The sequence below is a fragment of the Triticum aestivum genome, chromosome 2A (assembly GCF_018294505.1).
Source record: "Triticum aestivum cultivar Chinese Spring chromosome 2A, IWGSC CS RefSeq v2.1, whole genome shotgun sequence".
Taxonomy (NCBI): domain Eukaryota; kingdom Viridiplantae; phylum Streptophyta; class Magnoliopsida; order Poales; family Poaceae; genus Triticum; species Triticum aestivum.
In genome coordinates, this window is record NC_057797.1 from 757,304,565 (window position 1) to 757,448,743 (window position 144,179).

Sequence of the window (144,179 nt, forward strand, 5' to 3'; positions counted from 1 at the left end):
TCGCCGACTTTGAAAGAGCAAACCTAGTCGCGCTACAACACATAGACGTGGTCGATCCTTGGGTGGTAGAGCACAAAACTTTTATTGAGAAGACGTACAATGACCGAGGCCAACAGAGGACGAACGGAGATATAATCAAAGAGCACAACTCATGTTTCACGCATTGGTTCAAGCAGAAGCTTCTATCGTACCCTTTACATGAGGATTCTTCCGCGGAAGAACAACTCATATTCGCCTTGTCACAGGGCGCCGAGCACAACCTGATGACCTATGAGGCGTACGATATCAACGGCTACACATTCTACACCGAGGACAAGGACATGAAGAGCGATGGTTATCAGAACTCCGGGGTAACGATGGAATCCTACACCGGTAACGACAAGGACAGATACTACGGAAGGATCGAGGAGATCTGGGAGCTGAGCTACGCTGGAGAGAAGGTCTCGATGTTCCGTGTCAGATGGGCCAAGAGCGTCCTAAAAGAAGACCGGTATTTCACCACCATGGTTATACCCGAAGCCAAATCCAAGACCGCGGGCGCAAACGTCACCGTGAAAAATGAGCCATGGGTACTGGCTTCCCAAGTGGACCAATGCTTCTTCATTACTGACCCGTCAAAGCCTAGTCATGTTGTCGTGAGGAGAGGCAAAAAGAAGATCATCGGAATGGATGGACTAGCCAATGAGCAAGACTTCGACAAGTACGGCGACCCGAAGATCGAATATGACGACGACGATGAAGTAGCAGCATACACCACAAGAAGAAGCAGGACCACCCTACCTAAAGGACGTCCGTTCCATAGAAGAACTCCATTTGCGAAAAAGAAGGGCAAGCAGATTATGAACAGATAGCTAGCTAAGATCGACTGTATTTAAATCATAGTCTTCATTTCTCGGTTGTATTTCATGGGCACTTTTTGATATCATGAATATTTTTAAATTTCATGGGCACTTTTTGAATTCATGAATATTTTTTCAAATTTGATGATATTTTTTCATAAAATATTGAATATTCATGAGGACACTCGATCTCGATCCCCCTCCATCTCGATCTCGATTCCTCCTCCATCTCGATCTCGATGCCCCTTTATCTCGATCGCTATCCCCATCCATCTCGATCTCGATCCTACCCGCACCCTCCCCCGCTAGCTCCACCGCCGCCGTCGACCCACCGCACCCTCCCCCGCTCCACCGCCGTCGATGAGCACCCCCCGCACTCTCCCCCACTCCACCACCGCCGACGAGCACCCCCCGCACCCTCCCCCACTCCACCACCGCCGACGAGCACCCCCGCACCCTCCCCCGCTCCCCGGTGAGCTCCGCCTCCTCTCCCCTCTTCATTTTTTAAAAAATAATAATAAAAAAGTGTAGACTACAATTGTTGTTAAACAACAATTATTACTGTTTTTATAAAAAATATTAATGTTTCATATTCATATTCATTTTCTAAAAAATTATTACATGCAACAAAAAATAAAAATAAATTACTTATGGCACACCTCTGGCTGGTGCGCCATTGCTATATATAAAAAAAGATTACTAATGGCGCACCTCTACCCGGTGCGCCATTGCTATGTAAAAAAAAGATTACTAATGGCGCACCGACCGCGGGTGCGCCATTAGTAAGATTCCCCCCTAGCTAATTCCCTACCTCTCGCCAGATCCCCTTCGTCCCTCTCCCTCGCCAGATCCACTTCCCCCCGCTGCCCCGACCCACGCCGCCGCCGCCCCCGCGCCTCCGTCTCCATCGTCGCCCCCAGTCAGCCCCTGCCCTGCCCCCCATCGCCGTCCTCTCCCAATCCACCCCCTCCCTCGCCTTCACCGCACCCACCCACCCCCTCCCTCGCCTTCCCATCCCTCGAAACCCTAGAAACCCGTGACGCTCCACCGTGCCTTCTCCGGTCGAGCTCCACCGTGCGAGGTGACAGGCAAGGCGGCGAGCAGAATCTGCTTCAACACCGGGCCGGCGAGCCGCGGAACCAGGGCGCGACGGTGCTCGACCCCTCCACCCCCCCCTCCACCTTTTCTTCCTCGGGTCGCCGCTGTCTTCCTCAACTCCGGCCACCTCTGTTGCTACTAAGCTGTCGCAGGGCCTCCTTGCGCCTCCCCGGTGAGCTCCCCTCCTCTCCCCTCTTCCTTCTCGCAAACACTCTGTTTGTCCAACAAATCGGCGATGGACAGAAGCAGCGGTGGTGCCGGAGTTGAGTTCAGTTAGTAGAACTAGTGCTAGCTCCTTCCATGATCCTATAGGCAGAGAGGTGGGTCTCTGGTGAAGCTGGAATTGCAGAAGCTTTCACCCGAGTTAGCCTGAATGTGATGTGGTCGATGTTGAGATGTCTCCTCTATGTAGTCTGTAGGTTGTTCTACTTTTAGGTACCGTGGGTTGTGAAGTGAACTTGCTGGGTTTAACCATCTGACCTCTTATGTATATATTAGTATCTAAGATCAGCAGACATTAGTCAATTTGTGCGCCTGGTTAGTGACTTGTGGAGTTGGCCCGGTTAATGCTTTGCTCTGTGATGCAAGATGTTAGGCTCTGGCACTTTATAGAGTTTCTTTGTGAAATCCCTAACTATGAGTCTTGCTAGTGATCTAATTGTGATAATCCTTCTCACATCCCCACTTGCAGCAGAGGTAGGCAATGCCTCTATATGCTCTGTTTTACTGCCTAGCTAGAGCACAAACCTAGCCCCAGTTGTGTATTCCCAATTGCTAGTGGTCTAACTGATGTTTCCCTAGTTGGGTGAGACTGGCTTGGCTCTTTCTTGGAGGAGACAGATCAAACAAGTGTTGTCAGTTTTTGTTTGAACTTCAAAGAGTGTTGTGACTTGGCTCTTAATAAAAAGAGTGTTGTCAGTTTTTGTTTGAACTTTGTTTGACTGGAGGAAATTACTCTTAAATGCTAGTCCTATTCTGGTGGAGATTTTTCTTGTCGTGAGTTACAATGAAGATATTTTTCTGATAATATTATAAAAACTGCCTGGTGTGTGTTCAACTTGTATCTTCTAGCTTAAGTTTAACTTGTCCTGAGTTACACTCAAGTTATAATGTGTTTAACTTGTAGCTTCTAGCTTAAGTGAGTAGCAAGTACTGTAATCAGTAGCTTAACTTGTTTAAGTACTGCTAGTTAGTTGTACTGATATTAAATGATGCCTGAAATGATGTATCATGTATCTTTAGCATGATCTGTTTCAGATAATAAATGATGCTTGAAATGAATTCTTGTGTAAGTGAAGGCTTGCTATGTTGTTGCAGCCAGCTATTTTCTGTTTCCTCATTTGGATTACTCAGTTATTTAGTTTATTATTACTTGGGTAAAGTATTGTGAGAAAAAAATGATTATCTCCATTGCATTGTTAAATGTTGTACTTGGGCACAATACCTTTTCATCCATCATTTACACTGTGAATCCAATACCAGTTGCCCATGCTGATTATTTCACTTCAAACAGGCCACCTAGTGGCACAAAGCTCCATCAGAAACAGAATCAAAGATGGCCATGCCATGCTTGGCAGTAGCAGAAGTGACATGGAGCAGTGTAGTGGCATGGCCATTGACCTGTGGCTGGCATCTAGACACCACACACATACATACAGAGGCATATTGACTATTACTATGGCAAGTACTGTGTCAAGTAGTCCATGTGTTTTTGTTGGCAGTTTATCATGAAATTGCACGTACCCCGAAAGGCCCTTGAGTTTGCCGGAATGTCGATTAACTTCCGTTCCGGCAAATTCGGGTACTCCATATGTCCTATTTTCAGCAAAGGTCATGCTGAAATTTTCCGTGAATTTTAGCATGACTTTGCTAAAAATAGGACATATGGGGTACTTGCGACTAATGCATGGGCCGGGGTATCTTAGTACTTAGTTAAGTAGGATCAACTGCCCCGCCATTCTTGCTGCATTAAACCATAGGTGGCAATAGAGCCAAGTGATTAGGCCCAACTTAGAATTCTCCTTAGCATCGATAAACCCTAGATGATAAACCCAACATAGGTGCCAATAGAGCCAAGTGATTAGTGCCAAGTGATTAGGCCCAACCTAGGGTGCCTTGGCTTAGGCTTTTAGGGTGGCTCGGCATCGACAAACCCTAAATGATAAAAGCTTAGTTTTTAGGGTTCCTCGGTGTCGACAAACCCTAAATAATGAGACCATGATCTTGTTCCTTGACAATAACCAACTTTTTGACCAAACTTTTTTCCTATTTAGAGTGAAACATGGCCCACAACGATGAGGCCGGCGGTTCGGGCGGCAACCAATTCTGGGAGCTGTCCCAGGAGTTGGAGGAAGAACCTCACCGCTATGAGGATGTCGCGGAAGACACCGATCCTGACTACACAACCCCTAGTGGCGTCGGGATGACACCACTGATGATGGCGCCGCGGATGCCACCACTAATGATGGCGGCGCACGCACAGATGATGGCGGCGCACGCACAGATGGCAGCCAACCGAAGAGGCAACGGAAGGACCGGCACCCGAACATGCTCGGCACCGTCAGGGAGGAATTTACTGAAGTGAACTCCGACGGGCATCCGACAGCGCCCAAACACGTAGTCAAGGGGTACTTGGTTCAGCTCGGGTGCATTCTCCGGAGCACCGCCTCGATCAACACCGAGAACCTAAGGCATAAGGACCGAGGGAATTTGCGCAGCCTCCTCTTCACGAAGCTGCATGGACGATACAAGTTCCCCACTGAGTTCGCAAACACACGCCTCTCGGGGAATAAAGTGAACGTGCCGCCCTCACGAGGATGAGCACGACCCTGTCTACTTGGAAAAGCACGGTGAAGGCAATGATTGACAAAGGTGATATTTATGAGAAGATCAAGGCGAAATATCCTTTGAATAGTGAAGATGACTACAAGGAGTTCAAGTTCAAGTGCAAGAGCCCCGCAACCTCCGAATCAAGTCAGTGGGGGAAAGAAATGCGGCAGTTGAACATAGGGGTCCACCAACTCGGTCCCGACGGTTACAGAGTGGCGGAGCCTATATGAGACAAGGAGGACGCGGAGCGTGTTGAGCAAGGCTTACTGCCCCGCTTCAAGAAATACCGTGACAACAGACCAGGAACTTTCTCAGGGCCCCGTACAAGGAGGACCCGGTAACAAAGGAGCTTACCACGGATCCGAAGACCAAGGCGCTTGAGCTTGTTCTGGTAAGGAATACACCCCCGCGTAATTAGCTCCATATGGTTGCATTCTAATTAATCCCCAATATTTCTAAATGGTTCACGTTCCTTCCGTAGGACAAAGAAAGCAGTAGCGCGGGGTCGTCTCAGAGCTCCCCTTTCGACACCCCTTTGAATAGGGCGTTGAACGTAATGAAAAACAAGGATAAGCTCAGTAATCCAACGTCAGCTGGTCGTGTGGTTGGCAAAGACTTGTCCACAAAATGGTCGTCATACTATACCGCTGGTGGGCGAAAGGAGAAAAAGACCAGCTCGGAAAGCCAGTCGCACGAGGTTGAAGCACTCAAGGCGCAAGTGGCGCGGATTCCGGAGATGGTCCAAGAGCAAGTGCAACAACAACTGGGATCGACGCTCACCGGCATTATGCCTACCTTGATTCATGGGATAACGACGTGGATTGCGGGTGGCCAACAGGGGCCGCCCCCGATTCCCAGTTTCACGGCCAGCAACTCACACAACGCGCAGGCGGCACCGTTGGTGTCTCCGGTGGCGGCGGTATTGGTGTCTACGGCGGCGGCGCCATTGGTGTCTTCGGCGGTGGCAGTATTGGTGTCTCCAACACCGGCATTGGAGCTTAATGCACCCGGGTGTACGCCGGCCGGCACCTCGCCAGCAAGCGGCCCCTCCGTTAGTTGCATGCCCGCCGTTGGCGGTGCCTCGACATTAGCCGAGCTCGACGGCATCACGGTAACTAAGCCTCTCGGCCGAGGACTTCATCTCCTTGCCTTTAACTGGGCATCCCTGACGCCCTACATGTTTTCGCAGGGCGCTGCCGACGTTCCTTGCACTCTCCTGCACTTCGTGGGCAGCGAGTTGGTCGATATCGCCAAGGGCAGAATCGTTCAACCGGGCAACCCCGTGTTCCACGGTAATCCGATGCCACCCACAATGTATAGGGTTGAAGTGGTTCGGGTGCTGCCTGGCTGCGACGAGCTGTTACCTCTGATTCGACCCGCTGGGGCCGACGAAGAAGATGAGATGATCCTCAGCGCCTGCGTAAGTTGGCCCCTGCTTTGGCCGAAGAGCCAGATTCGTTTGGGGGCGGGGGACACCACCCCACAGACAAGACCGCCAGTCGTGCCGGCGCCAAGTCATGGCAAGAATGCCGCAACGCTACTAGACATGCCGAACATCCCTATGGCACAGGATCCGGACATGCATATGGCACAAGATTCGGACGACGACGACAACGGTACATTTACCAACATCGATAAGTACTTTGCCGAACATGGGTACGATGACGAATTTTGCGGGCCTCCTTCTCAAGAACCCAACCAAGACGACCGTGATCTAGCTTGTACGTCGGAGAAACCCAGTTGCAACAGGCGTCGTCTGGCGTTCAGTTCTCAGGAGACGCCTCCAGCTGCCGCCTTCACCGAGCCTCTGGTAGCTGAGGTGCGAAATATTATCAGCCTTAACACACTCAAGAAGGCGGTCTTTGAGCAGAACTCGGTCCTATTACAACAGATCAAGAAGAAGAGCCGGAAACGGCAGACTAAAAAGGGCGCCGGTGCGAGCCAGCCGGCACCGAGTACGATCCGTGCTCAGGACAGGCCACCTTCACCTAAGGATATCTCAAGGAGGGTGCATGTGGCGGGTAGGGCGATGCTACCGACAAATATGCTCAATGCTGCAACCGGTGCTATGCGGAGTCTGCACGATAGTGTTCTTTCTTTGGAGAAGTAGCGTCTAAGAGAGAATGATGTGGCATACCCGGTTTTCGTGGACAAGGTGCCAGAGGGCAAGGGCTTTGTGGATGGTGACATCGGGGGTACGATCGTCCTGCGGTTTGATGACATATTTGCTATGTTTAACCTTCATCCGCTGCACTACACCTTCGTTCAGTTGTTTTCGCTGAGTATGGAGATGCGGATCATTAGAGATAAGACCCCGGACATCGTGATCGTCGACCCCTTTTACATGCGTGCCAAGCTCTTGAGCAGCGCTGGGGACCGCCAAGTCGCGAGTTCACATCTCGAAGACGTCATTCTGGCAAACTCAGATAAGGATAACTTCCTTGTGGCTTACTTTCCCGAGTAAGTCATCCCTTAACCGCCCCGTAACATATGATTTCTTAGATTTCGATCGTTCTTTTTTTTTCTAACATTCTGTGTTCTGTGTAGTGACACACATTGCACACTCATCCTCTTAAGCCCGAAATATTCCATGGCCACGTATTTCGACCCGAACCGTAACTCCAAGATAGACTACACAAATATCAAGAAAGTTCTTGATGATGTTCTCCCCGGCTACGCCAAATCTGGAGGCACCTTCACCAGGGCAGTTCGTAAGTACGGCAAGCACGTGTTCACCCATAATACGATGTTCTGCTGTCAAGCAGCCGCCTGGCGGTCAGAAGGATGCCTACTACGCCCTCCATCACATGCGGGCGATCGTAAGGGACCATCATCACCTTCTGCTACCAAATAATCTCAAAGATTGGGCCGCGAGCTTGTCGGCAATCCAGGACGCGGACATCAGACAAGACTTCTTTCGCATCCAGTCAGAGTTTGCGGACATCATCCATCAAGATGTCCTTCATACCTCGGGGCAGTTCTACCTCAGATATCAACCGTCCAACAGGGAGATAGACGGAACGCTACAAATGCAGGCTGACAACGCCCGCGATTTCATGACCATCACGACAGACGGCGGCTTCGTCCATGCTCCGGTCCCATGAGTCGAGTCGACAGTAGTGATGCTATGTGTAGTTCTGAAACATTGATTGGCTCATGTTGTAATTAAACTTTAATGAACTTGTATGTCTCTTTGGTTTGGACAGTCGTTCAACTTAGATGTAATCGATGCTATTTATTAGTAGGACCATGAATCATGCTATTAATGTCATGTCTTGCTTTTCTCTTCCGATCCTTTTGTTGCATACTTATATATTGCTTATGTATGTATTGTTTGTTGTTTGGCTTGTGCATAGAGATGTCGTCGTATGTCGTGTACAAGGGTAAGGTTCCCGGAGTCTGCGACGACTGGGAGGAGTGTCGGAGACAGGTTCACCATTTCAGCGGTAACACTTACAAAGGGTACACCACTAGGGCGGAGGCGGAATCTAGATATGCCGCTATCTAGCGGGAGAGAGGAGGGAGCGTTGGAGGAACCGGATGAAGACCAGTTTCATCGCGATGACCGCAGCTCTCTTCTATATGATGGTAGTTTATATGATCGATATCGACTTGTAATGTGAAGACAAACTCGATACTTGCGGTCTCTAGACTTGTAATGTTTTATCTTTGTTCGGTCTTTTGAATTCGGAGACTAATATGATGAATTGTATTCGGAGACTAATCTTCTATTGTATTCGATGAATCTGCTGTTGTTGTGTGCTACTGTCTATATTCTGTCAAATAATATACTTTGTAACCTGTGCAAAAATCAGAAAATTAAAAAAAAATAAAACCTAATATTCATACTAATGGCACATATCAAACAGTGCGCCATTAATATGCCAAGTATACTAATGGCGCATCCATCCGCAGTGCGCCATTAGTGTGCCAAAGCACATGGTTAAATATAGCCCCTGGGAGGCATACTAATGGCGCATGGTGTTATATACTAATGGCGCACTGGGTGGTGCGCCATTAGTAATAAATACTAGTGGCGTGATACTAATGGTGCACCAGTGATGCGCCATTAATAGGCAAAACTGATGCGCCATTAGTAAGCCTTTTCTTAGTAGTGCTTGGTTGGTGGACTTTATCCCAAGCAATCAAGGCAGAGCCTGGGTTCTCTTGGCCAAATTTCCTCCAGAGAAAGTGTTTGATGTACTTGTTTATCTGTTCAAGAATTCCAACAGGAAGTATCAGCGTGCACATGAAGAAGATTTGTAGGGTTGAACAAACAGATTTGATGAGTTGCGGTCTGCCATCATAGCCGAGCATAATCAAAAACCAGTCTTTTGTCAATTGTTTTACAAATAGGAGTGAAGTCTGCATTCTTTAGCTTGTGGTCACTTAGAGCATGCTTAATAATATAGCCAACAACCGGCTATATGGAGTTGCCACCTCAATTATAGCCAACCTAATAGCCAACTCATATAATAGTTAGTGGTAGTACTAGGCTACAAAGTTAATATATGGTCCACGTCTTTCACTCACAAAGATTGTTGGGGCATGTGCTATAGTCGGCTGTAAGTTTATAGCCCGCTTCTCTTTTCTTTCCTTTAACTAGACACAAATCTGATGTGGCATCTTCTATAGCCCGTCTACGTCAGTTTATTGTACTTGCTTTTAAAGGGAGGCCTAAATATGTGAATGGAAAATGGCCTAAAATACGTGTCGAGGCAAATGTGCAAACGGCAAGACCGTGCGAGCCCATGGTAGGCTCCAGCAATAATGGATAACTGACGAGGCGATGTGCTACTGATATTGATGCGTGCAATCGCAATACTCAAAGATATAAAGCTTTGTGCTCCCATCCTTATGTGAACCAACGACTCAGATAATTATGGAGATCATATAGTGGTACAATCCATAACGAATTTTTGTATATCTATTAAGATACTAAGCTCTCTAGATTTAGGCCTCCTGGTGCGCCAGGGCTGTGGGGGTCGCTGGAGCCCGCTTGTAAGTGTTTGGGTCATTGGTTGAGGGTTCTTGTTTGTTTTATTTACTATTATTTTGTCTTTTCTCTTTTTAAATTGTTTCACATGCGAATTACTAAAACATTTATTAAAATTCTAGATTTTTGTAGAAAAGTTATGAACATTTTTTAAAATCTCCAACCATTTTTTAAAATTCATGGACATTTCTAAATTCGTGAATATATTTAAAGTTCACTAGTAACGTTTCTAAAGTTTATGAAAATTTCTTAAATTTGCGAACTTTATTTTAAATTTGTTGATATTTTTTAATGCATGAATATTTTTATTTTCAATTATTTATTTATGTTTTTAGTTTGCAACATTTTTATTTCATTTATTTTTAAAAAAACTTCATGAACATCTTTTGGTTTAATGATCTTTTCCAAAAATAATATATAGCCGGCTTTTTGTATGATAGCTGTGGAGCGAACAGGAAAAACATACAGAGCAAGCGAGTGGACCAAGTAGCCGAGCGCGAGCGGGAACTTCATGGGCTGTCCCATGTGAACATTATAGCAGGAATTCTATGGTTTCAGCGTGTGACAGGAGCTCCCAAGGGGCGGACACAAGGACCACCCACTGACTCCGAGGCCAAGATATGTAGGATTCGGCTTGCCTGCTCCCTCTCCCATCCGTGCTCCCACTTCATCCTACAGCTGACTTTTTTCCTTTTTTCCTTTCTAATCTAATCATCTTCCTCCTTGATTTTAAAGGGATGGGGCCGGGCATTATTTTGTTCCAATCAAATCAAGTCACGTAAGTGGGAGCACGGATGGGCGCACGCGCGAGAAGCAGGCAAGTCTCGTCCAGATATGTAAGGATACCATAACCACACACTGAACAACTCCATGGCGGTCCTTACCATCTGCAGCAGCATCCAACATGAAATACGAAATAAACATACAACAGCAGAACATAAAGCCCAAATCTAATGCAGATAAAACCAAACAGAATAAACGACCGCAATAACCTGTTAGATAAAAAAGACAATCCCATAAGCAAAAAACGGCGCCATGAAATGTGCCTTAGCCTCTACTGAGCATCAACACCAAGAAAAAAGATCTAATCACCTTGGATTGTGGATGTCTTCACTCAGACACTCAGCTGCGCCATCCATGTGGTGAAGAAGTGCAGGGCCACACACAAAAAAAATGGAGACTGGACTACCGCTCATGACACCATCCTCATACAGCTTCAACAGCCGTTGATCGATGTGACCAAAGCACCACAGGCTCTCGGTGTGGGTCTTGCTGGCCACAACGGCCGTTAATTTCCATGTGTACTCTCTAGACTCTACCACCAGTAAACTCCTATAGAAGTTCAAACTTCAGTTACAAAAATTTAATTTCCTAGTGCCCGTATCAATTCGATCATCAATAGGTTGGCAGCATCAATGTATCCTTTCGTGTTCTGTCTCCAATTCTCCGTACTCAACCTAGGCCTCTTCCTTTCCCGTGTCATCAATTAAGCCTGCACCTGCAGGGTTATATATAGGATACAATGATCTTTGAGTTTCCCCTGGGTTTTATGCAGAGGATCAGGAGTTCAGAACTCTGCCGAGAGAAGCCGAATAGCAACTCCAAGGAAAAATGGTATTCTTTGATACGGCCGATCTTTTCCTTTGTTTGTTTCCGACTGTACCTGCTTACGCGAGCTATGTTGAAATGTTTGATCCTACTTTGGAACTCTGGTACTTTCTCTGAAATGTTTGGTAGATTTTCTTGAAACTCTGACAGCCTCCCTATAAACAGATGTTGAGCTGATAATCTTTCGTTGACGTCATTAGGACCCAGAGAAGCAGATCAAGTTCATGACCTACAACGTTTGGTCCCGTGATGACATTGTGGTCTATAGAAGAATGGAGGATATCAGCGGCTGCGTGAAGAAACATCAGCCAGATGTGATTTTCTTCCAGGTAACTAAAGCCCATGATAAGTCATGTGCACTGTTGATTCAACTCCACGTTTCCATCCTTATCCGTTATATAACTTGTTCGACGTTCAGGAATTCACTCCATACATTCTAAGGATCTGTCAGAGTTTCTCATGGTGGAAAGAGTACCACTGTTCACCGATCTCCCTGGAAGAACGGAAAGACAAAAGCTTCTGCATAATGGTAGTCTTACTGTCACTATTTCGTATCATTCCCTTTTGACATCTTCATCGCGGTTGTCACAGCTGAGCAAGGTTCCTATGGAGAATCACGCGCGCTGGAAGTTCACCACCACGGCAACAGGCAAAAGCTATCTAGAGGCCGACATTATCCCAGGCCTCGAGCTGGGGTCGATGACGGCGATGAAGCCAATCCGCATCGCCACGACCCAGCTCGAGCCCCCCTGCCCACCGGAATCGGTGCGCTGCATGGAGCGCTACACTCAAGCAGAGCACGCCGTGTAGCAGCGGGGAGAACGTCGTGTTCGGCGGCGACATGAGCTGGGTGGACGCCTGGAAAGAAATATAGTTGGACTTACGACATGAATATAGTTGGACTTACGACAGTTTCAGGGCAGAAAAGATCGGGGAGTTCAATGGCTATACAGCTCCTGCCTCAGAAATGAAGAAGCGGTCAGACCGGGTTGTGTGCAAGCTACAAGATTACACGCTGAAAGCAATCAATCTGATCGAGGACAAGGGTCTTGGGATTCATTATGCGAACAAGTACAAGACTTACAACTCCGAAAAGGTGGAGCTGATGCGGAGTTGTCACCGCGGGTTGGTTCTGACCATCGTCCCGAACGAGCCAGATATTAGTACCCTTTTTGATTGAAGGGGTAATTCTAATCTCCACATTTAATCCGCATCAAACTTTTCTAGGGGGTGTACCGAAGCAAAGTTCTCAACATATTCGTTGACTCTTGTTTGTTCCATGACGCTTAAGTATCACTAAGAAATTCATGTTTGTTGTTTGGATATATCAATATTCCACTTATCATGAATGGCGGCATGTTATATTGCACTTATCATCAACGTTGACATGTTAACGTTTTTGTTTGGTGTCGTGCTTAGTACATAGTATCTTCAAATTTGACGAATGGAGGCCGATGCCCAACGTTGAATTAATTGGCGTCCAGTAGGCGAATGGTATTAGAAAGTTTCAAACAAGCTTAGGTTAAGAAAAAAAACAGATTGATACACATTATTGCCAGTATGACACGCAAACGGTAGTAGCACACAATAATGCACAAAGCCACCTAATAATTAAGTAGAGTCACTAACAGCAATTTCTCCAAGCTCTGGCATGCAAAGTTTGAACCTAAGTGCAAATTATTTCAGTGGTTTGGGAGAGGATCCTAACGAATGACAAATCTGAAGAAGCGAGGTTGGCCTAACATGATCAAGAGGCAGACACACCATTCCATCTCATTTGCAACTGGCTGACATTGCACAACACGTCCTCTAGGTGTTGATGTGTATGCTACGTGATTTCCTAATGCTAGAGAGGTTGTTAAAACATGTTATCATGATCGCATGACTTTGAAATTCCCGTGGAGCGGCTGTTACACTGGCACCATGGTGTGCTGCAGTAGGGAGAAAATGTGTTATAGAAATTGCATGGGTTAAAGTTGGAAATGTGCCTCCTAAGAAGTGATATGAAAAGAATCTTTGTGTATGTCTCCTCTTTAGTTGGGATCCCTTTGGAAGTTGATCTTGTTACTCTATATTGCCCCGACTGTGTGAGAGTACGCATTGGATGCAGAGATATTGATTGTATCTTCTCTACTATTAAAGGAGGGTATGTAGTTGTTTCATTCGTCTCATTATGTCCCTGCCACGCATGACCAGCTCCCCATCGATGTTTTCTCCAACCATTCCGCCTTGTGTGTATTTAATACATTTTTTTGCGGATTTCAAAAGTTGTTCTCAAATTCTAAAAAAAGTTCAAATTGCAAAATTGTTTGTACTTTTCAAAAATGTTCATTCATTTTAAAATAGGTCATGATTTCAAAAAGGGTTATGAATTTTTAAAAATGTTTGTGAACTTAGGAAAGCAAGAAATAAAATAACATAAAATAGAAAGGGAAAATAGGAAATAAAATGAAATAACGAAAAAGAAAAACACGAATAAAGAAAAGAAGACCCACAGAAAAAATGCAAAAACAGAGTAACGAGAGGGCCTATTCCTTCGGGCCGGGGTGCGCATATGGTTGCTATCATCAGACCCGCGAGGACGGTATTCCTTTCGTCCATGTAAACGTTGTGACGGATTAATAAAAGCTTCGTGTAATTGCCTCAAAAAAAACAGACCCACGAAGGAAATAGGAGCTTCGGCTATAATATGCTCAGTTACATTGTCTTTTCTTCTTTCTTCCTTCTTCTTGTTCTTTTTTTATTGGAACGGTTTTGTTCGGGTTTTTTTTTTCTAAATTTAATGTGCTTCTTTAGAAATTGATTAAAAGAAATTAAAACTGATGAATCTTGTTTTAAAATCGATGAACTCGTGGGCCTAATTATTTGTGTCCCAGTCAGATCGGTATGCGCGGCCTAATATCTGTGTTAGTGGATCGTCCCTCAAATCAAAAAAATAAAAAATGCGGCGATTCCCCTGTTTGCCACGTTGCCGAGTCGAGTCACGTGAACCAAGGGCAGCGCCGCATTTGCCGCGCGCGCGATCGCGGCCATTAAGCGGGCGCCATGCACGCCTGCGTTCTCGTCTCCAGGCGTTCCTCGTCCTCTCCCCCCTCTCCCGACTGGAGAGAAACGGGCCGCCGGCATGGCGTCGTCGTCGGCGGACTCGTCGCCCACGAGATCATGGGGCCTCAAGGAGCAGCGCAGCGTCTACCTCCGCTGGTTCTACCTCGCCGACGACGGTCCGTTCCATTTTTAATTCCCCTGTTGATTCGGTTTCGCCGTCGATTTGTCGGCGAATTTCGCTGACTTTGGTTCGATGTCGTCGGTGTCCGTACGCGCGGACGGCAGACGCGGACGGCCGACTGACTGGGAAGGATGCGCTCAAGTTCTTCGCCATGTCCAAGCTCTCCAGGGACGACCTCAAGCAGGTGAAGGATCCGTCGAAGATACATATGTTTTTTTCCCACTGAATTTTCATCACACAAAATCTGCACCTCTGTTACCAACACATATATTTTTTTCTCCATCTTCATTCATCAGGTCTGGGCAATTGCTGATTCGAAACGTCAGGGTTATCTTGGATTCGCGGAGTTTATGACTGCAATGCAGGTTTGACCATGCTACCGGTGTACTTTTATTTGGTATCTGCATCTGCATATGTTGATATGTTCTTGCAACCGATATGATTATGATCATGCGTTAAAACTTACAACGGATGGGAATGTGCAGCTGGTTTCTCTGGCACAGGCAGGGCAAGACATAAGTCAAGACACCCTTGCACATGCAGGTGTAGCTGATAGATACTCACATTACTAGCCAATTTCAATCGACTTTGCATCGAAAACTATTGGCAGACTTACTGCTTCCTTTTGCTTCAGATTTGGGGACCTTGCAGCCTCCGACAATGGAAGGTCTGGAGAAGAAACTAGTATGTCTACATTAATCCATATGTTTCATCATGAGCAACAGGGTAGATACTTTTTTCTCACTCAAACTTCTTTGTATCTTCTCCATCCTCGAAGAAAAAGAGTGCGGCACACAAGAGCAGCTCCGACCTCACTGGTACGAGTTAGTTTGTTACATGGCTATCTAACTGCAGAATACAGAGTCAAGCGAACTTTTTTCCATCTAGCCCGCAAGCTAATTCTGGTTGTTATTCTCGCTGATCACGCAGGGTACCATCCAGTCCAAACGTCTATGTCAGCTAACTGGTTTAACTCGAAGTCGGGAAAGAAGGTACATCAGCGAGCTGTGTGCAGGGCTGCAGATGATCTGTTAGTTTATTATCGCTTCAAGTACTGCATCACAATAAATATTTTTTTCATTTTGCAGATAGCGATGAAATCAGTTACCTCGATAATCGATGGACTAAAGAAAGCATACATTGAGAAATTGAGACCTCTAGAAAAAACTTACCAATATAATGACTTCGTTTCACCTTTGCTGGTGAGTCTTAGCCTGGCTTAACGAGTTACTCTGCTGAGCCAGAATTTTTCCCTGAAGAAGCTCCCACAATGGGGACAAATTGATGTGCTTCACTTTCCATAATAGTTTCAATGACAAGTATTTGAAGCTATCTTATTTGTAGACTAGCAGCGATTTCGATGCGAAGCCAATGATCATGCTATTGGGTCAATACTCTACTGGAAAAACCACATTCATAAAGCATTTACTAAAGTCAAGTTATCCAGGTAAGCAAGTTGGGTTGTTGCACCTTCCCTTTCCTCCTGTCGGTAAATGAGATTTGAGAATCGGTTGTACCTTTTCTTTTTCATCTCTTCCTTTCTTGACTATCATTTAATAGTATCGCTGATATTACTTTTGTATAGGTTCTCATATTGGACCAGAGCCTACGACCGATAGATTTGTTGTTGTTACTGTAAGTTCCCCATGGAGATGTCGATGTCGCGGCCTAACCTTGGCTAATGCCAGTTTGAAATATTTTATCCCAGTAGATATCTTCCGCACCCACTTTGATGATGCATTTTTCCACTGCTCCAGACTGGGCCAGATGAAAGATGCATCCCTGGAAACACAATTGCGGTGCAGGCTGACATGCCATACAGCGGCTTGTCGGCGTTCGGAACGGCGTTTTTATCCAAGTTTGAGTGCTCTCAGATGCCTCATCCAGTATATATACTCTCTTGCGCCCAGTATTCACCTCACCATTTTCTGTAGCTTGTAGGAGATAACTAACAGTATTGAGCTTCATTTTGTTTGCCAAGTTACTGGATCACATTTCCTTCGTGGACACTCCCGGGGTGTTATCAGGGGAGAAGCAGCGAACGCAACGCAGCTACGATTTCACCGGAGTCACATCGTGGTTTGCGGCCAAGTCTGACCTCATCCTTCTCCTGTTCGATCCCCATAAGCTCGACATCAGCGACGAGTTCAAGCGTGTGATCGGGTCGCTGCGTGGGCATGATGACAAGATACGCATAGTTCTCAACAAAGCAGACCAAGTTGACGCACAGCAGGTGAGTGAATATGCCTGCTCATTGCCATGCCTTCCTCTAGCCTCAAATCAGTTTTTGAGCATATTCCACTTTTGCTCATTATTCCTGAAACAAGAGTGGTGCACAAATCTGAAGATTTCATATCTCAAGTGGCAGCAGATAGAATAAACAGGTTGGTTGAAGCAAAGGTGCAATAATGGACATATTGATACCCCTTGACAGCTCCATATCTAAGATTTAGATAATAGGATGTCCAATTATGCTGATTGAAAGCAACTGATATCTCCAGTGAAAGCAAGCACACAATAATGTACATATTTTATACTTGTGCAAGGTTTCATATCCAAGTGTTAGATAACAGATATCTAATGAGGTTCATCGAAAGCTATTGATATCAGTTTCACACCTATTTTTCGCATACGAAGTTTTCCTCATCACAAGTGGCGGCAAATATGGTGTCCAAGTTGACTTTAAGCCATTGATGACTCTGGTTTTGACTGAATGTTTTGATCAGCTGATGAGGGTCTACGGAGCACTCCTGTGGTCGCTGGGGAAGGTCCTCAACACGCCGGAGGTCATGCGTGTCTACATTGGGTACATTCATCGATCAATATTCTGATGCAACAGTAGTATCATTGTCGATGATTACACTAAATTATGTAACATTTAACAATGTAGCATCATCGTCAATGATTACACTAAATTATGTTCGCAGATCGTTCAACGACAAGCCGATCCGGGAGACGGCGGCGGGGCCGCTGGGATCAGAGCTGTTCGTGAGGGAGCAGGAGGACCTCCTCTCGGACCTCAACGACATCCCAAAGAAGGCGTGCGACCGGCGGATCAACGAGTTCGTGAAGCGGGCGCGGTCGGCCAAGGTGCACGCGCACATCGTGGGGCACCTCAAGAACCAGATGCCGGCGCTGATGGGGAAGGCCAAGGCGCAGCAGAAGCTGCTGGAGACGCTGGACGAGCAGTTCGCCAAGGTGCAGAAGGAGATGCACCTGCCGCCGGGCGACTTCCCCAACGTCGACGAGTACCGGGACACGCTCAGCGCCTACAACTTCGACCGCTTCGAGCGGCTCCATACCAAGATGATGAAGGACGTTGACGACATGCTCGCCTATGACATTCCCGACCTGCTCAAGCAGTTCAGGAACCCCTACGAGTGAGTCAACTCAATGACCATGGATGGAAATTCCAGACCCCAATTTTATTTCTCGTGGGGTTCAGCGGAAACTTGAACTTGAGGTGTATGTATGTTAACTTTGATCATTACGCTTTGATGTACTCCCTCCGTAAACTAATATAAGAGTGTTTAGGTTACTATTTTAGTGATCTAAATGCTCTTATATTAGTTTACAGAGGGAGTACTATATAAATATCAGTCAATCAGTATTTACATGACCTCGTTGATCAACAATGTCATGCGGATCAGCTAAATAAGGCAATGTCACACTGATTGGCAATGGGCTAACAGTAGCCACGTAGGTCCACGACGTGAGGTGATGACGGCGGCATGGAACCACATTTGGCAGCTTCTCCCCGATGATCTGGAGGTGGAGGATGAAGTTGATGACGATGATATGTTGCGTGCATCCCTCACCCCACACACCATGCTGCAGGAGATATGGGCCTAGTCGGTTGTCCATATTTTTACTGGTTTTTTTTTTTTTGCTCATTTTCCTTCCTTCTCTACTTGTGCTGCCATCATAATGCCCGTGTATCGCTATGGAACCAATAAAACAATTGAAGTTGTATTGGATTATTAGTAGACAACAACGAAAGGACTTGCAACACTGAAGAAAAACTCAAGCAAGAGTGCAGCACTGCACGTGTGTAAGTACACGGCCATGACACCGGGTGCAAGATTAAGTCATGACCAGATATTGAAATTTGAAAGTTAGGATGGCGGAGACTAAGCCTAGAGGCGGCCCGAAGGATGGAAATCGAGGAGGAGCGGCTGCTAGAAGATGCGTGTAGGGAAGAAGCCACGACATAGAAAAGACGTGTCTTTTTTTGTAGTGGTGAATCCTCACTTGAATGATTGGTATTGCATTAACGTTAACCACATTTATTTTTTCAAGTCTTCGTTCAATTTTCTCCTGTTGCGGGAATTATAAGGCGGTGTGACATTGAAGAGAGGCCATGTCAAGCCTCGGGATGATGCGTACATGGTGCTTGACAAGTTCGACTCATGCAACGACTCCAGTCTATCTCTTTTCCATGGTGATTTGGATTTCGATCCCAGTACGATATTTCCCATGGTGCTTGACAAGTTTGACTCATGCAACTATGGACGTGGCTCCATCACCAAGGAACAAACGCATCGCATGTACTAAGGTGAACTCTATCCTTTATGTGTGTCTATTTTGGTTCTCTCTTGGATGATATACTACCTGACCCTCCTTCATGCATGTATAGGTTACGCGGAGCTTCACGGATGATGAGGAGGAGTGCAAGCACAATAGAATGACTACACCATCCAAGAGGGAGGCTTAGAAGTGAAGAAGAAATAGTGGGGAAGAAACCGGCCTTCAAGCTGCAGGAAAGTCGGACATTCCGACAGAGCCCTCTGTTCCAGGTCGGACACTGCCTAGACATTACCTTGGAATGTCCAACATGTCGGAATGTCTGAAACTGACGGAACATTTGACTCGTGCCAGCATGCACTGAGTTGGGTCAAGCCCATGTACCCCCTCCTCACATACCCCTTCGTGGCTATCACTATATATACCTCACCTCTGCCTCAGAATAAGGATTTGTTAAAATTAGAGAATCGAGAGAGCTTAGCTCATCTACTTCCTCATGTGGGATCCCTCCTATGTGGAGTAGAACCTTCAATGGTTATCAAGGCCTTCTGACGGAGAAGAATCCCCACCATAGGATTATCAAGACCTTGACCTTTCTCATGAGATTTGGAGAAGAACTTCCTCTCAAGAACTACCCTTGTATCTTTATTTCACTCGTTGTCTTTGGATCTTGATGCACCCGATGTATTGCTTGTGATTTGAGGAGTACTTGATGTGGATCTTGTCCTATTTGAGTGTTTTCCCCCTTGTGTCCTTCCTCAAATCCACCTCCAATTCATAAAGATCAAGAAAACAAGCCCTTGTCCCTACAACACCAACTGCACAAATTCCTCACGCCGGGAACGTCAGGCGCCAAGAATTACCTATGGCTACATCATCTCCATTGAAGTCGGTTGAGATCCTCGACACGAGGTCACGCCCGCACACCAACCGCCTGCTGCAAACAAATCCTCGTGGAGTGGTCTGACCCCTCCGAGTTCTCAAGGTCCAGGGAATGTCAGGATCCCCAATGCCACACCAACTCAAACCGCTGCCATGACAACCAAAAATTCTACCATGGCAGCCAACTCAGCTGACAACGAGACATGAAACGCTCGCATGGTAGCCAACCAAGAGAAGGAGAGCGTTATCACAACACCAGCTCGACTAGTGCAGCCTAACCAAAGATATATCAGAGTTGACTGGGTCAACCACACCAAGACACCAACCGGCGCGTCTAATTCCACTACTTAAAGCAAAGGAAGCGAAGAGGGGAGGCATCCAGAGGATCAAGCATGGACGAACAACGGCTTTTTCTCCTTTTGTTTTCCTTTCTTCTTCCTCAAGAACTATCTACCCAATATGTGATTTGTATGAACTAGAGACGGTGTATATGTGAGTGATTAGATCGGGTTGGTACCTAATGTTGGCATAGGCCGGCATGGGTGGAGGATGGGTGAAAGGGGCGTGTCGTGGACGTAGCCGCCATGGACACCGTCGTCCTTCACTCCTTCAGCTGCAACTATGCCATGTATGTAGCCAACAACTTGCCATAGTCTTGCACCACCACCAAGCAGTCTCCTCCCTTGCCGGTAGTCAAAACTTAAGAGCTCACGGGAAGGGAGAGGTGTGGATCTGGATTTTTGCCGAAGAACTAGAGGAGGGTTGTCGAGGACGAGAATGGAGGAGTGGCGGCGGCGGCCATCGTTTTTTCACGGTTAACCAGTGGCCATGGATTTGGGATGGATTTGAGATATAACTAGTACGGTACACAAAGATTGAATTGAGTATGCTCGTGTTGTGAGTTTCATGTGCGTTCAAAAACTGCTAAATAGCTACATGGGCCTAATGTTTGACCATCGTGCCCACTTTGGGCCTTGCTGGCCCCCATCTTCATGTCGTGTCGTGCCACCCGTTTTGTTAATTTTGATTCCCAGCACGGCAGATGATCCATGTGGTGCCAACCTGGCCCGTTAGTTCTCGTGTGGATGGTCGTGCTTCTAGTCGTGCTTCGGGCTAGCCTAAAATGGCCCGACCCAAGTGTGGATGGGGGAGATCGAGGTGGAGTGACGAGTGAACTCATTGAAATTAAAGTGTTCAATAAAACGGATGAAATTTGGTGGAGTGGAAAGCTCACCAGCTCCATTTTACAGGACGGTAGAGAAAAAGTTGTAGAGCAAACAAATTGTTATTTTTTTCAAAAATGAAATTGGCGAGGTTTTTCAGTGAGAAAGAAACAATGCTTGCTGGGAACAATAGTATCACAACAGAGCCTTCAGTTAAGTAAGTGAAGGTTTAGGGTTTAGCGAGGATTACCTTGCCTACGTGGCACACGACTCGCAAATTTGACCGTGGCTAGGCATGCCATAAAAGGCTATACAGTAATCTAGAAAATTTTGCGCAAAATCACCCCTCCACAAGGTTTACCACCAACCAACCAACCCCTGTTCGTCCTCAACATCCTTTGGGCCGACCTGGACACACGCGATACAGTCGCCGTGGAAAGGAAAGGAACGGGCCACCCACGGCACGCACGCACAGCCGCTGCTCCACGTGACATCCTTTGGGCCGACCTGGACACATGCGATACAGTCGCCGTGGAAAGGAAAGGAACGGGCCACCCACGGCACGCACGCACAGCCGCTGCTACACGGTTGCTGTTAGGTGTCATGTATGTATCCTCCTAACATGGATTCAGTACAGGAATGACAAAGACGAAACCCAGTTCAACATCTTCCTCGACCATTTATCTGTAAGTATGGTTATGTATGGAAAATAGTAATATCGTCTTGCTCTGTCCAATACTTTCTAGGTTGCTGATAGTGAGACTCCCATAATTTTCAACGGATGAGGTTCAAGTTGGATAGCCAAGATGATGCAACCAGACAAGCTTGCACCCATGTTTTCAAGTTTGCTCTGCGACAGTATCGGTATAACTTGAGGAAAACTCACTTTGAAGGCAAGGCTAACAGTGAACTTGCCCAAACATCTCCAGTGGAAAATATATCTGATGAAGACTGGAGAGGCCTCGTTAAACACTGGTCTGATCCGAAGTATCAGGTACATTATATATATGTCATCAGATCACATGTTGAAGTCCTATTTACGCATGTGCCACACAAATCTATCTTCTTGTAGGTGAACCGTTCAAAGAACAAGGCCAACCGTAAGAAAGTGAAATTCCAACAGACGACATGATCTCGTAGCTATATTGCACACTGCGAGGCTCTTGTAATTAGCTACTGTTTCACTCTTTTCGCTGTACCATATTATCAGATCTATATTGACTTGTTCCAAATGCAGAGGAAAGCCCGCAAGGACCAAAAAGTACCTGAACCAAATGCTGTGGAAATCTTCAAGGACTGTCACACCAGCAAGAAGAAGGGCATGACTACACCAGTCAAAGCCGCTATTGTAAGTCCTTAATCCTCATGCCTTTTAACTACTACTTACTCTGACTTGTGCCTTGAACTGCATGGTTTGCAGCCAATGTCTTTTACTCTTTTCAATTTTATACACAATTGTCTTAGCGTATCATTGCACCTTACAAGGTTTAAAAGAGAGGAGTGATGTTCCTTTGATCTTGACCCGTAATCTAGTTCCGTGCTAGACTTGCCCACACAATGTTACAATTGCATGTTTGTCTGTTCTCAGTTGTTTTGTGATATGAATGACGTCATACTATGCTTACCGTATTGTAAACTTCGTCTCTTTATCCTTAGCCCTCAATACAATGTGAAGAAATAGACAATATATTAGTGATGGTACATGGTCATATGTTTGGAACCTGGTTTTATTATGTACTTTGCAATAAAATACAACTGATATTTTACATGGGTTCACCAGAATAAGTTCTGTATATAGACCAAAGCTATTTTTTTGGTTTTGCTGCCTCCTTAATATCTTATGTTCTGGTACTACTAATGTAAAACCTCAAATTTTCAGTGAGCTATGGAAAAAATGGTGGAACCGCCACCTTCTGAAGGTGGCGAGGCAACTATAACCGCAATGTCAGCTCTTGCTGCAGTGGATCAGTACCTGTCCACTAACAGTGCCAAAAGCACGTTCCTGCGTAATAATGAGTTGGTTGTTTAGGCAATATCGTCCAAACTGCCTCATGATCAAGATATGCAAGCTCAAAGCAATGTTGTATCTGCGCTCCAGACACAAGTCCATTCCTAACAGAGACCCTTTGTGAAATAAGGAGAAACATTGCTCAATGTCGTCAAGATATGTATGGTTTTGAAACCAGACTATCAGACATTTGCTATGTTGTTCAGGAGCCTAGGGGAAATGAAGGCGAGGGTTATGGTGCTCTATCGTACAATACAGCATGAAAACGTAACAGTCAAGTCAAATGAACAGAGCTTCTGAACTTCTGGTGGTGCATTTATCTGCTAGACTGTTAAGTTTTATGCCAACCTTCCTTTTGTTATATAATTGTAATTTGTTTTGGTGCGATACAAAATTTATTCTTAACATGCAGCCACCGCCTAAAGAAAACAGCAAGCCATTTTTGTATAGTGTAGGGTGTTCCCTATATTTGCACTGGTGGCGATCTTTGATGCCGAGTGGATGTAATCTGTGCAATCGCCTTAATAGCCTAGCATTAGTTTCGGCCTTATTTATTTCCTAGTCTTCTTTTTCCCTGGTTTGCTAGTGGCTGCAACTACCATGGGCCATATACGGGCCGTAGGATCCATGGGTCTCCTACGGGCCGTCGATAAATGGGCCTGTAATCGGTGGGCCTCGGGCCGTCGGATAAATGGGTCTACATGGGCCATAATCGGGCGTAATTGGTATCGGCCCAGCACGATAACAGGTCGTTAACAGGCCATAGGACAGCAAAGGCTTAATTCTGTCACAGGCATAACGGGTCGTTAATGGCCAGAATATAGGACAGGCTGGAAACGGCACAACGGGTTAACAGGCCAGAAACGGGCCGACTCTTGCCATGGGCTGAATTTGGCCCATTAGGGTAACAGGCCAGTAACGGGCTGACTCTTGCCATGGGCCGAATTTGGCCCATTAGTGGAATAGGCCAGTAATGGGCCGACTCTTGCCATGGGCTGAATTTGGCCCATTAGGGGAACAGGCCAGTAACGGGCCGAAAGTAATCGAGGGCCGAAAAGGAGCCCAAGAACGTATGGGCCGTCAATAGGCCAAAAGCTAACACTGGCTGGAAATGGCCCATGTAAATCACGGGCCGTTAACGGGTATAAAGAAAACTACTGTTCATTATGGGCTAGAGTCACCGTGGGCCTTTACCTGGGCCGGCCTATTATGGCACACGAAAATCTTGTGGGCCTTTACCTGGGCTGGCCAATTATGGCCCGTGAAATCTTGTGGGTCATTAGCTGGGCCAGCCCATTATGGTCCGCAAAATCTCGTGGGCCTTTAGCTGGGCCAGCCCATTATGGTCCGCAAAATCTTGTGGGCCTTTAGTTGGGCCGGCCCATTTAAACTTGTTGGGCCGTGCCACGTGTCGACGTATCATAGGCGCCTTCTGTCTAGTGAGTGGATGACATCTGTCCCGACGATGAGCCGACACGTGTTTCCTCTAGCCAATGATGATTTTACACGTGGAAAATCCCCATTGGCCGGGGTTGTTAACGAGTTATCGGATCCAAAACCCGACCCGATAGCTTAACGGCGTTCCGTTATGGTGGATGCCATGTGTCGGTCACCCTTGACGAAAGCACTTCTGTGACGCGCGATTTATCGTCATGGAAGTGGACACTTCCGTGATGATAATTTTGGTAATGTCATGGAACACTTCTACGACAACACAAGTATGACTATCTTGATTCTGTCATAAATTTGTCATAGATGAACATGCATGACAAAAAAAGCGACCTACTGTGACAAACACGTATCATCACGGAAGTGTATTTTTTTGTAGTGTTTAGTACCGGTTCGTGGCACGAACCGGTGCTAAAGGTTCGCCACGAATCGGTACTAATGATGTCCGCCCGCCTAGCCGTTGGAACCGGCACTAATCGACACATTAGTGCCGGCTCAAATTCAAACCGGCACTAGTGTGCTTCACATTTGACCCTTTTTCTACTAGTGTGAGTAGATATAGGTATATCTTCTTAATGAAACATAAGTCTGAAACATTTGAAAAGTTCAAAAAATTTCAGAATGAAGTGGAAAATCATCGTAACAAGAAAATAAAGTTTCTACAATCTGATCGTGGAGGAGAATATTTGAGTTATGAGTTTGGTTTACATTTGAAACAATGCGGAATAGTTTCGCAACTCACGCCACCCGGAATACCATAGCGTAATGGTGTGTCCAAACGTCGTAATCGTACTTTACTAGATATGATGCGATCTATGATGTCTCTTACTGATTTACCGCTATCGTTTTGGGGTTATGCTTTAGAGACGGTTGCATTCACGTTAAATAGGGCACCATCAAAATCCATTGAGACGATGCCTTTATGAACCGTGGTTTGGCAAGAAACCAAAGTTGTCATTTCTTAAAGTTTGGGGCTGCGATGCTTATGTGAAAAAGTTTCAACCTGATAAGCTCGAACCCAAATCGGAGAAATGTGTCTTCATAGGATATCCAAAGAAAACTATTGGGTACACCTTCTATCACAGAGCCGAAGGCAAGACATTTGTTGCTAAGAATGGATCTTTTCTAGAGAAGGAGTTTCTCTCGAAAGAAGTGAGTGGGAGGAAAGTAGAACTTAATGAGTAACTGTACTTGCTCCCTTAGTGGAAAGTAGTTCATCACAGAAACCGGTTCATGTGACACCTACACCAATTAGTGAGGAAGCTAATGATGATGATAATGAAACTTCAGATCAAGTTACTACCTAACCTCGTAGGTCAACCAGAGTAAGATCTGCACCAGAGTGGTACGGTAATCCTGTTCTGGAAGTCATGTTACTTGACCATGATGAACCTACGAACTATGAAGAAGCGATGATGAGCCTAGATTCCGCAAAATGGCTTGAGGCCATGAAATCTGAGATGGAATCCATGTATGAGAACAAAGTGTGGACTTTGGTTGACTTGCTCGATGACCGGCAAGCCATCGAGAATAAATGGATCTTCAAGAAGAAGACTGACGCTGGCGGTAATGTTACTGTCTACAAAGCTCGACTTGTTGCGAAAGGTTTTCGACAAGTTCAAGGGGTTGACTACGATGATACTTTCTCACCCGCAGCGATGCTTAAGTCTGTCCAAATCATGTTAGCAATTACCACATTTTATGATTATGAAATTTGGCAAATGCATGTCAAAACTGCATTCCTGAATGGATTTCTGGAAGAAGAGTTGTATATGATGCAACCAGAAGGTTTTGTCGATCCAAAGGGAGCTAACAAAGTGTGCAAGCTCCAGCGATCCATTTATGGACTGGTGCAAGCCTCTCAGAGTTGGAATAAACGTTTTGATAGTGTGATCAAAGCATATGGTTTCATACAGACTTTTGGAGAAGTCTGTATTTACAAGAATGAGTGGGAGCTCTTGAGCATTTCTAATATTATATGTGGATGACATATTGTTGATTGGAAATGATATAGAATTTCTGGACAGCATAAAAGGATACTTGAATAAGAGTTTTTCAATGAAAGACCTCGGAGAAGATGCTTATATATTGGGCATCAAGATCTATAGAGATAGATCAAGACGCTTAATTAGACTTTCACAAAGCACATACCTTGATAAAGTTTTGAAGAAGTTCAAAATGGATCAAGCAAAGAAAGGGTTCTTGCCTGTGTTACAAGGTGTGAAGTTGAGTAAGACTTAATGCCTGACCACTGCAGAAGATAGAGAGAAAATGAAAAGTGTTCCCTATGCTTCAGCCATAAGCTCTATCATTTATGCAATGCTGTGTGCCACACCTGATGTGTGGCTTGCTATTAGTTTAGCAGGGAGGTACCAAAGTAATCCATGAGTGGATCACTGGACAGCGATCAAGAACATCCTGAAATACCTGAAAAGGACTAAGGATATGTTTCTCGTTTATGGAGGTGACAAATGAAGGAAATATGCCCTAGAGGCAATAATAAAGTTATTATTTATTTCCTTATATCATGATAAATGTTTATTATTCATGCTAGAATTGTATTAACCGGAAACATAATACATGTGTGAATACATAGACAAACAGAGTGTCACTAGTATGCCTCTACTTGACTAGCTCGTTAATCAAAGATGGTTATGTTTCCTAACCATAGACAAAAGAGTTGTTATTTGAGTAACGAGGTCACATCATTAGTTGAATGATCTGATTGACATGACCCATTCCATTAGCTTAGCACCTGATCTTTAGTATGTTGCTATTGCTTTCTTCATGACTTATACATGTTCCTATAACTATGAGATTATGCAACTCCCGTTTGCCGGAGGAACACCTTGGGTGCTACCAAACGTCACAACGTAACTGGGTGATTATAAAGGAGCATTACAGGTGTCTCCAAAAGTAGATGTTGGGTTGGCGTATTTCGAGATTAGGATTTGTCACTCCGATTGTCGGAGAGGTATCTCTGGGCCCTCTCGGTAATGCACATCACATAAGCCTTGCAAGCACTGCAACTAATATGTTAGTTGTGAGATGATGTATTACGGAACGAGTAAAGAGACTTGCCAGTAACGAGATTGAACTAGGTATTGGATACCGACGATCGAATCTCGGGCAAGTAACATACCGATGACAAAGGGAACAGCGTATGTTGTTATGCGGTTTGACCGATAAAGATCTTCGTAGAATATGTAGGAGCCAATATGGGCATCCAGGTCCCGCTATTGGTTATTGACCGGAGATGTGTCTCGGTCATGTCTACATTGTTCTCGAACCCGTAGGGTCCGCACGCTTAAAGTTACGATGACAGTTATATTATGAGTTTACATGTTTTGATGAACCGAAGGAGTTCGGAGTCCCGGATGAGATCGGGGACATGACGAGGAGTCTCGAAATGGTCGAGACGTAAAGATTCATATATTGGATGATATGGTTAGGCCAAGGGGTCAAGCCCATGAGGCTTTAGATCGGTGCAAAAAGGAGTTTTGCGGAGGCCAGGGGGCCAAACGCCGGAGACCCTGGCGTCTGGCCCTGGGCCAGACGCCGAGGCCCATGGCGTTTGGGCCAGACGCCAAGGATTGTGGCGTTTGGTCCTGGAGTCCGAGTGGGACTCTTGCCTTTCGGGCAAAACCGACTTTGAGGAGGCTTTTGCTCCAAGTTTCGACCCCGGGGCTCAACATATAAATAGAGGGGCAGGGCTAGCACCAAAGACACAACAAGTTGATCCACGTGATCTATTCCTTAGCCGTGTGCGGTGCCCCCTGCCACCATATACCTCGATAATACTGTAGCGGAGTTTAGGCGAAGCCCTGCTGCTGTAGTTCATCAAGATCGTCACCATGCCGTCGTGCTGACGGAACTCTTCCCCGACACTTTGCTGGATCGGAGTCCGGGGATCGTCATCGAGCTGAACGTGTGCTCGAACTCGGAGGTGCCGTAGTTTCGGTGCTTGATCGGTTGGATCGTGAAGACGTACGACTACTTCCTCTACGTCGTGTCATCGCTTCCGCAGTCGGTCTGCGTTGGGTACGTAGACAACACTCTCCCCTCGTTGCTATGCATCACATGATCTTGCGTGTGCGTAGGAATTTTTTTGAAATTACTACGAAACCCAACAACAAAGAGCTCGTCGTAAATGGTTACGTCGATGCAAGCTTTGATACTGATCCGGACAATTCTAAATCGCAAACCAGATACGTGTTTATATTGAACGGTGGAGCTGTTAGTTGGAGCAGTTCTAAACAAAGCGTCGTGGCGGGATCTACGTGTGCAGCGGAGTACATAGCTGCTTCGGAAGCAGCAAATGAAGGAGTCTGGATGAAGGAGTTCATATCCGATCTACACTACTAGAAAAACCCCTACTAATGGCGCACCTAGTATGGCCATTAATGGCGCATCTGTGGTGCGCCACTAACAGCACGCCATTAGTAATTTTTACTAATGGCGCACCAGTGGTGCGCCATTAGTATCTGGTATACTAATGGCGCACCACTGGTGCGCCATTAGTATAGGCCACGGTGCGCCATTAGTATGCCTCCCAGGGGCCAGGTGCTTTGGATACTAATGGCGCACCACAACTGGATGCGCCATTAGTAACTGCGGCATACTAATGGCGCACTTTCCTGTGATGCGCCATTAGTGATGCGCCATTTTGAATCTAGATCTGGATCGTGATTTTTTGCCCATTTTTTGCTCGTTTTTTTTGCTTGTTTTTTGGCACGACAATATTCTTAAATTTTGTTCCTGTTTTTGGATCTTGTTGCCATGGTCTTTTGCCGGAGAGGAGTTCGCCGGAGAGGAGGAGGAGGAGTTCGCTGGAGAGGAGGGAGGAGGAGCTCACCGAAGAGGAGGGAGGAGGAGCTCACCGGAGAGGAGGGAGGAGGAGCTCACCGGAGAGGAGGGAGGAGGAGCTCACCGGAGAGGAGGGGATTTTTTGCCTCACCGGAGAGGAGGGAGGAGGGAGAGGAGGGAGGAGGAGCTCACCGGAGAGGAGGGAGGAGGAGCTCACCGAAGAGGAGGGGATTTTTTGCCTCACCGGAGAGGAGGGAGGAGGGAGAGGAGGGAGGAGGAGCTCACCGGAGAGGAGGGAGGAGGAGCTCACCGGAGAGGAGGGAGAAGAAACCATGAGGGGAGGGGAGGGGAGGGGAGGAGGGAGGAGGAGGTCGCCGGAGAGGAGGGAGAAGAAACCATGAGGGGAGGGGAGGGGAGGGGAGGGGAGGGGAGGAGGGAGGAGGAGGTCGCCGGAGAGGAGGAGGAGGTCACCGGAGAGGAGAAGTATGGTGGAAGAGAGAAGGGAAGATGAAATGAAGAGAGGAGGAGAGGACCAGCCATATATACGGCATACTAATGGCGCACCGCGGGGTGCGCCATTAGTAATTTTTTTTATTTTTTTGATTTATTTTGAATTTTGAAGGCGGGAAGATACTAATGGCGCACCACGGGCAGGTGCGCCATTAGTAATTTTTTTTATTTTTTTTATTTATTTTGAATTTTGAAGGCGGGAAGATACTAATGGCGCACCATGGTCAGGTGCACCATTAGTAATTTTTTTTGACTTATTTTGAATTTTGAAGGAGGGAAGATACTAATGGCGCACCATGGGCAGGTGCGCCATTAGTAAGTTTGATTTTTTTTTATTTTTTTGCCTCTCTAGATATTAAAAGTCCCGTATCTTTTTTTCTGTTAGGTTTTTGAGGATTTTGAAAATGTTTAACGGGGTTCCCCCGTTAAATTTGGATGTAACTTTTCGAGTAGATGATTTTTCATATAAAAAACTTTTTCATCCGAGTTAGTATGCAAAAGTTATGCCCATTTTTACAAATTCTCGCGAGATTTTGCAAATGAAGTCAAAATTCATATTTGCAAATTTTCCCAACAACTAGGCCACATATCACATGGGAAACTTATTTTCTTTTATTTTTTTGACATTTTTATCATTTTCTTTTATTTTTTTAAAACTGAAAAGGCGATCGAGGGGGTGCATTCGGTGGAAGTGGTGGCCAAGGTTACTAATGACGCACCGTGGCATGGTGCGCCATTACTAGTTTAACTAGTAATGGCGCACCATGCCACGGTGCGCCATTAGTATGTTTGGACAGGCGCACTAGTTAAAAAAAATTTGGTACTAATGGCGCACCGTAGGCAGGGTGCGCCATTAGTAGTTTCAACACTAATGGCGCATCAGAAGGTGGTGCGCCATTAGTATATACTAATGGCGCACCACATGTCTGGTGCGCCATTAGTGTCATTTCCATCTATAGCCCTTTTCCTAGTAGTGCTAGGTGTCATACCTAGTGCATCCGGTCAAATGAAAATCTTTTGTGACAATACTGGCGCAATTGCCTTGGCAAAGGAATCCAGATTTCACAAGAGAACCAAGCACATCAAGAGACACTTCAATTCCATCCGGGATCAAGTCCAGGTGGGATACATAGAGATTTGCAAGATACATACGGATCTGAATGTTGCAGATCCGTTGACTAAGCCTCTTCCACAAGCAAAACATGATCAGCACCAAGACTCCATGGGTGTTACAAATCATTACTGTGTAATCTAGATTATTGACACTAGTGCAAGTGGGAGACTGAAGGAAATATGCCCTAGAGGTAATAATAAAGTTATTATTTATTTCCTCATATCATGATAAATGTTTATTATTCATGCTAGAATTGTATTAACCGGAAACATAATAAATGTGTGAATACATAGACAAACATAGTGTCAATAGTATGTCTCTACTTGACTAGCTCGTTGATGAAAGATGGTTGAGTTTCCTAGCCATAGACATGAGTTGTCATTTGATTAACGGGATCACGTCATTAGGAGAATAATGTGATTGACATGACCCATTCCGTTAGCTTAGCACTTGATCATTTAGTTTACTGCTATTGCTTTCTTCATGACTTATACATGTTCCTACGACTATGAGATTATGCAACTCTCGATTACCGGAAGAACACTTTGTGTGCTACCAAACATCACAACTTAACTGGGTGATTATAAAGGTGCTCTACAGGTGTCTCCGATGGTGTTCGTTGAGTTGGCATAGATCGAGAATAGGATTTTTCACTTCGATTGTCGGAGAGGTATCTTTGGGCCCTCTCGGTAATGCACATCACTACAAGCCTTGCAAGCAATGTGACTACTGAGTTAGTTACGGGATGATGCATTGCGGAACGAGTAAAGAGACTTGTCGGTAACGAGATTGAACTAGGTATTGAAATACCGACGATCGGATCTCAAGCAAGTAACATACCGATGACAAAGGGAACAACGTATGTTCTTATGCGGTTTGACCGATAAAGATCTTCGTAGAATATGTAGGAACCAATAGGAGCATCCAGGTTCCGCTATTGGTTATTGACCGGAGACGTGTCTCGGCCATGTCTACATAGTTCTCGAACCCGTAGGGTCCGCATGCTTAAAGTTCTGTTACGATCGGTATTATGAGTTTTTGTGATTTGATGTACCGAAGGTAGTTCGGAGTTCCGGACATGATCACGGACATGATGAGGAGTCTCGAAATGGTTGAGATGTAAAGATCGATATATTGGACGACTATGTTCAGACACCGGAAGTGTTTCGGGAGGTTTCGGAGATATACCGAAGTGCCGGGGGATTACCGGAACCCCCCGGGGAGTATATTGGGCCTAATGGGCCCTAGTGGGAGAAGAGGAGGGGCGGCCAGGGCAGCCGCACGCCCCTCCCCCTCTAGTCCGAATTGGACAAGGAGGGGGGCAGCGCCCCCCCCCCCTTTGCTTCTCTCCTTCTCTCCCTTCTCCTCTCCTACTCCTACTTGGAAGGGGGGAGTCCTACTCCGGGTGGGAGTAGGACTCCTCATGGGGCGAGCCATAGGAGGCAGGCCCCCTCCCCCTCCGCCATTCCTTTATATACGAGGAGGGGGGCACCCATTGGAGACACAACAATTGATCATTGATCTATTAGCCGTGTGCGGTGCCCCCCTCCACCATAATCCACCTCAGGCATATCGTAGCGGTGCTTAGGCGAAGCTCTGCGTCGGTAGCTTCATCAACACCGTCACCATGCCGTCGTGCTGATGAAGCTCTTCCCGGAAGCTCTACCGGATCGTAAGTTCGTGGGACGTCAATGAGCTGAACGTGTGCTGGACGCGGAGGTGTCGTACGTTCAGTAATGAGGATCGGTCGATCGTGAAGACGTACGACTACATCAACCACGTTGTCATAACGCTTCCGCTTACGGTCTACGGGGGTATGTAGATGACACTCTCCCCTCTCGTAGCTATGCATCACCATGATCTTGCGTGTGCGTAGGATTTTTTTTTTGAAATTACTACGTTCCCCAACAGACTGGATTAACCACACCAAGACACCAACTGGCGCGTCTACTTCCACTACTTAAAGCAAAGTAAGCGAAGGGGGGAGGCATCGAGAGGATCAGGCACGGACGAACAACGGCTTTTTCTCCTTTTGTTTTCCTTTCTTCTTCCTCGAGAACTATCTAGCAAATATGTGATTTGTATGAACTAGAGACGGTGTATATGTGAGTGATTAGATCGAGTTGGTACCTAATGCTGGCATAGGCCGGCACGGGTGGAGGAGGGATGAAAGGGGCGTGTCGTGGACGTGGCCGCCATGGACACCGTCGTCCTTCACTCCTTCAGTTGCAGTTATGTCATGTATGCCGCCAACAACTTGTCATAGTCTTGCACCACCTCCAAGTAGTCTCCTCCCTCGCCGGTAGTGAAAACTTAAGAGCTCACAGGGAAGGGAGAGGTGTGGATCTTGATTTTTGCCGAAGATCTGGAGGAGGGCTGTCGAGGACGAGAATGGAGGAGTGGCGGCGGCATCCATCGTTTTTTCATGGTTAACCAGTGGCCATGGATTTGGGATGGATTTGAGATATAACTGCTACGCTACACAAAGATTGGACTGGGTATGCTCATGTTGTGAGTTTCATGTGCGTTTGGAACTGCTAAATAGCTACATGGGCCTAATATTTGACCATCGTGCCCACTTTGGGTCTTGCTGGCCCCCATCTTCATGTCGGATCGTGCCACATGTTCTGTCAATTTTGAGTTCCAGCACGGCATATGATTCATGTGGTGCTAGCCTGGCCCACTAGTTCTTGTGTCATTCCGTGCCTTCTAGTCGTGCTTTGGGCTAGCCTAAAATGGCCTGGCCCAAGTCTCACCATTAGTTCTAGATGGATGGGGGAGACCGAGGTTGAGTGACGAGTGAACTCATTGAAATTGGAGTGTTCATTAAAACAAGTGAAATTTGATGGAGTGGATAGCTCACCAGCAACTCCATTTTACAGGGCAGTAGAGATAAAGTTGTAGATCAAACGAACTGATTTTTTTTGTTTTTTCATAAATTAATCTAGCGAGCTATTTCTTTCGTAATGTTCGTTGCCAACGATCCGAGGGTGTAACATAGTCGAGGTTGAATCTAAAGGATCTACTGCTGGTTAAATACCCTTGGAAGCTAATCCTCTGGAAAGTACGGTAGTAGCATCCAAATGTGCAAATGTTGTGGCAGGGGCGCGATTCATAATGGAAAAGAACATATACCTATTTACATAACAAACCCTATGGTAGGTCGCAAATTGGGGGAATTCGTACCTACTCGGCATTTAACGAGTTATGAAGTCATTAATAACTTGATTATTTTTAGATAATAGTAGATAGAAAGAACGCTCGTAAGGAGTCCTATTGAAACCAAGAAATATAGGCCTGCTTGCCATCCACACCAGAATAGATAGAGTTTTCAGAAGAAACCTGCTAGTGGAGGAAGGCCTCTTGTTTCGAGAAAGATATCGTCCGATTCTCCTTCTATTGATTCTTTTCCGATCAAGATGTACGGATCCATGTGTCTACATACATAGATTCTGTTCATGGATTAACGAAAATGTGCAAGAGCTCTATTTGCCTCCCATTTAAGGAAAAAGAATTTCACGTTCTTCCTGAAAGGAAGGGAGGATTAGGAAAGTCCTATTGATTGCTGCTTTCTCCAGTCCCAGTGTTATATTACTAAAATCTCCTTTTGGTGGAGAAGGGTGGATTGTTAGTGTAGACGATTTAGAAGATACAATGGGTGGGCATGTATGGTTGGGTTTTATTTGTGTATTTGGTGGAATTTGGCATATTTTAACCAGCCAATGGTTCGTATCACGCTATGGTTGAGGGACCTTCTCGGTTCAAAGCTAACAAATAGGTCTCATGTTGGCACTCAATCGCTAAGAGCAGCCAACAACTTAACTTGAGGTGACGTCTACGAAGGAGTGTGGTTCGTTCGACAAATTCCTACCTCTATATCTATCTCTGAGGTGTTTGAGTTTTGCAAAACTCCATAGACATGCAGAAGAGAAATGCTATCCCCACTCCGACAAAGAAAAGAAATTGGAATTTTTACTTCAATTTTTCTATAAAATTGTTTCCGATTCACCAAACCAAAAGTAACCATCATTCCTTTTTCTGACGAATCATGTAATCCTCCAAGTGCACGAACTAATAAGGTTATAAAATGAATCGTAATCACAATTGAAATCGTTGAGAAAGTGCCTCGGAAAAACAATACTTGCTGGGAACAATAGTATCACAACAGAGCCTTCAGTTAAGTATTTCTCTTAACTTTGGGCCTAATGTTTGACCATCGTGCCCACTTTGGGTCTTGCTGGGCCCCATCTCCATGTCGTCGTGCCCCCCTTTCCGTCAATTTTGATTCCCAGCACAGCAGATGATTCATGTGGTGCCAACCTGGCCCGTTAGCTCTCGTGTGGACGGTCGTGCTTCTAGTCGTGCTTCGGGCTAGCCTAAAATGGCCCGGCCCAAGTGTGGATGGGCGAGATCGAGGTGGAGTGACGAGTGAACTCATTGAAATCGAAGTGTTCAATAAAACGGATGAAATTTGGTGGAGTGGAAAGCTCACCAGCAACTCCATTTTACAGGACGGTAGAGAAAAAGTTGTACAACAAACAAACTGTTAATTTTTTCCATAAATGAATTTGGCGAGGTTTTTCATTAAGAAAGAAACAATGCTTGCTGGGAACAATAGTATCACAACAGAGCCTTCAGTTAAGTAAGTGAAGGTTTAGGGTTTAGCGAGGATTACCTTGCCTACGTGGCACACGACTCGCAAATTTGACCGTGGCTAGGCATGCCATAAAAGGCTATACAGTAATCTAGAAAATTTTGCGCGAAATCGCCCCTCCACAAGGTTTACCACCAACCAACCAACCCCTGTTCGTCCTCAACATCCTTTGGGCCGACCTGGACACACGCTCGCAGTCGCCGTGGAAAGGAAAGGAACGGGCCACCCACGGCACGCACGCACAGCCGCTGCTCCACGTGGCCCTGACGGAGACGGACCCATCCACATCCACATCAAACTAGATAGCACTCCTCCTCAGCTCACCCCGTCGGGGACACCGGAATTTCGCGGCACCCGAACCACCACGCACGTCCCCGCGGGAACCCCCGTACGTGGCCGGGAAACACTCCTAGCATCGCCCGACCACCGCCACCACCACGAAACTCTTCACCAGCGGGACGGCACTTGGTACGTACTACGTCGAGCCAGCAGGGTGACCTGCCTCACCCCTACCAATTCTCCCAAAAAGGTCTGAACTTGCTCACGGCTGAGGTCCAACCACGACACGCCCGTGCGTTTCGCGTGCACCGCCGTGCCGTGCCGCCGCCGCCGCCCCGGCGACCGTCCTACGTTTACGCGGTCGTATCCAAGACTTCCGTTGCCTGCCGTCGCGACACCACCAAACACACGCCACACACCACAGGTAGTAGTACCACGACTACCCAAACCAAAGACGAAGTTGGACCAATGGAGATTTGGCATCCCCATCGCCTTGGCTTCTCCCAGGCTGCAATAATAATAGGGTCCTGGGTTCCCACCCACCAGACCCAACCCACCACCACACCACACCACATCACCACCCCAAGGGGAGGGTAGGGTTAGCCCATCCCTCGCTCTCTTCCTCCCTCCCTCGCCTCACCTCAGCCCCCCAAGAAGCTGAGAAGAGCTGCGCAGCCGCCATACAGCAACGTCGCAGCCGACGAGCCCCACCCACCCCACCAACCCCCCCTCCCCGCACGCCGTCGACCAGGTTGTTACCCGCCACTTAACCCGCCCGCCATCGCCAGCCAGTGAGTGCTACTACTTCAACTGCTGCGGGGGCCGGGGATGAAGAAGCTGTACCAGGGGAAGGGCCGGCGGGTGCACCCGGCGCCGGCGCCGGGGCCGGACGCGCCCGCGGTGGCGCTCGCCATGCTGCCCGCCACCCTGCTGGCGCTCGTGGCCGCGCTCACCGCCGAGGAGCAGGAGGTGCTCGCCTACCTGCTCTCTGGAGGAGCTGGCGGCGCGGCGGCGGGTGCTGGCGGGGGCCGGTGCAGGCGGCTCAACGGGCCGCACCAGCCGGAGATGGGCTGCGGCTGCTTCGGCTGCTACAAGAGCTTCTGGGCCCGCTGGGACGCCTCCCCCAACCGCCACCTCATCCACCGCATCATCGACGCCGTCGAGGAGGGCAACGGCGGCGGAGGCGAGGGGGCAGCCAAAGGAGCTGGAGGACCAGGCGGCGCCACGCGCCGCGGCCACCGCCGCCGCCGCCGTGGCCGCGGCGGGCCGTGCGCCATCGACGCCGCCGTCGAGGAGCACGGAGCCGCGGAGGCTCAGGCCGGGTGCGCGGATGACCACCTGCAACCGCAAGGCTGCTGCGCGTCGGACGGCGGCGAGGACGGCGACTACGAGGGCGACGAGGACGACGGCGCGGACAGCCTCTACGGCGGCGAGGAGGCCCTGACGGACGACAGCGACTGCGCGGGCGCCAGCAACTCCGCCGAGAAGAGCGCCGTGGGCAAGCTGGTGCGCTTCATCGGCGAGAAGGTGTGGGCCGCCTGGACCTGACCTGACCGGCATCCTCCGCCGCCGCCGCTAGAACTTGTCGTAGATTAGGGAGGAAGGAGACCAGCAAGAAGGTCAGTGAAACCAGTAGTAGTACTAGCAGTTGGGTCGTTTTGTCCAAGCAAGCAAGAGCCGCCGCTCTATGCCCCTTTTGATTTCTTGCAACTCTGATGAACGAGCAGCCCCGAGGCTCCGGGTGGGGATTGTGAAGGTCCAATCCGACCAAAATCTCCCCACATCCAGGCCTCTCATGTACCATATTTTTGCTCATTTGGTTCAACAAGAAACATTCCCCATTTCACCTTTCTTCCCTCGCCATTGACGAGCAAAATCTTGCTCTACGAACTGTCGATTGATATGATTCCTGCTGCTAGTTGCAGGACCAAGAATCTCTTGTTTAGTTCTTGTTAATTAAAGCCTCTGGAAATGATTAAGTGCCAACCTCGTTGTCGTCTGGCCCATTTGCCTTGCCTGCTAAGCAAAAGCATCTGCGCAAAGGCGCCGGGGTTCTGCAAAGCCCTCGCTAACCCTGCTCCCCTGCTACTCACTCACTCATGGTGGGCTTTGGTGACGGACACCCATCCATCTCCCCTCAACGATGGAATCATGCATCATGCGAACTACTCGTAGTATCAAGTACAATCTTCGTCGTCGTCGTTGTTGTTGTTCGTTGTTGATTGATTCGATTTGGTAAGCGAGAGCTGGAGCAGTTCGTGGCACCGATAAAGCTCGAGCTTATAAAGAGCAAATAATCATCACATCATCGGCAGCAACAACAACCACCTCTCTCTTTCTCGAAAGGGAACCACTACCTTTTTTTGAAACAGGCCTTTTATTACTACTAGTAGTATTCCTTTGATTTGATTGCGTTTTGGTGTATTCTATTCTGGCATTGGACGAGGCAAAAGGATGCACTGGTAGAGTAGATATTTTCTCCTCCCAATGTACCGCATCGGTACTTACCGAAAAGAATTGCTACTCCTGCTAGTTGCAAAGTGAAAGTTATCCGTGGGCCGGGCGGTTTGTTTGTTTGTTTGTTTCGCTCCCACTCTGCTGCCTGCTCGGCGGGGTACAAAGCTTAGTGCACTTTAATAACCTATTAGTACAAAATTTATTTGAAACTTATCTTGCTTTTTTTCTTTTTTCCTTAGGGGGGAAAGCTTTTGTAAGTAGCTTTGCTCCCTCCTCCCATGTCATGGCTGATGCATGGCACTAGCTGGCGGCTATGTTGCAACGAAATGGCACGGGAACGGCCGCGTTTCCGTTGGGCGGAGAGAAAGCCCGGAACCAAGGGCCACTGTTTGGCAGGTAGCCTTTGGAACAGCTGCCAACAAGGTTCATGATGCCCACGCTACACTAGCCTTGCCAAAATGTTGGCTGGAGCCTTTTTTTCAGAGAAAATTCATGGCTTGGCAGCAAGGAGTACTAGTAGTATTTGGTACTAAAATTGTTTTGAGAGCAACATGGCACCCGTTGCCATTGGCAGGAAACCAAAGAGAGAATTCATGGCAGGGCAGGGAAGGGAAGGAGGCAGAGAAGTCACTGTAGCCGGTGAGCCCGCCGGGAAAGCGGAGGTCGATGGCGATAAGGCCGAGTGGAGTGGAGGGCACGGATGACGGGGTGGTATGTCACTCCACTCCTAGAGTAGTACTGTACTAGTACTGGTGCTACCGGAGCGGAGGGAGGACAGGGAATTGATGGGCACATGCAATGCACCTGCGCCACGGCCTTGCGTGCTTCACTCTCACTCACTGCCGCCCGCGCTGCTCCACTCCAAGGCAGTACACCACCATCTCAAAAAAAAAAAGGTAGTACACCACCGCAGGGGCAAGGTCGTAATGAGGGGAGGGCAGCGACGGAATTCATTCATTTGGTTTAAATGAGCGAGCGGCTTCGATGATCCCAGGCGGACGGAGCTTCAGCGCCATGTCAGTGACCCAACTGCAGGTGCAGTTACGGCACCGAAGCAGCGTCCATCGCAAGGCCAAGGAATGAAGGGGCCTTTATGACGCCGCATTTGCGTCGCACATCCATTATGTTATTATTATGGGATTTTTATGTTGCATTCATGGAAATTTTCTGCAAGGAATGGTGCTCCCTCACTCCAGGTTTATATTTCCTAATACATGCTTCGAAACTTTGTTTCATCACCAATTAAATTAGTAATGCATTCGATACATGCCAAAAGGATTCTACAGTAGGTCATATGTTAGTGACCTGATTGATAGTAAAAAAGGGAAAATACATAGTATTTACACTTAACGCAAACAAAGGAACCACCAAGTTAAAACCAACACCGTCATCGTTTGTTGGACTCGTGACCAGACGACACCAACTTTACCACATTTTTTGCAACACGCATGACTAGACAACTTTGACTTTTGCCATTGGGGCATGCTTTGACACGTCGTTTGTCGCACTAGTGACTGGATGACTTTGACTTTGCCGTAGAAAATTCGGGCTCACCACGGCCATGCCTACCAATCTTATCGGTGCCGAAGGGACACTGCTTGGGTGCCGTAACTGCACCTGCAGTTGAGTCAATGGCATGTAGGCCAGCCGTCTGTTAGGCCCACATGTCATTGGCCCAACTGCAGGTGCAGTTACGGCACTGAAGTTCAGTCCCGCAGAGAGGAGACATGCTGGAAGAGAGGAAAACTAGGCCTTCCCCCACATCAACCAAACATGGACACACAACTTTTCTATGTCCATTTGCACCGGCACAAAATTGAGTCCACAATTTCCAACAACACATCAAGTTCGCCAGTGCCGCCTCTAGTCGGTCGTTTCACCTCTAGCTAGGTGCTTCGCCCAAAAGGATAGATTCCCAAAATTTGACGCAACTAAACAAACGCACCACACCACAGCAACATAGAGTTAACACTATTACCGTCATCATTTGTCGGACTCATGACCGGATGACTCTGACCTTGTTGCATTTTTTGTCGCACTACCGGCCAAATGACTTTGACTATGGCGCACCAAAAATTTGGTCCACCATGACCATAGTTATCAATCCTACCATTGCCAAAGAGAGGGCAGATGTTCGAAGAAATACAAAACAAGACCCTCTCTTACATAGTACGAACATGGACACACAATGTTCGTATGTTGGTTGCGCCATTGCAAATTGCGTCAGCAATGGCCGGCCAAACACCAACTTCAGCAATGCCGCCTCCAGTCGTCGATTGGCCCCCCTTTAGTTAGGTGCTCTGACCAAAAGGACATATCTCCAAGATGATGTTAAAAAAAGTGATGACCTGTAAAACGTGATGGTCAATTGAAAGAGATAGAAAGAAACGATTTGCCGCATTTACTACCTCTCACTACTGATTTTGTTCAAGGACTTGAATTATCGCAACAGACAAACGCGAAAATTGGTAGTGAGGAGTACCAAATGCAGTGAGTGTTTCTTTCTCTCTTTGTGGTTTGGCTCTAGTTTTGTATCTTCCAAACACATGTGCATACACTCCATACTCGAGAATGGATCTACAGAGCATCAAAATCAATAAGTTCATTGATAAGTTGCCCCTATCGAGGGGGTCCACTAGAGGTGGGCATATTAACCAAGATTAGGAAATAATCATGATTGAAATCAAACGGAACAACAGTAAAAAAATCGGTCCCAAAGCCGCCCATGCCTAGGGTGCACCATCAACACCGCAAATATAATCTTGCTTGACGAAACATTTTCCTTTTTGAAGATGCGGTTGAGATCCTCGTCTCCTCGGCTCTGCATTATTGCGATACACACAACCATCGGCAACTATTTTCCTGAGCAAAGTGGATGGAAGACAAGTACTATAGTAGACCAAAACATCAACGTGTCAACAATACTCGAACTTGATTTTCGATAGGCTGGGGTTCCGGTCAATTGATCGACTTGGTGGAGCTATTTGAGCGCTGTCACGCCATGAATGCGCCCAGGAATCGTGAATGGTACTGATGTGTTTGGGTACGGCGATGGTGCGGCTATGCATGGGAATGACGAGTGGCAGAGTTTCATGATGATTATTGAGGGGGCTAATCAGAATTGAGGGGGGGGGTGAAGAAGATAAAATATGCATGAACTCTGAGAATGGTTGATATTCAAGCCTAATAATATTATGAGTACACTTGGGAGTTTTCCTACAGTAGGGGGGGGGGTGCAATTGCTCCCTTTCACCCCACAAAGCTCCGCCACTGGGCCTGACCCGTACTACTTATGCTAGGGTTTGACTCTGTTGATTTATTCCTCCTATTAGTAGCAGCACTAAGAATCTGCTCTTTTAATTAGTTCTTGTCAAAGCCAAGAAATGCTCGGTGCCTACCTCGTTGTCACCTGGCCCATGTCCTGTGTCCATTGCCTTGTCTGCTAAGCAAAGGCATCTGCGCAAAGGCGCTGGAGTTCTGCAAAGCCATCGTTAAGCTTGTCCCCCTGCTACTCAGGGCATGGACAATGCATAGCCCTAGGAGGATGCACCGCAGGCCATGTAGGATCGGATATCAGGAAAAGTAGGTTCCGATAGTGTAGCGGGATCCTCGGCAGGAGGCGGGTGCTTGTGGAGAAAAAGTGTGGTCCGTTGCATAAAACTAAAAAAGTTGAAGTGGAGAGTAGGGTTGCATGTGTAGTGAGAGTCTACTTTTTATCTTTTAATGAGGGTAATAGCTTACGTTGGAGAGAACAAAATCATGCCCCAATTTCATGCCAAGAGACCATGTAAGGGTTGTACGATCCATCCATATGATAAAAATAACCTATTTTTTCTCATGGGACATTTGTATTCATATGTCACCATTGTACCTGTCCTCGTAGTTCGCTTTGGTGACATCCATCTCCCCTGAAACGATGGAGTCATGCGTAGTACTGGTAGTAAGTACAGTACAATCGTTGTTGCTGTTGTTGGTTGATTGATTTGATTTAGTGAGTGAGAGTGGGAGCAGCTCTTGGCACTCGTAAAGCTCGAGCTCAACCAGGAATTAATCAGCACATCAGTAGCAACAACCGCCGCGACGTGGCAGCAGAACTCCTACGAATTTGACCCAAAAGTGGGAAGTTCCCATGCCACTGCTGCTCCCATCTCTCTCTTTTTTCGAAAGGGAACTACTACCATCTTTTGAACCATTCATTTTATTAGTATTTCTTCGCTTTGAGAGTTTTGTGTGTGTATTTAAGACTAAAATACACTTATAACCCCAACAAAGGAACTACGGAGTTGCAACCAACACAGTCATCATCTCTCCCACTCATGACCGGACGATAACGACTACTTTGACTTGTCGCCAGGGCGTGCTTCGCCACGTCATTTGTCGCACTAGTGACTAGATGACTTTGACTCTGCCGCACCCAATTTTCGGTTCACCATGACCATGTCTACCAATCCTATCATTGCCAAAGAGAGGAAACATGCTCGAAGAGATGAAAATTGGCCCTTCTCCTACACCAAACAAACATGGACACACATCGTTTGTATGTCGGTTGCACTGGCACAAAATTGAACCTGCAATTGCCAACAACACACCAAGTTCACCAATGCCGCCTCCTGTTGCTCCACCTCTAGCTAGGTGTTCCGTTCAAAAGGATAGATCGCCAAAAAATGACACAACTAGACAAACACACCAGACCACACCAACATGGAGTTAACACCAAAACCGTCATCATTTGTCGCACTCATGACCGGACGACTCTGACTTCACTACATTTTTTGTCGCACTAATGACCAGACGACTCTGACTTTGGCGGCATGACTGGCTTTGCCACGTCATTTGTCGCACTAGTGACCAGATGACTTTGACTTCGCCGCACCAAAAACTGGGTCCACCATGATCACATTTATCAATCCTACCATTGCCGAAGAGATGAGACATGTTCCAAGAGATGCAAAACTAGGCATTCTCCTACATCGAACAAACATGTGTGCGCGCACACACACATTGTTCCTATGTTGGTTGCACCGTTGCAAATTGCGTCAGAAAATGGCCAACGACACACTAACTTCGGCAATGCCGCCTCCAGTCTTCGATCACCCCCCCCCCCCCCCTCGAGTTAGGCGCTCTGAACTCCAAGATGACGCTTCCAAAAAGGAAAGTGATGACCTTGAAAATGAGAGCATCAATTAGAAGAGAGAGAAAGAAAAGTTTGATGCATCTAGTACTTCTCACCACTGATTTTGTTGAAGAACTTCAATGATTGGAACAGACAAACTCGAAAATTTGCGCCGAGGAGTACCGAATGCAGCGAGCATTTCTTTCCCTTTTTTGGTTTGACTTCAATTTTGTATTTCTTCTAAACACATGTGCATACACTCCATACTCGTGAATGGATCTCATCCACGGAGCATAAAAAATGATAAGATCGATAATTTGATTGCTGACGTCCCCCTTTTATCAAGGAGTCCACTAGAGGTGGACATATTAATCAAAAACCGGTCTATCGAACCGAAAGAAGCATGCTTGAAATAAAATGAAACAACACCAAAATAGTCATTCCCACAGCCGCTCATGCCTAGGGTCCACCATCTACATCGCAAGTGTAATGTGGTTTGACGAACCATTTTTTTCTCTAAAGTTGAGATAATCGGCTCTGCATTATTACGATAACACAACTATTGACAAATACTCCTATGGTGAAGTCCCTTTTACTCTGCATATGAGATTTACCTGAAGTAAGAGTTCGTAAAGTTTGACCATATTTATATGAAAATTACCAACACCTACAACAATAAAGTTATAGAATATGCAAATTAAATTCAAGTCGCATCTATGATATTAATTTTGCATTGTGAATGTCGATATTATTTTCTATAAAGTTGGTCAAACTTTATGAAGTTTGACTTTAGACAAATCTCATATGCAGAGTAAAAAGGACCCGTGGGAGTATTTTCTTGAGTAAGGGGTCCTTTGATTCTAACAAATTACAGAGTAGGATTTTTGGATGATTAGACCCCTTAGGATCTTTTCGTACTGTACTTTGGTTGTTTGATCTGTAGGATTGAATTATACATGAATTTTTCGTAATGATCTCTGTGTACAGCTGATCTATAGCATCCACTCAAATCTTTATGAAAGAATATCCCTTTTTCATATGATGCTACCGAACAACCTAAAATCCTGTAGAATTGAGATGAACTCGAGTTTGATTTTTGTTAGGCTTGGGTTCGATCGATTAATCGATCGATCGACTTGGTGGAGCTTTTTGGGCGCTGTCACGCCGTGAATGCGCACATGAATCGTGAATGGTAGCCCTGCTGGGTTTGGGTACGGCGACGGTACGACGGTGCAGTGCATGGGCCTGTCCGTGCCGCGTGGGCGGGCGTGGGTTAATTAATTAGATGGATTAGATTTGCTGATGCGTCGCTGTCGTCGTGCCGTGGGTGAGGGGCATGGCATGGTTGCGCTCAGGGTCAGGGAGGGAGGGAGCCCAGTCAGCAGTGCGACAGCGACGCCCGCCGTGCCGGTGGCGCAGTGCAAAAATGCTCGGAGGCAAAGCAACAATGCTCCTATTTGGTTCGTGGCTTATGATAAGCTGCGTGGTAGGTTACCTGAACTTGCCCTTGTAAATCCCGCCGCGTCAACCTCCGGGCCCATGGGGACGTGGCCGGAGGAAAATAGTCAGCGTCTGTCTAGACCTCATCGCTGGAGAAAAGCATACTATTCATCATCGGGCGACAAAACTACGGCTCGTGGTTAACAGAGTCAAACCCTAGCCGCGGAGCCGTACTTAACCAAGAATTTTGTTTCGTCATATCGATGGATGCCGAGAGCAATGAAAGACTGCGATGCACGAGCGCGACGGAGCAGAGAGCGACACGCGAGGCGAGTACGAGCAGCACGTCCTGCAAGCGTACGAGCGCACCGGGTTCCGTTCCTAGGGTGGGACGAGTGGCGCGGCGGCGAGCACGAGGCCTTTTGTTCTCGCCTCGGTGTCCTCGAAACCCGCTCCAAGGCGGAGGAGTATCTTTTTTCGCCATGCGCCACGCACGGATTTTCATTTTTCTTTTCTTCTTTCTTTCCTGTGCGCCGTGTTATCGGGTGCGAATGTCGGAGACGGGCCCGGCTGGCCCAACCGCTGCTGCGCCCCGTGATGCTGGCAGGCGGCTCGGATCTCGAGGCGCTCGGAGACGGCTCGGATGGCCCGCTCCCACACCCCGTGACGCTGCGGCGGCTCAGACCAACGGGAGCGGAGACTGGGCACTGTGCTAAGTACACTTTGACAGCGCGCGTCGGACGTAGCCGCAGCAGGAGTCGCTTGTCGAGTTCCTCTACTTTGAAATGGTCAGTGGTCAGTGGCAACTGCAACCGCCACGGAACGATCAAGCTGGAATTCTTACTTTGGACTGGCGGCATAGAATGATAGTAGAACAACTTGGCCGCTCTCTGCGGAGCTTTGGAACCGAACGCACGGCCAAGGCCGACGCGGTGGGGTTTGACCCGGCGGTCCAAAGGGAAACGCGACTCGCTGCCAAAGCAAAGCGAACCACAACTTCCAAGTATATCACTGATAGACTTGTAGCGATTTCGTCGGAGAAAGGAGGAGCAGCAGGACATGGAGTTGTTCTCCGATTCTTTACGTGCAGAGAAAGACACGAGCTCCCTCGCAAAGAGAGAGAGAGAGACGAGCTCCATTTTTTTTAAAGTATAGAAAGGACATTTTTTTCCAACCGGGCTCGCACCCCTCTTCATTAATTTTGCAATCAACGGAAATACAATGTTCCAGTAGTTTTACAAAACCAACCACATCCAAAATAAGACTGAAAGGGGAGGAGCGAGCTGGAGCATCGACAGGAAACCCACCGCAAGAGGACCCTAAAACGGATCAACTGCTATAGGACGAAAACCTGACGACACCAACTAGCCACTACCCTGACCTCATTCACGAAAATAGTGCACCACCTGATAGACTACATAGTCTACTCAGGCATAAAGAAGCAACTCTCCAAAAGCATATAAGACTCCAGAACGGGCATCAAACCCCAGTGGACTGTAAACCAAGCAGATTAGCCAATCTGGATCCCCTCTCCATCCTTCAGTCGCATCACACCTCGCAAGTGAGTCCTGTCCGCCAGAGCTGCTGCCACATACGCCAATCTCTTCACGCCCGCCTGAAACTTCGACCTATCTTCTTCCTTCAGTAGTCCTGTCCAGTACAACATAAAAGAACATGCACTGAAAACAGCCTCCAGCGGAGAACGAGCATTATAATTGTCAAAAGTAACTTTGTTTCGAAGACACCATATCCCCCAGCACAAAGCCGCAATGATCATCATGAAAAATTGTTTTCCACCAGGGAAAAACTTATACAACCACGCCCAGCTTTGCCAAAGGGAACGCGGGCAACAGGATACTCCAGCCGTAAGTCCCAGGGCCCCCCAAACTGTTCGAGCAAGAGGACATGTAAAAAATAGATGGTTCGCAGTTTCCATGTTCGTACAGAAAGAGCAAACAGGATTCCCGGGCCATTTCCTCTTCCTCAAATTATCCCGGGTAAGCACATCATTTTGGAATAGCTGCCATAAGAATATTTTGATTTTCAGTGGGATACTAGTTTTCCAGATCCACTTATAGTTAGGGCCAGCTAAATCCCTCTCCAACTACTTATACACCGATTTAGTGGTAAGTCTCTTGTTCCTGCACAACTTCCAAAACACTGTATCAAGGATATTGTTCAAAGTATATTTCTTTGCCTCAGAAACTACCCATTCCCATTGATCATTGATCTCCCCAAACAGCCTACGCCTGAAACCCAGGCTATAGTTTTTCGCCACAAAATCTGCAATAGTCTCATCCTGATCCTGACATATACGGAATAAGACGGGGAATTTTTCACATAATGGCACAACATCTATCCATGGCTCATGCCAGACCCTAGCCAAGTTCCCACTATTAACCTTAACGGCCCTCCCAGCCATATATGTCTCTTTAACTTTCATAATTGCTTTCCAGCAAGGGGAGTCTGAAAAACAACTACGAATATTAGCCACCGTTTTATTCTTGAAATATCTGGCCCGAATAATTTGTTGCCACAACCCATCTTTAGTTTCAAGTTTTCACCACCACTTGGTCAACAGACTAATGTTCTGCTTGTGGAGGTCCTTGATCCCCAGCCCACCGATTCTTTTGGACCTACAAACCCTAGTCCATTTCACCATATGATACGCCCGTTTATTGTTCTTCCTTTTCCAGAAAAATCTTCTCCGGTGTTTATCCATTTTCTCAATAAAAGTCTTGTTGAATAGGAACATAGACATAAGATAAGAAGGTATTCCATCTAGGCTCGAGCCTAATAGGGTAAGCATAGAAAGGACATGGAGTTCGGTATATACAATGTCGGAAGAGAAATCCCAGCAGTTTCTTATAGTAGTGGAAAGAAAGGACGAGTTATGCGTACCGTGCTGCTCATAGTAGTACGTACGTACAACGTACGATACGCCACGAAGCAAAGAGAAACTGGAACCGCTGAGCGCGTCACCAAGTATCGTGACAGCGCCCGTCGGACGCAGCCGCAGTACATGTCAAGTCACAGGTCGCTCTACCTCGTTTGTTCCTTGTTTTGCCTTGAAACGGTCAGTGGTAAGCGCCAGGACACGATCAAACTGGACTACTCCCACACTTTGGTGCCACACAAAGCTGTCCGGTCTCCGTGTAGCTTCGGGAAGGAACGCAAGTAAACCTGGGAATGGTTTGGATTCAAACCACAGTTTCAGTTTGGTTTCCTATTGGGCTGTCATTGGATTGGACAAAATAGGCTAACGCTCTGTTTGGATGTCTGTATTGAAGGGCTCCGTATTGAATTGGTTGCAATACCAATTCAGCAAGGAAACTGAAATGAGAATGAATATAAATTCGCTTGTTTGGTTGTTCACCGAATTGGCTCATGGAATCTCATAGAGGTTTCAATACCAAATCTTGTTTGGATGACAAACTATGAAATTGTATATTTACATGAGTATGAAGATTATGCTTTGTTCTTTATGACTCAATTTTTTAATACAATCTAGAAAAAAAATGATTATATAGCAACAAAAATGACAAAAAATATACAGTCTGTGGCTTATGCTTTGCTCTTCGTGTATCAAAATGAAATTTGCACAACAAATTGGAGTAAAAGCTATCATGTATTGTTTACTTCACAAATCACCAGTTTCATATCACCATACATTTTTTTGGAATCACAATACAGCTAGCTAGTGAACGAGGAGAAATTCAGAGGAAGAAGCAAACTCGATCTGGACCATCCACCGTCTGCCTTGGCTACAACGAACTGAAAGTGTTGTTTCCTAGTGAATGGGGAGAAGTTCAGAGGACGAAGCAGACTCAGTAGAGGGGCTGGATCTAATTTCGCGCGCGGTCGTGCTCCTCTCTGTGCCGCGCGCCACCCGCTCAGCCTGTCGTCAGAAGCGTCTCCGCCCGCGCCGACGGATGCGGACGCCGCCTGATGGCGCGGATCTCAGGCTGTGAGGAGAAGGTCGGGCATGGATCCATGGCACGGATTCAGATGCCGGCTGTGGGAAGAATCTCCGCCCACGCGCTGGCTCTGGGTCGTCGTCGCCGCCACCGCCACCCGCCACTCCGCGATGTCGCGGTCGCCGCCACCGCCGGAAGTAATGGCTGAGAAGGTCGGCCACGCTCTATGGAGAGGATCCAGACGCCACCGCCGCGAGGAACGCCGCGGTTGCTGCTACGTCGCCGGGATGCGGGAGTAGCCATGCGCAGAGGAGCACGACGCGGTGCCGCTGGAGCTTCTTCGCTCCGCCTCTGTTTTCTTTTTCTGGTCGCGGGGGAAAAGAGAGGGGTCGAAGCGGTATGTTTTGCGGGTGAGTGCAAATCCAGCGAAATCTGAGCCGGAGGGGTCTGTATTGTGGGAGGGGAGCGCGCGTGAGAGCGAAAACGGCGCTGTATTCGGCCTCATTTCCATTCGATGTTTCAGTGTGCATCCAAACAGCTGAATTGGCGGTTCGGGAATACCAAATCCAATTCGAGGCTGCAATACAGACATCCAAACGCAGTGTAAGGCATTCCCTTAATTTAGTTTGGTTTGGGCTATACTTTTTTTTGGGCTGGATTGGTTTGATCTGGACAGAGACCAATTGGTCTCAAACAGTTTCAACTCAGAGTCTGAAACCAAACTGAGCCACCAAACGTGCAAGCAGCTTTGACGGGCGGCCACCGCTAGGCTGGGCTGAGCTCCGGCCAACGCCTCTCTCTCTCTCTCTCTCTCTCTCTCTCTCTCTCTCTCTCTCTCTCTCGATGAGATGAGATGCCGCCGCCGGCGACCAAGTCGCGTACATATGCTCTGTAGATGAGATGTTGCCACCGAACCAAGACTTACATATGCTCTGTAGATGAAATGTTGCCACTGAACCAAGACCCCGCCGCCGGCGACCAAGTCGCGTACATATGCATCGGTGTTACGCAGTGGTGCACCACCAGCCGGCATGTCCATCTGCTACTTCGCTGACTGCAACAAGGTGCATCAACAGCCTGGGTGTTCAGTAACGGAAATGAGTATGAAAGCATCAGCAGCTATCCACGTGCGCATGTGCAGTCCATTGTCCATAGTTTCAGATTTTGGGCACAAACCGATTTTAGGAAATGGGCTGGATTGGTTTGGTTTGAAAGCACAAGCAGTTCAATTTGGTTTGGATTATAGCACTTACAATTTGGATTGGTTTGGCTTGACTAATAGACTAGTACATGTATGGATTGATCTGGGTTTGGTTTAGATTACAAACTATTCTCAGGTTTAAACGCAAGGCCAAGGCCAAGGGCGGCGCGGTTTTGACTCGGCGACCCAAAGGGAAATTGACGCCTGAGACCGTCAAAGCCCGAAGCAAAGCAAATGAGAGCAACACAAACCTGAGAAAGACTAGTACGTACTAGTAGTGGAAACGACTTTGTCCAAAAGAGAATGCACCGAAAGGGGCAAGAGGACATGAAATTCTTCTTATATGTCAAGCAAAGACACGGGTTGCGCTAAAAAAATGTGCAGAAACGACACGGGGTTCGGTACATCCAATGTCGGCACAGGAATCCCACTAGTATTTTACTACTCCTTCCGTTTCAAATTACTCGTCGTAAAAGTGGATGTATTTAGAACTAAAATACATCTAGATACATCCATACTTGAGACAAGTAATTCGAAACGGAGGGAGTAGAAAGAAAGGACAAGCTCTACGTGCCGTGCTACTTACAACGCACGAGTGCTTATATGATATGCCATGCAGTGGCTGGGCTTCATGGGGCCAAAGGGGGACATTGCCCCCTCTACTCTAGAAAAACTCTGTATCTTTAATTATTAGATTTGAATATAAAAAAATTCTCAGAGTTCATGCATGACTTATCTTCTTTGTCCCTTCAACTTAGATTAGCCTCCTCAATAATATTCATCAAGCTCCGCCATTGATGCCACGGGTTTTGGAGTGAGGTCGTTGGAACTGAACTGAATGTGGGAAGCAACAACCGAAGGCATCATGGGTAGAATCCAAGATGCCTGCACAGTTCTTCAGCCATATTCAGGGACCAGGCCAAAACTACAATAGAAACGTACATACGGCACTACACAAATTCCTTGCCAAATTTGCACGTAGCGGAATTGATGTTGGTCGTCGGTAGCCTTGTTGGTTGCCATAGCATTATGTGTACGTAGCACACGTGAGGTTTGTGTTGCCAAGTTTTGCCCCATTTTTTTTTTTTGCGGGATCAAAAGGGTTTTATTTCATTATGGTAGGGCTACAATCTCTTGGCAAGAGATTCTCAATACATGGGGGTCCTCTACCGAGCCACACAGCCATAGTTTGTTCAGAGCGACTATACCTTGCCAGGCAATTTGCAACACTGTTTTGAGACCTATGAAGTTTCTGCGGAATAAACATCCCATCAACCATAAGGGACTTAATTTCAGCTACTAAGTGACCAAACAAAGATCGATCTTTGATGTTAATATTTTTCAGCCTTGAACTTCATCTTGGCCTTCTAAGAACCAAGAATAATCTTCTTCTTGTAATTCTTCAATGAGTGTGATACTCATCTCTTCATCGATAGCCTTCTTCATGTTGAGAACGACAAAATTCTTCATTGCATATGAAGTTTTGTTAACAGGTTTTTTTGAACACATACAAATTAACTTCATGGTGTCCTTTACATCACAAATACTTAGAAAAGTAATTTGTCACATCTATATATTATAAAATTTCCGGATAATTTTTTGGCTTATGTTTTCTTTTGAAAGATCCAGCATGTTGTTGGCTTGCATTGATTGATGTAGCAGGTTATATATCCATACTATACACTGCCACATTTTATTAATTTTTATCATGCAAAACTTGTTGATTGGTTGTCACTGAATATATGTGCTTTTCACTTAAATATTTCAACACCACTACTGATGCTTTACCACCATGCCCACTATGTATGTGACAAAGACAACTTTGATTTTCTATGTCTATATGTAATGCCGATTTTCTTTCACCGACATTCTCTCCCACTCTAATACACTCACTAGCATTCATTCAACTCTCTTTTCCATAACATTTTATTATTGCATTTGTTCTAGCTCACTAATTATCTCGTAGTTCTTATATCTTCCTGTCAATACAAGTAAAATATTGGAGAATAACTCTTGCCAAGAACTAATTGCTTTTGTTTGCCTTCACATTACTTTCAGGCGGAGTACACCAAGGACAAGCTACAGAAATACATTAACAAAGAGGATGACACACTGCCACTCAAGCTCGGAAATGGAACCATGAGCTGCGACACACCTTTCATCCTTGGAACCGACAAGAGGGCCACCACAACGAACTGGTCATGGTTTCACCACCATGCCAACATGCAGAAAGGTGTCATTTGCGCCTTCCATTTCTAGCGCAAAGAAGGGCGCCGTCTCTCCCTCATCATCCATCGTCTCTAGACGTAATGCTCTCAGCACCTTCTATCGTCTATGCACATCACTTGTCTATCGTTTTAGCTTATCTCTAAGACTTGATATTCCCGCGTTGTGATGATTTGATGAACTCTGACTTTCTTTTGGAGATCAAACGCCTTTTGGAGAATTGTAGGCTTTCATTTAAATTAATAGTTGTGCTTTGACATTCACTTTTAACACTGCGATCTACATGTTAATATGGACCTTCTAGATGTAATAGTATGACCTACCTATTAATATGGACTTTTTGGCCTGATCAACTTATTTTTGCTATATGAATGCACACTATAATGATTTATTTCTCTTAGTTGATGTCCTGGACAAGGAGTACTCACCACGACATCTCCCGATTATGTGGGTCGGGCCGAGGTCCTCCATGGCGGTTCACTAATAGGATTTTTTTGGACAGCCCATGACGTATAAAAGAATATTTTCACAAGACTTGCTTACAAGCTGAGGACTCTTATAAATCCTAGGCCTCTAGTACATTATATAAGCCGAGGCCAGGCTAATTATTAGATCATTTTCCAGATCATTATAATCATACACAACAATCTCGTGGTAGATACCTGTATTCTATACTATACCCCATATCAATACAATAAAAAACATGACTGTACCAAGAGTAGGTTGATAACCACTGCGGAGGGCATTCTCCCTAATAAAGCGAATACCTCTGATCCTGCTCGAACAAAACGAAAGATATTATCGATAAATAAAACCACGTCTTGCTTACGTAGGGTATTATCTCTTTGAGAAAGCCTGAACCTGGGTAAAATTCTATGCCCATGTTACCATCGATCCAAAATGTCTAGCTTAGGACCTCTACCCAGTCCAAACATATTTGAGACCTAGATAAAATTAAAATAAGAAATTATTTTCTATACAAAACAATTTTATATCAATCATTTGTAGTTATTTAAATGTATTTTCATTTTATTACAATATTAACGAGTATAATGTCTATTATTTAGTTGACATAGTTAACCACATAATAATATATTTTTCATGTTGGAACCACATAACTATGTTGTTAATTATTAATTATAATGTTATTTGTTATATTTGTAATGTATCGCTAGAATTTTGTTATGGCTAAATTTAAATTATGTTGTGTAGAAAAACTTATCTTTGAATTAATTATTGTTGCATAACTTATATAGTGTGTACATATATGGTTGTGTGCATTTTAATATCATCAACTATAATGATAGAGATCTCTAAAGTGTATCGTCTAACTATAATCTCAATAGTGGTTCTACTATATTATTAGGTAACCATATTCATAGAATCTTCCGGAGTGTAAACTTCTTTTTAAAAAAATTGATGAACTTTTTTTTCAAATAAATGAACTGCTTTTCAATCAATGAACTGTTTCTTCAAATGAGTGAACTTTTTCTGAAACTTATGAATGTTTTCGAAATTTATGAACTTTTTCCATTTTGTGAACGATTGTTCGAATAATTTATACCGGTCAAATAGTTATGTTTTTCCTGCTAGTAGAACAGCCAAGTGAGCTTGGTCTAGTGGTTATGGTGCTACGCTGTTGAGATAGGCGTCCCTAGTTTGAATCCCACTTCTTCTGTGCAACGATCAGAATTGCTTTTTCTGTTTGACAGGGGCATGTTGCTGGGGCGGCCCGTTACGCGTCGCGTTGGAGCACCACCAGCCTTAGCCGGCGCTTAAAGCACCCAATAGGAGCTCCCTTCCATCCGATGCACGCGCCGCATCAATACTGGCCCAGAGCATGCAACAGCTGGCATTGATGCAGCGCCATGTGACCACAAGGTTGATGCCAAAGGCGGCACGGTTTGGACTCGACGACCCAAATGAAAATTGACACTTGAGACTGCCAAAGACTGAAAAAAAGCAAATGAGAAGAATCTGAAACCTCAAAAAGACTAGTAGTACCAACGAAAAAAAAGACTAGTGTAGTAGAAACAACTTTGTCCATTTTCGAAAAAAGAAACCTACTTTGTCTAAAAGAAAATGCGCCCAGAGAAGAAAGAGGACATGGAATTCTTCTGCTATCATATACTCACTCTCTAAACTAATATAGGATGCTTTAGAAACCTGTGTTTACAGAAAGACTGTCCAGCGTATAGCTGGCCAAATGGGTTGGGCCTGGCATGCCGACCCGCAAGCACGCTGGCACGACACATGATGGGCCAGGCCTGGCATGCTCTAATCGGGCCGTGCCAGGCACGCGGCCCGTCTTGGGCCATGCCTGGGCCTGAAGGCTGGGCACGCAGGCCGGCACGGCACGGCCCGTTTATCTTTTTTTATTATTTTTTATCCAGTTTTTTAATATATATAACACATAAAAAACAGCCCAGCAGACCAAAATCAGCCCAAGAAACAACCTAGCAGGCCATCAAGCTAGTGGGCCAGCGTGCCTGGCGTGCCATCGGACCGGCCCGTTTGGCTCCTGGGCCGTGCTTGGGCCGGAGGGGGCAGAACGCGGGCCGGCACGGCACGGCCCGACTAATAATCGTGCCCTGGCGGGCCGTGCCGTGCCAGGCACGATTAAGATGGGCCGTGCCGTGTCGGGCCGGGCCGGCCCGTTTGGCCAGCTATGGTCCAGCGGCGGAGCCAGCGTGTAGGTGTTGGGTTCAGATGAACCCAACAGATTTTTCACACCACGTACATGTATACATGTTGGCACTTGCCTGAACCCAATAGAAAATCACGGCTGAACCCATCAAGCTAAGACGCACCCGCCAGAAGCCTCTCAGCCCATAATAATAAATTCTTTATAACATCAGTAGTCCAACCAAAAGCCTACAGAATGATACAGATATTTCACAAAAAATAAAAGAAGCCCAGAGGTAAATGTAATGCCATACGATGGCATCGACGCAGTCCTCGACCGCTCGATTCCATACCAGATACGCACGCCTCTCGTTTTCCCCCAATTTGTTTCCCAACCCGGCAACTCTTTCGATCTCGTCTCCTCGTCTCTCTATTGCGGTGGCCAGCGGCAAGCCGGCAACAGCAGGTCGGCCGTCGGCAGCGGCTGACAATTGAAGTCCAAATTGAAGGTGACGAGGTCACATCATCACCCTTGTTACAGGGCCTTGTACATGTGTTGGAGGCTTGGAGCCTAGTACACTGGATGATGGTATTACTCTTTGCCCTAAATGTTTTAGTTGCTTTTCCCTGAACTTTAATTGGTGTGGGTTAGAGCGATGTTTTCCAATAATGAATCGATCATCAGATTCAGATAATGCTGCAGGCACTTTAAGGTCACTCAATGTAAGCAAAGTGTACATCAAATGTCACTGTTGCAAATAATCTCCCAAGGCTTTTTATACATGGAGAAATTAGTTTAGATGATCTGGCTGATCGGATTAAGTGATTACGATGAGAGACAAGCTGGGAGTGATGCACTTGCAACTAAAGGTTGGAGCAATTGGAACAAAAAAGGCGACAAAATACCCATGTGGGTAAAGGTAATGTTAATAGCTTTCATAATATAACAGTAAAAAATGTGATGCTTTGATGAATCAAGATCAATCAATTCAGGTTGCCAATGATAAGCAAACTGATCATTCATAAAAACCAGAGTCAAATTAGGCTTAAAATTACTTGTTTATATGCCTCTTTGGCTTGATGGTATTTATTTTGAACTTGTTAAAGTAACTTGTCATTTTCTCCAATATATTTTAGGAAGATGAGAAGCTGCACTTGAAGCTATGAAGTTATTTTGGTGCTACTCTGTTTATAATATGTCAACAAGAGATTTTATAATTTCGCACAATCGGTATGTCTTGCACTCTCCACTTCTATATGTAACTGCCATATGTGATAATCGATATCATATTTCTACTCGCCACATGTCTTTTAAGTGACGTGCTCCTATTGTAAGTTAGTATGAAATTGAACGTTACACTTAATTAACCCATACTAAATCCTTACAGTGAGGTACTGAGTGAACCAATTGGCCAAATTTTCTGGCTCCGCCCCTGAGTATATCCAATATCGGCGGAGGAATCCGACTAGCAGTATCTTAGTACAAATAAAGGACAAAGCTCTACGTGCCGTGCTGCTTGCAAAGTAAAAAAATGTAATTAAATTAAAAGTAAAACAAAGTTCTGATTTTTTTAAAAATAAACTTGACCTTCCCTTGTACTTATAATTTTTTCCACAAAATGGAAAAAACCCCATTGACTTCTTAAAAAAACAAAAAAATGGTCAAAATAGTGTGAATAGTGATCTATAATAGCAATAAATTTCGTTTTTTTGCCCGGAAATCAACGTTGGTTTTTTATTCATGAAAATTTATATACTAGTGCAATAGAAAGTCAATTTATTCTAAAAAGCTTCTAAACTTCTTTTGACTTTTTATATTTTTTCCCCATATCAGGTGTATATACACCCAAGAATCAAAGGGCATTTCTCCATATGAGTACTTGTATGATATGCCATGGTTTCTGGAATGAGGTCGTTGGAACTGAACTAAAAGTGGGAAGCATGCAACAACGGACAACATCGATAGGCAGGATCCAAGATGCCTGCACAGTTCTTCAGGCATATCCAGGCACCGGGTCGAAACTACAACAAAAACATACGGTAGTACAGAAGTTCCTGGAACATCAAGGGTACACGTGTTTCACCGCTATTTTCCTTTTAAATATTTCTCTGTGTTTTTTGTTTCTTTTGATTGTTGATTGTTTTCAAGTTGCATGTTGTTCGATGGGCACATTCTTTTCTTCTTTGTTCTTGGAGCGAAATTCGCACATAGCGGGATTGACATTGGTCATCGGCAGCCTTGTTGGTTGCCATAGCATTATGTGTAGCACACGTGATGCTTGTGTCACTACAAGTGTGGTCGTGCTATGCCGGTTCGATGTTAATATTTTTCGGCCTTGAACTTCACCTTGGCCTTCTAAGAACCAAGAATAATCTTCTTTGTGTCATCCATCAATGAGTGTGATACTTTTGTCTCCTCATCAGGAGCCTCCTTCATGTTCGGAATCACAAAATTCTTCATTGCATAACACATACAAACTTCGTGGCGTCCTTTAGAGCAAAATACTACTTAGTAAAGATATCTGTTACATCTATACATTGTAAACTTTACATATAAGTTCTTTGCTTATGTCTGAAGAAGCTTGAACTCAGGTACATCTTTTGCATGTGACCCACAACTAAGGCATCAAATCCTGACCGGGCACAAACGACACTTGGTATGTCATCCATCGGGTCAATGCCCTTCGCGTGCAAGACAACATTACCACCGACATTATCATTTGCATCTATTCTTGATAGTTTTAATGATTTTGCTTTCTTCTGGCTGCATAAGAAATGTATCTGCTTGTGCATAAAGACAATTATGGTTTCTGGGAATCCATATCCATGTGAACAAACATCTAGAGCTGAGGATTTCAAGTAACATTTAGTTTTAGGAGGTGGGTCCTTGCTTTACGTTGTCGCTCCCATTAGAGCTTCCCCCCTCTCCCGACCGCCTTCCACTTGAGCTTTGCCCCACGACGACAAGTGGAGGTGACATGGAGGAGGGAGCACTAGAGGTGGCAACCTAGAGGTATGAGTAACCCACGAGCGACGTGTGGGCCGATCACAACAATGTTAACGGACAAAGATTTGTTTTTAAGCAACTAACCGATTTTTGGTCCTTTGTTTCAAGTGGTCTTCATGCTTTTTTTTTATGATTATGTGTAATGGAAAGTAGGAGAAGATTTGTTGATCTCATTGTGACTATCCATTTCGTTGTTTCATGCCTTCTTTGGTTTAGAGGAATTTTGTAGGACTTTTTTTAAGCCCTTTGGCTTGTAGAAATAGATCAGAAATCCTATTTGTATGTAGGATAGGAGGACTGAGCTTGATTTAAGCCATCTTATTTTTATAGTTTTCTTATTCGTAAGACATTCCTAACCTCAGTTTCCAAGCGATGGACAAAAGTTGACACGAGAGGCAACTCCGCTCCATTCGTTCGATACAAACTTGTTCTGATGATAAGCTGTAAAAAGAAAACTTGCATTGCACCGCGTGCAAGAACCAACCATTTCATCCAGCAGATCCAGTTGTAGGTAGAAAAAGATGGACATATATACATACATGTCGTTTATTTCTCATGAAACTAAGAAGATGCGTGTATGTATAAATATGTTGTACTAGAAATATTCGCGGAGACCTATGGACTATGGTGGCGGTCCAGTTGGATAACCCATTTCAGGATACGTGCCCTTGTAGGGATCACCTGAAGCAAGCAAAGAAGCAAAGCATTAATCATGTTTACAAGTGCAGACACACATACAGAGGAAGGGAGAGAGAGAGAGAGATGAGATCCCGTACCTCTTTCCTGTAGTTTCCTAGCGGCAGCAACCTCCATGGCGAGGACGAGGAAGAAGGCCACGAGCATGCACAAGACAAGCTGGGTTTTGGCCATCTTTGGTGTCGTGTTTGTTGGCGCAGGAGTGGTTGCTGCCCTCTGCCCTCCCTCTTACCACGTACCCCCTCCGTTCGGAATTACTCGTCGAAGAAATGAATATATCTAGATGTATTTTAGTTATAAATACATCTATTTTTATGACAAGTAATTCTGAACGGAGGGAGTACTTATATCATACCTTGAGTGGATCGTTTCCATTTCCTGGTCAATGTTACTGGTGAGATTTGGACTGTTTGCGTTCCACCATTACTCCAAAGTTGAACAAGACTACACGAGTCTCCAATGCACGTATATTCATTCATATCTACAGCTCGTAGCCGCAACAAAAGTCCAGGGCATGCATTGCCTGGTGATCAAAACTTCGTTGGTCCTCATTGAAATGGTCATGGTAAGCGCGGCAAATCAATCAAACTGCCCGGTCCCCGTGTAGCTCTGGAAAGGAACACAAAATGGCCAACGCCTCTGACTCGGCCATAGAAAGGGAAAATGATGCAAACCAGAACCATAATCTTCAACGCCTTCAAACGATTTTGTCGACAAGAAACACATCCGCAGGGAGAAACATTTTGTCCGGAAAAAACGCATCCACAGGGAAGAGGACATGAAGTTCTTCTCTTTGTAGCAAAGACATGAGCTCCATTTACACAAATGACTAGAAAGGGCATGGATTTCGGTACATCCAACGTCGGTTCAGAATCCCAGTGGTATCTTACTAACAATAAAGGACAAGTTCTACTACATGCCGTGCATACACCGTATGATATTCAACCGATGTAAGATACGCTCAAAAGTGTGGAAACTGAAAGCCACAATGGACCGTGTCGATAGGCAGATTCTAAGCAGAGAGGATACCTGTACAACGGTATCCAGGTAGTACCAGGTCAAACCTACAGGAGAAAGAAACAACATACCGCAGTACATAATTTCCTGGAACATCAGTGATGCATCCGCGGAGACATTCATGAGCATGAGTGCATGACAAAGTCTCAAGAATAGTTTGGATCGTCCGAGTTCATCAATATACCAGGGAATACAGGTTCAGTACGGCTGCATTAGCCAGTTTTGCTATGGTGGGGAACGTGACGGCGGCCCAAACTGAAGGACGTTAACTTTGCTTATCTTGCAAGGCTTTGAGACGACCCTTGATCCACGCCTCGAGAGAGGATAGCTCTTCCTTTGCGATCGAGTGGCCTAGATTTGGGTATGCCTGATAAATGTGCATGAGCAGTTGAGAGCTCAGATAGGAACCGAAAAGTTGTATGAAGAAATATGGAACCGAAGCTTGCCTGGAGAAGGGGGAAAAGAGGATGTAGAAGATTACCTTAAATTCACAACTGATGCCTGCACTTTGCAAAAATGGTGGGCCGGCCTGACCGGCTTCAAATAATACCACTTGATCAGCTATTCCATGCGACCACAGAATAGGTGTCTGAAAAGTTCCAGGAAAAAATTCAGCCAAACAAAATTAATGCTCTTATAAAGAGTTCAAATTTACTGTCAAACTCCTATTCATGTATTGAAGGGCTCATCTAGCATTCTTCAAAGTTTACTAATTTTTTTGGCAAGTGCTTCCTTCGATCAATCAGGCTAATTGCATCAAGTATGTTTAACAAATGCCTGCAATCTGCGTGTTTTTATCCATACATTCTCGTATAGAAGAGTCAACACTATATGATTTTACTGTCAAGACTGTTAGGATAGAGTGTCAGAGATCATATCACTCACAGGTTCATGAAGGTTTACATACGAAAGGAACATCACGAGTAAAAATGCTGATGGCATCCTTCAAAGTTCAATGCCATTTATCTTTTTTGTGGACAATAGCGTCGTTGACTGGTTAACATACAAAAGTTGATATGGTGTAACAGTCCTAAGGTGGGCAAAGTTGCTTCGTCCTCCTAAATGTAATAATTTTATATGTAAGGTTGGATCACAGTAGGTGTATTGCCATATTTCTTATCCAAGAGGCAGCACTGGATATTAAGTTTTAGGTACCAACTATGAAATAACTGAAGTTCAAATGTAGTGAATTTCATTTGGCAATGTTGAGGTCAGTACATTTTGGTCTTCCAGCTGTTTTCACAGACTAGTTCAATCTAATATATTAGGTGCCAAAACTATACTTCCATAGCTCAATTGTTGAGTATGCTCATGTTGATCAGGAATTATTGCAAAAACTACATCGTTCTGTTCCAGGTGTAGAAGCAATCCAATTAAAATTGAAGAAATCTGTAGATGAGGGATCCTTGGTATGGCCATACTAGTGTAGGCAGAGTTCCGGCAGTGCTCGGGCACGTGATAAGAAATATTTCTATTCAAAAAGCAATGACTAGGCTGTACATAAACATCACCAACCACATCTCTTGTTGACTAGCGTTCAAGTTTATACCAACCAATGAATTTTGGCTTTCTCACATCTTGTGACTGTGTGCTGAAACTAAGGAGAAGGCTATATTTCTATTCAAAAGGTAGTGACAAGGCTGTACATAAACATCACCAACCTCATCTTTTGTTGACTAGCGTTCAATTTAATACCAACCAATAAATCTAAGCTTCCTCACATCTTGTTATTGTGTGCTAAACTAAGGAGAAGGCATCAAGAGATAAGAAATATTTCTATTCAAAGGCAATGACAAGGCTGCACATAAAGTCATAAACATCACCAACCACATCTCTTGTTGACCAGCGTTCAGTTTCATACCAACCAATAAATTGAAGCTTACACAACATCTAGTTATTGTGCGCTAAACTAAGGAGAAGGCATCAAGGGATGACTGTGTGACATACCTTCCTTGCTTCGGGTGAAATCCTCTCAATGACCGACGAACCGAAAGGGACCCAGCCACTGAACACGGCACCACCACCTAGCGTCTTCGGATAAAGCAAAACACTTGCTAATGTCAGAGCACCTGCAGTTTGACACAAAATCCAATACTTATCAATTCACGGCACAAAAATTTGTGATCTTCAGAATATATCCAACACCCATGCAACAATCCTACCTCCCTGACTGAACCCGCACACAAATATGTTGTCAGGATGGATGCCGCCGGCCACCTCCCTGTCGATCATGGCGTGCACATTCTCCACAGCCTTAAGAACACCGCTCTCATCTTGCGGCGAACCCTAATATTTACAGATTTGAGCCAGATCAATTTCTACTGGTACAGTTGCCTCCCTTCCGCGAATACAAGCGGGAGGGACTGAGTGGGTTGATGAGTTAACTCACAGGGCTCAAAGGAAGCTCGTGGATATCGAACCATGATGGCATCACGGCGCCATCTGCAAAAACAACAAGTGATCTTCAGAATCAGGTGATGCTAATTTGATGAATCGAAGCACCCTTCCCCCAAAAACTTCGATGGGGCTGTGACGGTGGACGGAGGGGAGGCGTACTGTTGCAGGAGACGGGGGAGTTGGGGGCGGAGGGGAACGCCCACTTGGTGTGGCGGAACTCCGGCGCGGCGAAGAAGGTGCGGATGGGCTCGTTGGCGGGGCCGGAGTCGCCGAGGCCGTGCAGCCACAGCACGAAGCTCCGGTTGCGGGCCGCCATGGGGCCGGGGAGGCGGGGCGGCGGAGCGAGGCGGCGAGGAGGGAGGCCGCGGCGATGGCTGCGGCGACGGAGAAGAGGAAGCGGACGCGTCTACTCATGGGTCATATGGGCCGGGCCGGGCCGAAGTACCTCGTCAGCCTGTGCGCTTGTGCTGAGAGTGGTAGAAAAATCACTGCCAATCAGAAGCAAAAATTTACCCGATTTTGACGATTGCAAAGATAACATGAATAAGAGAACATCATCGATGAGCCACCGGCCATGTCAGATTCACGTGACAGTTAACCGAAGCATCAACGAATAACAGAGCAAGTCATCAATCAGGCACACGAAAAAGAGCAAGTCAACTGTAATAGTATATCATAATCCTTTCCTTGGATATCATAAAAAACAACTTCCATTGGATCATGTCTTCCAAAGCATTCGTGTGGCAATATAAACTGAGATTCAGGTCACGTATGTGGTAGCAATGTGCCACCTAGAAATGGTGCCAGTAAGTTTGTGAAGCACCCTAGCTAGTGTAGATCTTCGTGGTTCGACAACGATGATGACGACGGTCTTGCAGCTTCAGTTCCTTGAGAAATCCCTAGACGATCGAATATCCATCGTCGAAAATACTGGAGCTCTTCATCCACAAGCAAGTGCCCAAGGGTCGGATAAGTCTGATAATATTGAAGAAAAATAGTCAGAGAAGCTAAAACTGAAGCTCCAATTCAACGGTTATGACTTCAGGTATGATTTTCTAGCACCTTGAATTCGCAGGTCATGCCAAGCTCTTGGAGAAATGCGCACCCGGCATGCCCGGCTTCGAATAGTACCACCCCGTCTGCCATCCCATGGAACCATAAAACCGGAGTCTGCAGGTTTGCAAGAATTCAGATACAAGACATTTGCAAAAGGATTCAGCCACGAAATATATTTAGCTTAACAATGGTTGCTGGGCTGTTGTTACCTTTCTGGCTTCAGGTGTCACCCTGCCAGCAAATGATTTGCTCAGAGGAACTGAACCACTGAAAACAGCACACCCACCTAAAGTCTTGGGGTAGAGCAGAACACTTGCTATGGCTAGAGCGCCTGTGGAGACAGAATGGAAATCAATTTTTTTACAGTATTTAACTGCCTTGGAAACAATATAATAGATGTAGGTTTCAGTGCTTCACCTCCTTGGCTTAACCCACAAACAAAAATGTTCGTAGGACATGTTCCGGCAGCCACTTCTTTGTCTAACATTTCGTGTACACGCTCAACAGCTTCTAGGACCTCTTCCTCGTCTCTAACAGTGGTCTAAGAAGGAAAGTGGGAACAAAATGAGCAAAATAAATCATAATTAATGGTACAATAGCAAGTGAGGTATCATCAGACTGTAAATGCTTAGAGACTTGGGACCCTTTATCTGTTCTTTATCCGATTTTGTGGTCTAATTCAAGGATACAGAAGTAGTAGAACATTAGAACAACAATCCACTCTGTTCAGTATATCCAGGCTCCACTCTGCTTTTGTAACTTGTACACTGATGTCCTTGAATGGTCATGTTGATTCTAAAAGGGTTAAATTGGTGCAAGAGGTTCGTTATAATGCAAAGTGCTCAAGAACTTACACTACATTTTAAATCTTCAAACCGATGAGAAAATGATGACATGTTGTTCTATAGCGACAGACTGGGAGCGCAAAAGATGCTAACTTATTGTTTTAGCAGCAACCTAGGCTGTTGTGGATCAACAAATATATATAGTACTGAAGAGAGACTGCAAGTGGATGCAGTATTCTTATATGACTCAACAGCAAGCAAATACTTCTGGGTTATCAAGCAGGGAATTACAGCGGTTATGGGGATCTCCGGGATGCCGAACCACGCATTGAGCACCAAGTCACCTGCAGCAGCAACACCGCAAATCGATCGAGCAACTGAATCAAATCCATCGAATCAGGAGCAGCAAGTGTTGGGTGAGCGAGCGTACCAACGCAGGCGATGGGGGCGGTTGGGAAGGAGAGGCGGAGGGCGGGGGCGGCGGAGAAGTAGGGCGCGATCTGGCCGCGGCTCTGCTCGCCCGTCTCGGCGGAGCCGTGCAGCCACAGGACCAGCCCGCCGGCCCTCGCCGCCGCCGCCGCCGCAGCAGGAGCAGGGGGAGGCGGGGCCATCAGGACAGCGCGGAGTCAACTAAGAAGAAGCGATCGATCGGCGGCGCGGCTGGCAGTGCAAAGGGGCGGCGGTTTGTGCCGATGAAGGGTGCGGGCAGGAGAAATTAGTGCGGGCGTGGGAGGCGTGACGGCGATGGCGGCAGCGTGCGGGGCGTGGGCGTGCCGTGCGGTTGGATCGAATATACCCTCACCCTACCCCGTGCCGTTGCGTTTTGGCTCTGGAACCATCGCCCGCCGGCGGGACGGAGCGACGGCGAAGCGCGCCGGCCGGCCCGCCGCGGGTGGATTACGTTGCTTCTTTATTCGTCACTGGTGGGTGGGACTACCCTACGCCCCTACCAGTTCTCAAAAATAGAAAAAAAAAATACTCCCTCCGTCCGAAAATAATATATGTTTAAATACATCACCTTTTATTCATTTTGATTGATGACAAGTATTTTCAGACGAAGAAAGTACTACGCCCCTACCATAATTCCACCAGTCACACAAAAACACGTCTTCATAAATGAGAAAAGAACACAAAAATGTGTCCCAGTTTGTTTCTGGAACCACGGATGCTGGTAACAAATACTTGAGTTTTTTTTTCTGCAGAAACAAATACTCGAGTATGAAGTTTGCATTCATACGATCATTCTACTTATTACAAGGTTAGCAACGAAACCTATACCTCTACTGGAGAAACATGCAAGCCCCTATAATTTGAGTGCCCTTGTCAAAAGGAAGTCTCGTCACATACAAAATCACATATTGTAATGTTAAATTTAGAGGAATGGACTTGCTCACGTGATCACGATGACTCTGAACACCCTTCCTGTTGGTAGGACTCACACGAGATGTTGATTGCTATGATATGTTTCATGTTTCTATCATGTGGTGCATGGTATTTCCATTCATGAAACCATATTATCAACTCGCTAGAAGACACTACCAAAGCCGCTTGAAAAGGTATCATAAGTAAAGAGCATAATTAAAAGTTTCCGCCACAAGTGCAGATAAGCAAAAATATTGAGATGCCTTCCAGTTTTTTTTTGTTTTCCTCACATATCTCATAGCTAGAAGATATATTAGACGGGGATGTGAAGAAATGTAAGCTTATAGCATGAATCATTTGCGAGGATTATCACGCTAAACCTACACATGTTGTTCTCTTTTCAAACAAGTTATGAAAGCGTATATATAGCAGAGGGGTGTCATTCTAGAAGGTGCTCATTTGTTTTCGAAAATAGCTCATGCCGAAACATCTTGACTTCATGTATATTATTTTTGTTGTCACGGAAGAATTGTGAACACAAGGTACACTTAAATGATGTAAAATGATATGAGTGCTTGGTGTTAGTTGTGGTGTAGTGTGAAATGCATGATGAAACACACGAAGTCCTAGGCCGCCTAATCTCTACTATCAATGGAGAGTTCGGTTCGTCACCTCCACTCCAGTTAATCCCCTTTCCACAGGCGTCTCCTCCCACCGGCTCATCTCACTTCCTAACTCGTTTTTCTCTCCTCCTGCCCACCCTCACTTTGAATTACTATTTATTTTGTCTGATGCCGTACGAAATAAAAACCAATGTAAATATAGTATGACTTGGAATAATTTATCCCCCTTATGAGTGGCGGTCGAGGACGAGCGATGGTCTTTTTCTACCAATCTATCCCCCCTAGGAGCATGCGCGTAATACTTTGCTTTGATAACTTGTAGATTTTTGCAATAAGTATATGAGTTCTTTATGTCTAATGTTGACTCCATGGATTATACACACTTTCTTCCTTCCACCATTGCTAGCCTCTCTAATACCGCGCACTTTTCGCCGGTATCATACACCCACCATATATCTTTCTCAAAACAGCCACCATACCTACCTATCATGGCATTTCCATAGCCATTCCGAGATATATTGCCATGCAACTTACCACCGTTCCGTTTATTATGACACGCTCCATCATTGTCATATTGCTTTGCATGATCATGTAGTTGACATTGTATTGGTGGCAAAGCCACCATTCATAATTCTTTCATACATGTCACTCTTGATTCATTACATATCTCGGTACACCGCCGGAGGCATTCACATAGAGTCATATTTTGCTCTAAGTATTGAGTTGTAATTGTTGAGTTGTAACTAAATAAAAGTGTGATGATCATCATTATTAGAGCATTGTTCCAAGTGAGAAAAGGATGATGGAGACTATGATTCCCGCACAAGTCGGGATGAGACTCCGGACTAAAAAAAGGAGGCCATAAAAAAGAGAGAGAGAAAAGGCCCAAATAAAAAAATGATGAGAGAAAAAGAGAGAAGTGACAATGCTACTATCCTTTTACCACACTTGTGCTTCAAAGTAGCACCATGATCTTCATGATAGAGAGTCTCCTATGATATCACTTTCATATACTAGTGGGAATTTTTCATTATAGAACTTGGCTTGTATATTTCAATGATGGGCTTCCTCAAAATGACATAGGTCTTCGTGAGCAAGCGAGTTGGATGCACACCCACTTAGTTCCTTTTTGTTGAGCTTTCATATACTTATAGCTCTAGTGCATCCGTTGCATGACAATCCCTATTCACTCACATTGATATCTATTAATGGGTAATCTCCATAGCCCGTTGATACGCCTAGTTGATGTGAGACTATCTTCTCCTTTTGTCTTCTCCATAACCACCATTCTATTCCACATATAGTGCTATGTCCATGGCTCACGCCCATGTATTGCGTGAAGATCGAAAAAGTTTGAGAACACCAAAAGTATGAAACAATTGCTTGGCTTATCATCGGGGTTGTGCATGATTTAAATACTTTGTGTGGTGAAGATAGAGCATAGCCAGAATATATTATTGCATTCTGTAATGCGGATTTTCTTTCGCCGACATTCTCTCCCACTCTAGTACACTCATTGGCATTCATTCAACTCTCTTTTCCATAACATTTTATTATTGCATTTGTTCTAGCTCACTAATTATTTCATAGTTCTTATATCTTCTTGTCAATACAAGTAAAATATTGGAGAATAACTCTTGCCAAGAACTAATTGCTTTTGTTTGCCTTCACATTACTTTCAGGTGGAGTACACCAAGGACAAGCTACAGAAATACATTAACAAAGAGGATGACACACTGCCACTCAAGCTCGGAAATGGAACCGTGAGCTGCGACACACCTTTCATCCTTGGAACCGACAAGAGGGCCACCACGACGAACTGGTCATGGTTTCACCACCATGCCAACATGCAGAAAGGTGTCATTTACGCCTTCCATTTTAGCACAAAGAAGGGCGCCGTCTCTCCCTCACCACCCATCGTCTCTAGACGTAATGCTTGTTGGGGAACGTAGCAGAAATTTAAAATTTTCTACGCATCACCAAGATCAATCTATGGAGTAATCTAGCAACGAGGGGAAGGAGAGTGCATCTACATACCCTTGTAGATCGCTAAGCGGAAGCGTTCAAGTGAACGGGGTTGATGGAGTCGTACTCGTCGTGATCCAAATCACCGATGATCCTAGTGCCGAACGGACGACACCTCCGCGTTCAACACACGTACAGCCCGGTGACGTCTCCTACGCCTTGATCCAGCAAGGGGAGAAGGAGAGGTTGGGGAAGACTCCATCCAGCAGCAGCACGATGGCGTGGTGGTGGTGGAGGAGCGCGGTACTCCAGCAGGGCTTCGTGATTTGGGCACCGGCTGCATGTACTCCCTCCGTTCCATATTACTTGTCGCTGATTTAATACAAAGTTGTACTAAATCAGCGACGAGTAATATGGAACTGAGGAAGTACATAACAGGCGATGGCTGTGGTGGGGAAGGACAGGCGGAGAGCGGGGGGCGTCCTAGAAGTAGGGCGTGGCTCTGCTTGCCCGCCTCGTCGGATCCGTGCAGCCACAACACCAGCCCTTGTTGCTGCAGCAGCGACATGGGGAGGCATCACCCGGACAGCGCGGAATCACCAAAGAACCGATCGGCGGCGCGGCCGGCGGTGCAGGAGGTGGTTTCTGCCGGTGAAGGGTGCGGCGATGGAAAATAGTGTGGGCGTGGGAGGCCGGAGGCGTGGGCTCTTCATGTGCGGAGAGTGGGCGGGCTGTCCTGCGCGACCCAAATATAACCTCACCCTATCCCTGTTGCCGTGGGGCTCTGGAACCACCCCCTGCCGGCGGGAGTGACGGCGAAGGGCCGGATTATTGCGTTTTGCCTTTTTATTCGTCGTGACAACGATGGTGGTGAAATTTGGCTTAGTCAAGTATACTTCTATCATGCTACCCCTACCATATATGCATCACTCAGAATAAAATGTGTCCAAATTTGTGTACGACGTCAAAGGCCGGCACAATGTACATTTTTTTAACTCCCTATAATTTAAGGGCCTTGTCAACTAGTACTTCCATCTCATGGAACACCACATATTCTGATCTACTGAACCGAAGGAAACGAGATTGTCCCGGACTCCCAGCTATGGTGGTAACTATATTCACTGTTCCTATTGGAAGAATTCACGCTGAGAGGTGGCGCACAATAAACCAACTGCAGATTGGAAAGAAACCACAGACAAAGTGCATACCAGAAGTTATGGAAAGGAATCACATATTGGAAATAATAATTATATGCAGCCCGGGTTTTTTGTTTTCCTCCAATATCTCAAAGCTCATGGATATGTCTTGCGGGGGAAGAAAATAAATGCAAGCCTATAGCTTTGGCACATGCATATGCGGGAGGTTTATCACTCCCGGTTTACATGTAGTAATGCTTCGAAGCAAGTTCACGAAACCATACATATATAGTATAGCAATGTCATGCTAGAAGTGTGAGCTTGCATTTCATTCATGCAATGTTCTTTTAGTTGTCATTTAAGAGTTGTGAATCAAATGACCCTCAAGAGATAAGGAATGGTATACGTCCATGATGTTAGTTGGGGCGTAGAGAGAAATGCATGAGGAAATACAAGAAGTTGCATAGGCCTAATCAGGTTCCAAGTTCCATCCATTATGTCTTTGGTATGTCGGCAGTACCACTAATGGAGTGCCCATGTTCCCATTAGAATGCCTGAACAAGAAGATTATAAATCTCTCTCTCTCTCTCTCTCTCTCTCTCTCTCTCTCTCTACGCCCCCAAGTGTATAGTGTACCACATGCTAAGATTTTAGGCTTATCTAACGTTGTATCTCTCCCTCAATAAATTTGTGAAATGTGTTTTTAACTAAGACATGGAAACCATCACTTAATTGTCCTTGAAGGATCCTATTTTCAATTAACCATATTTCTTGATGTATGTTTACACAGAAATGCATGTGGATCATTGTAATCTTTTCAACAAATAGGGGTGTCAAAGACAACAAGGTGCTAAAAGAGAGAAGTGCCTACTGCACGCCCCCCACCCCACCCCCGCCCAACTCTAGCCCTAATCTAATATAGACCCCCAACTCCAATATTGTCTAATCTGCACCCCTAACTCTCAAAACCTGCCAGAATTCAACCCTCCCCTGCCCGTTGACCGGTTCTCAGCCGTTGACTAGGTGAACAGTAAACTAAAAGAAGTGGGAAAAATTCAAAAAATTAATTTGGTTTTTTAACCAAGCGAGTAAATTCAAATTTTTTTTGGAAAAATAATCAAAAAATAATTTCAAATTTGCCATCGGGTAAACAGTAAATTCAAGCAAATACAAAAAATAATTTTTTTGCATGAATGATGTTAGAGTGCATGATGTCTGTGCCAATTTTCAGCTCATTTGGACATCTAAGTAGCTCTCAACAAAAAATACAAAAGTGGAGTCTGTGAGACAGTTAACTCTTTATGCATCGTTCGGGCCGGTTTTGTAATTTTTGCTGAGAACTACTCAGATGTCGAACGCAATGAAAATTGGCAAGGACCTCACACATTGACATATGTTCCATGCAAAATATAAATTCAGATTTTTTTTGTGAATGTATTGTTCACCGGGTGCAGATGAGTGAGAAAAAAAATTGATTTTTTTCAAAAAATAAAAAATAATGTTGTTTTTTTCACCGGATGAACAGTAAATTCCAAAAAAAAAATAAAATGTTCAAAAAATAATTACATTTTTTTATTTACTATTCTTCCCAGTCAAGGGGTCGGCAGGGGGAGGGTTGAGCCTAGCTACTATTTCCTTCACAAAGATTCTCTTTGGATAGAAAATTTGGAATTTGCTAAGGAAGATTTACTAGGAAAAGGGAGCTGAATATTGGCATGTGGCAATGATTTGGATATGGAAGAGTGCCCAAAAAGTTTGAGGGCAATAGGAGGGGTCTAGATAGCACTTGCTTTGCAATGTGCCAATCTGGCCAAAAATTTGAAATTGAAGCTGGGCTCACATAGATGATTGGATTCTGCTGCAACTTTGGAGGAGGATAATAGTTTGGGCATATAAAGGCACGGTAAAAATTTCATACCATTTGGGTAAATAAAATTGGTAATTCCTTCACAATGCTCTCCACTGAACAGAAAATTGGAAACAATATTGAGGGAAATTTGCTAAATTAATTGAGCTAAAATTTGGTGGAGGGAGTTTCTATGGGCAGGATCATGTCCTGGTAAATTTTCTGCAATTATAAATCAATATAAAATATAGTTGCTCCACAAACTGAAAATATTACCAGAAACAAAGATTGGATGGTGAGATCACATAGATTGTTAGATGGGGCTCAAATTTTGTGGAGAGCTATGATTTGGGCATATAGAAGATGTGGCAAAAATTCAAATCATTAGAATATACCGAGCTAGTACTTCCTTCACAAAGCTTCTAGCTGAATAGAAACTTTGGAAATTTGCTAAGGAAGATTTACTTGGCAAATGGAGCTGGATTTTGTCATGAGGCAATGATTTGGATAGGAAAATGAATATTCCTGGATTATTTTTGAACTAGGCAAGGAAGGTTTTTGACATATTTGAGGAACATATGATCCAAAGAATTTATGAGAATTTTGGGGATAACAGAAATGTAGGTTGCTTCACAACCTAGGGCAAAAGTTGACATATGGACATGACACATAGGCAAAAATTGACACATCAACGTGACACATACACAAAACTGATGAGGTGGCGCCTAGTCATAGCAAAGCACCGGAATTTACAAGGCTATGACCATCTATATTGGTAGTGATCAGCTAGAAATAAGGCAGCGCACCAGTGTTGTCTGCTTTGCGACCATTTCGTGTAAGAAAATTACGACCTTTCTGACCAAAATGGTCGTTATGGTTTAGGGTTTGGAGCCCCTCGAACAGCTTACGACCAATTGGTCTCAAAATGGTAGTAGATTTACAACCATTTCTTACAGGGTCACTGACAGAAGGTCATAAATTGACATATTTCTTGTAGTGTAGCACCAATATTGCTGGTTGTAGCTCCTTAACGGAGCCATCGCCACAAACCACATCGCGGTAACCATAGGAGCTCGCCGAGCGTGGTCCAGCAAAACCGTGATCAGCTCTGGAGCATCCCGCGGTCAGCTCCAGTTCACCCTTTGCAGCTTATCGCGTCTGTGGTTTTAGATCAGGTGAGGAGGGATAGAGGGCAGATGGGGAGGAAAAGGTGCAACCTAAGAGGCCGTTCATGGTGAGATGAGAAGAAAAGGAAAGATGATGAAAGGATAAGGCTAGGGCGGCTGAGAAAAGAGATAAGGGAGATAGGAAAGCGATGGCTGGGACCCACCAGCCTAGCACGTGCACAAAGCGGTTTCGTGGATCATGGGCGAAGTGTGGGAGCACTTGATCGCCCACGATCGAACGAGTCTCGCACAGTCGACCAAAGTTGCTGCCAGCCAGCCGGGAGGCAATGGTAGAAGGGTGAAACTAAAGCGGGCAAATTTGCATGTGGTGTGGACTTCTAGTGGTTATGGTAGAGCTGCAAATATGACCCACATTTTTATTGTTTGCATGAATGCGACATGCAATACAAGAAAAGGTATGATATTCAAGTGCAATCTCCTTCAAATTTATACACGACTAGATTGGCCAACACTCGGGCTATCAGGTGGTTTGCAGTCGTTGACACGTGGGCCTCAACGTTGTTTTGTTTTTTGAGGGGAGGCATCAGCGTTGGTGCCTGGATTTGCCAGCGATTGTGTTAGTTTGGTCAGCCCACTCCTAACTCTTTTTTACTGGAAAGTCAGCCTGCTGAATGGGCCGTGATGTAGCTCTGCACAGTGGGATAGGGCGGGTGTGCAGTATTTTCTTGACGCAATGTGCAGTTGATTTTTGGGAGTGTCTAAAAAAAGTTGATTTTTGGGATTTCCTAAAAAAAAAGTTGATTTTCGGGAGTTTGGGGCAGCTGACTTAAGCGGTGGCTCTAAAAAAAAGGCTGAGTTGAGTGGTGTACTAAATGACATGTGGGCACGGTTGTGGGGTTTTAGCTGGCCGTGTTTATACGATTTCCTTTCTTAAAGAGAGAAAGTTGACTATGTTTACGTTTATCCTTTCGTTGCATGTTTGGTGACCCGGGTGTGTATTTTTTGAGGAAAACATGCAATTTTTTTTTACGAATTCTAAAAATGTCTCAGAGTTAAATAATTGCCCACAAACTGAAGAATCGATGTTTGAATTTTTTAAATTGTTCTTACATTTTAAAATCGTCCCAAGTTTAAAAAACGTGAATTAATTTTGAAAACGACACGGTGGTGTGTTTACGTAGCTATTCGGCGCGTTACACTTGGAATAGGATTTGTCCTAGGCCAGCTTTTCGTTGGCCACTGGTTCTTTTAGGATTTGTTCTTTTGCTGCAGCTTTGTTCAAGGGAAGAAGTTTATCTACGCTTGGCTGAAGAATAAAACAAAAAAGTAAGACACATAAATACACACTACTCAACCCATCACTGAGGCTCACATCATCTAAAATCACATACTCCCTTCGTCCGGAAATACTTGTCGGAGAAATGAATGTATCTAGATATAATTTAGTGCTAGATACATCTAATTTCTAACCATTTCTACGACAAGTAATTTCGGACGGAGGGAGTACAAACTACTCGTCTATAGCAGACTCACGGGGAGCCGTTTTGCAGAATCAACGGACTTGTATATGTGGAGTGTTAGGATTGGGATTAGGGGGTGGGGCGCAAATTCTGTAAACGTCTGTAATCGTCCGCGGGTGTAGTATTATTGTTTCCGAGGTGAGCAAACACAGGTTTCCCTCAAAAAATAAAAATAAAATTGTAAACCCTGGCCAGCCGGGTGCATCGAGGGCGATCGGCGGTCACCATCAGAGCTATGACTTTAGTGGTTAGGCATCCGATGGCGCAAGTGCTCACGCGTCAAATTAAGTGGGCCGACGCGCGATAATCTACCCTTCAAGCATGAGAGCATCTCCAACGGACGCGCGAAACGGGGCGCGCACGTGGTAAACAGACCCTTTAGCACGCGCCGAGCGTTTTGCCGCGCTTCAACGGCAGCGGGAAAACCACGCGCGCGGGAACCGCTTGCGTGCGCGCGTGAAAAGGCGCCAGCTCGCGCGTCATATTTTGCGCGCCGCTTCCGGCGCGTCTATAAAATCCAGCGCACGCCACGCTCCTCTCCACGCCTCCTCTTCTCCTCTTCTCTCGCTTTCTCTGTGCCACGCGCCGCTCCAGCGCCCCGCCACCGACGCGCCTCCGCCGCCCCAGCGCCACGCCATGCCGCCGCGCCGCCGAGGAGAGTCCGGCTACCGCGGCGTCCGCCTGCGCCCCAACGGCGGCTACTATGCGGAGATACGCTCCGGCGATCTCCGGCTCGGCCTCGGCACGTATGGGACGGCGCGCGAGGCAGGCCGCGCATACGACGCGGCGGCATGGCGCCTAGGCCGGCGGCGCGGCCAGATGAACTTCCAGGACGTGTACACGCTCCAGCAAGCGCTCGACCGTGCCCTGCCGCCGCGTCTGAACACGGTACAAGACCATGCGGAGCACGCCGAGCGGCAGCGCCGCCTCCTCGTCGCTCAGGAGGACGAGCGGGTCATGGCGGAGTGGCGCGCCCGCCACCCGGAGGACGTCGCCTACGAGCAGGCCTACTGGGCAAGGCGTCGCGAGGAGGACACGCTAAGGCGCCGCGAGGCGCGGTTGGACAGACGTCGGCGCAAGGCGTTGGCGAACGCGCAGTTCGATCTCGTTGCAGCAGGTGGCCAGTCGTTTTTCACGGTGAACGATGATCGGTGGTTGGACATCTGGCTGGATACCTCAGACGACACCGCCGAGGAGAATAATGGTGATGATAGCGATTTGGAGTTGTTTTCTATCTATGTATGCCGTAGTAGTTTCTATCTATCTATCTATGCCGTAATAGTATCTATCTATCTATGTATGTCGAACTATCTATCTATCTATACCGTTGCACCGATGTAAAATATCTTTGTATCTTTTTTTATCTATGTAATTTTAATTTAAAAAATATTCTACAATGAGCGCGCGCTGCATTTTACGGCGCCTGCTGGAGCTGCGCGTGCGTGCGGCTTTTCAGCGCGGCTGCTGGAGCAAACGCTGCGCGCCGCGCCAAACCAGGCGATGGGCGCGCGCCAAATCCGTTTTTACCGCGCGGCGCGTTGGGCGCCCGTTGGAGATGCTTTTAGTGGTTAGGCATCCGATGGCGCAAGTGCTCACGCGTCAAATTAAGTGGGCCGACGCGCGATAATCTACCCTCCAAGCAGGAGACGAATTCAACACCACCTACGGCTACGGCACCGGCTACAACACGTCAATGGCGAGGTGTGAATGCATTCTTCTCCACACAAAATTCCGCGAGAAACTTGCTGCATGCGCTTCCTTCAAAAATGGCGGCCCCAGTGTGGTGTCTAGCTTCCCAAACTACACTACTTCGTTGCATTTGCGCTACACAAGTCGCGCGCCCGCCATGCAACTTGTCCTAGCCCGGCGGTGCCACCTGGTACTCGCTCTGTTCCTCCTGCTGCAGCAGGCCGTGGCTTGCTCGGCCGCCGCCGCCGCCGGCAGCAACAACGAGACGGACCGCGCCGCTCTGCTGGCGTTCAAGCACGCCGTCTCTGGAGGCGGCCGCGCCGGCCCGCTGAGCTCCTGGAACGACTCCTTGCCCTTCTGCCGGTGGCGTGGCGTCTCGTGTCACGCTGGCAATGGCAGAGTGACCGCGCTGGTGCTCGCGTCGGCGCGTCTCACCGGCGCTATCCCTCCGGCACTCGGGAACCTCACCTTCCTCTCGTCTCTTCAGCTGCCGGACAACGGGCTAACGGGGGAGATACCTACGTCCGTCGGCGGTTTGCGGCGCCTCCGCAGGCTGAACCTCTCCGGCAACCAGCTCCGTGGGGCCATCCTGGCAGAGGCGGCCCTGCTCACAAACCTGACGCACCTCAACCTGTCGCGCAATCTGCTCGTCGGCCGTATCCCGCCCGGGCTCGGCCGTCTCGGCGGTGCGCTGGTAAATCTGGACCTCTCCAGGAACCAACTCACTGGGAGCATACCGACCTCCCTCGCCGGGCTGCCGTGGTTGCAGCGGATCCGCCTTGGGAACAACAACCTCACCGGCAGCATACCACCGCTGTTCGCCAACATGACGGCCCTCCTCGGATTCACCTTCAAGTACAACTACCTTGACGGTAGCCTGCCGGAGGACATAGGCCAGTCCTCTTGTCGGCGAGCTCCCGGCGTCTATCTACAACGTCACCTCCATCAGGATGATCGAGCTGTCTTACAACTCAATATCGGGGAGGCTCCGCCACGACATCGGAGACTCGGTCCCGGAGCTCTACTTCCTCAGCATGTTCGGCAACGAGCTCGTCGGACGGATACCAGCGAGCCTGGCGAACGCGTCGAAGATGCAGACCATCAACCTGGGCGAGAACAACCTCGTCGGCGTGGTGCCCGCGGACCTTGGCGAACTCAGGGAGCTCCTCCATCCCACCTGAGCTTCAACATGCTGCACGCCAGCACACCTGGCGAGTGGCAGTTCGTGGATGCCCTGACGAATTGCAGCAAGCTGCGTGTGCTCCACATGTTCCACAGCGATCTCTCCGGCCAGCTGCCGGCGTCGGTTGCCAACCTGTCGACGGAGCTCGCGTGGCTGGACTTGTCGTACAACCGGATATCTGGGACCATCCCCTCCGGTATCGGCAAGCTGAGGGGTCTGACAACGCTCCGATTCCAGGCCAACAACTTGTCCGGGGTCATCCCGGAGTCGACGGGCCTTCTAACTGGCATGTTTGAGATGCTCGTCTTCGGGAACCGGCTGACCGGCACGATTCCGTCGTCGCTCGGCAACCTCACCAAGCTGACGCAGCTGGAGCTGAGCGAAAACGAGCTCGTTGGCGAGGTGCCGCCGAGCTTAGCGGGTTGCCGCAGCCTCGCCTACCTGAGTGTCGGCGGGAATCGGCTCACTGGGACCATTCCAGCTCAGGTTTTCACCATACCGGCAATGTCCTACATCCTAAACATGTCCAACAACTTCATTTCCGGCGAGGTGCCACCGGAGGTTGGCCGCCTTCAGAGTCTCCAAACCTTGGATCTCTCCAATAACAGATTGACTGGTGCGATCCCCGCGACGATAGGCCAGAGTCAGATGCTTCAGAGGTTATATCTCCAAGGCAACCTGCTCCGCGGTGGCATCTTGCCGTCGTCATTCGGGAGCCTCAAGGGCCTGGAGGAGCTGGACATGTCCCGCAACAACCTGTCCGGCGAGTTCCCACGCTTTCTGCAAGACCTACGGTACCTGCGTCTCCTGAACCTGTCCTTGAACCTTCTCGCCGGTGAGGTGCCGGTCAAGGGAGTCTTCACCAACGCGACGGCCGTCCACCTCACCGGGAATGGGGGCATTGGGGAATTGGGCCGGCGAGGAATAAAGGTAAATCGCTTGCTCTGAAAGAGGCCTACCGACACTATGTTCTTGGAAGGGCTGACCCTCACGAGGTTCGTCGAGGAGGCCTGCTCCGGAGGCGGCATCTTGTCCGTCATCGATCCGCGGCTGCTCGGCGATGTAGGTGGACACCCGCCGCAGGTTGAGCGGTGCCTGGTGTCAGTGGCGAGGATCGGCATATCGTGTGCGAGTGAGCTGCCGGCGGAGCGGCCCGCTATGAAACAAGTGGCGAATGAGCTTGGAAAAGTTCGAACATCTCTACTTCTAATGGACGACTTGTGAATAGTCTGCGTGGTTTATTTTCGCTGGTTTTTTTTCGTCATCCTCCCACCTCCGTTTTATTTTCGTCATCCTCCCACCTCCGTTAACTCGCTACCCTTCTGCGAAAAAACCCAGATCACATAGTAGAAGCATCCTCCCACCTCCGTTAACTCGCTACCCTCCTGCGAAAAAAACCAGGCCAATCCAACTCCTCTCTCAATCCAATCCTCCCACGCCCGGTTGCCTGCCGGCGAGCCGCCACCGGCAGGGTCGCCGCCGGCCCCGCCGTGCTCGCTCCTCCTCAATACATCTCCACCACCGCCGTTGCCTGCGCCCCTGCCGCGTACGTCTCGCGCGTGCCTTAGCTGCGACGGGCTCGTTCACAGCAGCTGCCGCATGCGCCCGCCCGGCGAGCTCCGCCGCCAGCCGTCACCTCGCTGCCCTACGTCTCCCAGCCTCCGCGCCAGCCCGTCCCCGACCTCCCTTGCGCCCGCTGCCATGTCGAGCAGATGCCGCAGCCCAAATCTTGAGCCAGGGAAACCCTAATCGCCCCAGAACTATAAGGCGCCGCCAGCACGCATTTCCCAAACCCTTGCGCCACAACCAGATGACAGGTAAGGGAGGAGAAGAGCAGCAGCGAAGATGGTGTCGCTAAAGCTGCAGAAGCGCCAGCCGCCAGGCCTCGAGCGTCCTCAAGTGCGGCAAGGGCAAGGTTTGGATCGACCCCAATGGGGTCAATCCACCCCCTCCCTCTCCCTCCCTCGCCCCGCATCTCGATTTTCTCGCGTATTCCGCAGATCTGTGGGGAGGTGGTGATCCGTGCGGTTTAGGTGGTTCGAGGCGGGTAGATCCCTGCTTTCTTGTGCCACGCTTGCTCATAGATCACATGAGCAGCCTTGGGTTGCCGGGATTAGTGTTCTTGGGGTAGCTGATTTTTTAGCTGAAACATCATATAGCTGACCACTCTATGGATTTGATTTTGTTCTGATGTCCCGTGATAGCTATGGCACTATGATGTTGCCACTCTGATCGTGTTTCAGATAGCAGATGAATCAGAGTCACGTGGATGCTTGTAAAACCCGAGTCACTTAGATTGAGCATCCACGCTTGCTCTTATTTTTCTGTTGTGTGGTTAATGCATCTCCAAGTGTTTCACCCTATTAAATTACTAGCTTATCTGCCAGGATTTGATAGTACGAATCTATATAGGTCCAGTCAAGTCTAATGTAATTGTTTGTGCATATAGTTCAATATTATGGGGTCTCTCCATGTTATGAATATGTTTCCTTGCGGGGCACTGGCAGACTGCAAAACACGTACAACAAGAGTTCGAACATAGATTAAGCTATCCTTGAAAGCATGTTTCTCCAATAGCTTAGCCATGCTAACTCCTTGAAGTTAATTCTACTGATGAAGCTAATCGAGTTGCTGCTTCTGATGTTGCTTTACCTTGATGTGCAATTGACTTCTAACAATGAAACTAATAGAGTTGTTGGTTTCGGTGTTCCTTTACCTTCATGTGCACTAACACAGCAGCATAGTTGGATTATACTAAAGTGGTTGCGCCATTAGCTTAGCCATGATAACTCCATGTAAATCTTCTGCCAGTGACAGAGTTTAGGTGTTATTTTACCTTTTAACGCATTAACACGTGTATAAGTCGTCTTGTCTGTTAAGGTTCAATTGTCGCTTCATTTTGTGAATGTCAATCTCGTGGACCTAGCTCCCAATTATGTTCCTCAGTTTGTATTAGTAAATTTGTAGTTCACACGCACTTGAATGTCAGGTATTGCAGTCACATCCATTCTTATGCTATATGTTGTTTGTTTATAACAGACAGTTTTTGTGTTAGTTTTAACTCATATTTCTGCATACTTTGTACCTGTTCTGTTCTTTCAATTCATGTCTAATGTCTTCCATTAACTCTCCGCGGAGGTGCTGGCGGGCCGGTACATACGTCAGTGCATCATCTATCTCATACTCTCAGTCACATACTCACATCTATGATAATTGGAGTATATTCATCTCCAATTACAGCCTCATATTTTTTTGGATATTCATTTATAGCCCGATAACTCCGCCTATGTTGTGATAGGCTTGGCGAGCCAACGTAAAAACTCAGCCACTCTTATGGAGATGAAACCCAAAAGATTTTCGTTGGGGCGTAACCCTCTCAGCGACGCGCCACATCGGAACCCGGGTGTGGTGGAAAATGGGCAAGGGCCGGGCCGTCACCCCCCAAGTGGCGCGCCGTATCTTGATCCGGATACGGTGGCAAGTGAGCGAGGATCGGGTCGTCGCATCCTTAGTGGCGCGCTACATCGGCGCCCGGATGTAGTGGAAAATGAGCAAGGGTCTTCGCATTTGACTCAACGAGTGCGAAGGGTAAGGAAGCTAGCCGAGCCTAGGAGGATTCGCTTAGGTAGCTGGAACGTAGGGTCTCTGACAGGGAAGCTTCGGGAGCTAGTTGATGCAGCAGTGAGGAGAGGTGTTGATATCCTTTGCGTCCAAGAAACCAAATGGAGAGGACAGAAGGCGAAGGAGGTGGAGGATACCGGCTTCAAGCTGTGGTACACGGGGACGGCTGCAAACAGAAATGGCGTAGGCATCTTGATCAACAAGAGCCTCAAGTATGGAGTGGTAGACGTCAGGAGACGTGGGGACCGGATTATCCTGGTCAAGCTGGTAGCTGAGGACTTGGTTCTCAATGTTATCAGCGCATATGCCCCGCAAGTAGGCCACAATGAGAACACCAAGAGGGAGTTCTGGGAAGGCTTGGAAGACATGGTTAGGAGTGTACCGATTGGTGAGAAGCTCTTCATAGGAGGAGACCTCAATGACCACGTGGGTACATCTAACACATGTTTTGAAGGGGCGCATGGGGGCTTTGGCTATGGCATCAGGAATCAAGAAGGAGAAGATGTCTTAAGCTTTGCTCTAGCCTACAACATGATTGTAGCTAACACCCTCTTTAGAAAGAGAGAATCACATCTGGTGACTTTTAGTAGTGGCCAACACTCTAGCCAGATTGATTTCATCCTCTCGAGAAGAGAAGATAGGCGTGCGTGCCTAGACTGTAAGGTGATACCTGGGGAGAGTGTTGTACCCCAGCATAAGCTGGTGGTTTCTGACTTCCGCTTTCGGATTCGTGTCCAGCGGGATAAGCGTGCCAAGGTCGCTAGAACGAAGTGGTGGAAGCTCAAGGGGGAGGTAGCTCAGGTGTTCAAGGAGAGGGTATTTAAGGAGGGCCCTTGGGAGGAAGGAGGGGATGCGGACAATGTGTGGATGAAGATGGCGACTTGCATTCGTAAGGTGGCCTCGGAGGAGTTTGGAGTGTCCAGGGGAAGTAGAAGCGAAGATAACGATACCTGGTGGTGGAATGATGATGTCCAGAAGGCGCTTAAAGAGAAGAAAGATTGCTTCAGACGCCTATACCTGGATAGGAGTGCAGACAACATAGAGAAGTACAAGATGGCGAAGAAGGCCGCAAAGCGAGCTGTTGGTGAAGCAAGGGGTCGGGCATATGAGGACCTCTACCAACGGTTAGGCACGAAGGAAGGTGAAAGGGACATCTATAAGATGGCTAAGATCCGGGAGAGGAAGACGAGGGATATTGGCCAAGTCAAATGCATCAAGGACGGAGCAGGCCAACTCTTGGTGAAGGACGAAGAGATTAAGCATAGATGGCGGGAGTACTTCGACAAGCTGTTCAATGGGGAGAATGAGAGTTCTACCATTGAACTGAATGACTCCTTTGATGAGACCAGCATGCGTTTTGTGCGGCGCATCCAGGAGTCTGAGGTGAAGGAGGCTTTAAAAAGGATGAAAGGAGGCAAGGCGATGGGCCCTAATTGTATCCCCACTGAGGTGTGGAAAGGTCTCGGGGACGTAGCGATAGTATGGCTAACCAAGCTTTTCAACCTCATTTTTCGGGCAAACAAGATGCCAGAAGAATGGAGATGGAGTATATTAGTACCAATCTTCAAGAACAAGGGGGATGTTCAGAGTTGTACTAATTACCGTGGAATTAAGCTGATGAGCCATACGATGAAGCTATGGGAGAGAGTCATTGAGCACCGCTTAAGAAGAATGACAAGCGTGACCAAAAATCAGTTTGGTTTCATGCCTGGGAGGTCGACCATGGAAGCCATTTTCTTGGTACGACAACTTATGGAGAGATATAGGGAGCATAAGAAGGACTTGCATATGGTGTTCATTGACTTGGAGAAGGCCTATGATAAGATACCGCGGAATGTCATGTGGTGGGCCTTGGAGAAATACAAAGTCCCAGCAAAGTACATTACCCTCATCAAGGACATGCACAATAATGTTGTGACAAGTGTTCGAACAAGTGATGTCGACACCGATGACTTCCCGATTAAGATAGGACTGCATCAGGGGTCAGCTTTGAGCCCTTATCTTTTTGCATTGGTGATGGATGAGGTCACAAGGGGTATACAAGGAGATATCCCATGGTGTATGCTCTTTGCGGATGATGTGGTGCTAGTTGATGATAGTCGAATGGGGGTAAATAGGAAGTTAGAGTTATGGAGACAAACCTTGGAATCGAAAGGGTTTAGGCTTAGTAGAACTAAAACCGAGTACATGATGTGCGGTTTCAGTACTACTAGCTGTGAGGAGGAGGAGGTTAGCCTTGATGGCCAGGTGGTACCTCGGAAGGACACCTTTCGCTATTTGGGGTCAATGTTGCAGGAGGATGGGGGTATTGATGAAGATGTGAACCATCGAATCAAAGCCGGATGGATGAAGTGGCGCCAAGCTTCTGGCATTCTCTGTGACAAGAGAGTGCCACAAAAGCTAAAAGGCAAGTTCTACAGGACGGCGGTTCGACCCGCAATGTTGTATGGCGCGGAGTGTTGGCCGACTAAAAGGCGACATGTTCAACAGTTAGGTGTGGCGGAGATGCGTATGTTGAGATGGATGTGTGGCCACACGAGGAAGGATCGAGTCCGGAATGATGATATACGAGATAGAGTTGGGGTAGCACCAATTGAGGAGAAGCTTGTCCAACATCGTTTGAGATGGTTTGGGCATATTCAGCGCAGGCCTCCAGAAGCTCCAGTGCATAGCGGACGGCTAAAGCGTGCGGAGAATGTCAAGAGAGGGCGGGGTCGACCAATTTTGACATGTGAGGAGTCCGTTAAGAGAGACCTGAAGGATTGGAGTATCGACAAAGAGCTAGCTATGGACAGGGGTGCGTGGAAGCTTGCTATCCATGTGCCAGAGCCATGAGTTGGTTGCGAGATCTTATGGGTTTCACCTCTAGCCTACCCCAACTTGTTTGGGACTAAAGGCTTTGTTGTTGTTATTGTTGTTGTTGTTGTCATTTACAGCCCGATCTACTTGGATGTGCAGATCTGGGAGTTTGAACAATTCACCAAGAGAAGCCAGTTCGTGTATAACAGAATGGGTGAGGAGTAAAGCCGTGTCATGTTCCATATTTTTATTCAGATTTCAGAGAACACGAAAGTAATTTTTTATATTTTCCTCTACAGGTGGAATTTATCATGAGATCCTACCCAAATTTGAGTACTTATCCAAGGCACTGTACACCTTCCATTTTGCCCAAAACGATCTCGCCTTGGGCTACTTCACCAATAAGACTACCAAACAGATTGAGGGCTATGACCCCGATCCGAAGGAGCGGTTCACTGTGGCAATGCAGGTACAATTCAAGCCAATTTGTTGACAATCTTGCTCATAGCCAAGAAAATTTTAGTTCTGATTCTTAAAAAAATCAAGTTCTTGGCACAATTAACATTACATGATCTGCGTTGGCTACAGTTTATTCACTCTTGCTTCCAATTCTTGGTTCATGGAAAGAATTTATAATTTTATCTCTGTACTACACATGTAATATAACTTGTACAAGAAGAAGAAGAAGCTTGTCAAGTTTTATCTCTGTACTAGACATGTAATATGACTTGTAGTAGAAGAGTACTAGACATGTACATTCTAAGGCTGAACCAGCCTTAGATTTACTTGTAGAAGAAGCTTGTCAATTTCCTCTCAACGAATTTGCCAGGCTGGTCTCACAACTGAGCCAATTCTACGATGCTCAATATCTTGTTGCTTTTCTCTCTGAATCCTCGGGTATGAGGCCCAAGCTTTCCCAAATTAGCAATCCGGCATTTGCATCCACTTGCAAGTTGCAATCATTTGAGGCAAGGATATTCATTGTCAAACAAGCACTACTATGCTGCTAATAAAAAAATTAAATTGCATTCGGATTCATGAAGTACTTATTTTCATCTTTGATAAGGTAGTTTGGAGATATATATTTATATGTGCCGACCTTTTCCTTATTTCGGTGAAAAATCATGCATGGGTTATATTTGGTGCGAGGATTACTTCTCTACTAACGATATTTGGTAGTTTGGACCAAGTTTATAGTTGGACATAGGTTTGAACTTTGCACAGTCTGGTATTCCTTTATTCATTTTATAGATCGTGAAAAGTTCATGTTGCTCTTCTCTTGTGCTTATTATGCAGATTAGATTTTCTGTAGAATCCAAATAAAGAATAACTGGTATTCAACGGGATAGATTTGGGAAGTCAAGATTAGCCATGTGAATGTTGTAATGCTCTAACAAAATTACCTTTTTAGGCTCCTTGATGAGTTAGTTATAGATTTAATTGTTTTTAATCACCCGTAGGTTAGTTAACTGAAATTTGTTGGCAGTGGTTCATTATGTTCTTAACTGCTGTACTGAAGCAGCGGATCAAAACATTTAAAAACAATTAGCTCTTGAGTAATTAAGTAAGACTTGATGGTTGTGTTATATATATTATAGTATATACATTTTTTGGCCTGAATTGCAAATCTAATTGAAATTTCCTGGTTTTGTGTTATCATTATTATGGTATACTATTATGCCGGCAAGCTTTTTGTCGGTGCTTTATTTCCTGTCCTTGCTAAACTTTTGATACTCTCTGCAATGATGAAATGTTTCTGCGTGTTAGATAAGTACCAGGGCAACCATAAATGATGTTCCTTCCTTTAATTGAGCTGTCTTACTGTTATGTCGTCTAGCTTTTTGTTAATATACACACTGGAATTCTCGATTCTGGAACCCATGAACTCTTTGTCTCTTCCCTGTGACCTGTTTCTCATCTACTCCTGCTTGTAAGAAAAGTCTATTATGTGCTATATAGGCAAAATATACATAATTGGTTCTCTTCTACATGCTTTCCTTATTCCTTAATGAATACACTTGGTTCACAAAAGCATTGGGATAATTAGCTGAACAATTTTTGCCTATTTTTGTTTCTTTCATCTCCTCTGATTATTTCCTGGTACTTGTGAAATTGTTCGGATTACTTAGCTTCGTTCAATCGCCATGTTGCTCAGCTGAGTTCATACTGTACCTCAGGACATGAACTGCAAGTGGTGCTAGGGTTTGATTGCTGGATGGAACAACACCAAGAATGTGCGTTATTACTCCAGACACATGGAAGCAAAGGCACGGCGCCGCCCGCATGGCCTGATTAGCGATCAACCACACGTATGATATACATGTATATACTTGTCGATCATACATACATGTGTACCCACATATTCTTGATTAGTTGGTTAATATATAAATAGATTCTTAATTGGTCTATCAGTTCGTGTGATGTTCTGAATGAAAAGAAAATTACTGGGGAGTTATTGCATGGAATAATTTTGTGGTAATGGTCTTGCAATCAAAACAAACATTTTCTTGCGACACGTATTGGATCCATCTTCTTCCATGAACAGATGTGAACAAAGGGTAGTTTTGTGTGTTCTTCCATGAACAGATGTGAACAAAGGGTAGTTTTGTTTAGCACTACTTTTCTTTTGTTTTTTGGCATGAGTGTCTCTCTTATCAAATTATACATCACAAAATTACTGTTATGGTGTACGACAGTAGTAGAGTATATTTATTTGTCCAAAAAGTGAATAAAAGTATCAAGAACTGTATGCCATCTTTTATGCACTGATGTAAAGACCATTTTCTTTCTATAGAGATGATACCCTCTTAGAGAAGATTGGTAAACATGATTAAATGTGCTTTTGATCTTGAATTTGTAAAATATAGTATTTTTTCTCATGTATGCCATCTTTTGATGCATTTGATTTTTTTATCTCGATCTACTGTCTGGTGCAGCAGTATCAACAAGAGATAAAGGTCTCAAAGAGGTATCTAGCATCTCAATAGGCCGTTCAAATTAGCCCCATACAATATTCACTTTTAACATGCCTAATAGGGACACTTAGCTAACTTATCTTGTTTGTATTGAAGTTGACCCTCCTGTGCTTTTCGTTCTCATTTATCATAGGTTTGGCAATTCCATTCAAGTGTTAGAAGTGAATTGCTTTTACTTATTAGGTGAGTTGGATCCTTCATGTCTCCAGCTGTTTTATCCAACTAGCTGCATGCTCGTGCGGTGATACGGACGACAATGCTCGTGCGGCCGATGGGACACCAGGATGACGGGTGACAAGGTGAGGTTTCTTGGACCTTCCACCAGGTGATGATGGATGGGACTCGATAGGTGGAGGAGATGTAGGGGCGACGACATGGAGTACATGAGGTGGGATGGCAGTAGATAGACGCGACATGATTTCTTTCCTCGCGAGAGGAGAGGCGAGAGAGAATCCGTGCAGGAGGAGTGAAGGGAAGGAGTGGACAATGAGTCAAAGTGTTGCTAATATGTTGGGTAAGGAAATCATACACAAAAAATTGAAAGAAAACCCAAAACAAAGATAAAAGAGATGTTAGCTTTCAGCGCTAATAATGGACATAGCGGCGTATCAGTTGCATCCCTACCAGTGGACATCATATTTTTGTTTTGTGGTAATGCATGGAATTCAACTGTATATATTACAACGTGGCAATGGCTCAGGAGATATCAAATCTGCCTTTTTGCCTCGGGGGGCATCATGGGCGACGCACGCCAAGTCCCTCGTTGATGGCAATAGCAGATGGAACACGGGGGATCATGGCGAGAGCAAGATGGTTGGTGAGGAACTCCTCCTTGGTCGTCCATGAGGAAGTACGATGTGAACGAGAGAGGGTGCCATGGCGAAGGTGAGGTGGGTGCCATCCGGTTTTAAGGAGAGGGCTCTAGCGAGAAATGTCCCGGTGCGGTGGGAAATCGAGCAGGAAGGGGAGGGTCCGGCAGGAAAAGGGGAGGGTGCATCGTGGGCTGGGGTTTTGTGTTGGGACTGTGTATTGAAGATAATATGACAGATAGTTCAGACAACCACATTTTCCCTACACATAGGCTGGATCTGGTGGAGCCCGGACTGACGAGACAGTGGATTTTGGAGACCCTGCTGGGCACCCGTTTGATGTCAGAACAAGCCCGAACTTATGAGGGAGAAATGAGCTTCGACCTTGAAGATGATCTTAGTCATTTATTTGATTCATTTATATTCATTGTATCCCGTAGCAACGCACGGGCATTCTACTAGTCTCTCTTGGATTCTCAGACACGACCGTGAGCTTTTTTCCATTTTTGTGGGGGAAGGGCAAGTGTGACGATTCTTTCTTGCTAATGTCAGCACATAATATATCTCTTCGATTTGTCAGCTGTGAGCGGCTATTTATTTATTTATACAACCAGTATTTTTCTTGCGGGTAATGCAACCAGTATGACCACCAGTCATGGACAATTATTTTTGAAATAGTTTAAATTTCTTACCACATGTGTCACATGATTTCATGAACAAAATAATTAACAGCATAATGTTTGTTTTATTTTCTCACTCCTCTGTCCGCTACCACATGTTCTTTTAAGCATGAACGATTTCTTTTATATCGATAAAGGCTTTCTTTCAACTTTATATATAAAGCAGCCTTCACAAGCGATTCCTTTTCTATTATAACGTCAACCGTGAACAACTATTTCATCATTTTTCTCATCAAGTTTGAGTTGCTTAACACGTGTACCACGTGGTACCGATTATTTCATCCTACAACCACCAGAACCATGTACACTAGTAGTTGACTGCTTAATTAATATTCCCTTTGTCTCATAATATAAAATGTTATTACATTAAATATGTATATTGGATGTAATAACATCTTATATTATGGGATGGAGGGAGTACATGTTCATTGATTAGCAGGGCCTGAAGTTTAGTGTAAGTATGTATGCATCTAACTCGGGTTAACTCCATTAGTAGTTCATTATATCTGAAGCCCATGAAGACAGATGGTGACTCTTCATGAAGGCCCAGAGCCCAGAACCGGATTAAGGTCCGTAGACTTAAACCGGCTAAGGGAGTCCTGGATTAGGGGGTGTTCGCATAGCCGGACTATGACCTTTGGCCGGACTCCTGGACTATGAAGATACAAGATTGAAGACTTCGTCCCGTGTCCGGATAGGACTTTCCTTGGCGTGGAAGGCAAGCTCGGCGATACGGATATGTAGATCTCCTTCCATTGTAACCGACTCTGTGTAACCCTAACCCTCTCTGGTGTCTATATAAACCGGAGGGTTTTAGTTCGTAGGACGAACAACAATCATACCATAGGCTAGCTTCTAGGGTTTAGCCTCTCTGATCTCGTGGTAGATCTACTCTTGTACTACCCATATCATCAATATTAATCAAGCAGGAGTAGGGTTTTACCTCCATCGAGAGGGCCAGAACCTGGGTAAAAACATCGTGTCCCTTGTCTCCTGTTACCATTCGCCTAGACGCACAGTTCGGGACCCCCTACCCGAGATCCGCTGGTTTTGACACCGACATTGGTGCTTTCATTGAGAGTTCCTCTGTGTCGTCGCTTTTAGGCCCGATGGCTCCTCCGATCATCAACAACGATGCGGTCCAGGGTGAGACTTTTCTCCTCGGACAGATCTTCGTATTCGGCGGCTTTGCACTGCAGGCCAATTCGCTTGGCCATCTGGAGCAGATCGAAAGCTATGCCCCTGGCCATCAGGTCAGATTTGGAAGCTTGAACTACACGGCTGATATCCGCGGAGACTTGATCTTTGACGGATTCGAGCCACAGCTGGGCGCGCCGCACTGTCGCGGAGGGCATGATCTAGCTCTGCTGCCGGATAGTGCCTTGGAGGCCGCACCCATGTCCGCTCCGACCCTTAGCTCGGAGCCGACTGCGCCAATCGAGGACGGGTGGTTGGACACCACCTCGGGGGCTGCAATCTCTATGTCGATCGAGCCGAACACCATCCCTATTCTCTACGAGGCCCGTGGCTCCAAGGTGCCGGACTCCGAACCCTCCATGCCCCTGCCAGTCGAATCCGATTGGGCGCCGATCATGGAGTTCACCGCCGCGGACATCTTTCAGCACTCGCCCTTTGGCGACATTCTGAACTCACTAAAGTCTCTCTCTTTATCAGGGGAGTCCTGGCCAGACTATGGTCAGCAAGGTTGGGATGCGGATGACGAAGAAATTCAAAACCCACCCACCACCCACTTCGTAGCCACTGTCGATGATTTAACCGACATGCTCGACTTCGACTCTGAAGACATCGACGGTATGGACGACAATGTAGGAGACGAACAGGAACCAGCACCTATAGGGCACTGGAAAGCCACCTCGTCGTACGATATATACATGGTGGACACCCCAAAAGAAGGCAATGGCGATGGAACAGCGGAGGATGACCCCTCCAAGAAGCAGCCTAAGCGCCAATGTCATCGGCGCCGCTCTAAATCCCGCCAAAGCAAAAACGGTGATTCCGGCATGGGAGATAATAACACCCCGGACAGCGCCGAAGACAACCCCTCCAGCAAGATTCAGTACAGGAGGATGGAGAAGCCAGCCCTCATGAGAGAGCGGCAGAGGACGATAATTACATGCCTCCTTCCGAAGACGAGGCAAGCCTCGATGACGACGAATTTGTCGTGCCTGAGGATCCCGTCGAAGAAGAGCGTTTAAACGCAGGCTTATGGCCATGGTGAGCAGCCTCAATAAAAAACAGCAACAGCTTAGAGCTGACCAAGACTTGCTAGCCGACAGATGGACTGAAGTCCTTGCGACCGAAGAGTACGAACTCGAACGCCCCTCCAAGAGCTACCCCAAGCGCAGGATGCTACCCCGATTAGAGGAGAAAGCACCTAAACCTACATCACCAGCGCATGACGCAACCGATCGGCCACCTCGTGGCCACGACAGAGAGGCCTCTCGGCCCTCCACTCAAGCCGCACCCCGGCGATGCTCAAAAAATACCAAGGCACGGGGAAATGCGCCAGACCTGCGAGATATATTGGAGGACAAGGCAAGGCAAACAAGATCGATCTATGGATCGTGTGGGCACCCCACGGCACGAGACGGTAATCGTCACGCCGGATACAGTAAATTCGGCCGAACTGAACACAGTAGACAAAGCTCGTTCGAGCTGCGTCGTGATATAGCCCAATACAGAGGCGCCGCACACCCACTATGCTTCACAGATGAAGTAATGGATCATCAAATCCCTAAGGGTTTCAAACCCTTGAACATCGAATCATACGATGGCACAACAGATCCTGCGGTATGGATCGAGGACTATCTCCTTCATATCCACATGGCCCGTGGTGATGACCTACACGCCATCAAATACCTCCCACTCAAGCTTAAAGGACCAGCTCAGCATTGGCTTAACAGCTTGCCAGCAGAATCAATTGGTTGTTGGGAGGACCTGGAAGCCGCATTCCTCGACAATTTTCAGGGCACTTATGTGCGACTACCAAACGCCGATGACCTAAGCCACATAACTCAGCAGCCAGAGGAATCGGCCAGACAATTCTGGACACGGTTCCTAACCAAGAAAAATCAAATCGTCGACTGTCCGGACGCAGAGGCCTTAGCAGCCTTCAAGCATAACATCTGCGACGAGTGGCTTGCACGGCACCTAGGACAGGAAAAGCCAAAATCTATGGCAGCCCTCACGACACTTATGAGCCGCTTTTGCGCGGGAGAAGATAGCTGGCTAGCTCGCAGCAATAACATGACCAAGAGCCCTGGTAATTCAGATACCAAGGATAGCAGTGGCAGGTCGCGTCGCAACAAGCAAAAGCGCCACATTAAAGGTGACAATGCTGAGGATACGACAGTTAATGCCGGATTCAGAGGCTCTAAACCCGGTCAGCGGAAAAAGCCATTCAAAAGAAATACTCCGGGCCCGTCCAGTTTGGACCGAATACTCGACCGCTCATGCCAGATACATGGCACCCTCGAAAAACCAGCCAATCACACCAACAGGGATTGTTGGGTGTTCAAGCAGGCAGGCAAGTTAAATGCCGAAAGCAGAGACAAGGGGTTGCATAGCGACGACGAGGAAGAGCCCCGGCCGCCGAACAATAGTGGACAGAAGGGCTTCCCCCCACAAGTGCAGACGGTGAACATGATATACGCAACCCACATCCCCAAGAGGGAGCGGAAGCGTGCGCTAAGGGACGTATATGGGATGGAGCCAGTCGCCCCAAAGTTCAACCCATGGTCCTCCTGCCCGATCACTTTTGATTGAAGGGACCACCCCACTAGCATCCATCATGGTGGATTCGCCGCATTGGTTCTAGACCCAATTATTGACGGATTTCACCTCACTAGAGTCCTTATGGACGGCGGCAGCACCCTGAACCTGCTTTACCAGGATACAGTGCGAAAAATGGGCATTGATCCCTCGAGGATTAAACCCACTAAAACGACCTTTAAAGGCGTCATACCAGGTGTAGAGGCCAACTGTACAGGCTCAGTTACACTTGAAGTGGTCTTCGGATCTCCGGATAATTTCCGAAGCGAGGTATTAATCTTCGACATAGTCCCGTTCCGCAGTGGCTATCACACACTGCTCGGGCGAACCGCATTCGCAAAGTTCAATGCAGTGCCGCACTACGCATACCTCAAGCTCAAGATGCCAGGCCCTCGAGGAGTCATTACGGTCAATGGAAACACCGAACGCTCTCTCTGAACGGAGGAGCATACGGCGGCTCTTGCAGTGGAAGTACAAAGCAACCTCTCAAGGCAATTCTCCAGTCCGTCCATTAAACGTCCGGACACCGTCAAGCGCAACCGGAGTAACCTACAACAAGACCGCCTGGCACGTTCCGAGCAAGCGTAGCAATGAGGCCCCAACCCCAGCCCTCGCGAACTTGCGAAACCAGTGTTGCGCGTACATAACTACGCTCTAGAAATACCATGGGCAAAGGGGGAGGGGCACCATCACGGCACGCCCAAAACACGGCTTAAACCGCACTAGGGGCTGCCGACTTCTTCATTTTCTCTTACTTTCAGGACTCCATTCTTCGGAAGGTCTGTCCAGTAGTACAATTGCCGCACAAACAATACAACAACCAGGGAAGCAGAAAGCTACGCCGCACTGTGGAACTCTCAGGTGGTCTCTATAACGAGCAGTACACCTGTTTCGCATACCATTCCACAGCTCGCCCCTGGAAAGGACATGTTAAATAGTCCAATCTTTTGCTTATTGCACTATTTGTATCATTCTGCTTTGATCACAGCTTTTTTAATTAAACAATACATAGCTCCCGTCTATTATTGCATTACTCTTTTTACGAATATATGTTCATTAATGACATGTTGCACCCGTACACTTTGGTATGGCCAATACACCAGGGGCTTAAGTACCCCACAACACGGTGTGAGAAGTCCGAACACTTTCACAAGTGCGGCACCCCGAACTTATAGCATTACATGCATCGGCTCCGAATCATGTCTTGGGTCAATAGTTGGGTTTGCCCGGCTCCTATGTTTTGGTACCTTACGTTCCGTTATATCGGCTAAGGTAGCACTAGGAGAAGTACTGCGATTGTGCCCCAGTTGAGCTGGGCTAAGCACCTCAGTAGAGAAAGCTAAAACTGACCGTCATGATGAGGCGAGAGCTGGTCGCTGTTCGAGAGATTTTCGAGTCCCTAAAGACTTATGCCGCTTCGATCGAGGAGTCGGCTTTGTCCGGCCTAGGCGTGGATAGCGCCCCGAACTCGGTCTTCCGAACACTAGGGGCTTCGCCGAAATTTAAAATTATAGAATTCTATGTCTAAGTGCGAGTGTTCAAGCATTATAGTCTGATTGCCTTGTTAGTTGTGTTGAGCGCCTCCCTCGAAGGACCCAAGAATGGGAAAAAGAGCGCTCAAGTTTATCCCGAACACCCCAGCACTCGTGGCATGGGGGCAGAAGCCGACGACTCGCCATCTCTCAAATTTGATAAACGACCGCACAGAAGTTAATATTTTAAATTTAAAAGCGTTGCTTAGGGCATATGAACAAGTTTTCAGCGTATAGGATCACAAATGCGAGTTTACTCAAAAACTACATCTTTGGAGCATTCATCCGCTATTAGGCGGGCACCCTTCAGGACACCCTCATAATACGCTTCCGGGACGCGATGCTCCTTGCCCGGCGGCGGCCCGTCCTTCACCAGCTTCTCCGCATCCATCTTGCCCCAGTGCACTTTAGCACGGGCAAGCACCCTACGGGTACCTTCGATGCAGACGGAGCGCTTGATTACTTCAAGCCGTGGACAGGCATCCACCAGCTGCCTCACCAGCCCGAAGTAGCTCCCAGGCAGAGCCTCTCCAGGCCAAAGCCGAACTATGAGGCCCTTTATGGCCTGTTCAGCCACCTTGTGGAGCTCGACCATTTGCTCCAGCTGGTCGCTCAAGGGCACCGGGTGTCCGGCCTCAGCATACTGAGACCAGAACACCTTCTTCGTCGAGCTCCCCTCCTCGGCTCGATAGTAGGCGGCGGCATCAGACGCACTGCGAGGCAAATCTGCGAATACTCCTGGAGAACTTCGGACTCGGGTAAGTAACAAGTAATTCACTTTCACTTGCTTGCTTTGCATAATGAATGCCTTACCCGCCGCTATCTTCTTCATCGCCTCAATTTCTTGGAGGGCTTTTTGGGCTTCGGCCTTGGCAGACTTCGCGCTTTTGAGGGCTTCCGCAAGCTCGGACGCTTGCGTCTTTGAGTCAAGCTCCAAACTCTCATGTTTTTTCACGAGAGTCTGGAGCTCTTTCTGCACCTCCTCCACCCGCGCCTCCTGCCTTCCTCTCTCTGTGCGCTCCGCAGCCGCTCTGTTTTCGGCCTCGGACAACGCTTTCTTAAGGGTTGCCACCTCGGTCGTGGCCCCTATAATAGCACATTGATCCTGTCATTTTTTGCAACCACATCTTCTCTATATACTTGCGTAAGGTATTACTTACCTTTCTTCTCCTCGAGTTACCTCTTGGCATGGCCGAGCTCGTTCTCGGACCGCGCGAGGTTTTGCTTCAGCGTATCCACCTCCGCAGTCAGTGCGGCGGAGGCCAGCAGCGAAGCATGCATACGCATATTGACTTGATTATGTTAGACTCCTGCGGATGTTATTAGATCCTCTATTCGGCTTTTCTTTCCGAACGCCGAACAGAGCATCAGGGGCTATTGTCTATGCGGTAATATTTTTACATATTTTTTACTCACCTCAAAGCCTGTTAGAAGGCTGGCACAGGCTTCGGTCAGCCCGCTCTTGGCGGACTGAACCTTCTGGATCACCGTACTCATTACAGTACGGTGCTCCTCGTCGATGGAGGCGCCGTTAAGCACCTCCAGCAAATTCTCCGGTGCCTCCGGCTGGACGGAGGTCACCGGCTCGGTAGGCTTGCTCCTCTTGGAGGGAGGTCGTCTGCCGGAGTCCGGAACCATTGAAGGTTCCGGCGCAGTGTCCGGCCCAAGGCCGGACTCGGAGCCCTTGGGGGTTTTATCCCCTTGGCGCCTGGAGTCCCGGAGGTCGCCTTGCGGCGCCTCCAGGACGACCTCCTCCTGGCTTGGAACCTCATGGGATAACACTTCGCTGTCGTCCGTAGGGCGGGGGGAGGTAGCCGTCGGAAGCGAATTCACATCTGACGAATCCAGGGAACCGCTCGACGACATGTCGAGCCGGTCTTTGGGTGGACTGCGTAATCATGTTCGACGTAAGGAAAAGCTGTGCAATGAAGGAATACTATGAATTACTCTGGTATCTGGATACTTACGATTTCGCTAGGGGCTTGGCCCTGAGCGGCCACTCCTCTTCGGGTCGTTGGCGTTGGTGGAGTAGTCCGGAGGAAGGGTTTTCCCCTTCTTGGACCCTTCGACCTCCCCAGTTGGGGCGGCCTTCCTTTTCTTTCCTCCCCCCGCTGGAGGGGGAGAGGCCTCTTCTTCCTCCTCCTCGTCTTCATGGGAGGATGCGTCTCGGAGTCGTCGGATGATGAATCCGACACCACCAAACGACGGGCACTCTTTCGAGTCCCCGTGGCCTTCTTCTCCGGCACCACGTAGGGTGCCGGAACCAGCAGCCCTGTCAAACGGGCATCCGCTGGGTCTTCGGGCAAAGGAGCCGGGCAACTGATCTGTTCGGACGTCTCTTGCCAATCCCGTCAAAGGTAAGGGAGTTTAGATCCCGCATAGAGTCAAACTATGAAAGACAAAACCTGTAAAAGGTAAAAGCAGCTTACCGCGCCTGCTTGACGCTGCGCATTGAATCCGCGATCCTCGGAAGCGGATGCGGGAGCCTCGGCGCCCTTGAACAGCACCTTCCCGGAATCTTCATACGTAGTGTCGAAGAGCCTGCTCAGTGTTCGGTGCTGTGCCGGATTGAACTCCCACAAGCTGAAAGCCCGTTGTTGGCACGGGAGGATCCGGTGGATGAGCATGACCTGTACTAAGTTGACGAGTTTGAGCTTCTTGCTCACCAGGTTTTGGTCGCACGTCTGGAGTCTGGTCAGCTCTCCTTTCTTGCCCCACGACAGGCCCATCTCCTTCCAGGAGGTGAGCCGCGTAGGGGCTCCGGATCGGAACTTGGGGGCTGCGACCCATTCAGGGTCACGCAACTCGGTGATGTAGAACCACCCCGGTCGCCACCCCTTTAGGGTCTCCATGAAAGAGCCCTCGATCCATAGGACGTTGGGCATCTTGCCCACCATGGCCCCTCCGCACTCCGCCTGGCAGCCGCGCGCTACCTTCGGCTTGATGTTAAAGGTCTTCAGCCATAAACCGAAGTGGGGCAGGATGCAGAGGAAGGCCTCGCACATGATGATAAACGCCGAGATGTTGAGGATGAAGTTTGGGGCCAGATCGTGGAAATCCAGTCCGTAGTAGAACATGAGCCCCCGTACAAATGGGTGGAGAGTAAAACCCAGTCCGGGGAGGAAGTGGGTGAGGAACACCACCCTCTCATGGGGCCTTGGGGTGGGGATGAGCTGCCCCTCTTCTGGAAGCCGGTGCGTGATGTCGTTAGACAAGTATCCGGCCTTCCTCAGCTTATTGATGTGACCCTCCGTGACGGAGGAGACCATCCACTTGCCTCCCGCTTCGGACATGGCTGGAGAAGGTTGAGGTGAGGTGTGCGGACTTGGGTGCTGGAGCTCGAGTGCGCGGAAATGGATAGGCAAAGGAGGAAGAAGGTGTAGGTAAAAAGATGGATCCTTATCCCATTATATGGGCGGACGCGAACTGCGCGTCCCCACCCGCCTAGTAAAACTCGCTTATCTCCCAAGCGCCATAATCAATGGCACGGTTGGGTTACCCACGCCCGTATTGATGAGAATCCCAGAATAAGGGGACACGATCTCTGCTTTGCAAGACGTGCCAAGGAAACCGCCTCGCTAAACACGCTGAGGTGGGGTAACAAAACGATTCGAATAAAGTTTTGGCCGTGATGTGATGTCATGCTGCGGGGTACGTCAACAGATTAGATTGGTGTAAGTGTTATTCTCTCTATGGCAATATGCGGAACTTATTTTGCAGAGCCGGACACTATCCTTGTGTTCGCAATCTTCTACGAAGTATTCGGGGGAGGAACCCGCCTTGCAATGCCAAAGACAATTTGTGCGCCGGACTTGTCGTCATTGAAGCCTGGTTCAGGGGCTACTGAGGGAGTCCTGGATTAGGGGGTGTTCGGATAGCCAGACTATGACCTTTGTCCGGACTCCTGGACTATGAAGATACAATATTGAAGACTTCGTCCCGTGTCCGGATAGGACTTTCCTTGGCGTGGAAGGCAAGCTTGGCGATACAGATATGTAGATCTCCTTCCGTTGTAACCGACTCTGTGTAACCCTAACCCTCTCCGGTGTCTATATAAACCGGAGGGTTTTAGTCCGTAGGACGAACAACAATCATAACATAGGCTAGCTTCTAGGGTTTAGCCTCTCTGATCTCATGGTAGATCTACTCTTGTACTACCCATATCATCAATATTAATCAAGCAGGAGTAGGGTTTTACCTCCATCGAGAGGGCCCGAACCTGGGTAAAAACATCGTGTCCCTTGTCTCCTATTACCATCCTCCTAGACGCACAGTTCGGGACCCCCTACCCGAGATCCGCCAGTTTTGACACCGACACCGGCATTTGTATGTAACTTGTATTGTAAGGTAGAAAATAGCGGAGACCGAGTCGGACACATTTATGAGCCGGCCTCGGGATTCTTGAAGCCGATGGGTGTCAACCCATGTATATAAGGGGACGACCCGGCGGTGGTTCAAGGACAACAGACAACAACTCGAGACTCAGGCAAAGCGTATTCGCTCCCTGGTCATCGAAACCCCATCAATTCCATCACAACTAGACGTAGGGTTTTACCTTCATCGTAAGGGGCCGAACTAGTATAAAAACTCTCTTGCGTCCCTTGTCCACTTTAACCCCTTTAAGCTAACCCGTAGCGATGACTCCACGACTAAGTCCTTTCACGAGGACATCTGCCGTGACAAAACCACGACAGTTGGCGCCCACCATGGGGCTATCGCACGATGGTTTCAAGTTCTTGGAGGGCAACTTCGAAGGACTCAAGGGTTATGCTGTGGGCCGGATGACCAAGAGTCGTCGCGGTAAGCTCTACATCGACGATGCAGGCTGGGGCTCTGAGGCCGGCTCAATTGAGTACGGGTACCGGGTCCCCTTTGGGGGCATACACGTTTTCATTGGCAAGATCGGCGAACTGGGCCCTGAGCCGCACATTTGCACCGACCTTGTCGAAACGGCTCAGCGCGCGAGATCTGCCTGGGTCAAGCCTGGCATGAAGCGTGCCTTCGTGGGAGTCATCCATGGAGGGGAATCTGAGGATAGATCGGAATCTGGTGGTGAAACCGTCATTTATTCCGGCGACGAGTCATCAACCAGAGAGACCGAGTCGTTATATCAACTACACGATGGCCGGATTGGGGGCTGTTCCGATGGCGACAGTATTCCGGACCCCTCTGATCTGCCAAATCGGGTTGCGATCTTCATGGCCGGTACGCAGCCGACGATCCACTCTTCGACTGCAGCGGCGATGATTTCCGGGGCGGCAGCAGCAACAGTGGCCGGGGCAGGAGGCCCTGTGGGACCGCCGGCTCAAGTTCTGTCTGATTTGTTTGACGCATTAGGAACGCTGATGGCGGAGGTTAATCCGGCGGATCAGGACGCGCACAATGCGGAGATCGCGAAGGTGAAGGATCAGATTACTCAGGCCAAAACCGACTTGGCAGCTGAAGATACCAGGATGGCCGCGGAGCGGGCCGCTTTGGATGCACAGGCTTACCGGCTTATGCTGGCACTAGTAGAAAAGGGGGCAAAGGTCCAGGCTGGGTCAGCCCATTAGTCCCGGTTGAGTCTAGAACCGGGACCAATGGGGGCATTGGACCCGGTTCATGAGCCCAGGGGGCCGGCCGTGCCACGTGGGCCATTGGTCCCGGTTGGTGGGACGAACCGGGACCAATGGGCCTCGCTCCTGGCCCACCACCATTGGTCCCGGTTGGTGGCATGAACCGGGACAAAAGGCTCCCCTTTAGTCCCGGTTCATGCCACCAACCGGGAACAGTGGTGGTGCCTATATATACCCCCCTCGCGCCAGAGCATAGCACACTGCTCTATTTTTTCTAGCCGAGGGGGAGAGGGCTTGGTGGTGCTCTAGCTCACCTCCTATGCACACAAGGTGTTCGATGGAATGCCCGAGCCACACTACTTAAGCTTTCTCCTCTCCAAGCTCGACCTCCAAGCTCCATTTTCCTCAATATTTGTCTAGGTTTAGTGGTCTGTCACGCCCTGTCCCCGTCTTCACCGCAGTCGATCACCCGCATCGAGCTCATCGTCGGCACCACCGTGGTGAGCCTCTTGTTCTTATCTTCTTTCTGAAAGGAAAAAATATTCTTACTTGTATGTTTACATAGATACTTGTATTATTTTCTTACTTTTATTATTGCATCTTATATAGTGCGATGGTTTTGGTATCCGCCCCCGTCGGCCCTCGTCCTGTCTATGATTCAGATGTGGTATATATATTATCTTTATAACTATTAGTTCATTTATTGTTTATGAAAATTATGCCGACCAACGTGACATAGATTTTATTTATCTAGGATGTATGTGAACCGGAAATTCCAACCGACCCTATTGTCGAGAGGTTAAATTTAGTTGAAGAAGAAAACAATTTCTTGAAGGAAAAAATAAAAAAATTGAGGAGGAGAAGATGATATTGGAGTTGCATGTTGCGGATGTCGTCGATGATCACAAGATCAAGATGGATGCAATGCGCTTGAAGATTTGAAAGATTAGAAAATATGCCATTCATAGCGAGGCTTGGTATCATTATGCCGTTGGATCAATTGTTACCTTGGTTGCGATTATGATCACCTTTGTTTTCGCATTTAAATGTTTTACATAGTTGCAATGTATGGTTTAATTAATTAGATGCTCTGGAGAGCTATATGTTGTTAGATGAGAACTATGTATGTACTTTGGTTTTAATGTGATGATGAACTTCTATTAATTTGGACACTTAATTATATATAATGCACGCAGATGAACCGGCAATGGATGTACGGTGACAGACACACCTCCGAGTACATTAAGGGCGTGCATGAGTTTCTCGATGCGGCTGAGGCAAACAAGCAGAATGGTTTTATGTGTTGTCCATGCACTAAATGTGGGAATACGATGTCTTACTCTAACCGGAAAATCCTTCACACCCACCTGCTTTACAAGGGTTTCATGCCACACTATAATGTTTGGACGAGGCACGGAGAAATAGGGGTTATGATGGAAGACGACGAAGAAGAAGAGTACGATGACAACTATGTGCCCCCTGAATACCGTGATGCTGCAACGGGGGGAGCTGGTGAAGATCAAGAGGAACCAGACGATGTGCCCAATGATGCTGCAACGGGTGAAGCTGCTGAAGATCAAGAGGAACCAGACGATGTGCCCGATGATGATGATCTCCGCCGGGTCATTGTCGATGCAAGGACGCAATGCGAAAGTCAAAAGGAGAAGCTGAAGTTCGATCGCATGTTAGAGGATCACAAAAAAGGGTTGTACCCCAATTGCGAAGATGGCAACACAAAGCTCGGTACCGTACTGGAATTGCTGCAGTGGAAGGCAGAGAATGCTGTGCCTGACAAAGGATTTGAGAAGCTACTGAAAATATTGAAGAAGAAGCTTCCAAAGGATAACGAATTGCCCGACAGTACATACGCAGCAAAGAAGGTCGTATGCCCTCTAGGATTGGAGGTGGAGAAGATACATGCATGCCCTAATGACTGCATCCTATACCGCGGTGCATACAAGGATCTGAACGCATGCCCGGTATGCGGTGCATTGCGGTATAAGATCAGACGAGATGACCCTGGTGATGTTCACGGCGAGCCCCACAGGAAGAGGGTTCCTGCGAAGGTGATGTGGTATGCTCCTATAATACCACGGTTGAAACGTCTGTTCAGAAACGGAAAGCATGCCAAGTCGATGCGATGGCACAGTGAGGACCGTAAGAAAGACGGGAAGTTGAGAGCACCCGCTGACGGGTCGCAGTGGAGAAAAATCGAGAGAAAGTACTGGGATGAGTTTGCAAAGGACCCAAGGAACGTATGGTTTGCTTTAAGCGCGGATGGCATTAATCCTTTCGGGGAGCAGAGCAGCAATCACAGCACCTGGCCTGTGACTCTATGTATGTATAACCTTCCTCCTTGGATGTGCATGAAGCGGAAGTTCATTATGATGCCAGTTCTCATCCAAGGCCCTAAGCAACCCGGCAACGACATTGATGTGTACCTAAGGCCATTAGTTGAAGAACTTTTACAGCTGTGGAATGGAAACGGTGTACGTACGTGGGATGAGCACAGACAAGAGGAATTTAACCTAAAGGCGTTGCTGTTCGTGACCATCAACGATTGGCCCGCTCTCAGTAACCTTTCAGGACAGACAAACAAAGGATACCATGCATGCACACACTGTTTAGACGACATTGAAAGTATATACCTGGACAAATGCAGGAAGAATGTGTACCTGGGCCATCGTCGATTTCTTCCGACCAACCATCAATGTCGAAAGAAAGGCAAGCATTTCAAAGGCGAGGCAGATCACCGGAAGAAGCCCGCCATGCGTACCGGTGATCACGTACTTGCTATGGTCAATGATTTACACGTAATCTTTGGAAAGGGTCCCGGCGCACTAGCTGTTCCGAATGACGCTGAGGGACACGCACCCATGTGGAAGAAGAAATCTATATTTTGGGACCTATCCTACTGGAAAGACCTAGAGGTCCGCTCTTCAATCGACGTGATGCACGTGACGAAGAACCTTTGCGTGAACCTGCTAGGCTTCTTGGGCATGTATGGAAAGACAAAAGATACACCTGAGGCACGGGAGGACCTGCAACGTTTGCACGAAAAAGACGGCATGCCTCCGAAGCAGTATGAAGGTCCTGCCAGCTACGCTCTTACGAAAGAAGAGAAAGAAATCTTCTTTGAATGCCTGCTCAGTATGAAGGTCCCGACTGGCTTCTCGTCGAATATAAAGGGAATAATAAATATGCCAGAGAAAAAGTTCCAGAACCTAAAGTCTCATGACTGCCACGTGATTATGACGCAACTGCTTCCGGTTGCATTGAGGGGGCTTCTACCGGAAAACGTCCGATTAGCCATTGTGAAGCTATGTGCATTCCTCAATGCAATCTCTCAGAAGGTGATCGATCCAGAAATCGTACCAAGGCTAAGGAGTGATGTGGCGCAATGTCTTGTCAGTTTCGAGCTGGTGTTCCCACCATCCTTCTTCAATATCATGACGCATGTCCTAGTTCATCTAGTCGACGAGATTGTCATTCTGGGGCCCGTATTTCTACAAAATATGTTCCCCTTTGAGAGGTTCATGGGAGTCCTAAAGAAATATGTCCGAAACCGCGCTAGGCCAGAAGGAAGCATCTCCATGGGCCATCAAACAGAGGATGTCATCGGGTTTTGTGTTGACTTCATTCCTGGCCTTAAGAAGATAGGTCTCCCTAAATCGCGGTATGAGGGGAGACTGACTGGAAAAGGCACTCTTGGAAGTGACTCAATAATATGCAGGGACGGATATTCTTGGTCTCAAGCACACTACACAGTTCCACAGAACTCTACCTTGGTGACCCCGTATGTCGATGAACACAAGAACAGTCTGCGCTCCAAACACCCGGAGCAGTGCGACGACTGGATTACATGTGAACACATTAGGACTTTCAGCAGTTGGTTGGAAGCACGTCTCAGAGGTGACAACACTGTTTGTGATGAGTTGTACTTGTTGTCCAGGGGACCATCTTTGACTGTATTGATTTACAAAGGATACGAGATAAATGGGAATACATTTTACATGATTGACCAAGATCAAAAGAGCACCAACCAAAATAGCGGTGCCCGCTTTGATGCAACAACCGAGAAGGGAAAGGACACATATTATGGTTACATAGTGGACATATGGGAACTTGACTACGGACAAGATTTTAAGGTCCCTTTGTTTAAGTGCAAATGGGTCAATCTGTCAGGAGGCGGGGTACATGTAGACCCACAGTACGGAATGACAACAGTGGATCTGAAAAATCTTGGGTACACTGACGAACCGTTCGCCCTAGCCAATGATGTGGCACAGGTTATCTATGTGAAGGACATGTCTACCAGACCGAGAAAAATAAAAGATAAGGAAACGAATACATCATACGATGAGCCAAAGCGCCACATAGTTCTTTCAGGAAAAAGGGACATCCTGGGAGTGGAGGGCAAGACAGACATGTCTGAAGATTATGAGAAGTTTCATGATATTCCTCCCTTCAATGTCAAGGCTGACCCAAGCATCCTGATAAACGATGAAGATTATCCATTGTTACGGCGCAATAAGCAAATGACACAAGCGAAGAAAAAGTGAAGACTTTCTCCCGCAACTATTGTGATGATACCATGCCAAATTTGTAACAGACGAGTATGCTATGCCAACTTTTTCAGAGTTCATTTGAAAACTATGAATTTAGGTCGAATTTTCTCTAGGTGCATCTATGTTCAAATTTTAACTATTCAAATTTGAAAACTAATGGCACTAACAGAAAGTTTATAATTTTTCTAAAACTAATGGCACTAACAGAAAGTTTATAATTTTGCTGACCTAAAAGGAAAAAGAATTAAAAAATAAAGCAAAAAGCAAAAGAAAATAAATAATACAGAAAACAAAACAAAAAAACTGGAAAAAAATAAAAATAGCAACAATAAGTATTTTGTTGTAAGTAGAAACAAAATAAAATAAATAAAGCAACAAAGAAAACAAAAAAAATAAAAAAAGTGTTTTCAAATTTGAAAACTAATGGCACTAACAGAAAGTTTATAATTTTTCTAAAACTAAAAGCAAAAAGAATTAAAAAATAAAGCAAAAAACAAAAGAAAATAAATAATGCACAAAACAAAACAAAAAAACTGGAAAAAATAGGGCTCGCCCCTGGCCCATGACCATTAGTCCCGGTTTGTGCCACAAACCGGGACTAAAGGGTTGGCCCTCGTTGCACCAAGAGTTTAGTCCCACCTCGCCAACCGAAGGGCGCCCACACCGGTTTATAAGCCCGTCCCTCTCTACCTTGTTGAGCTCCTCTCAAAGTGAAAATAGATGCCCCAATACAGGAATATTGACCTAAATTCATAATGAATTTCTCTGAAATTCATAGAAATTGATTATGAATTTAGGTCGAATTTTCTCTACAGGTGCATCTATGTTCATTTTTTAGTAAAGTTAATCACAAACTTGTGATTCACACAAATTTTAAAAAATTCAAATTTGAACTATTCAAGTTTTAAAACTAATGGCACTAACAGAAAGTTTATAATTTTTGTGACCTAAAAGAAAAAAGAAATCATTAAAAAACTATAAGTATTTAGTTCTAAGTAGAAATGAAAAAATAAATAACAAAAAAGAAAAAATGCCTATAATATTTGTTATGACTAACTAAAATTACCAAATTGAGTATACTGATAAAACACAGTAATATTAAATAGCAGGAAAAAGAATGACTCAAAAATCATTTTTTATTGTAAAGTTATTCATAAACTAGTGATTCACACAAATTTTAAAAAATTCAAATTTAAACTATTTAAATTTTAAAACTAATGGCACTAACAGAAAGTTTATAATTTTTGTGACCTAAAATAAAAAAGAAATCACTACAAAACTATAAGTATTTAGTTCTAAGTAGAAATGAAAAAATAAATAGCAAAAAAGAAAAAAAGCCACCTACTGGGCCACCACGGCCTGAATACGACTAGAAACCCAACCATGGGCTAGGATTCAGGCCCGCAGCAGGCCCATTAGGCCCACAGGCATTGCAGTGACAGATTAGGCCCGAAAGCCTGCAGTTGGGAGGAGCTCGAGAGGGTGGGCGCAGCAGCGCTTATAAACCACTCCCAAGCCCTCTCAACTAGCAAGGTGGGACTAAACTTTTGGGTGCGGGGCAGCACAAGGCCATTGGTCCCGGTTGATGGGACGAACCGGGACCCAAGGGTGGCATTGGTCCCGGTTCTTGGCACAAACCGGGACCAATGCCCCCCTTTAGTCCCAGTTTGTGCCACCAACCGGGACCAAAGGATGCCGCTTCCCGCCCTTTGGGCTGCTGAAAAGAGGCCTGTGGTCCCGGTTGGTGGCACAAACCGGGACTAAAGGGGGCATTGATCCCGGTTTGTGCAACGAACCGGGACCAAAGGCCTGGGTATATAAGTAGCACTTAGGAAAATTTGACGAACTCATCGCCAGTTGCCCCCTGGCCCGCCCGACGACGCCGAGCTCATCGACGCTGCCAGGCTGCCCAGATCGACGCCGTCCGCTGCCCTGACGCCGCGCGCCGCCCAGGCACCGTCCGCGCGCCGCCCCGACACCGTCCGCGTGCCCCCGTCGTCGACCCTGCCCCGTTGCCGCCAGGCTGCCCCGAAGCCGCCCGCCGCCCCCGCCGACGCCTTCATCATCGCCCGCGCCCGTCGTCGCCGTCGCTGTCGCTCGCGCTCATCGTCGCCGTCGCTGCGGGGAAGCACCACGTCGGCTCCCGCGACCCGTCCCCGAGGCCGTTCGTCCGCCGCCGCACCGATTCCGGCCGGTGACCTCGACCCCTCCCCGCGCTGTGAGCCCCTGCCTCCTCCCCTTTCCTTCTCATTGCCGTCCCCGCACGTCATCCGTAAGCGCGCGGCACCGCCAACCATCGTCGCCGTCGCCGTATAATGCTCTGTATATGCTCATTGTATGTATGTATGTATGTATGTATGTATGTATGTATGTTCACTGTATAATACTCTGTATATGCTGTATAATTGTCGTTTTTGCATTTTTTTTGTTACCAAGGAAAAGGTCTATTTTTTGGTGATATGTATGTTCATATGCTCATTAATATTTAGAAAAATGTTCATATGCAAAGAATTATTTTTGGATGAAATGAGATGAGATGAGATTTGTTTTGTGTTGGAGAAGAAAATAGGAAGAAGGAAGAAGGAAGAAGAAGGAAAAGAGGGTCGAGGGGGGGGGGGCGATATATACCCCCTCCCCGATAACATTTTTTTCCATGTATATATGCAAAAGTTACATTTTTAGAAAAGTTTTATATATCTACCTAGGAAAGGAAGAACAAGAAAAAGAATGAGAGGAAAAGGAAATAAGAAGAGGAAGAAAGGAGAAGAAGAGGAGAGGAAGAAGAGGAGAAATAAATAAGAAGAAGAAAAAAGAAGAAAAAGAAGAGGAGAAGAAGAAAGGAATAGAGGAGAAGAAGAGAAAATAGAATATATTCTATTTTCTTTTCTCTTTCCTTCTTCTCCTCTTTTTTTTCTTCTTTTTTTCTTCGATCTTCTCCTCTATTCCTTTCTTCTTCTCCTCTATTCCCTCTCCCGATAACTTCAACACGAGGGGGGGGGGTCGATATACCCCTCGGATAACTTCGACATGAGGGGCGGTCGATATATATACCCCCTCTCGACTGTGATAACTTATACCGCGGGAGCACCCCCCGACCCTCTCGCTCGACCAAAACTCTCGAGGACACCCAAACCCTAGAAAAAAACGATGTCGGTCTCCTACCCCCTCCCGCCGCGCCCCTACCCGACAAACTCTCTCGAGGCCACCCCAAACCCTTGAAGCGTTGTCGAGGCCACCCCAAACCCTGGAGAAGCAGCGTCGAGGCCACTAATTAATATATATGATTCCTTACTATGATTAGCTAGCTAGTTCTACGTTTGCCACTAATATATCCATCTGTCATGTTTGAATAATAATTGCCATGTTGTAAATATTTGTAGAAACTATGGACACCGCCCGAGACGAAGCAAAAGAAGCGTTGTTGAGGGACATAATCGCAGAAGGAAGTGATGCCGTCTCGTTGTTTCTCAACGACACCGATGGTCTGGAAGGAGAGGGTGAAGAAGCTGGCACCGGTGACCTAATGCAGGTGCAAGAAGGAGAACGTGAGGACGGCTCCGGTGACCCAATGTCAGTGCAAGAAGGAGACCGTGATGACGGCTCCGGTGACCGAACCGAGTCCGGCCAGGTATATATATTAGTTAAGCCTGTGCTGACTAGCTAATTGATGCATTCATTGTTTTGGTATGTACACATATTAATTAAGTCTTTGTTCTTTTTTCTAGCCCTCCGGATCGAGCACAACTGAGGTAAAGAGACGAGGCCCGAAGAAAAAGTTGAGCTCGGATGAAAGGTTTGAGATCATAGCAATCGCGCCCGACGGCCAACCAATTGAACCCATCCGAACAAAGAACACATTTGTTGCTCAGTGCGGGGTTCTGGTTAGGGACAAGATCCCGGTCAGCATCCAGCAATGGTTAAAGCCGGCTACAGAAGACCCTGAGGTGTCTTACGTCAATGATATGCAGAAAAATGATCTTTGGACTGAGCTGAAGTCAAATTTCACCCTACCGCCAGAGGATGATCCGGAGAAGCCAGTTAAAGAGCAATTAATCAAGTCTTTTGCTCTTAAGAGGATGGAAGACCTATTCAGGAGGTGAAAGAAAGAGCTGAATAGGTTTGTTGATAAAAAAGAGACACCAGAATTCAAGGGCAGATATGAGAAGATCAGAGATCACTGGCCCGCATTTGTGGCCCACAAGACATCGGAAAAGAGTAAGAAGATGTCGGCGACAAACAAGAAAAATGATGTGAAGAAGACGCATCACCATCACACGGGGTGAGGTGGCTACCTCGTAGCCCGGCCTAAGTGGGCCAAGGCTGAGAATGATCTGGTTGAAAAAGGGATCGAACCAGAGACAATGAACTGGCCAGACCGTTGCCGGACTTGGTTCTTCGGGGATGGTGGAACCTTGGACCCTATAACAGGGAAGTGCATTTGGACGGACGAGCAACTTGACATACCCTTGAAGAAGCTTCGGTACTATATCGAAGCAGTGCAGCAAGGGACATTCCTTCCAGACAGAGAAAAGGATGAGCTCACATTGGCCTTCGGGAATCCTGAGCACCCTGGGCGGACACGAGGCACGCCAGGCTCCATTCCATGGAAGGCTAGGTTTCCGGACGCAGGCGGTTACAAATGCCAGGAGAGGAGGAAGAAAGTGCAGCAGTCCGAACTGCAGGCGCTTAAAGCAAGGGTACTCGGGATAGAGGAACGAGAAGCAAATCGCAGCAAACGAACTGCCGAAGCTTCCCCTGAAGCTACCCCGCCATCTCAGCGGAGAAGTAGCGCGACTTCCACCGAGCTGCTTCAGCCGGAGCATGTCTTGACAGCTCCTGCCAGCTATCCCGTGGATGCTATCATGGAGTCTCAAAATTGCCACCTTATGACGCAATGGATTAATATGAAGGTCAAGGCGGCTGTTGGCTCTGTTTATCTTTCTGAACCCGGCGCAACTTTTTACTGCCGGCCAATTCCAGAAGGATATGCTAGGGTGATGGTGGATGAAATAACGGAGGGATTTGAGGAGCTCCCGCTTGACCACCCTACCGGTGAAGGGTAGACTAGGCTGGGTTCTGCTCTAAAGACTCCATGCCTATGGCGGAAGGACCTCATCAACCTTCAGAACCGGACGCCTCTGCCTCCTCCTCCTCCTCCGGCGAGTCAGGGTACTCCGCCTCCTCCACCGCCTCCTCCTCCGGCGAGTGACGACCAGGGCACTCGGCCGGCTCCTTCTCCGGCGCGTGGCGGCACTCTGCCTCCTTCATCGCCTGCGCCTGCGCGCCCGAGCAGTCAGCCTCCTCCTTCTCCGCCTCGTCAGCAAGGGCGGAAGAGACCCGCCGCCGCTCCAGCAGCTGCTCTGGCGCGTCGTAGTCCTTCTCCTCCGCCTTGTAAGCAAGTAAAGAAGACAGCCGCTCCGTTTGCTCGGCCGGCGTCTAGCAGTACAGCCAGAGGCGGGAAGACATACAGATTCGGTCCTTCTCTGAAGACTCCAAAGAAGTTACCATACGAGAGGACCCCAGAGGAGAACGCGAAGATCGCGCGAACCGAAGCGAAGGAATGGTTTGAAGGGTTGAAAGCACAAAGACATCCACCTCCGGAGGAGAAGGTAGATCCGGTGAAAGCGAAGCACACTCTGGCTGCCCTGGCAAAACCACCCAAGTCTCCGCCGAAAGGCAACTATGAGCGTATTATTGCAAAGACATGGGCCGAAGCGGAGCGGTCGGGAAGTACAGTCAGTGATCAAAGGTTGAAAGAACGACGAGCAGCTGGGAAACAAATTGCCCAGCTCGGCGAACAAGGGAATCAATCGTGCCCCCCGCTCAAGGTGCCTAGCGACTCCGAGGATGGTGCCCGGTTATAGCAATCTTGACGATTACCTGCCCGACGATGTACATTATGATCCCATGGAGGTGCAGATACATAGATACGAGTACGGGAAGCCTCTCGTCAAAGATGAAAAATCTCTAACAACGATGATGCGAAGATTGCATGATTGGTACTTGAAAATCTGCAGAGAGTCTGGGGGGAGGAGTACTTTGTATGCAAGAGTTAAACCGGAGCATGACCTCGTTGGAATTGAACTGTTGCCTATTCCATTTGAGGAGTTCTATCAGTTTTTCAATCAATTGGCCCTCGATAAAGCAACGGTCACCTGCTACTGTCTGTAAGTATTACTACTTCTGTCATTAAGTCTCTCTATTTAGCTCAGCTCTTTCATTGCATGTATTTATAATTATCCTCACTATATTATGCAGATTGAAGATCGCCGAATTGAAGAAAAGACAAATCGGTGATATTGGGTTCGTTAACACATATCTCATAGATGCAACTGAGGTTGAACATCGTGCCGCAGATACCGAGGCCAACTTGCTACGATCATTCAAAATAAATGAAAACAAAGATATAATACTCTTTCCTTACAACTTCAAGTGAGTGTTACTGTCTTGTGCATATTCGGTTTCCCTTATATATTAGTCCAGGTTATAGTAATGTAATTGATGAGTTATGCATGCGTGCGCAGGTACCACTATATTCTCCTAGAGATTAGGCTTGAGCAGGGAGTAGTAACTATCTTGGACTCTAAACGAAAAGATCACCAGGAGTATGCGGGCATGACTGAAATCCTCGAGAAGTAAGTTAAATCGATCATTATCCACCATATCAGCAACTTTGTTCATTTCCTGATATCAAGTAATTGTTTTCTTTTGTCTGGCAGGGTTTGGAGAAAATTCACCAAAAAAGCTCCGGGACTGCCGAAGGAGCTGCAATTTAGATACCCGAAAGTAAGTACTATAGTAGCATGTTACGCGCGTCTCCTAGCTATTGATTTAAGCGCTAGTTTCATCAATACCATTTGGCATTCTTGCTTATCTGTTTGATTGACCTCTATTTCTTGTAAAGTGGTTGTGGCAGGAACAAGGGAATGATTTCTGTGGATACTAAGTTTGCGAGTCCATCCGCCACATGACCTATGAGCGGGGCGGGTACTCTGACGAACAATATGAAGTGCGTAAGAAATAATATTCACAATTTTAGTTTATTACCATGATTTGTGTTGAGTTTCATTCATTCATATATATATGTATTGACCCCTTCTTCAAATTAGATGTTTTGGCAGCGGGATGAACTCCTAGAACCAGATTGCATGCGAGCAATTCAAGAGGAATTGGCGGCATTCTTTCTTGACCACGTGATCGCTGAAGATGGAGAATACTATGTGGACCATGCGTCCGTAATTTAGGAGATTATATTTGTAAGAGATAATTATTGTATATATGTAGCCGGTAGTGTCGGATAGATATACGAGAACTTGTTGTTCGACCAAACTCTCGGAGAAGGAGAGGTGGTCGATATCACATCTCTCTGTATGCATATATGTTCATGACAATCTTATGTTTCCTTCGTTTCCTTACTAGCTAGCTATAGCGCGTGTCTAGTCCTCTCTATACGTATGTATAGTATGTAGCGTCGACCAAGCACGGACATAAGAGAGGACACTTCTCTCTATTAATTAGCTATCTAACACAATATATGAAATACCTAAATTAACCCCCCAAAACCCCCAACCCCCCCTTTCAAAAAAACAAAACCACAGCCACAGAAATGCTGACACGTGGAGGTCTATTGGTCCCGGTTGGTGCCACCAACCGGGACCAAAGGCCCTCCTGACTGGGCTCGGCGCACAGGCCACGTGGAGGCCCATCTGTCCCGGTTCTGGTTTGAACCGGGACTAAAGGGTCAGGGCATTAGTAACGACCCTTTAGTCCCGGTTCAGGAACCGGGACAAAAGGCCCTTACGAACCGGGACAAAAGGCCCATTTTCTACTAGCGTGGATCAGAATGCATCGCATGATGTCCTGAAAAGGAGGCACCGATCTCGCCTGCCTCCGGTTTATGATGCTAGGAACCTCTTTAATACCCCAGGAGTGGGGACCAGTAATCCGCCGGTAGCAAACCGGGCGGAGGCGCCTGTAGCAGGGGGGCCGGTTCAGCCACGTTTGATGGATCCGCCTCGTCAGAACGACATTGTGACGCAGCCTGTCCCGACACCACCGGGTCATTACTCTACCCCGATGGACAACCTTGTCGCTGCCGCTTCACGGCTGGCGGCCATCCCGATCGAAGGCAATTCTCCAGTGGCGGTTGAGACGCGTCGAGTTAAGGAGCTTCTTCAAACGGCTTTGGTTCAGTAGAAGGCTTATTCATATAGTCGCGATCGGATTCATTCCACTCCCTGTTCAAGCCGGAGTTACAACAGGCGTATGGATGAACCGGCGGTGTCAAGCAACGCACGGAACCGTGATTCGCCCCGTGGAAATAACCCGACGGGTGATGCCCAGGAGGTGGTGGACTGGGCTCGGGCACGCAGAGAGGCCGAGTTAGCGGCGCAGTATGAAGCCCGTCAGCTTACTCTGGTTCGTCCAACCACGTCGGTGGAACCAGGAGTTACTTATAGTTCTTTGGGAGTACCATGTCTCATCCCGGCGTTGCGCAATGTGCGCCTGCCCAAGGATTTCAAAGGCCCGCGCAAGGTGCCGAATTACACCGCCGATTTGTCCCCTCAGACGTGGATCGAAATCTACGAGATGGCCATGGAGATGCTGGATGTGGATGATGAGGCATGTGCGAAATACTTCACCATGATGCTGGAAGGGACGGCCCGCACTTGGTTAAAGAGTTTGCCGGCTAATTCCATCAGGTAATGGGCCGAGTTGAGAGCCCGATTTATTCAGAATTTCAAGGATACATGCAAGCAACCCATGTCGATTGTGGACTTAGCTGCCTGTGTCCAGGAGGAAGGAGAATCAACAACCCGTTGGGTGCACCGGGTCTTGGAAATTTTGCATTCATCGGACTGCATCAACGCTGATACCGCAGTGTTAACATTGGAAGGCAATTGCCGGTTTGAACCTCTGAAGTTGAAGTTGGGATGGCTCAAACGTCATTGTAACGACTTGGGAACCCTCATGGCCACTCTAGTGAAGTATGCCGACTCTGATAGTACCAAGGATCCCGAGTCTGATGATGATAAGACAGGGAAGGGAAAAAGGAGCAGCAACGCCAAGGGGCAGCACCACAACCCGGCGGGTCATGGAAACAGCGGTAAGCGTAAATCGGATCACAACTTGGACTTTGTGGCTAATACCAGCATGCAGGACAAGGGCCAGCGACGTAAGGGTAAACCGCCCCAGCGCGGTGGAGCACCAAGCCCTAACCCGGACCGCCTATCTTATCTATTTAACCAGCCTTGCCTGAAACATGGGACGAAGGATATTCCGTCCACACACCTCTGGAAAGATTGCTACATCATGCAGGAGTTCAAAAATTCTAATTCTTTCCGGTATGATAATGGGTCAGGTGGCGGTTCGGCCCACGGGTCTCATGGGCCGGGTTATGGTGGAGGCAGTTCCGGTTCAGGATTTCACGGTAACCAGAACGGGCATGGCAATCAAGGCAATCAGGGCAATCAAGGTAGTTATAACAATCAAGGGAATCAGCAACAGCAGTAGCAGCAGTCGGGTTACCAGAGCAACCCGAAGCAGTTGAATGGCAGACAGTATCATGTCTTCACCACTAGCCTGGACAAGCGGGATCAAAAGCTTCATAAAAGGGCTGTGTATACTGTCGAACCGGCGGTGCCCCGTTACTTGCGATGGTCCGAGAAGCCGATTGTATGGAGTAGAGAAGATCACCCGCCTCGGGTTGACAATCCGGGTCATCTGGCACTGGTGGTGGCACCTCAGGTGGGAGGTTATAAGTTCACTAAGGTACTCATGGATGGAGGGAGTAGTATCAATATCCTTTATTATGAAACTTTCCGTCGCATGGGGTTAACAGATAAAAATCTTAAACCGTCCAATACGGTGTTCCATGGTGTAGTACCTGGTAAGTCGGCGTATCCTGTTGGTAAAATAGCTCTGGAGGTGGCTTTTGGAGACGAGCATGACTCGAGATCAGAAACCTTGACTTTTGAAGTAGTGAAAATCAAAAGCCCGTATCATGCCCTGTTTGGACGGCCAGCTTATGCTAAGTTCATGACACGGCCTTGTTATGTCTATCTGCAGCTCAAGATGTGGGGTCACAAGGGAACTATAACCATGCATGGGAGCCACAAGATCGCTCTGGAATGTGAAGAAGGTGATGCGGCTTATGCTGAGTCAGTGTGTGCAACAGAAGAGTTGAAGTTTTACAAAGACAATGTTGATCCGGCAGATATGACTTCATTGAATAAACCAACTACAGAGCATGATCCAGCCCTGAAGTTTAAATGGGCTGATGAGACTAAGCTTGTTGACTTCGTGCCTGGCAATTCGTCCAAGCAGTTTAGCATCAGCGCTAACTTGGATCAGAAATAGGAAAGTGCGCTCATCGAGTTCATCCGTGAGAATCGGGACATCCTTGCATGGAAGCCTTCTAACATGCTAGGTGTACCGAGAGAACTCGCTGAGCACACTCTTAATGTTGAACCCAAGTATAAACCGGTCAAGTAGTTTCTCCGCCGGTTCAATGAAGAAAGACGCAAAGCTATTGTACCGAGAGAACTCGCTGAGCACACTCTTAATGTTGACCCCAAGTATAATCCTGGCAGCTGGATTTATCGTTGAAGTATTCCATCCTGAGTGGTTGGCTAATCCGGTGCTGGTCCTTAAGAAGAATGGCACTTGGCGTATGTGTGTGGACTACACAGATCTCAACAAAGCTTGTCCAACAGATCCTTTTGCCCTCCCCCGTATTGATCAAATTATTGATGCTACGACGGGTTGCGAGCGTTTGAGCTTTTTGGATGCATATTCTGGTTACCATCAGATCAAGATGACAGTTAAGGACCAGGAGAAAACAACCTTCATAACTCCCTTTGGAGCCTTTTGCTATGTGTCCATGCCCTTTGGGCTCAAGAGTGCCCAGGCGACTTATCAACGGTGCGTGCAGAATTGTCTTCATAAACAAATCGGCCGTAATGTTCATGCCTATGTGGATGATACTGTGGTGAAATCAAGGAAGAAGGAGACATTGATTGATGACTTGAAGGAAACCTTCGATAACCTACGGGTTTACAAAATGATGCTTAATCCGTCCAAGTGCGTTTCCGGAGTACCGGCAGGCAAGCTCTTGGGCTTTTTGGTGTCTAACAGGGGCATTGAGGCTAGTCCAGAAAAGATCAAGGCCATTACTTCCTTGGCAAAACCGAAGTGTATCAATGATGTTCAACGCCTGGCAGGCCGGATTGCTGCGTTGAGCCGGTTTATCAGCCACCTTGGCAAGAAGGCCATTCCTTTGTATCAGATGCTAAAGAAAACGGATAACTTCGCCTGGAGTGATGACGCAAATGAAGCGTTTGAAGATTTAAAGCGGTAGCTGGCTAACCCACCGGTTCTTGCTGCACCGGTTGACAAAGAGCCATTGTTGCTATACGTGGCAGCTAATGCACGGGCAGTTAGTGTGGCTATTGTGGTGGAGCGCAAGGAGGCAGGAAAGGAATATCCGGTTCAACGTCCGGTTTACTATATCAGTGAGGTACTTATTGAGTCCAAGAAGAGGTATCCACATTGGCAAAAATTGGTGTATGGAGTTTTTATGGCCAACCGGAAGCTTAAGCAATATTTCCAGGGTCATCCTATCACGGTGATCAGTTCTGCTCCTTTGGGGGATATCATCCAGAACAGAAAAGCAACTGGCCGGATCGCCAAGTGGGCTATTGAACTCGGGCCTCACGGGTTGAAATACATACCCCGAACAACGATCAAATCTCAGGCACTTGTGGATTTCATCAATGATTGGACAGAATTACAAGCGCCAGAAGAGAAGTCGGATCATACTTATTGGACTATTCATTTTGATGGGTCCAAGCAATTGGAGGGCTCGGGGGCTGGAGTCGTGTTAACTTCCCCACGAGGTGATAAGTTTTGTTATGTTCTCCGTTTAATGTTCCCTTGCACTAACAATGCAGTTGAATATGAGGCTTTACTCCATGGTCTTTGAATGGCTAAGGGGATGAACCTAAGCCGAGTTAAGTGCTTCGATGACTCGGATTTGGTGGCTCAACAAGTGTCCGGCACTTGGGACTCCAAGGACCCACTCATGGCAACATACCGTCGTAAGGTGGATATTGTTGCAGGTCACTTTAAAGGTTACCAGGTGGATCATGTGGATCGACGGAAGAACGAAGCGGCGGACGCTTTAAGCCACCTGGGTTCCCAACGTAAACCGGTTCCACCTAATGTCTTCCTGGACGTGTTGCATAATCCGTCCGTCAAGCTCCCTGGTGAAGAAGATTTGGCTATTCCTGATCCGGAAGCTCACTTGGTGGCAACTCTTCATGTTATCCCGGATTGGACGGTTCCATATCTGGCGTATATGAACCGGGGCGAGTTACCAAAGGACGAGACGCTGGCCAGGCAGATAATCCGGCGGTCCAAGTCCATGACCATTATCAATGGAGAATTGCATCATTGCAGTGTGACGGGGGCGTTTCAACGCTGTGTATCTCCTGAAGAAGGCTGTGAAATTTTGGGTGAGATCCACGAAGGAGACTGTGGCCAAGGCATTTCATCACGGTTTTTATTGGTTAACAGCTCATGCTGATGCCGAGGACTTGGTCAAAAGATGTGATGGCTGTTGATACGTCTCCGTTGTATCTACTTTTCCAAACACTTTTGCCCTTGTTTTGGACTCTAACTTGTATGATTTGAATGGAACTAACCCGGACTAACGCTGTTTTCAGGAGAATTGCCGTGATGTTGTTTTATGTGCAGAAAACAAAAGTTCTCGGAATGACCTGAAACTCCACGGGATGTCTTATAAAAATAATAAAAAATCCTCACCAAAGATGAAGACCAGGGGGCCCACACCCTGTCCACGAGGGTGGGGGGCGCCCCCCTCCTAGGGCACGCCCCCTACCTCATGGGCCCCCTGGAGACCCTCCGACGCCAACTCCAACTCTATATATTAGATTTCGGGGAGAAAAAAATTAGAGAGAAGAAATCATCACGTTTTACAATACGGAGCCACCGCCAAGCCCTAAAACCTCTCGGGAGGGCTGATCTGGAGTCCGTTCGGGGCTCCGGAGAGGGGGATTCGTCGCCGTCGTCATCATCAACCATCCTCCATCACCAATTTCATGATGCTCACCGCCGTGCGTGAGTAATTCCATCATAGGCTTGCTGGACGGTGATGGGTTGGATGAGATTTATCATGTAATCGAGTTAGTTTTGTTAGGGTTTGATCCCTAGTATCCATTATGTTCTTTGATTGATGTTGCTATGACTTTGCTATGCTTAATGCTTGTCGCTAGGGCCCGAGTGCCATGATTTCAGATCTGAACCTATTATATTTTCATGAATATATGTGAGTTCTTGATCCTATCTTGCAAGTCTATAGTCACCTATTATGTGTTATGATCCGACAACCCTGAAGTGACAATAATTGAGATACTTCTCGGTGATGACCATAGTTTGAGGAGTTCATGTATTCACTATGTGCTAATGCTTTGTTCCTGTACTCTATTAAAAGGAGGCCTTAATATCCCTTAGTTTCCATTAGGACCCCGCTGCCACGGGAGGGTAGGACAAAAGATGTCATGCAAGTTCTTTTCCATAAGCACGTATGACTATATACGGAATACATGCCTACATTACATTGATGAATTGGAGCTAGTTCTGTGTCATCCTATGTTATGACTGTTACATGATGAACCGCATCCGGCATAATTATCCATCACTGATCCGGTGCCTACGAGCTTTCCATATACTGGTTCTCGCTTATTTACTTTCTCGCTGCTACTGTTACAATCACTACAAAATACCAAAAACATTACTTTTGCGTTCTTCACTTTTGTTGCCGTTACCACCACTATCATATTACTTTTCTACTAAACACTTTGCTGCAGATACTAAGTTTCCAGGTGTGGTTGAATTGACAACTCAGCTGCTAATACTTGAGAATATTCTTTGGCTCCCCTTGTGTCTAATCATAAATTTGGGTTGAATACTCTACCCTCGAAAACTGTTGCGATCCCCTATACTTGTGGGTTATCAAGACCTTTTTCTGGCGCCGTTGCCGGGGAGCATAGCTCTATTCTTTGAGTCACTTGGGATTTATATCTGCTGGACACTATGAAGAACTTGAAAGACGCTAAGACAACAATTTATCCCTCAACTACGAGGGGAGGTAAGGAACTTCCATCTAGCTCTGCACTTGATTCACCTTCTGTTATGAGTAAGCTAGCGACACCTAAACCTGCTTCTGCTATTCGTTCCGATATGTCGCATGTTATTGATGATGCCACTTCTCTTATGCATGATACTTATGATGAAACTACTTCTATGCCTGATACTACTGTGCCCCTTAGTGAATTTCTTGATGAACAAATTGCTAGGGCTAGAGAGAAAGAAATTATTGAATCTGAATATAATGATGAAAGTGATGATGAAGATATGCCTGTTATTCCTGAGGGTTATGTTTTTGATATGGAATCTTCTGCCACTATTTTAGCTTTCAAAGATAGATATGAGCTCAAGAGGTTATTAGCTAAGTGGAACAAGAATCACTTAGAGATAAAATGAAACCTGACCCTGCTTTTGCTACTTCACCCATCTGTGTTCCTGATAAGGATTATGAATTCTCTGTTGATCCTGATATAATTACTTTGGTTGAATCTGATCCTTTTCATGACTATGAATCTGAAACTGTTGTGGCACATCTTACTAAATTAAATGATATAGCCACCCTGTTTACTAATGATGAGAGATCGCGTTACTTTTATATACTCAAAATATTTCCGTTCTCATTAAAGGGTGATGCTAAGATATGGTTTAATTCTCTTGATCCTGATTGTGTGCGTAGTCCCCAGGATATGATTTATTACTTCTCTGCTAAATATTTCCCTGCTCATAAGAAACAAGCTGCTTTAAATAAAGGGATAATTGTATTCATACCCTTAGTTGTGTCCCCCTCAACCGATCCCCTAGTTTTTGAAAACACGTGGTCTTGCCCAACCTACTTTGTCGTCTTGTGCTTTTGCCCTTTGACCGTTTGACCTTCACTTTGAAAACTTCATAACTAATTCATACTAAATCTGAAAAATACGAATAAGATGCCAAAATGTTCCGAGAAACATCACCTATATGTCAATGTCACTTGCATTCAAGACAAAAGTGTTGGTAAGTGGCCATTCGAGATTTAGCTCCTATCATATCACCATGAACAGTATAATCTAAAAATTCAAAAAATTCAAGAAAAATTGGTGGCAAAGTATTGCAAATGTTTTAAGTGCTTGCCAAGTTTCATGAGGGAATGACATTCGTGGAAGTCGTGGCAAAAAAAAAACACTCGAATATAGATTATTATTTTTGCCACGACTTCCACGAATGTCATTCCCTCATGAAACTTGGCAAGCACTTAAAACATTTGCAATACTTTGCCACCAATTTTTTCTTGAATTTTTTGAACTTTTTATATTTTACTGTTCATGGTGGTATGATAAGAGCTAAAACTTGAATGGCCACTGACCAACACTTTTATCGTGAATGCAAGTGACATTGACATATAGGTGATGTTTCTCGGAACATTTTGGCACCTTATTTGTATTTTTCGGATTTAGTATGAATTAGTTATGAAGTTTTCAAAGTGAAGGTCAAATGGTCAAAGGGAAAAGCACAAGACGACAAAGTAGGTTGGGCAAGACCACGTGTTTCCAAAAACTAGGGGCATATCAGTTGAGGGGGACACAACTAAGGGTATGAATACAATTATCCTTAAATAAAATATACAACTTTGTGCAAATTGAAGAAGAGAGTCTCCCATAAGCTTGGGGGAGGCTTCTCAAGTTACGTAATGCTTTGCCTGATCATCCTCTTAAGAAACCTGAAATACTTGATATCTTTTATAACAGACTAACCGATGCTTCCAGAGATTACCTGTATAGTTGTGCTGGTTCTCTTTTCAGGGAAAGAACACCAGATGAAGGTGAAATTCTATTGAATAATATGTTGACAAATGAAAATAATTGGGCACCTCCTGAGCCAGCTCCGGAGCCAGCTTCTGCTCCAATTAAGGATCCTATTCCTAAACCAACTCTGAAGAAGAGAGGTGTTCTATTTCTCAGTCCCGAAGATATGCAAGAGGCAAAGAAATCTATGAAAGAAAAAGGTATTAAAGCTGAAGATGTTAAGAATTTACCTCCTATTGAAGAAATACATGGTCTTAATTTACCGCCTGTTGAAGAAACATATGATCTTAATCCTTTATTTATTGAAGAACCTCCTGATCCCGATATCTCGACACAGGTAGTAAAGGTAAATTCTCTCTATAGATTTGATGAAGGTGATATTCCTCACTACAAGTCTGCTAGACAATGCTTAGAAGAGTTTGATAATTTTATTGTCAAACAAGAAAATTTTAATGCTTATTTTTGTAGACAATTGAAATATGATTCCGATATGATTAGACGCTTGGGTGATTATATGGCTAATATTAAAGGTGAACTTAAACTTGTTAGCAAACATGCTTCTATGGTTACCACTCAAGTAGAACAAGTACTTAAAGCTCAAAAAGAAGTTCTTGATGAAATGAGTAGTAAGAAAAATGATTATGCTGTTAGAGTGGCTACTAGAACTGGTAGAATGACTCAGGAACTTTTGTATCCTGAAGGCCACCCTAAGAGAATCGAGCAAGATTCTCAGAGAAATAATATTGATGCTCCTAGTTCTTCTAAAAAGAAGAAAAAGAAAAATGATAGAACCGTGCAAACGTCTAGTGAACCTATTGCTAAACCACCTGATAATCCAAATGATATATCTATGTCTGATGCTGAAACACAATCTGGTAATGAACATGAACCTAGAGAGAATATTAATGATGATGTTCATGATGATGCTCAACCTAGTAATGATAATGATGCAGAAATTGAACCTGCTGTTAATCTTGATAACCCACAATCAAAGAATCAACGTTATGATAAGAGAGATTTTGTCGCTAGGAACATGGTAAAGAAAGAGAACCTTGGGTTCAGAAACCCATGCCTTTTCCTCCCAAACCATCCAAGAAGAAGGATGATGAGGATTTCGAGCACTTTGCTAAAATGATTAGACCTATCTTTTTGCGTATGCGATTGACTGATGTGCTCAAAACGAATCCTTATGCTAAATATATGAAAGATATCATTACTAATAAAAGAAAGATACCGGAAGCTGAAATTTCCACCATGCTTGCTAATTATACTTTCAAGGGTGGAATACCAAAGAAACTTGGAGATCCCGGAGTACCTACTATACCTTGCTCCATTAAAAGAAATTATATTAAAACTGATTTATGTGATCTTGGAGCCGGTGTCAGTGTTATGCCTCTCTCTTTATATCGTAGACTTGACTTGAATAAGTTGACACTTACTGAAATATCTTTGCAAATGGCTGATAAATCAACTGCTATACCTGTCGGTATTTGTGAGGATGTGCCTATTGTGGTTGCAAACGTTACTATTTTAACGGACTTTGTTATTCTTGATATTCCCGAGGATGATAGTATGTCTATTATTCTTGGAAGACCTTTTCTTAATACTGCAGGGGCTGTTATTGATTGCAACAAAGGCAATGTCACTTTTCATGTTAATGGTAATGAGCATACGGTACACTTTCCGAGGAAACAACCTCAAGTCCACAGTATCAACTCTATTGGAAAAATTCCATCGATTATATTTGGAGGTTTTGAATTTCCTCTTCCTACTATCAAAAAGAAATATGATATACTTATTATTGGGGATGTGCATATCCCCGTTGAGGTAACTTAGTGTTATTCGAAATTTCTCCGGTTTCATGATTATCGGAATGAGTTTGTTAACAAGACTTGATCAACCTTGTTAGTGGATTCCTTTTGATGAGCATGAGATGGATGAAACTAGAAGCACAATCTTCTGTACCCTCTTTATATCCTCTGTTATTTCACAGAATTAAAGTAAAAATAGTATTTTTCTGTCTGTTTCCTGACTTATCCGTGCAATATAAAAATATCTCGAAAATAAAAGTCCTCAGAATGACATGCCAATTTAATATGATTTTTTGGGGAATATTTGAGGATTTATTGTGCAAAAATTACCGCGGGGGGAGCTGCCACCTGGCCACGAGGGTGGAGGGTGCGCCCTACACCCCTGGGCGCGCCCCCTACCTCGTGGGCCCATGGTGGCCCTCCTCCACTTATCCCAGCACCCATCTTCTTCCTCTGCCTCACACAAAACCGAAAAACCAACTCAAGCACGAGTTCCACCCACTTTTGCTGTGATTTTCGATCTCCTTGCTCAAAGCACCTCTCGCAAAACTGCTTGGGGAGATTGTTCTTTGGTATGTGATTCCTCCATGGGTCCAATTAGTTTTTGTTCTAGTGCTCTATTCTTTGCAAATTTGTGCTGAATAGGTGACCACGTTCTTGAGCTTGCATGTCAAATTTATATGGTTCCAAGTAGTTCTAATACTTGATAGAGGCTTTAGGCACTTGTAGGAGTAGTTGCTATCTGTTTTATTGAAGTTGGTTCACTTTGGTTTGAAGTTACTAAAAATTTCAGATTATTTCAGAAAATAATGAAGAGACTTTTGAGGGGCTCATTGAGCCGAAGCTCAAAGGAGAAACAAAATGAAGAAGCTCAGAGGCCCAAAGATAATTTGCCTCATACCACAGAGATACGGCCGTGTGAATGGCCTTCTGATAATTTCTTGACACAGGCCGGGATTTATTAGGATTTCTATTCATTGATTGAAAATGCTGGCCTCACCGACTTCATCCGCGACCAACGTCCACAGTATCTCTTACTCACAAATACTTTTGTGCAAAGCTTCTACTTTTACCCTAAGGAATCACCTCCTTCAGTAGAGTTTCATTTATATGACGTTGTGAAGAAAATGCCATTGTCCGAATTTCGCACACTCTGCAACATACCCCCTGAGGGTATCTTAGAGGAACCACCCCGTAAAGAGGTGGAACCATTTGTTAACCTTATCTCTGTGGGAGAAACCAGGAAGGTTTCTGATGCAAGAATCACTAGCATACATTTTCCTATCTTACGCTATTTTGCCTTATTTGCTAGTCATTGCTTGATTGGTCGCGGGAACTGTGGGAACCTTAGTGTTCCTGATATTATTATTTTGGTCCATGGTTTATACCGCGACAACACTGTTAGTATGGGCGGCATTGTTGCTAGACGGTTGAGTCTGAACCATACCAAGGGCCCCATCTTTGGAGGCATTTATGCTTCTCGCCTTGCTGCACATTTTAACATAGCTATTAGGCATTATGAGAAAGAAGAAAAATTGCTGCCTAATGCCTATCTAGATTATAAGAGTATGATAGCACATGATTTTCTTGTTAAGGGTAGGGATGGAGAGCTCAAATATAAGTTATACTTTGATAAACATCATCCTGAAACTATTACGCTGCCTGCTCCTTCTTTGTTTAATTTTGTAGGACCCTATCTCGTTACGTGGGCTGTCGTTCAAGCTTACAAAAATCCTGCACCAGCCCCGGTACCGGAACCACAAGACGAGCCTCCACGACAATCTGTTTATCCTTGAGATCCAGAGATGACTGTCAGTCAATGGCAGTCAGATTCTTCCTCATCACAGTATGATCCAAACTATTCTTCGTTGCAATACGACCTCAGCTACACCTACGGGTATCCGCCAGGCTATCCCTGGCCATAAACCAACTTAGGCCAAAAGCCTAAGCTTGGGGGAGTACGTATTTCTCACTGACATTACATTTATGTTCACACACACTCATTGCTAGATGTCGGTGCTCATACTCTTTCACTGTAATATCCATGCTAGTTTATTTTCTTTTTCCTGCTTTCTTCTTGTGTGGTTGTTAAACCTTAAGAAAAAACAAAAAAAATTAGTAGTAGTTTACTTTCTTGCTGTAGTAGTAATTAAAAAGAAAACCCAAAAATATTTCCCGTTCTTCTTTTGCTTGTTGGGAGCTTTCCCGTGTAAATAGTTTTTATTTCTGTTCTTTTCTTTGGGGGTCAGTAGGAGAAGACCATGATTAAACTGTTGAAGTGGCTCTTATTTGCAGTATTGTTGATTTAACCAAGAGCCCATACTGCCTTATCTTCTCCTGTTTATTGAATGCTCGCAGATTCCAGCTTAGTCCAATGCACATGCACTCTTATTATTATTTACACCGTTCGGTCGTGCAAGTGAAAGGCAATTATGATGATATATGATGGACTGACTGAGATGGGAAAAGCTGGTATGAACTCGACCTCTTTTGTTTTTGTAAATATGATGAGTCCGTCGTTCTTGATTCAGCTTATTATGAATAAACATGTTTGCAATGACAATTAGAGATCATAGTTGCTTGTGCCATGCTTGATTAGCTATGAGTTATAATGATTTACCTTGCGTGCCAACATGCTATTGAGATGGTTATGATGTGGTATGATGGGGTGGTATCCTCCTTTGAATGATTTAAGTGACTTGACTTGGCACATGTTCATGCATGTAGTTGAAACAAATAAACATAGCCTTCACAATATTTATGTTCATGGTGGATTATATCCTACTCATGCTTGCATTCAATGTTAAGTGAGAGTGTTCATGGTGGATAGCGCCCCGAACTCGGTCTTCCGAACTAGGGGCTTCGCCGAAATTTAAAAGTATAAAGTTCTATGGCTAAGTGAGAGTGTTCAAGCATTATAGTCCGATTGCCTGGTTCATTGTGCTGAGCGCCTCCCTCGAAGGACCCAAACATGGGAAAAAGAGCGCTCAGGTGTATCCTGAACACCCCAGCACTAGTGGCATGGGGGCGGAAGCCGACGACTCGCCATCTCTCAATTTATTGATAAACGGCCGCACAGAAAATGATATTTTAAATTCAACAAGCATTGCTTAGCGCATATGAACAAGTTTTCAGCGCACAGGATAAACACGAGCGAGTTCATTCAAAAATTACATCCTTGGTACACTCATCCGCCACAAGGCGGGCACCCGCAAGAACATCCTTGTAGTAGTTCTCGGGCTTGCGATGCTCCTTCCTCGGCGGCGGCCCGTCCCTCACAAGCTTCTCACCGTCCAGCTTACCCCTGTGCACCTTTGCACGGGTAAGGGCCCGACGGGCACCTTCGATGCAGACGGAGCGCTTGATGACCTCGAGCCTTGGACAGGCCTCCACCAACCGCCGCACCAGCCCGAAGTAGCTCCCAGGCAGGGCCTCTCCGGGCCACAGCCGAACTAAAAAAGCCCTTCATGGCCTATTCGGCCGCCTTGTGGAGCTCGACCAGCTGTTTCAGCTGGTCGCTCAAGGGCACAGGGTGTCCGGCCTCAGAATACTGAGACCAGAACACCTTCTCCGTCGAGCTGCCCTCTTCAGCTCGGTAGAATGCGGTGGCGTCGGATACGCTACGGGGAAGATCTGGGAATGCCCTTGGAGAGCTCCGGATTCGGGTAAGTAACAAGTAGTTTACTTTTATATTTCTTCTTTGCATAAAGAATGCCTTACCCGCTGCTATCTTTTTCATCTCCTCCAATTCTTGGAGGGCCTTTTGGGCTTCGGCCTTGGCAGACTTGGCAGTCTCAAGGGCCGCCGCGAGCTCGGATGCTTGCGTCTTTGACTCAAGCTCCAAACTCTCATGCTTTTTCATGAGAGCATGAAGCTCTTGCTGCACCTCGTCGACCTGGGCCTCAAGTTTCTCTCGCTCGGTGTGCTCCACGGCCGCTTTCTTTTCGGCCTCGGACAGCGCCTGCTTAAGGGTCGCCACCTCAGTCGTGGCCCCTACAATAAGCAGTACAATCCTGTTATTTTTTGCAATCACGTCTTTCTATAGGCATTTTTTCTGTAAGGTATTTCTTACCTTCTTTTTCCTCGAGCTGCCGCTTGGCAAGGCCGAGCTCTTGCTCGGTCCGCTCGAGTCCCTGTTTCAGGGCACCCACCTCCGTAGTCAGTGCGGCGGTGGCCAGCAGCGAAGCCTGCATACGCATATTGACTCTTTGTTGTTAGACTCCTGCGAAATATAATAGATCCTCTATTCGGCTTTTCTTTCCGAATGCCCAACAGAGCATCTGGGGCTACTGTCTATGCGGTAATATTTTTACATATTTTTTACTTACCTCGAAGCCTGTTAGAAGACTAGCGCAAGCTTCACCCAGTCCGCTCTTGGCGGACCGAACCTTCTGGATCACCGTACTCATAATAGTATGGTGCTCCTCGTCGATGGAGGCGCTGTCAAGCACCTCCAGCAGATTGTCCGGCGCCTCCGGTTGGACGGAGGCCGCCGGCTCAGAAGGCTTGCTCCTCTTGGAAGGAGTTCGCCTACCGCGGTCCGAAACTGCTGAAGATTCCGGCGCGGTGTCCGGCTCAAAGCCGGACTGGGAGCCCTGGGGGGTCTTGTCCCCTTTACTCCTGGAGTCCGGGAGGTCGCCTTGCGGCTCCTCTAGGACCACCTCCTCATGCCTCGGAGCTTGTTGCGACGCCACTTCGGCGCCGTCCGTAGTGCGGGGGGAGACAGCGGGCGGAACTAAGTTCACGTCCGATGAATCCAGGGAGCGGCTCGACGAGTCGTCGAGTCTGGTCCGGAGCGGGCTGCATAATTATGATCGACATTAGGGAAAGCTGTGCAGCAAAGGAACGTCATGAGTTACTCTGATATCCGAATGCTTACAATTTCGCCGGACGCTTGGCCCTGTCTGGCAACTCCTCTTTGCCCTCTTCGGTGTCGGGGGAGTAGTCCGGCGGAGGGGTCTTCCTCTTCCTGGACCCTTCGGCCTCCCCCGTTGGGGCGGCCTTCCTTTTCTTTCCTTCCCCCGTTGGAGGGGGAGAGGTCTCTTCTTCCTCCTCCTCCTCGTTTTCATGGGAGGAGGGCGTCTCAGACTCGTCGGACGACGAGTCCGACACCACCACATTACGGGCACTCTTTCGAGTCCCCGTGGCCTTCTTCTCCGGCACCACATAAGGCGCCGGAACCAGCAGCTTCACTAGGAGAGCAGGGGATGGGTCTTCGGGCAAGGGAGCCGGACAGTTAATCGGTCCGGATATCGCCTGCCAAGCCTGTCAAAGGTGAGGGAGTTTAGATCCCGCATAGAGTCAAACTATGAAAAAACTTAACATCCTGTAAAAGGTGAAAATAGCTTACCTCGCTAGCGTGATGCTGCGAGCTGTATCCGCGGTCCTCGGAAGCGGATGTGGGAGCCTCGGCGCCCTTGGTTAGCACCTTCCAGACGTCTTCATACATCGTGTCGAAGAGCCTGTTGAGGGTTCGGTGCTGCGCCGGGTCGAACTCCACAGATTAAAGTCCTGTTGTTGACACGGGAGGATCCGGCGGACGAGCATAACATGGACTATATTGACAAGCTTGATCGGCTTGCTCACCAGGGACTGGATGCATGTCTGCAGTCCGGTCACCTCTTTCTCGTCGCCCCACGACAGGCCCGTCTCTTTCCAGGACATAAGCCTCGTGGGGGATCCGGATTGGAACTCGGGGGCTGCGATCCATTTCGGATCGCGCGGCTCGGTGATGTAAAACCACCACGATTGCCACCCCTTCAGGGTCTCCACAAAGGACCCCTCGAGCCATAGGACGTTGGCCATCTTGCCCGCCATGGCGCCTCCGCACTCTCCCTGGCTGCCGCGCACCACCTTGGGCTTGACGTTGAAGGTCTTGAGCCAGAGGCCGAAATGGGGGAGGACACGGAGGAAAGCCTCGCACACGAAGATAAACGTCGAGATGTTGAGGATGAAGTTCGGGACCAGATCGTGGAAATCCAGGCTGTAGTAGAACAAGAGCCCCCGGACAAATGGGTGGAGTGGAAAACCCAGTATGCGGAGGAAGTGGGGAAGGAAAACTACCCTCTCATGGGGCCTTGGGGTGGGGAGAAGCTGCCCCTCCTCGGGAAGCCGGTGCGCGATGTCTTTGGACAAGTATCCGGCCTTCCTCAGCTTTTTGACATGGCCCTCCGTGATGGAGGAGACCATCCACTTGCCTCCCGCTCCGGACATTGCTGGAGAAGGTTGAGGTGGGAAGTGCGGTCTTGGGCGCTGGAGCTCAAGTGTGCAGGAGATGGATAGGCAAAGGAGGAAAAGGCGTAGGTAAAAAGGTGGATCCTTATCCCCTTATATGGGCGGATGCGGTTGTGCGTCCCTACCTGCCTAATAAAACTCGCTAGCCTCCCAAGCACCGTGATAAATGGCGCAGTTGGGTTACCCACGTCCGTATTGATGAGAATCCCGTAAAGAGGGCACACGATCTCTGCTTTGACAAGACGTGCCAGGGAAACCGCCTCGCAAGACGTGCTGAGGTGGAAAAGTAAAAACGATTCGAGTAAAGGATTTGGCCGTAGTGTAATGACGCACTGCAGAATACGTCAGCAGATTTGATTTGTGTTGATATTATTCTCTCTATGGCAATATGTGGAAACTTATTTTGCAGAGCCGGACACTACTCTTGGTGTTTACAATCTTCTATGAAGGACTTGGAGGAGGAACCCGCCTTGCAATGCCATAGACAATCTGCGCGCCGGACTTGTCGTCATTGAAGCCTGGTTCAGGGGCCACTGAGGGAGTCCTGGATTAGGGGGTGTTCGGATAGCCGGACTATGCCTTCAGCCGAACTCCAGGACTATGAAGATACAAGATTGAAGACTTCGTCCCGTGTCCGGATGGGACTTTCCTTGGCGTGGAAGGCAAGCTTGGCAATGTGGATATTCAAGATCTCCTACCATTGTAACCGACTCTGTGTAACCCTAACCCTATCCGGTGTCTATATAAACCGGAGGGTTCTAGTCCGTAGGACAACTCCATATACAACATTCATACCATAGGCTAGCTTCTAGGGTTTAGCCTCCTTGATCTCGTGGTAGATCTACTCTTGTACTACCCATATCATCAATATTAATCAAGCAGGAGTAGGGTTTTACCTCCACCGAGAAGGCCCGAACCTGGGTAAAAACATCGTGTCCCTTGTCTCCTGTTACCATCCGGCCTTGACGCACAGTTCGGGACCCCCTACCCGAGATCCGCCAGTTTTGACACTGACACCCCCCTCCTAGGGCGCGCCCCCTACCTCGTGGGCCCCTGGATACCCTCCGATGCGAACTCCAACTCTATATATTGCCTTTCGGGGAGAAAAAAATCAGAGAGAAGAAATCATCGCGTTTTACGATATGGAGCCGCCGCCAAGCCCTAAAACCTCTCGGGAGGGCTGATCGGGAGTCCGTTCGGGGCTCCGGAGAGGGGGATTCGTCGCCGTCGTCATCATCAACCATCCTCCATCACCAATTTCATGATGCTCACCATCGTGCGTGAGTAATTCCTTCATAGGCTTGTTGGACGGTGATGGGTTGGATGAGATTTATCATGTAATCGAGTTAGTTTTGTTAGGGTTTGATCCCTAGTATCCATTATGTTCTGAGATTGATGTTGCTATGACTTTGCTATGCTTAATGCTTGTCAGTAGGGCCCGAGTGCCATGATTTCAGATCTGAACCTATTATGTTTTCATGAATATATGTGAGTTCTTGATCCTATCTTGCAAGTCTATAGTCACCTATTATGTGTTATGATCCGACAACCCCGAAGTGACAATAATCGGGATACTTCTCGGTGATGACCATAGTTTGAGGAGTTCATGTATTCACTATGTGCTAATGCTTTGTTCCGATACTCTATTTAAAGGAGGCCTTAATATCCCTTAGTTTCCATTAGGACCTCGCTGCCACGGGAGGGTAGGACAAAAGATGTCATGCAAGTTCTTTTCCATAAGCACGTATGACTATACACGGAATACATGCCTACATTACATTGATGAATTGGAGCTAGTTCTGTGTCATCCTATGTTTTGACTGTTACATGATGAACCACATCCGACATAATTATCCATCACTGATCCGGTGCCTACGAGCTTTCCATATACTGGGTTCTCGCTTATTTACTTTCCAGCTGCTACTGTTACAATCACTACAAAATACCAAAAACATTACTTTTGTGCCCTTTACTTTTGTTGCCGTTACCACCACTATAGTATTACTTTGCTACTAAACACTTTGCTGCAGATACTAAGTTTCCACGTGTGGTTGAATTGACAACTCAGCTGCTAATACTTGAGAATATTCTTTGGCTCCCCTTGTGTCGAATCAATAAATTTGGGTTGAATACTCTACCCTCGAAAACTGTTGCGATCCCCTATACTTGTGGGTTATCAACTGTCAGAAGTTTTCAAGGCGCGCTCATGTACCGGTTCAAGAATTGTGGATGATTCCAATCACGTGGCCGTTTGCGACTTGGGGGCTAGATATGGTTGGGCCTTTTAAGAGGTCCAAGGACAAGAAGACCCACCTTTTGGTGGCGGTTGATAAGTTCACGAAGTGGGTAGAGGCAGAGCCAGTTAGTAAGTGTGATGCAGCCACGACGGTTCAATTCATCAAGAAGGTGATCTTCCGGTTTGTGTTTCCACACATCATTATAACAGACAATGGTACCAATCTGTCGAAAGGTGCCATGAAGGAGTTCTGTCAACGTGAGCACATCCGGCTTGATGTATCGTCAGTGGCTCACCCCCAATCCAATGGTCAAGCGGAGAGGGCCAATCAAGAGATCTTAAGAGGCATCAAACCCCGCTTATGGTTCCTTTGCAACGAACGCCGGGTTGTTGGGTGGAGGAGCTACCCTCAGTGTTATGGAGTATCAATACCACGCCCAACAGATCGATAGGATACACATCGTTCTTCATGGTTTATGGAGCGGAAGCTATTCTTCCTAGTGACAACCGTCATGATTCACCTCGTGTAGCAGCGTACGTTGAAGCTGACAACGAGAAGGCACGACAGGAAGTTCTTGACCTGTTAGATGAGGAGCGTGACATGGCGGCAACCCGTTCGGCGATTTATCAGCAAGATCTGCGCCATTATCATAGCTGCCGGGTTAGAACCAGAACCTTTCAAGAAGGAGATTTAGTGCTTTGACTCATCCAGGATCAGACGGATATGCACAAGTTATCCCCCCCTTGGGAAGGACCCTTCGTGGTCAGCAAGAATCTACACAATGGGTCGTACTACCTAATCGATGTTCGAGAGCGCAAAGACTCACATAAATTAGAGGAGGAGACCAACCGGCCGTGGAATATTGCTCATCTTCGGCCTTACTATACTTGAGCTATATGCTCTGCTTATGTACATATTATGGCAATGTATATACTGTGATCAATATAATAAACCAGAACCTCAGCTAAAGCGGGGTATGTGTTGTTTTCTTACATCATGTGTGGTTACATGGAGCTTCTGTTCATAAAGTGGCGTCCGATTTACCCCTTGATTTAGCTTTTCAAAGCTTTATATCACATCACTTGGGGGCTTGGTCGTATTCGAACCATAGCTACACCTCTTGATCGGCGTAATGCCACAACATCACTTGGGGGCTTGGTCGTATCCGAACCACAGTCACACCTCTTGATCGGCTTAAAGCCAAACCAATCCGGGGCCAAAGAGAGTTGTCAAACAACAGCTAAAACATGGGCACCCACTAAGCACAACTCAAAACATTACTTGGGGATTCTTTGCTATCGCAATGAACTTAGAATCTACACTTGTGATGGGCTATCAAGCCATGGCTTGGAAGCCTGGTGTATACACCTAAAACCCTGGGTTAACCTGCCTATTTAAGTAAGTTACTCCGCCCAGGTAAACCTTGTATGACCCTTCAAACTTTGACAAGTTACTATAAAATGAAGACCCTGAACTTGTCAAGTTAAAACGATGATTGGTTAAGGATTGAGGACCATCTTAAAAGCCTGGCAGCCCATGAAAAGCCTCGAATTTGGGGCCTGGCAGCCCGTGAAAAGCCTCGACTACAACGGTTTTTATTTGCCTTTTGTTAAGTTTTCTTTGTTTTCATAAAGATTTATGATATTTTCAAACTAGTGTTTATCAACTCGGTTAGACTGTCAACTACAAGTTGTCAATGCATGATCAAAATATAATCCGGAGACTATCAAACCGGCCTGGATTGACTTAAAGTCACCAGTATGGAATAATCCAGTGTTTATCCTAACCCGGAGCGGTTTTATTGTAAACCGGCATCATATAACAGGAGTTGTTTATCCTACAGAGCAGGGTTCTGGCCTTCAACGTTGGTCAGTTAACAATATGCTTGCGGATCACAGGTATTATATATTTGCATATTTTGTTATATTTCACAACCAGGGTTGTACCCCTTGGTCATATATATATATATGGGTATCATGACCCGCCCAGTTGTAAACCGCCAGGGCGCTTTAAGCTTCTTATCTACAGGAACAGCTTGAATAAATGGTTATGGATATCATATCTTAAGCATGTCAAATTAAGCAAGCATCAATGACAGATAAATATGCGCGAAGGCATATCAGACCAAGTATTTTTACTAGCCTATTACAAGGCGATTCTGTGCCCAAAAGAATAATTGTTTTCTCAAGTACATGTTGCGGCTTGTAGAAGACTAAATCCGGCCTCCGGTTCATGATTGGTCACCTGCTTGGCTTGACGGCTGCGGGTCATCTCGCGTCGGTTCACCTCCCTCCTCTCTACCTAGCGGCTAGAAGTCAACAGTCGCCCAATCGATCCCAGTTAAAGCTTGGAATACAACTTCATCGCTTATAAGTGTGGACGGTTCATTGTCAGGGGCATAAGTGTGCTTACGGATTGGCGGGATAAGATTTTGAGCTTCAGGAATTGGTGCAGCAACCCGCTTGTTCTTGTCATCATAGCTTGCCTGATAGTATGAAAGGTCCACTTCTTCAACCAGTTGACAAGCAATGGGCGTACTTCCCGATATGACTCGGGGATCATCTTCGCCAAATTCTGTTCTGTCTTCCTTCAAACTGGGATAACCTTGGGCCGCTTCAACTGGATCAAAGTCAGGTACCCATGCTTTTGCCCGGGTCAGTGCGGCCAAAGCGCCCATTCTAGCGGCAGACTTTTTTAGCTCATCTACCCGGGTAGGAAGCACACATAACCTTTCTAAGGTATCCTTGATCAAGGTGGGAGGCAGATTATTGTGCGAAGCAGTGTAGATGATCCGCTGTGCGCCGGTATATAGTTGTTCTATCAGAGTATAGGCCGCTTTCAATTTCTTCTGAACATCAGATCCCAAGTGGCTAATAGGAGTTCCTATATCATTACGAGGATTAGTAAACCGGCAAATGCATGAAAGGATATGTGGCAAACCTAAGTCGAGGAGGTTTACCGAAAACAGTAGCCGTCATGGAATGAATCTGTCGCTTTACACCGGTCAGTTCGTCAACCACCGGTTTAAGTGCTGCTTCTGCATTCTCAGCCCTTTTGATCAAAGTGGATTTTTCAATCTCCCGGTCCTCCCGCTCCTTGTTGAAGCCTTCTTTGAGTTTTTCCATAGCGCCTAAAGCGCTGGTTAACTCTTCCTTGGCTTTGGAAGTTTCACCTTGTTGAGATTTGAGGTTCTCCTGCAGATCAGCGGTTTGGACTTCTTTCTTGCGCAGTTCAGCCTATAAAGAGATAGATATATAATGAGTTGACAGTATGTATTGGCAGTACCAAGCACATAACAAGTTATGCCCTTAGTACTTGGGGGCTAATGCATATTTGCTCTTTATCAGAAACTTTTACAAGTCCCACACACAATACAAGTATTACGCTTGGCACTTGGGGGCTAATGTGTATTTGCTCATAAATTGCTGAGATGGGAATTCTGCTACAAAGTCCCGGTTTATCTTCGAAAAGTTAAACCGGCCCTTGGGGGCTACATCAGTGAAGTTAAGGTGCATTGTTGCTGATGACCCACAAGTATAGGGGATCACAACAACTTTTGAGGGTAGAGTATTCAACACAAATTTATTGATTCGACACAAGGGGAGCCAAAGAATATTCTCAAGTATTAGCAGCTGAGTTGTCAATTCAACCACACCTGGAAACTTAGTATCTGCGGCAAAGTGTTTAGTAGCAAAAGGTAATATGATAGTGGTGGTAACGATGACAAAAGTAAAGACATCAAAAGTAATGTTTTTGGTGTTTTGTAGTGATTGTAACAGTAGCAACGGGAAAGTAAATAAGCAAGAACCAGTATATGGAAAGCTCGTAGGCACCGGATCAATGATGGATAATTATGCCGGATGCGGTTCATCATGTAACAGTCATAACATAGGGTGACACAGAACTAGCTCCAATTCATCAATGTAATGTAGGCATGTATTCCGAATATAGTCATACGTGCTTATGGAAAAAAACTTGCATGACATCTTTTGTCCTACCCTCCCGTGGCAGCGGGGTCCTAATGGAAACTAAGGGATATTAAGGCCTCCTTTTAATAGAGAACCGAAACAAAGCATTAGCACATAGTGAATACATGAACTCCTCAAACTATGGTCATCATCGAGAAGTATCCCGATTATTGTCACTTCGGGGTTGTCGGATCATAACACATAATAGGTGACTATAGACTTGCAAGATAGGATAAAGAACTCACATATATTCATGAAAACATAATAGGTTCAGATCTGAAATCATGGCACTTGAACACAAGAACACAAGAACAAATTTGACAGATTGTGTTTCGGGTTAAAAATTCTTGTAAGCCGGCACTTGATCATCCTTAAGTCCTTGTCATCTCCTTCTTGATATGTATCCATAATCTCATCGCAAATCTCCTTAGCAGATATGTTCAAATTTTGCCAATGCAAAAAATCAAGATACTTCCTTTGAAAAAATCCGGGTCAACAGGCCAGCTTCGGAATCAATTTGCTGACATTGGTCTCTTGTTGAGAAATATTGTAAGAGATAATCCACTTGAGTCGGCTTTTAGTGCTCTGACTTTGACAAAAATAATGGTCTTCAAATATTCAACTTATATTCAGCCGGCTTGAAGATATAAAACTTGTAGGTTTGTAATTACCAAAATTGCCGGGTTATAAATAGATGATGCCGAGTCATAATTGTCGCTGATGCCGGTTTATGATTTTTGCAGACACCGGGTCAATCTGATTTACTCAAACTGAGTATTTGAAGATATTTCTCCCTTATATCCATATTACCTGTAGCCCCCAAGGGCCGGTTTAATCAGCATGAATAAGACGGGACTTATCACCGTGGTTTTAAATAAAATCCAGTTGTGTAGCCCCCATGAGTCGGCTATAGTCATAGTAGTGTAGCCGGGTCATCATAGAATTGCCTTCAGCAAAGAGAAATATGCATTAGCCCCCAAGTGTCAGGTCATTATGTAATAATGAGCAGGGACTTTGTAAATATGATGGCGTAGATTTGAGCAGTAACGTGTAGCCCCCAAGGGCTGGCTTAGTAAGATAATACTGAGCTGGGGCTTTTCATTGAAAATAATATCATATGATGTAAACCCCATCCTGGGGCTTGAACCCACATCCACAAGGTTAAGAGCTCTGTGCTTTACCAACTGAGTAGTGGATCCTTCAATATAATGGAATAAGGATTGTGTACCTTGAATTTTAACAGGAGCAATTGGTAGCCCCCAAGGGCCGGCTCATTTAGAACGTGATGAGTCGGGTCTTTAATAAGTTGAGAAAAAATGACTTTGCATTAGCCCCCAAGTGCCATGGTGCATGCTGGCAGTGACATGGGACTTGCATATTTGAAATAATCCCAATCTGAATAATGTAGCCCCCAAGTGCCGGGTCGTAAGCCTGCAGCGATCGGGACTATTCCTTCCATCATATCCATTGATAAAAATAATAGCCGTTGCGCTAAAGCAACTTTGAAAACCTTAATCGTAACACTGGTTATTGATAATCACAATAGAAATCCAGCCATGTTGGCTATTCAAGATTTGAATAATATAATCCGGTATGAAAACCTCAATCATTCAATATCATAGTGAAAATCCAGCCATGTCGGCTATTAAAGATTTGAATAACCTTATATGTTGACAAGTAAATCCAGAGTTTAAATACCCGGCGGCTCCTGGCCGATGGCGATTTAATACGGCTTCATTGTAAACCGGAATTTTTATGACCCGGTGGCTTATAGCCTTTTGAGAAAAATCCAGAACGGATCATCATTTTGAAGCATCAACTTTGGTAATGAGCTTGAACTTAATCATTTATATGTCATATTTCTGCAAATCCTGCAGAGAGTTTAAACAACATATGCCCTGGCGACTTAGCGTCAAACCAGGGCGGGCCATAACATCTCACATATAACCACTGTGATATTGAATTTGTATTGCCGGCTTACATGACCTGTGCAGTAAGGGTGATAACCCAATCCTTAGAAGCCAATGCTTTCACATGGATGATGATTGTCATACACTGGCGACTTATAGTCAAAAGTCAAGCCGGGTTAAGCATAAAACACTTATATATATTTGAGATATAATCCCAAAAAGGTCTCAAGTTAAGTAATTGTGGCTGCAATAAACTTTACCAGAGACAGAATAATACTTTTTGAGGCTTCTGATTCGGACATGATCAGTAAACCGTTCCAAAGGGGTTAAGCTAAGATTTGAATACGATCATATAGCCCCCAGTGGCTTTGGCGATGCCGATCAAGTGGGTATCGACAGCTATGTTCTCTTTGGTTCGAATACGACCTATGTTTGAACAGGAAGCCCCCAAGTGACCATAAGAGTTGTTTAATGACGCTGATTCGAATACGATCCACGTCAGACCCAAAGGGGTGAAGCTATGATTCAAATATGATCAAGAAGCCCCCAAGTGGGTTTGGCAGTATGCCGATCCAGAGGGTATCGACAGCTATGTTCTCTTTGGTTCGAATACGACCTATGTTTGAACAGGAAGCCCCCAAATGACCATATAAGTTCTGGCATTGCGCCGATCAAGAGGGTACTGATAGCTATGCTCGATGAGCAGGAAGCCCCCAAGTAATCATAATAAGATAAGCCGTAAGGCAGGATATCCAAGTTTGAACCGCGCATCCTGGCAGCAAGTTCTTTTGGCAACCTTTAATTTTTCTGAGAACTCGAACTTGCGAGAGATTAAATCTTTTTGAACCGGAACTTTAAACCGGATTTAAAAGCTTCAAAACTTTGTGAGAGACAAATTTACCTTGAGCCAGATTTTGAACCGGATTTGATAGCTTCAAAGCTTTGCGGGAGAGAGATGTCTCTTGAGCTATATTTTAAACCGGAATCTTCATTTTGAGCCGGAAATTTTTCTGACGGCCTTTAAATATTCACCAATAAAGAGTAGCCTCCGGGGCCGGGTTATCTTCCCTTCAATGACCCGGAGTTCTTGAATTCATTGAAACCGACTAATTTTGCCGAGCCATACCATTGTAGCCCCCGAGTCTCAAGATGACTCGAAGAGTTGGCTTGAGATTATCCATATTTGACCATAGCAGAAGGTGTATATCATTGGCGTTGATAACGCAATGTGAATCCACAGAAGGTTGAGGTGACTGCGGCGGGTTATAAATGATCCCGTATGAGCCGTGTCAGCAACTCGGCCAATGGTTCCTTCCAACAGGTTGTTTGAAGCTTAACCAAACTGTAGTAGCGGCGATTTGTGTGCCTGCCTATTGAGTCATCCAGTGCAGACGGCGGTTGATAATATGATAATTTGCCTCCAATTTGTTGGAAGAGAAAACCGGGCTTCCCAAGCAGTGACTTGCTCATACTCAATAAACAGCTCATGCAGACAAATGTGGCCCGATGTGTTGATTAAGACCAGGCCGCGAGAGGTGGACGGCAAAGACGACCGCAATATCTGAGGCGACACGGACAGATGAACCGGCCGTGGCGTTGTAAGCCGGTGCGGACGGGCAAGTTGTCCTCCTTGTTGTAAGTCAGCGTGGTCGTGAGAGACGGCCACGACGTTGTAAGCCGGCGCGGTCGCGAGAGACGGCCGTGACGTTGTAAGCCGGCGCGGTCGCGATAGACGGCCACAACATTGTAAGCCGGTGCGGGAGTCCGTTGAGTAACGACGACCACCTGTGCGAAAAGATGTTGGCGTGCCTCCAACTCCACGGTATAATATCACTTTTTGTCATAAATAACTGCCCTGTGTAAACAATATTGCAGACCAAGGCAAAGATAAACTTGTTCTTTGATAAAAACAATATGTGCTAATAAAACAAACTTGGATGGATATCACCTGATTTGTTTGGACGACAGATGATCCATTTATCGCGATAGAGGTGGCTCAGGCAGACCAGCGACTCAATATAGTTCCAGCGGCTCAGGCAAACCGGTGACTTAATATAACCCCGACGGCTCAACGCGACTTCAGCAGGTTGATGTAGATTAAACTGCACGAGCGGCGACTTGCGCACACTTGTTCCATCAGTAAGCGGGCGCAGATGCCGGTGCGTAATGGTGCTGACGTACACTTCATAGGCACAACATGGCACCACCTTTGCTGCACATAAAAATATACAGACCAAAGTAATTGTTCTTTGATGAAAACAATATGTTTAATAAAATAAACTGGACGAATTTCACCTGATATGTTAGGCCAAAAATTATCCACCGCGGAGTTGATGATCACCACGGTGAAATTGAAATTTAATCACGGCTGAATCGCAGGTGTGTCGACCATGGCGTTGTAAGCCGGCGCGGACGGGTGAGTCAAAATGAGTTGGCCACGCATTTATGTAAACCCAGCAACGGGGGCGGCAACTTGCTCGTGTATCCGTCGGGCGACTTATGAGAGTGGGTGCGGCATCGGTGTGCTGATGTAAACCGGACTGCGGGAGTGGTGCCGTGCGCGCGTCCATTGACGAGGGAGTCGGCCACGGTGTTGGAGACCAGCACGCGCGGGCGTGGACTGACGAGTCGGTCGCGAAAGTAATCATTTATACCGGCGCAGGCGCGAGAGTTGGCCAGGACATTTAAGTCGGCGCAGGCGCGAGAATCAGCCATAATGTTTAAACCGGTGCGAGCCTCATGTCTATGACATCACTTTTGTAGTGGACTTTGTCCTGCATAAAATATATTGAAACACAGAGTAATTGTTCTCAAAAGAATTATGTGCTAAAAATACTGAGAACAGATAACACCTGATTTGTTTTTCAGATGAACGCAAATACCAGTACTGGATAACGTTGGACATATTCCGGTGCGGCCGACAGCCTCCGTATGAAGTATGCTGATGATTTCCTGTTCTGCACCAGGCGCGTGCATGGTCGGAGTTGTCCAGTCCGTAGTTCTGCACTGATCGTCCCCAACAGAAAATTTAATCCACTATGTGTAGACACGGTAACTGTAGACTGAAACCTGATGTGACTAGACCACTTGAAGAAGCTTCACGTAAGATTAATTCTTTTGTCATGATTGACCTAGAAACTTGTGCCTTTGAGATGTTTGCTCCTCCGTGTAGCAAACAGAGATTAAAAAATACTGATTTGGAGATGTCAGAACATGAGTAGTCTTTGGACTTGCTTTGATTAAACCGCAGATTATGCGTACACTGGCTGTCTGCCTTTGGTTGTTGCGACCGAAGAACAACTGGGAGCGGACACAGCCACGGGCAGAGATAGAAATTTTTGTTGGTCTCACGTGGCTTGCCGTAACGGCGGTAGCGGAAAATCCAACCAGTGTCGACATCTTGCGGCGGCTCAACCGACAACCAACGCAACCCTAATCCTCTTGATCCTTCTCCATCTTGTATGAACTTGTCGGCTCTTCCTTATCTGAAGAAATCGCGAGCTTCTCGAACCCTAGGAGAGATCCCTCCAAGAACTCATCACCATCGTGCGCAGGCCCCACAGTGGGCGCCAACTGTCGTGGAATTGTCACGGCAGATGTCCTTAGTGTCAGGACTTAGTCGCGAGGCCAACACATCTATGCGGTAGCTTGAAGTGGTTGGTCGGAATCGAGAGACGCAAGGCGGATCATCACACAAGACGAGGATTTGGACAGCTTCGGGCCCCGGGAAACATCATCCGGAATAGCCCTACATGATGTTTGTGGCTAGGTCTCATTATGCTCATGAGGGAGTCGCCGCATAAGCCGGCTTCTCCTTTGTGTCTAGCCCTAGATCTTGTTTCTTGTTCCTCTTTGGGGAGCCCTGCCCCTCCTTATATAAGTTAGAGGGGTGGGTTACATGTGGTGTCCTAGTAGGACTAGGACTAGTCTATCTTTTCTTACAAGTTGAATACAAGTCCGGGTCTTGCTTCCTCGTAAAGGAAATATTCCTCACGCCTTTTCTCTTAAACTGGCCTACCATAACATGAGCCGGCCTTCTGGGCCTTGGGCCTAGTCTTCTATCTGACCTGCCATCGGGGTCATCCGTGAGTCGTCAGGCTCGTGAGTCGTCTGACCAGTGAGCCGCCAGACCCGTGAGTCGCCAGTCCTCTAGTGGGTCATCGGTGAAGCGCCAAGTCCGGCCGGGTCATACCTCCGGCCGGGTTATACCGCAGGGTATATCCCCGACAGGAGCCCCGAACAGACTCCAGATCAGCCTTCCCGAGAGGTTTTAGGGCTTGGCGGCGGCTCCTTATCGTAAAACGCGATGATTTCTTCTCTCTTATTTTTTCTCCCCGAAAGCCAATATATATAGAGTTGGAGTTGGCGTCGGAAGGTTTCCAGGGGGCCCACGAGGTAGGGGGCGCGCCCCCCACCCTCGTGGACAGGGTGTGGGCCCCCTGGTCTTCTTCTTTGGTGAGGATTTCTTATTATTTTTAATAAGGCACCCCATGGAGTTTCAGGTCATTCCGAGAACTTTTGTTTTCTGCACATAAAACAACACCATGGCAATTCTGTTGAAAACAGCGTCAGTCTGGGTTAGTTCCAGTCAAATCATACAAGTTAGAGTCCAAAACAAGGGCAAACATGTTTGGAAAAGTAGATACGTTGGAGATGTATCAACTCCCCCAAGCTTAAACCATTGCTTGTCCTCAAGCAATTCAGTTGACAAACTGAAAGAGAAAGAAAAACATTTACAAACTCTGTTTGCTCTTATTGTTGTAAATATGTCAAACCAGCATTCAAGTTTTCAGCAAAGATGATAACTAACCATAGTTGCAATAATTCTTAGGTCTCATAGTTACTTATATCAATAGCATAATCAACTAGCAAGCCATAATAATAAATCTCGGATGACAACAATTTCTCAAAATAATCATAATATGACATAACAAGATGGTATCTCGCTAGCCCTTTCTGAGACCGCAAAACATAAATGCAGAGCACCTTTAAAGATCAAGGACTGACTAAACATTGTAATTCATGGTAAAAGAGATCCAATCATAGTCACACCCAATATAAATTAATAGTGATGAATGCAAATGACAGATGTGCTCTCTAGCTAGTGCTTTTTAATAAGAGGGTGATGACTCAACATAAAAGTAAATAGATAGGCCCTTCACAGAGGGAAGCAGGGATTTGTAGAGGTGCTAGAGCTCGGTTTTGAAATAGAGATAAATTATATTTTGAGCGGTATACTTTCATTGTCAACATAGCAACTAAGAGATGGCGATATCTTCCATATCACACACATTATAGGCGGTTCCCAAACAGAATGGTAAAGTTTATACCCCCCTCCACCAACAAGCATCAATCCATGGCTTGCTCGAAACAACGAGTGCCTCCAACATATATTAGGTCCCAGGGGGAGTTTTGTTTGCAATTAATTTTGATTTAGTTTGCATAAAGCATGGGACTGGGCATCCCGGTGACCAGCCATTTTCTCGCGAGTGAGGAGCGGAGTCCATTCCTCTTGAGAATAACACGCCTAACGTGGAAGATAAGGGCAACCTTGGTTGATACATGAGCTACGAGCATACACAACAGAATGTTTATTTGAAGGTTTAGAGTTTGGCACATACAAATTTACTTGGAACGGCAGGTAGATACCGCATATAGGAAGGTATAATGGACTCATCTGGAATAACTTTGGGGTTTAAGGGATTGGATGCACAAGCAGTATTTCTGCTTAGTACAGGTGAAGGCTAGCAAAAGACTGGGAAGCGACCAACTAGAGAGCGACAACAGTCATGTACATGCATTAAAATTAATAAACGTCGGATGCAAGCATGAGTAGGATATAATCCACCATGAACATAAATATCGTGAAGGCTATGTTGATTTGTTTCAAATACATGCGTGAACATGTGCCAAGTCAAGTCACTTAAATCATTCAAAGGAGGATACCACCCCATCATACCACATCATAACCATCTCAATAGCATGTTGGCACACAAGGGAAATCATTATAACTCATAGCTAATCAAGCATGGCACAAGCATTTATGATCTCTAATTGTCATTGCAAACATGTTAATCATAATAAGCTGAATCAAGAATGATGAACTCATCATATTTACAAAAACAAAAGAGGTCGAGTTCATACCAGCTTTTCTCCTCTCAGTCAGTTCATCATATATCATCATAATTGCCTTTCACTCGCACGACCGAACGATGTGAATAATAATAAGAGTGCACGTGCATTGGACTAAGCTAGAATCTGCGAGCATTCAATAAACAGGAGAAGACAAGGCAATATGGGCTCTTGGTTAATTCAACAATAATGCATATAAGAGCCACTTCAACAATTAAATCATGGTCTTCTCCTACCGACCCCAAAGAAAAGAAAAGAAATAAAAACTATTTACACGGGAAAGCTCCCAACAAGCAAAAGAAGAATGGGAAATATTTTTGGGTTTTCTTTTTAATTACTACTACAAAGAAATAAACTACTACTAATTTTTTTAAGGTTTATTAAACACACAAGAAGAAAGCAGGAAAAAGAAAATAAACTAGCATGGATATTACAGTGAAAGAGTATGAGCACCGACATCTAGCAATGAGTGTGTGTGTGAACATAAGTGTAATGTCGATGAGAAATACGTACTCCCCCAAACTTAGGCTTTTGGCCTAAGTTGGTTTATTGCCAGGGATAGCCTGGCGGATACCCGTAGGTGTAGCTAGGGTCGTACTGCGACGAAGAATAGATGGGGTCATACTGTGATGAGGAAGACTCTGACTGCCATTGACTGACAGTCATCTCTGGATCCCAAGAATAAACAGATTGTCGTGGAGGCTCATCTTGTGGTTCCGGTTCCGGGGCTGGTGCAGGATTTTTGTAAGCTTGGACGGCAGCCCACGTAACGTGATAGGGTCCTACAAACTTAAACAAAGAAGGAGCAGGCAACGTAATAGTTTCAGGATGATGTTTATCAAAGAATAATTTATACTTGAGCTCTCCATCCCTGCCCTTAACAAGAAAATCATGTGCTATCATACTCTTATAATCTAGATAAGCACTAGGCAGCAATTTTTCTTCTTTCTCATAATGCATAATGGCTATGTTAAAATGTGCAGCCAGGCGTGAAGCATAAATGCCTCCAAAGATGGGACCCTTAGTACGGTTCATACTTAACCGTCTAGCAATAATTCCGCCCATGCTAACAGTGTTATCGCGGTATAAACCACGGAACAAAATAATAATATCAGGAACACTAAAGTTCCCATGGTTCCCGCGACCGATCAAGCAACGACTAGCAAATAAGGCAAAATAGCGTAAAACAGGGAAATGTATGCTAGTGATTCTTGCATCAGAAACCTTCCTGGTTTCTCCCACAGAGATAGTGTTAATAAACGCTTCACCTCTTTACGGGGTGGTTCCTCTAAGATACCCTCAGGGGGTATGTTGCATATTTTGCAAAATTCAGACAATGGCATTTTCTTCACAACGTCATATAAATGAAACTCTACTGAAGGAGGTGATTCTTTAGGGTAAAAGTAGAAGTTATGCACAAAAGTATTTGTGAGTAAGAGATACTGTGGACGTTGGTCGCGGACGAAGTCGGTGAGGCCAGCATTCTCAATTAATGAATGGAAATCCTCATGAATCCCGACCTGTGTCAAGAAATTATCAGAAGGCCATTCACACGGCCGGATCTCCGCGGTACGAGGCAAATTATATTTGGGCCTCTGTGCTTGTTCATTTTGTTTCTCCTTTGAGCTTTGGCTCGATGAGCCCCTCAAAAGTCTCTTCATTATTTCTGAAATAATCTGAAATTTTTAGTAACTTCAGACAAAAGTGAACCAACTTCAATAAATCTGATAGCAACTACTCCTACAAGTGCCTAGAGCCTATATCAAGCATTAGAACTACTTGTAACCATATAAATTTGACATGCAAGATCAAGAACATGGTCACCTATGCAGCACAAATTTGCAAAGAAAAAAACTAATTGGACCAATGGAGGAGTCACATACCAAGGAACAATCTCCCCAAGCAGTTTTGCGGGAGGTGCTTTGAGAAAGGAGATCAAAAATCATAGCAAAGAGGGCTGGAACCCGTGCTTGAGTTGGTTTTTCGTGTTTGTGTGAAGAAGAAGAAGAGGATGGGTGCTGGAATAAGTGGAGGAGGGCCACCGTGGGCCCACGAGGCAGGGCGGCGCGCCCAGGGGGGTAGTGCGTGCCCTCCGACCTCGTGGCTAGGTGGCAGCTCCCCCCGCGGTAATTTTCGCACCATAAATCCTTAAATATTCCCGAAAAAATCATATTAAATTGGCATGTCATTCTGAGGACTTTTATTTTCGGGATATTTTTATATTGCATGGATAAGCCAGGTAACAGACAAATAAATACTATTTTTACTTTATTTCAACTAAATTACAGAAAGTATAGAGAGGGTACAGAAGGTTGTGCTTCTAGTTTCATCTGTCTCATTCTCATCAAAAGGAATCCAGTAACAAGGTTGATCAAGTCTTGTTAACAAACCCATTCCGATAATCATGAAACTGGAGAAATTTCGAATAACACTAGGTTACCTCAACAGGGATATGCACATCCCCAATAATAAGTAAATCATATTTCTTTTTGACAGTAGGAAGAGGAAATTCAAAACCTCAAAATATAATCGATGGAATTTTCCCAATAGAGTTGATACTGTGGACTTGAGGTTGTTTCCTCGGAAAGTGTACCGTATGCTCATTGCTATTAACATGAAAAGTGACATTGCCTTTGTTGCAATCAATAACAGCCCCTGCAGTATTAAGGAAAGGTCTTCCAAGAATAATAGACATACTATCATCCTCGGGAATATCAAGTATAACAAAGTCCGATAAAATAGTAACGTTTGCAGCCACAACAGGCACATCCTCACAAATACCGACAGGTATAGCAGTTGATTTATCAGCCATTTGCAAAGATATTTCAGTAGGTGTCAACTTATTCAAGTCAAGTCTTTGATATAAAGAGAGAGGCATAACACTAACACCGGCTCCAAGATCACATAAAGCAGTTTTAACATAATTTCTTTTAATGGAGCATGGTATAGTAGGTACTCCTGGATCTCCAAGTTTCTTTGGTATTCTACCCTTAAAAGTATAATTAGCAAGCATGGTGGAAATTTCAGCTTCCGGTATCTTCCTTTTATTAGTAACAATATCTTTCATGTACTTAGCATAAGGATTCATTTTGAGCATATCAGTCAATCGCATACGCAAAAAGATAGGTCTAATCATTTCAGCAAAGTGCTCAAAGTCCTCATCATCCTTTTTCTTGGATGGTTTGGGAGGAAAAGGCATGGGTGTCTGAACCCAAGGTTCTCTTTCTTTACCA

At 46.4% G+C, this 144,179-nt stretch overlaps 4 protein-coding genes and 1 pseudogene across 4 annotated transcripts; 3 read left to right on the top strand and 2 right to left on the bottom strand.

Moving 5' to 3' along the window:
- Positions 1–14,400: 14,400 nt before the first annotated feature.
- On the top strand, positions 14,401–18,539 carry LOC123186504 (EH domain-containing protein 1). The gene is made up of 14 exons (XM_044598263.1): positions 14,401–14,591; positions 14,701–14,780; positions 14,893–14,961; positions 15,082–15,139; positions 15,231–15,280; positions 15,375–15,414; positions 15,527–15,588; positions 15,685–15,798; positions 15,941–16,043; positions 16,182–16,231; positions 16,354–16,482; positions 16,578–16,829; positions 17,323–17,402; positions 17,524–18,539. Exons 1-14 carry the CDS (start codon positions 14,495–14,497, stop codon positions 17,978–17,980), a joined length of 1,641 nt encoding a protein of 546 aa, XP_044454198.1. The 5' UTR covers positions 14,401–14,494; the 3' UTR covers positions 17,981–18,539.
- Positions 18,540–36,520: 17,981 nt separating this feature from the next.
- Positions 36,521–37,837, top strand: LOC123190941 (uncharacterized). The gene has a single exon (XM_044603669.1). The coding sequence runs from the start codon at positions 36,814–36,816 to the stop codon at positions 37,531–37,533; it is 720 nt and encodes a 239-aa protein (XP_044459604.1). The 5' UTR covers positions 36,521–36,813; the 3' UTR covers positions 37,534–37,837.
- A 21,906-nt stretch (positions 37,838–59,743) lies between these two features.
- On the bottom strand, positions 59,744–62,647 carry LOC123190942 (probable carboxylesterase Os04g0669500; annotated as a pseudogene).
- Positions 62,648–62,737: 90 nt separating this feature from the next.
- LOC123190943 (probable carboxylesterase Os04g0669600) lies at positions 62,738–64,823 on the bottom strand. Its single transcript, XM_044603670.1, has 6 exons — positions 64,353–64,823; positions 64,214–64,266; positions 63,555–63,678; positions 63,347–63,468; positions 63,144–63,251; positions 62,738–63,056 (listed from the first exon to the last, which is right to left on the bottom strand). The coding sequence occupies exons 1-6, from the start codon at positions 64,531–64,533 to the stop codon at positions 62,910–62,912; spliced, it is 735 nt and encodes a 244-aa protein (XP_044459605.1). The 5' UTR covers positions 64,534–64,823; the 3' UTR covers positions 62,738–62,909.
- A 10,474-nt stretch (positions 64,824–75,297) lies between these two features.
- On the top strand, positions 75,298–77,466 carry LOC123186505 (LRR receptor-like serine/threonine-protein kinase EFR). Its single transcript, XM_044598264.1, has one exon. It carries the CDS (start codon positions 75,348–75,350, stop codon positions 77,319–77,321), a length of 1,974 nt encoding a protein of 657 aa, XP_044454199.1. The 5' UTR covers positions 75,298–75,347; the 3' UTR covers positions 77,322–77,466.
- The last annotated feature ends 66,713 nt before the right edge of the window (positions 77,467–144,179 follow it).

Coding starts and splice junctions, on each gene's coding strand:
- LOC123186504 (XM_044598263.1), top strand. CDS start 14,495: ATGGCGTCGTCGTCGGCGGACTCGTCGCCCACGAGATCATGGGGCCTC. Junction 15,140..15,230: donor AGACACCCTTGCACATGCAG/GTGTAGCTGATA, acceptor CTTTTGCTTCAG/ATTTGGGGACCTTGCAGCCT. Junction 16,830..17,322: donor ACCAAGTTGACGCACAGCAG/GTGAGTGAATAT, acceptor TGTTTTGATCAG/CTGATGAGGGTCTACGGAGC.
- LOC123190943 (XM_044603670.1), bottom strand. CDS start 64,533: ATGGCCCCGCCTCCCCCTGCTCCTGCTGCGGCGGCGGCGGCGGCGAGG. Junction 63,469..63,554: donor TTGTGGGTTAAGCCAAGGAG/GTGAAGCACTGA, acceptor CTGTCTCCACAG/GCGCTCTAGCCATAGCAAGT. Junction 63,057..63,143: donor GCATGACCTGCGAATTCAAG/GTGCTAGAAAAT, acceptor CAATATTATCAG/ACTTATCCGACCCTTGGGCA.
- LOC123186505 (XM_044598264.1), top strand. CDS start 75,348: ATGCAACTTGTCCTAGCCCGGCGGTGCCACCTGGTACTCGCTCTGTTC.
- LOC123190941 (XM_044603669.1), top strand. CDS start 36,814: ATGAAGAAGCTGTACCAGGGGAAGGGCCGGCGGGTGCACCCGGCGCCG.